Consider the following 144,179-nt stretch of genomic DNA (forward strand, 5'->3'; position numbering starts at 1 on the left):
CTGTTATTTCCACTTCTGGGCAATATGACTGAGTAGCACGGTTAAAGGAACCCACCCCCAGCTCCACAGCGGGAAAGCACGAATGAGTGTGACGAGTTACTTGTGCAAAGGGACTGCTTCTTCCCGCAGTCCCTCCGCACAGCCTACCAGCAAGACGTGCTGCTTTCCAAGCATGACTTGATTTCCCTCCCTCTTACCTAGAGCTGTGTAACCTATTCACACAAGTATCGGGGTTAGACATTTAGCTCAGTGGTCAGAGCCTGTGTAGCAGCATACAGGCTAGCCATGCTCCAGGCATGTTCCGGCACCTCAGAGAACATGGATATGCCCTGGTGACTCCTCACATGACCAGCAGCCACTTACTCTGCCCTTTGCTCTCTCTCCTTCCCCTTTCACATAATACCTGAAAAGATCTAAGACAGCCTCACTTCCCTATTCAAAACTGTCTAGCTGGGGCTGGTGAGATGGCTCCAGCCAGCAAGTCCAGTGAAGAATTTAGTCCCTTGGCTTCACTTGGTGAATCAACTGGCAAACCTTCTCTGTCTGTTTCTCTCTTCCACATATATACATACATACATAAACACACACAAAAATTAGATGTAATTTGAAAAGAAGTAAACCTTCCTTTAGAAATGGCTGGTTGTGATGGTACATGCCTTTAATCCCAGCACCCAGGAGACAGAATCTGGTAGATCTCTGTGAGTTCAAGGACAGCTAAGTCTACTTGGTGAGTTTTAGGACAGCCAGGGCTGACTACAAAACAGATACACACTGTCTTGACAGAGTAATAACAACAACAACAACAACAAAACCCAAAACAACAGAGACAGTTCAATGCTTTCCTTTATTTCTCAACTTAAATACTGTTCTGACCTGCTAGCTCCCTGTGGCAACTGCCTCCCTCCGCCTGTGACTTCTCCCTGTCCCTGTTCCTTAGAAGCATACTGGCATTTTTTTCAGATCCTCAAGCTGTTAAAGTATCTTCTCTTTTCAGAACATTCTATTTACTTTTATTGCTGCCTAAACAGTAGCTTTCAAACTTTTTTGACCATAATCTCCACTAAAAAACAAACAACAATGAACTTTATCATCTTTGACTATAGCAACCTGTACAGAGAATAGACTTTATATAAGGTAATATTTCTGCTATTTTTATTCCTTTTGAAAATGTATTTAAATTTTAAATAGTAGTATAAATATGAAATGGAATACAATTTGTCTGTAAAGCAAAAATGATCCTTGTAGGAAAATGGATGGACTTGGAATTATAGCATTGGTCAACTAGAAAAAGAAAAACCTAGCATATTCTTCTTCATGTGATCCTGGCTATAATGTATACATGTTCTTATGTAAAGAGTTGTGTGGGTACAGTAGAAAATTTAGAAAGGAGACCAAACAAAGGACAATGCTAGGTGACAAGGAAGGCTGGAACGCAGGTAACAGGACACATGAACTGTGAAAGCAGGTATAAGGCTAATTGTTTTGCTCGTTTCAAGTCTATTATAGATTTTTCTTCGTGGTTTAAGTCCCTAAAAATAGTGGAAGTGTAAAATCCCAATGAAACTCCATGGCTTCAGAATGGACATTCTGGCAGTATAGGATTTCATTGAGACACACTTTGGAACTGGGCAAGTGTTTGGTTAATTTACCTGTATGATGTTTCCATTTATGAGCTCATTATAATACAGTGATTAAAAATGAACCGTATTGTATCTATGCATCTAGGCATATACGAATGTGTATGTGTGGATGGAGGTCAGAGGACAACTTATGGGGACTGTTCTCGCTTTCCAACATATAGGTCTCAGGGATCAAGTTCAGGTGTGGCAGCAAGTGCCCTGCCCTCTGCTCTTCAAATGAATTGTTTTCTCGCCTTTCAGCTGCTTCCTAAGTGAGCTCAGTCACTCACCGAGACTTTCTCCAACCACCTGATCTAAACTAGACCACAGACACGAATTGTTTCAAATCTCTGCCAGTTGTCCCTTCCCTTCAGAGAGTGTATCAAAGCAATGATTGTGTATTCACTGGTTAGAGTTGTGCCTTGTCTACCTCACAGCCTCCAGGTTAGCTTCCCAATGCTGGGATTTTACCTGTTTTCTTCCCCAGTGGATGTCCAGCTTCTGGTCTGACGTAGCACCAGGGTAGAATATGGTAATCACCAAATGTGTGATGGATGGGTGGGTGGCCAGTATTTAAAAAGCGAGCCTTCTTAGCTGGCTGTGGTAGCGCATGCCTTTAATCCCAGCCCTAAGGAGGCAGAAGCAGAGGCAGGTGTATTTCTGTGAGTTTGAGGCAAGCCTGGTCTACAGAGCTAGTTCCAGGACATGGAAGGTTGTTACAGAGAGAAGCCTGTCTCAAAAAACAAAAACAAAAATAAAACTAAACAATCAATCGAACAAAAACAGCCAACCAAACAAAAACAAAACAAGACTTCTCAATAAAAGAAATCAGGATCCTTTGGAAAAAAAAATACTGGATTTTAGACCTGAGGCAAGAAATACATTTGAATGCCAAAGAGTAAGAAACTGTTCACAAACAAAAGTATGGGGGCATGTCACAGGCCACAGGCACCACCTGGAAAGCTTCCAGGCACCAACGCTGCAAATTCTGAGCAGAATATTAGATTGTAGACAAAGCATTAAACATCTGAGTTTATATTCATAGAAAGAAATAGTCTTCTTAATAAAAGAATGCAGAAGTCAAATTTTTCTTACAAATGATTTCTCTAGATACTGCCCAGAGGTTGAGTTAATTCTGCCCATTCCACCCTATCTGCTTGAGGGGAGGAAACTTTGGCCTTATGTTGCTTTCTAAGCAGTAGAGGTGGGGGAGCACAGATAATGCAAGACAACCTAGCAGAGAGAGATGGCAGACAAAACCCTGGTCCCACTGGATGACAGCTGATACTTGACGCACACGGCAGGGTGAGAAGGGCACGTGCTGCAGTCGACTTTTTCCTAGAACCGCAACTAACAAGACAGTAGCATCAGCTGCACTCAGACAGGTGTGGTTCACAAGCTGAGTAGTCCTCCCGTCTGTCGCACAACAGGAGGATGAAGAAATCCCATGCAGATGGGGGTGGGGGATCCTTGCTGAGGAGCTATTGGTAGTTGAGGGCTGCTGAGGAAGGCCGACAGATTGAGGATGTGGCTACTAGCAGGCTGCCCACACTCCGGGGCATGGCCCCATACCCACGTGTACGCACGCGGTCAGCTGGACTAAAGAGGCAACAACAACAATAAAGAAGACATTAAGTCAGTAGGACAGTGGGTTAAAAGATCCTGGGGGGACCTAGGGAGAGAGGGTAGGGGGCACATGTGACTAAAATATATTGTATACATGTATGAAATTTCCAAAGAAAAAATAAAACATTAATAAAAACCACTCCCATGTGATATGGTGTGTGATTTGGGTACTGTAGACGCAAATAAATTAGAATAAAATACGGCCTTTTAGTTAACAACAATGTATCAATACTGGTTGTGATAAATACATGGAAGCAGCGGGCAAGAGGTATTAGGAACTCTGTACACTCATTGTAGTCTTTATGGTCTACTTTCAGAAATAATTTTTAAAGTTAAGTCCTATGTCTGTAAATAGCACACATTGTTGTTCTCTGTTACAAAATATTTCTTGCTAGCCCTGTACTAGCACTCAGACTGAGGCGAGAAAGTTGCCATGGGTTCAAGAGGCAACAACAACAATAAAGACATTAAAATTACTGAGTTACCCTCTCCTCTGTGCAGAGAACAATCTGGGTATCTCTCCTTGGACCTGGGATCCCCTTTATAATCAAGTCTCTTGTAAACCCTAAAATGACTCCCTTAGTTGAGATATATACTTCCCTGATCCTATATCCATCCTTCCTCCCTCCCCCCCATTCCAATCCCCCGAGCTTTCCCCATTCCTCCCCTACTCCCTTCTCTCTAACCCTCTCCTGTTCCAACAACCCCCCCCACCCCCCCATGCACCCAAGGTTGCCTGGCACTCTTGTCTACTTCCAATCTTCAGGAGGATAAGTACATGATTTTCTTCAGGTTCACCTTCTTATTTAGCTTCTCTAGGATCACGAATAATAGGCTCAAAGACCTTTAATTATGGCTAGAATCCACTTATGAGTGAATACATACCATATTCCTCTTTTTGGGTCTGGGTTACCTCACTCAGTAAAGCGTTTTCTATGTCCATCCATTTGCATGCAAAATTCAAGATGTCATTGTTTTTTACCGCTGAGTAAAACTCTAATGTGTATATGTTCCACACCCTTTTTTAACCATTCTTCTATTGAGGGGCACCTAGGTTGTTTCCAGGTTCTGGCTATTACAAATAGTGCTGCTATGAACATAGTTGAACAAATGCTTTTGTGGTATGATAGGGCATCTCTTGGGTATATTCCCAAGAGTGGAATTGCTGGGTCTTGAGGGTGGTTGACTCTCAGTTTCCTGAGAAACCACCACACTGATTTCCACAGTGGCTGCACAAGTTTGCATTCCCACCAACAATGGATGGGAGTTCCCCTCTCTCCACATCCTCTCCAGCATAGGCTATCATTGGTGTTTTTGACTTTAGCTAATCTGACTGGTGTAAAATGGTATCTCATAGTTGTTTTGATTTGCATTTCCCTGATCGCTAAGGATGTTGAGCATGACCTTAAGTGTCTTTTGGCTATTCGAAGTTCTTCTGTTGAGAATTCTTTGTTCAGATCAGCACCCCTTGGCCCATAACCATACTGATGAATATTTTGCATGTCACCATAGAACCTTCATCTGGCGATGGATGGAGATTGAGACAGAGACCCACATTGGAACACTGGACTTAACTCCCTAGGTCCAAACGAGAAGCAGAAGGAAAGAGAACGTGAGCAAAGAAGGCAAGACCAGAGAGAACCTTCACCCGTTGATGGATGGAGATTGAGACAGAGACCCACATTGGAGCACTGGACTGAGCCCCCAAGGTCTAAATGAGGAGCAGAAGGAGGGAGAACATGAACAAGAAAGGCAGGACCGTGAGGAGTGCGTTCACCCACTGATACAAGGGGACTGATCTAATGACAGTTCACCAAGGCCAGTTGGACTGGGACTGAACGAGCACGTGATCCAACCAGATTCTCTGAATGTGGCTGGCACAGGGGTCTTTCTGAAAAGCCATTGATAATGACACTGGGACTTGTTTCCTCTGCATATACTGGATTTTTGGGATCCAGTCTGTTTGGATGCTCACCTTCCTGGACCTGGAGGGAGGGGGGAGGAACTTGAACTTCCCACAGGGCAGGAAACCCTGACTGCTCTTAGGGTTGGAGAGGGAGGAGGAGAGGGAGTGGGGGGGATTGGGAGGGTGTTGGGAGGAGGGGCGGAAATGGAAACTTTTATAAATTAATAAACTTTTATAAATAAAAAAAATAAAATTGCTGAGTTACATATCCAAACCAGCCACAGCTACATAGTGAGACCCTATCAACAAAACCAGACAAGCATAGCCTTGCCTGCATCTCTTACCTTTAATAACGCATCATACAACACAACAGTTTAAGATAATGTCTCGTCTCTCTGAATCCACTAACGGGAACTCACACAAATAACTGGCCAGTATTTCACTTGAGGTAAATATTTCATCAGGATCACATGCTGCTCTTAGGCAGTTTCCTATTCTCGCATATTCCAGAGCAATGTACTTTCAAATTCCAAAGACAGGTCTTTCCTGAATGCCGGGAGAGAAGCTGGAGGAACACATAGGAATTCTGAATTACTTAAGAGCATCTTGCAATCACACTCCACCTCATTTCAGAGGAAAGGAGTCTTCATTTTTCTTACACAGATTTCACTGTAAGGTGAAGTCGAATGTGAAATAGAGCTTGATGCTATTTTAAAGCAGGGGATGTCTTGTGGAAGCCAGAATGTAAGACTGAAGGCCAGCAGCACCAGTAGTATTTGGATGTGGGTGGAAGTGCTGAACCCCAGGCCCACCCCACCCAATCCATCAAAAGCTGCTTTCAAACAAGATCCCCACATGGCCATGGATCGGCCTGCTGATGAGACACTGCCTGGTCCCATTCAGGTCATATTTTCCTGGTGAAGACTGGATGTCATCTTCAGTGACAAAGGTCAATGTGACTTTTTCAGATCACTGGTCTCACTAGTTAGAAATGGCTACAGGGATCATCGTTCACATGCTCACTGTGAAACTTGTCCATTCCTTCTACCCCGCAGGCCATTCTCTACCCCGAAGGGGTGGCCATCACTCCTGCATCTCACTAGTCCTAAACCTGAGCATATTGTTTCCTGGATACGTAAGACGCAGTTTTCTCTCCCCAGTGTGAGGCTCAGCTGCAGTCTCACCACTAAATCTTATTTCATTTTCTAGATCTGTATAAGCAGACAGCTTTCAACTCAAAACAGCTTTTATGAGTGTCTCAAGTATTTACTTCCTAAATCCCAAGGTTTGATTCATTATTACCCTTGGTCCCTGTGAAGTCTGCGAAATTTCTTTGGTACTATCTTCCTATTATTTGATCTTTTCCCTCCCCCTTTGCTATACTGCTACCTCAACTACAAGGTCCCCTACGTGCAAAAAATCAGCACCTTAAGTACTGGACCTCAAGAACTCCAGCAAATTCCAGCAAACATCTTTGTTCCCTTAATGAATCTTTTTTCTTTTTTTGAGACAGACTTTCTTTTGTGTAACCCTGATTGTTGTCCAACTCACAGAGATCCTCCTGCCTCTGCCTCCCGAGTGCTGGGATTAAAGGCGTGTGCCACCACCACCCGGTGCCACTTAATGACTCTTTCCCAACGCTAGGCCCTGGTAGACAGAGACAAAGCTCACAGTTCTGCCTTCACAGAACTTTCCACTCTGCCAAGGAACAGCTGTGAAGCAATGAACACAAGTGGGAATGTGTAAGGGGAGGGCATAGAACCAACTTGAGTGTAGGAAGACTTCATCTAAAACGCAGAACAAGGAAATTTCTGACAAATAGCATCTGCTGTTTCCTATTGTGTCTTGAATGGCACACAGGATAGCATAGCTCGTCTGCAGTTGATCCAGCTTTCACCAGGATTGAAGGCAGAGAGAACGGAAGCAGGGAGACCACGTGAAAGGCTCTGCAGCAGACTGGAGGAGACGGTGGCTGAGCCTTACCAGCAGCAGTGACAGGAACATTGTCATAGATGTGTTATATTTTAGGGTAGACAGACTGAGACTTACGGATGGACAGAGGATGGGTGAGAAAGGCAAGGGTGGCACTAATGTTAACTCACATTTTAGGTGAGGAGCATTTCTGATAGGGAAGAACGGGACAGGTGGTGGTGTATGAGGCAGGGGGAGCCAAGAATTCTGCTTTGATTTGAATAGAATTGCTATATGTACCTGACACAGATGTCAAGTAGTGTTGTTTGGAGCTCAGAGGTCAGTGTTGGTAACAAGGGTGTTAAAGATCCTAAGATGTGGATCTGGGAAGATGGCTCAGCAGTTAGGAGCCTTGTTTGCTCTTACAGAGGACTTGGATTCAGTTCCCAGCACCCACAGGGTGGCTCCCAGGCACCTCTAAGGACAGTTCCATTTGACACTGTTTGGTGTCTGTTGGCTCTGGCCTTACACTTTTTTGTTTTGTTTTGTTTTTTTCGAGACAGGGTCTCTCTACATATCCCTGGCTGTCCTGGAACTCACTGTGTAGACAGGCTGGCCTTGAACTCACAGAGTGCTGGGATTAAAGGTTTGTGTCACTTTAGAGAGATCTCCCTGCCTCTGTCTCCCTGTGATTAAAGGCATAAACCATCATGTCCACTTGTAGACATAAAAAAAAAAGCCTTGGGGTGATTTCAAGTACCGTGGAGGAAGAGGCCCCAAGGTGAATGCTGGGACACCACAATCAAGGTGAGAAGGGAAGGAAACTGAAAAGGGGCTGAGATAAGAAAAGCAGCAGGGTGTGGTGACCAGTGAAGAAAGTGAAGAATGGAACAAGGTGTGGCCAATTGTCAAACGTGCTGGAGTCAAATCGACCCGTGTCATCTACCACAGTCCAAAGCTAGTCTTTGCCACTGCCTCATTTGTAATTTTTCTCATTGCCTGTTCTTGTATTTCCTTGTAGTTAAATTCTGTCTGCTGTCTGACACTGTTTATCTTGTCTTGTTTATCCCAGAATATATGCTACCATTTTTTCTATATCTCTGTTACACAGGCTTCTATAAAACCCAGAGCAAGTCTAGCACCTAAGAGCGATTGTCGTTGCACTGCAGCAATGGTCTCACTTCATCCGTGGCTGCCGAGTGTGGTGCGTACCGCCCCTCAGGCCAGGGTGTGAGAGTCATGACTTCAAGGCAAACTTGCACTACCTTATGAGATGCTGGGTACAAAAGAGGGAAAATAATACAACTAATTTGTGGGTTTCGCAGGTATCCGAGGTGGCCTGCTGCTAATTACATTCACCTGGCATTTTCCTTCTCTCATTTTTAATATCTCATGCACTGCCTCCAAATTATTTGCTTATCCGAAGCTGACTGGCTCCTTAACCTTTTAGCGTTTGCTCCAGGCCTTGGTGACCCTGTAGACTTGACAACCAGTATCACTGAAGCCTATCAGAGACTTGAGACGGCACTGAATTTCAAAACAGCATCTGGAACCAGGATGACATTTTAGTGGAGATGTGGCCAAGAGAAATCAGGAAAAGGTTGGTAGCTATGGGATAAAGTTTCCCTAACTCTTCACAAAATGAGAGGGAGTAGACACAGTAGATGTCTGTCTATACATCAGTTATCCCTGTAGAAGAGCTAGACATCAACAGAGTTAACAGCGTGCTCATCAGACCCTGTTCCACACAGGCGCCTCCTGCGACACAGCACACACGACAGTCACTGCTAGCTACTTTAGGCAAGGCCAGAGCCAGTTCCAAGTTAAAGGTATCTGCTGCACATGCCAGCGCCTGCGAGTCAGTGCTCACACATCTGATTCCCATCTCACAGACTGAGGGGTTTTCTCCACATTGCTGAGTACTAGCAGATATCAGATATTCAATATAAACTTGGTAAACGATTTTGGAAGTGACACTGACCAAAGGGACACACCCAGTGAAGGAATGTGCAACTGAAAATGGTTGGCCTGGAGATGAGTTAGAAGCTTGAGTTCTTTTTAAACACCTAGAGTTGCCTCAAAGCAGAGAGAGGGCTAAGAGTTATGCTCCAAACCCTAAGTCAACTGCACCCAATGACTTACTCCAGCCCCTATTTAACGGCTGCTGGGAGCCTGGAAGGAAAGGTTCTCTTCAGGAGTCAGGAAATGCTGCATTCATCGACTCTCGTTTTCAGCAGGAGAGCCTCAAGCACAAGCATGACACAAACCACTCGTCTACAAAAAGGCAAGACTAATGCAGACCTCCAGATGCTAGCTCAAAATAGCAACCGAGGGGCTGCTAAGGGGAGGCTTGACACAGGCCTGTGCTGTGGTCGACAGTACAGCTAAAATGAATGTGGGCTGACGCAAGGACCCGGGCCACAGTGGTTCCTACTGAGAGCAGATTTGAGTAAGCATGTCTTATTCGGTGATGCCAACTCCAACCAACTGAACTCTGTACCACTGATTTCTAAATGACAAGGTCTGTCCTATTTTTATTGTTGGTAACTCTGACAGGAATGCAAGACCTACTTGAAAATGTTATTATCCAGTCTTTTTTGGGTGGGGGGCGGTCTTGTGATTAGAGATAGGAGTAAGCTTTGCACCAAGCATTTTTAGGGGCCAGAGGGTGTATCAGAGCACATTAAATATTCCTAAACTCCTGACTTACCTTTATCTGGATCATCCTAACATGCTCTAAATTAAAATGGTTCAGTATTAAAAACCCAAGTTTCCAGTGAGTAGCTCTAGAATCTAAACACAGAATGTTTAAGTCTGTGATTACAAGGTTAGGCCTATAAAACTCGACATTAGTACACCTGCTAGTACTTGAGAAAAAGATTATAACTTGTATTTGAGGAAGTCTGAAGGATCCCTTCGTCATATGAAGGTGCACAGTGAAGAGCTTTCTGTAGTTGCACCCTGATTTAGATGGGCAAGTTGAAAATATCTGACTGAAAAAAAAAAAAAAGGATTTGAAAAATAGGGCAATATACGCATCTGTAATCCCAGGGTTGGCAGAGGGAACCAGAAGGGCGTCCTTAGCTACACAGTGAGTTCAAGGTCAGCCTAGGATATATGAGACCCTCACTCAACTGCAATGCATTTGATGCACATACCTGTGAATCTGGTAGCTTTACAATACAGCACACAGCTTGAGAAAGCATCCCTACCACATGTGCCAGCTTAAAGCCGTCAAAGCTCTGAAGTGCAGCCTGGACTGCCTGCCAGTCACTTCTGCATCTAAAGACGAGAGAGACCTGCAATTACAGAGTGCCATTTGCTATCCAACAACATGAACAAGATGCATGCTCCTCCTTCCTCCTCTTCTGGAGTATTCTCAGGCCACATGAATATATTTAGAAAACAGAGAAACAGAACTCAGAGAAAGGTATTGTGAACAACTCTTATCACCTGCTTGTGCACAAAAGAGCCCAAATTATTCTAATTTTTCTACAATAATAAATACCTAAGGATTTCACCCTCTTATCTGAATTATGCTGGCACAAGTAACAAGCACCCTGACGTCTCTCAGACCTAAGTCAGGAGCAGGATAAGAGTGATCTGCATTCTCTGGCATGAGCCACACACTCCAAGTTTTTGAAAATTAGAAGATAAGTTATCTGAAAATATACTTTTAAACAAACATGACATAGAATGATAACCATTAAAAGCTGTTGATGGGTCAGCAAGATGGCTCAGGGGTTAAGGGTGCTTACTGCCAAGACTGACAACAAGAGTTCAATCCCTCGGACCCACAAGGTGGAAGGAGAGAATCAACTCCCACAAGTTGTCCTTTGAGCTCCACATTCATTCTGTGAAAAGCATTTGTGCGCCCCTCCCAGATAAATAAAATGGAAAAACGGGGGTGGGGGGAGAAAAGGCTAGTCACTGTTAAGTCCGTATTCTTAGGATTCACCCGGTTTTACTGAACTGGAAAAATCGTAACATGGCCTGGGGACACTCCTCCCTCATAATGAGATAGGAAGATACTCTGTAAATCATTTCTTATGCTTAATTCCAATAGGTTACTGGGGGTATCTAGGTACCAAAAGAAATCATAGTGATTATCAATTAAGTCCCCATCTATGCTCGCAGCTCAGGTCACCTATGCAATGAGTAACATGGTAAGTGATTACTCACCACGGTCGGAATTCCTTCCTTGTCGGCAATGCCAATACAATAGTTATTTTTTTTCCCTGAGAGTGAGCCACTTGTTGAGACTTGTGGCCCTCTTTTCTGTTAGCCCTCATTCTTCTCCCGAGAAACTTACAGTCTGAAGATGAGGGAAGTCCTGATCTTGGTCTGTAAATATTTCACCTCTAGCCTCTAGGATTGAAGATGGACATTCCTCTGGCCACTGGGCCCTTGCTCACCCGGCTTTACAGGTGTTTGTCTATGGCGCTCCTGTGGCTTGGTGGAATTTACTTTGTTCATCTGCAAGTGAAGTCGAGGAGCTCTAAAATACCCCAGGAATCCCTTCCCCCAGTGTCACCTGTAAGATCACCATGGTTACCTTCTGACCACACCTCACAGTTTAGCACACCCTGGCATCTGACCCTTCTGCTCAGTGATGCTCTCATCAGTCTGTCAAAACACCAAGGGGAAAATCCCCAAACTCAGCAGACGAATAAACACCCATAATGTGAACAATCATATTCAGACCAACGTCTTGCAAAAATACAAGTCAGTGGATTTTTCCTTATGTAACTCAAGTGTCACTATTTTTTCCTGCCTTTGCTAAAAGGGCACTTTGTTTAGTCAGCCAGTTTCCTTCTACTCGCTTCTACGTTTCTGTGACTGGTACCCAATGTTACTTCTTTTACTATTATGTTTATAATTTCCATTCTGGAATATTTGTTCTTTGATCAACTTTCTCTCATTTTGTGAATAAATCTGTGTTAACCAGTGAAAAAAATCACAAGGGGTGTGGGAGGGAGGAGGCAGGGAGCACTGACAGGATCTCACTTGAGTCATCATATTATTTTATAAGAAAACATTTTTATTATAGAATCGAAAACCATTATTTTATGATACTGTCTTTTTGCATACTCAGATGGGTTGACATTCAATGTGGACAGCAAGCTAGTTCACAAATCAACTGCAGGAGTCTCCAAGCAGTAGAGTGCAGCAAACTTCCCTTACAGTGGGAGGAGTTCCAGGAACCTCTGGATGTTTTTGGTAATGGTAAGGAAGAGCTACTGCAGTCTGGAGACAGGTCACCTTCAGAATTTAAAGACTGGATCCAGGGGAAAATAGTGACACAGTACTCCCGGAGCCAAAAAAAAAAAAATAAAATAAAATAAAACAAACCATACCAACCAGCCAACCAAAAACCAAAGGAAAGGAATGGGAGTTTCAAAATATGCAAAATTACCTTAGATGGGTACTTGGCATATTATGATGTGACAGGTTTACAGTGACCAATGAAACAGCAAAGACAGTTACTATTATTCATACCTTTAGTGTATAGATGACAGATTTTCAAGTTGCAGTAATAAATCCCGTAATAGCTCCTGAGACAAGTTACCCTACGCCCTGCACCCTTGCTATGCCAGTGAGAAATAGGAACACAGAATAAAAAAATGACTTACTGAATGGGAATCGGGGTGTCTTTGAAAAGTGACAAACTACATGCTGTAAATGACAAAACATAGTTAGAGGCTTTATTTAAAAATCTCTCACTGTTCATTATCAAAGTTACAAGATTGTTTGCATACCAATAGACTGACTGTAAACAGGAAATTCTCATTAAGGAAACATGGGTTTACTGTAATTTGATCTTTTACAAAAAAATTACTGCAAGTTATTGATAACAGAATTTATCTTTTACTTTCTCAAGTGTAATTCTCTCGAAAATTCAACCAATGTTTCCACTTTCTTGACTAAGGTTCAACCATGGTCACCTTAGGAAATACCCCGCTTATTTGTTAATCACAAGTATGAACTGTGGCACGTTTCCATTTTTTTCCTAGAGCAAAGGCTTCGGCTGCATTGCATTTCATGAGAAGACAAGAGCTCCAGCGATCCTGTCACGTCTCAGCTGAGGTTTAATGACGGCAGTGGAGCAAAGCAGTGGTGGTGCCCAGTCAGACCTGCCCGGCTGCCCTATCTCTCATGGAATCTTCTTCCTCCTAGACTTGCAGGCAGCCACGTGTTTCTGTAGCCTCCACAGAACCTGACTGAAGCGAGGGTGACATGCTGACTCAAGGTGATTCCATTCAGCGAGGAGCTGCTCCTTCAGTCTGTTGGTTGTGGGACAATGCTAATATGAAGAAAATTATCTGGGTAGCTCAGATGCTCACTCAGCCACTGTAGAGGGGTTTCCAGCATCGGTTCAATTCCGTGAATCATTACTTGGTTCTTTTTTTCTCCATCTGTTCCAAGAAAGAAATCCAATAGTAATCAATAGAAACAAAAACCACAAAGAAAAGATACTCTGTTGCCTTTTGAGATTCCTTAGTGAATTAAATGGATTTTAAACTTGTTTTATCCTCTTAACAGGAAATGAAGACAAGGAGAAAGTTTAAATGTTGCAAAATGTCTCACCCTGAACAGAAACCTGAGGTTGCAATGAATTCTGATAAAAATTCTGTTGCTATATGAAAGTATTTGTTCTTTCTTAATTACTGTGCTTGCCCAAGATTGACGTTAGTGAAACTATCCTGGAGAAAACAGCAGGGTGAACCCACTGACCAGAAGTATTCTAATGCACATTTCAAACCACTATAGAAGGCTGTTACCTCGTGGAGGCGGCCACACACCCTTGGGATCTGAGAGGAGTTTAACAGCTGGGAGTTTGCTGACTATCAACAATGTGCTCAAGGGCTGGAAGTAGTAGAAGCACACACAACTAAAGCTTTATCAGAGAGAACCAATGTCTGACTTAAGGATTTCTGCCTTAAGAGGCACCAAACCTGATGGATTTTTTTTGATAATTCTCAATTGCTAATTAAATTGGTACTAGGGCCTGCTGCAGGACTCAGCAGAAAAAAGCACTTATTGTAGTCTGAGTTTGATCTCTGACACCCACATGGTGGAAGAGAACCTAGTCTCCAAGTTGTCTTCTGAGTTCTATACATATACCATGGTAGGTGGGCAACCACCCCAACAATAAAACAAATTAAAATGTAATAAAAATTTAACACTTTAAATTAACTTCAATTAACACTTTAAAATTCAAATTTTATTAACAATTAAAGCAAGGAAAACCCCTAATGTAAAGAGCACGCCTTCCCAAACCATTCCAGACTAAACAAAAATTATTCAAAAAGGAAAGAAGAAAGTATTTGTTACCCTGTAGAACAATTCTTTAATAGTGTCTTCAAAATACAATGGCAACCACCTCACATCCTGGAAACAAAAGACAACAACAACAGGGCAAAATCCTCTGGTGGGACAGGGGCACTTCAGCTGCCGCTCTCCTTTCTGTCCTTGCTCTATTCCCCGTGCCCTTCAGTCCCCCATGCTAAGGTACAGGAAGGCCTGGCTGGCACCCGACATCAGAACTTCTAAAGAAATGTTTAGCCTCCTGACAGACAGACAGACAGACAGGCAGACACACACACACACACACACACACACACACACACAGACAGAGACAGAGAAGCGGGTGAAAGGGAGTGATCACGGAGGACACAGAAACACTACAGTCAAAAGTGAATGCTCAAATAAGAATTGGGTAAGCATGCTACCAACTCTAAACCCAACCAAAGCTTCCCACATCCCTGTCATAGTTTAGCACAACTTTGGGGGAAAGACTACTGACTGCCTCAGAATCCCAGAAACTAGTAACTGCCTCTATTGCTTTCATTTCCCTAGCCATCCTTTTTTTAAAAAAGGCTTTTTTTTAGTTAATGTAGGTGTGTCTGAGTGTGAATGTGTGCAGGTGGTGAGTGCAGTGCCCACAGCAGCCAGATGAGGGTGTTGGATCTTCTGTCTAGAGTTACAGGCAACCATGAGCTGCCAACATGGGTGCTGGAATCTAAGCTGGTGTCCTCTGAGGAACCATTGCATTCTTAAGCGCTGAGCCATCCCTCCAGCCCTGCTAGCCATCTTTGTTGGGTCTATGTAACTTTTATACACAGCTGTAATCACAGAGTGAATGCAATGGCTGGTTTCTGAACACTGGTCAGAACCATCGAGCTGTACACAGAACACTGAAGACTGTATATCAGCTCTTTGGGAAGACTTTTTAGAATTGGTGTAAGATGGATGAACATTTAAGATCTCTAGAATGATTCATCTTTCTAAGTTCTAGATTGCCAAGGTTTTACCATATTAAATCTTTCTTAGAATATCTTAAAACATTTCCAGTATGGTTCTGTTAATATTCTTATTATATATTTCTTTGAGTTATTTTAATATTCTCAGAATTTCCTCCTACTTAGAACTGAGTCAAAAAACGAAAGCGTGGTAAGAGTAAAAGTTCCTTTTGTGTACAGGTTCTCAGGCCGGAGTCATCTTTCTCTGAGACAGTAAAACTAACACGTCACTACTCGCTTTTCAACACTGTCCTAGAGCAGCACTGAGATGTGAACACATGCAGGTGCCCCATCCACGGACACACACGTGCTTGAGAAGCCAGGAGACAACAGACCATGTACACCAGAGCCATTTCAACTCTGCATCAAGTCTGCCCCATCATGACAGGCACTGGGCAGGCAAATACTGGTTCTCCAGCTTTCAGACTGGGGTCATCTTAATCCTTTGCTTGAACTAGACAACTAAGTTAGATCTATCTCGGCCATACCTATCATCAGAACAACTGAAGATATGAGATATAATCGTATCTTGTGTTTGTAACCTGAGCATGTGGGAGACAGGCAAGAGGACAGCTCTGAGTTTAAAGCTAGTCTAGTCTACAGACTAAGTAAGACCCTATGTCAAAACAAAGAAAAAACAAAAATAAGACAAAGATGTGAAACATTTTTGCATCATCAATCCAAACACTTCATCAGTATTTATTCTTTCGTTTACTTTCTGACTTCCCTCCAAGAGCAACTGTAAACAGAGGATCCTTGGGATGGGGGCAGAATTTCTCTTGGGACTATAATCAGAAGCTCCTGTGTTCATGGATGTCCCCAGCATCTAGCATGACACTGACATACTGTGATTACATAGTACAGTTTCACAGTTGCAGGTGGGGTGGGCTGGCAAACCATCTTCAGAACTGGGTCTGATGGTCACCCCCGCCACTGGGCAGTATGTGACTGCAGATCTGGGTCTGACGGCCACTCCCGCCACTGGGCAGTATGTGACTGCAGATCTGGGTCTGACGGCCACTCCCGCCACTGGCAAGTGTGTGACTGCAGAACTGGGTCTGATGGTCACTCCGCCACAAGGCAGTGTGTGACTGCAGAACTGTCGGAGCTAGTGAGGTAAAGGCTAAAAGAAGTCCAAGATAAATAACAAGTATGTATGTATGTTTTCACCTAAATTCATGCTTCCATAGACAACAACAATGCATGGCTGGATAATTTGGCAATTACTTACACTAGCAAAAATAATACTGACGAATGACTTCATATTTTCCTCTAACAAGAGAAAGGAAGTCCTTGATGAGATTGCTAAATTGAACATGTCTGATGAGCATTCTGTGTTTCTAAACGAGATTCTAGACTTTATACTTGAAACTGGAAACATCACTCAAAACAGATGACTCAGGACTCCTCTGTATACCTTTTACTTGGGATTTTGCCTTTTGTTGGTCAGGTGATACAAGACTAACCTAAGGCCTTAGGCTTGCAAGGCAAGGCCTTTACCATCAAGGTTTTCCTCAGCCCCCACTGCAGTTTCTAAAACAGTATATGGAAGTCTGTGGAGTTCTGCCCTCTGGCTGTGACCCTCTGGAACTATCAGCACCTGAGATTATGGAAAGATCTGCTCAAGACTGGGCCCATTAGCTTTCCACCTTGGAGATGGGGAGGGGTTCACGAAGCCACACCCCAACCTGAGCATTTATAGACAATGCTCTCTCACATCCCACTATGATGTTACTTGAGTATAATTCTTTCTTGGGTCTGTCACTGGTACTATCTGAGATGAGCAGAAGACAGCTACCTCCCCAGAAAAAACTCACACAAAGAGGCCTTAAATCAGGCAAACATTTAAGACAGTAATCAAGAGAAGCAGTTATGGTCATTCATAAATCACTTTTGCAGGGTAAACTTGGATTCTGTCTAAACTTTCTATTTGTGATGTGAATTTTCTAACAAATATACTTACAGAACTATTGTATAGTTAGGAAAATTTAAAATGATATGAAACTATTAGGTAGTCTATCATAAACTTCAACAGTTCCAACATTTTTGTGCCCAGCCTAGTCCAGTCCAGTCTCAGGCTGTGCTGCTTTTAGACATTTCTCAGAGTGAAGCATTTCTAAAGAACAGTCATTCCCACAGTTCTGCAGTCAAGGTGAAGACTGAGGCACTAACATGTTGTGTGGGCCTTCATCTGATATCACCAGACAGTAGACAGGCAAGAGGTAAGGTCCATAGCCACAGCCCTTTCAAAAGTTCCAACTCCAACAGTGCTAGACGGAAAAATCTTCCAAGTCAGGGATCTGGAGTACACTTCAATCTGCAGCTGAGTTTAGACTTCCAGTACTGAAAAGCATATATTACTGCTTTGTAAGGTGTTGATGCAGTAGAAATCAGAATCTAATTTAAAGTGAATAGTTTTACAACAGTTGTCTTTTAAGGAAAATATATTTATGGTTTGGAGAGACCACCCCATGGCTAAGGATTGTCTGTGTTCTTGCAACAGAGGGCCTGGGGTTTGGTTCCCAGCATGGTGTACATATCACCCTGGAGCCCAATGTGGGGCTGACCAAATCTACTCAAAAGCCTGAGAGAGCTTGGGAAGTAATTCTAGACACAAAATAACAGCGTTAAGCATGACTTCTTGTTAGCAGCAATTTCTTTGGTCTGTTCTGCTTGCTAGAGGCCAGCAAGGGCTCTCATTTAAGACAAGCTTCCTGACTCAGCTTTTTTTGAGAGGTCCTGCTATGAAACACTTGAATGGTATTGATGAAAAGCTGACTGCATGCTTTTTGGGGTGGTAGGGACCCTGAAACACTATAGCGTTGTGGCAATAAGCATGGCTCCAGCCGGTACCTCCGCCATGAGTCTGGAATCTCAGAAAGCTAAAGAATGGGTTGGACCAGTGGTCAAATCCACACTTTGATCCTAGCAATATTGCTTAGCAAATTAAAGATTTATGTGGTCAGAAAAAGAGAGAGATATACAGTAAAGAGAGATTCAAAGATGAAGAAAACTTCTAAATGGTTTACAGTGTGTAAAAAATGTGGAATCTTGGGAGAGTAGAGAAAAAGGTTAAAGTCCTTAAAATAAAAAAAGAAAGAGCATAGTTAGGTGTGGTGGCACACACCTTTAATCCCAGCACTTGAGAGGCAGAGGCAGGCAGAGCTCTGTGAGTTCAAGGACAGCCTGGTCTACAGAGTGAGTTCCAGAACAAAGATACACAAAGAAACCCTGTCTCTAAAAGCTAAACATTAAAAAATAAAAATAAAGAGGTTAAAATAAAGTCATGTAAAGAGGAAAAATACACAGAAAGTCTGGATACTGTATATTATATGGATACTGGATACTGAATTGCTTGACAGCTGAGGGAGCAGCAACAGCTGCTAAAAGACATTAAAATATAAATGCTGCTGGATTAATAAAACAAAAATATTTTGTAAATGCCTTGACTTCAAAATGGAAATCAAAAGATATGTTAGCTTGGAGAAGAGGTTTTGTTTTTGTTTCCACAGAAAATGAGAGGCTATGGATTCATTCTGAATTAAGAAAAATCAGGTTTGATCAAGGAAGACCACCTGAGTAATCTCCAGTAGGATCAGATGGCCGAGATGTCTTGAGTTCTACATCCAGAGCAGATTCAAGATGCTGCCTGAGATGATCAAGCCTCACAGGATACTCCAGTCAGGACTTGATTAATTCCAGATTTTCTTTAGGTCCCCATAAGATTATCAGTGCCCCCAACCATCAGGAAGTAGCCTGGAAAACCACACCCACATTCCCCCCAAAATGGACTATGTATATTTTCCTTTGTTTAGAATGTTGGTGACAAGTTGTTATGGATAATAGTCAGGAGAAAAGCTAAACAAAGGAGATTAGATTCTGAGTTCTTGGTTTTTTCTTTCTTCTTCTTTTTTTTTTTTTTTAAAGAGGGAGAAGTGCTGTGGGACAATCGTATCCTGTAAATTATATTTTAAATAATACTAATTGCCCAGTAGTCAGGCAGGAAGTATAGGCAGGGTAAGCAGGCAGGAAGTGGAGGCAGGGCAATGAGAACAGGAGAATTCTGGCAAGGAGACACACTCTGCAGTCCTGATCTAGCCACAGAGCAAGCAAGATGTGACTGCCTCGCTGAAAAAGGTACCAAGCCACGTGGCTAACATAGACAAGAATAATGGGCTACTAGGTCTATCAGTTTATAAGTAATGTAGACCTCTGTGTGATTTCTTTAGGACAAGGACCAGGTGGGATAGAAAACCTCAGTCAACATCCACCCTACCATGATTGCATGCAAACATACACACACACACACACACACACACACACACACACACAAATCAACATAAAATCATGTTTACACACAAACATATATTCAAGTACATTTTGGCTATGAGAATGGTAGCTGTACACAGAAACAAAAAAATATATAAAACAGGATAAAAACAGGCAGAATCCTATTGGCTAGATTAGTTGCCAATGAAAAGCAAATGCCTAAAACAAAAGTAACACATATGCATATTTAAAAAGTGTTGACAGCATATAGATATATACACAACAAATATAAATGCACATAACAGTATATATCAGACATAAAGGAAAGACCAATCATGCAGATGAGGACTATTAACAGACACACTGGGAGTTCAGACACTTGAACCCCTGGGAATGAATGACCTTGCTCCTTTGAGATTTCTTCATATAGGAAGTGAAAGTGTCATACAGAATCATAGTTCACATTCTGATAGACCATCAGCAGCAGGAGAGAGGTTAATAGAAAACAAATATGCAGTAATGTCTGTTTTCAGATGTTCTCTAGCACAAATCCAACTGTCACAGCTCCTGAGGAGGCCCAGCTGGTAATGCTGTGAAGTCTAATGTGTGACTGAGATGTGTGTGTCCCAAGTCCTGCCTTCTGCTTAGAACCCAAGGTTGCTTCTTTCCTAACTCATGGGCCACAGCCTGCGAATCTCTGGTCTCCAGAGTCCTAAAAGACCTTCCAGTTCTGGTCATGCTCCTGCTCCTTTATATCAGAACAGCAAAATCTTTCCTTTGGACTTTAGACATCAACATTTACTACCTTTGAATCCTTAGTTAAATTTGTGAGTCTTCAGTTCCTCATCTCTAGGGCTTTTTGGAGAATTAAATGAAATACTTAAGAAGAAAGCCCAGCTGGGTGGTGGTGCATACCTTTAATCCCATCACTCAGGAAGCAGAGGCAGGTGGATCTAGGTGAGTAGTATGAGGTCAGGCTGGTCTACAGAGAGTTCTAAAACAGCTAAGACTGTGACACAGTAAAACCTTGTTTCAAAAATAAAAAAAAAAAAAAAGAAAAGAAAAAGAGCAAATGAGTCTGGAGTATAATATGGGAGAGGCTTCGGACTACACAAAGTCTTTGGTTTGATCCCCAACACTACATAAACTGGAAGTAGTGGCAACTCCAGCAACTTAGGGGGAAGAAACAAAAGTTGAAGCCCACACAGAAAATTTTAGGCCAGGCCGGGCTATATCTGACCACAAAGGTGGGGAAGGCTGAGAGAGAACGGGGATCAAGAGAGAGGGGGAGGCATATGTTGGAAAGTATGGTAATAAAGTTAATTATTTTGATACTAAGTGTAAGGAATATTTTCTAATGCGAGTTCCTTGCCGACACAAAATTCCCAATCAAGCCAAATCAAAACAAGCCGAATTAAGAAATATCCAGGTTCTATGCTCTTGTGTGGCCCCGGGGGGGGGGGGGGGGGGGGGGGGCGGGGAAGAGGGGAACCGGAGACGGCTAACATGATCACCAGGAGGAAAGAAAAGGGACCACGTGTTCCTCTTTCAAAAGATCACTTAAATACCCTGGGGAGTGGCCTGCTGGGATTTGGAGTCCAGACCAGGCCTGAGGGCTGGGATAGATGCGAGGGGCTGGAGCCTACGCTCCCAACTTGACACTAAATATTCACCAAGATATATAAAAATATATATTTTAATTTAATTATGTGATTGGCAAGTGAAAGTTTATAAGAACATTGCCTCTAAGCAGTGTCAGTGCTAAAAAAAAATGGGGCAACAAAACCTCAGACTCAGTATTATACAAATTAAATTCAAAAAATTTTCAAAAGCCATAAAATATATTCAACATAAAAATCCAGTGAAGCACCTTACCTAAAAGTCAAAGAAGCCCTAACATATTATGGTTACACTCTTTAAAAGATTTGAAGATTCTTTTTAAGATGGTAAAAACAGCTAGGTGGTGGCACCTGCCTTTAATCTCAGCATTCACATGGCAGGCAGATCTGAGTTTGAGGCCAGCCTGGTCTAGAGTGAGTGTAGGACAACCAGTGCTACATAGTGAATCCCTGTCTTGAGAAGCAAAAACCAAAAGATAAAAACACTCAACTAGAAGAAAACAAAAACAATCCCACTGGAACCTTTGTTATAACCTCCCTCACACTGGGGCTTGAGGGTTCATACTAAGCGATGGTGGCCTGCTGGCGACTGAGTCCTCAGGTCCTAGTCAGCTGCAACAAGGGGTGTAACTAGGACCTGTAAAACAAGCTGTGTCAGCTTCTAGGGATATTCTGAAGTTTCTTTCTGATTGACAACTGCAATGGAATCTCTTAGTTTTAAAAGGGGAGGCTAAAGAAAAGGATGACAAAGAAACACAGCCTTTAATGAGAAAATTTCAATTTAATTAATCCCTTTTGAGTTTCACACCTCTACGTACGGAAGAACAGAAAGCTAAGACCAAATGAACTGACATCCATTTTAGCCACTTTTAACCTGCAGCTTTTCAGGGTTATTTTACAATTCAAGAACAAAGTTTCTATGAAACATTTAATAAATCTGAAGACATTTTAAAGCCAACAAAGAGACAAGTTTTCTGATTACTGCTAACTAGCCTGAACAATTTTACTCTATCTGACGAATTCTTCAATCTCTGTTATGGTCATAGATGCTGACCATCCGAATTCACTGACAGGAGACAGCACAGGCTGAAGTCTGAAGTGCATACATCATGTGTAGGGTTCTGATCAGCTGCGGTGGTAATAGTGAGGTCAGGTCAAAGGGGGCTAAAGCAAGCCAGGATATGGGCAAAGGAATACATCAAACACTGATTTTAAAAGGGCAATTAATCTTATACAAAAATGCTTCCTGGGGAATGAGATCTCCATCTTAAGAGCACACTATATGCTGTAGCAGTAAAAATGAACACGCACGAGCACAAGGCTTTTATCCCGTGATCACAAACAGAAGGCGAGCGCTGTTTATCAGGGCCACAAGCCTTTTTACAGCCTCCATTAACATCTTCCGGGTCTACGCTAACTCAGTGCTAGTCGTCAGGACCCACTCCCAGCCCACGGGTCTTTCTTCCATGGACAAGGTGTCTATTATATATATTACTTTATTCCTAGGCTGACCCTAGAGCCTTGGCTCTTTGGATTAGCTTCATCAACTTTTAAACATGTGCCTTCTCTTGACTTTTGCTTATAACCATTATATTTCTTGGTGAGAAGGACATAAAGCAAAATTTAAAATTAAAACTATATAATTAATCATAATTAATCATGGAAACTGTAGTCGGTTACTGTTTAGACAATTTAAATAAACTTATTAAGAGTCTCCTGAGTATAAATTAGAAAAAATAAGACGAAAGTTAAACATTAAGCCTTGTTCACTTAAAAGAAATAGATATAACTGAAAAAGCAGAGGTTTCAAAAATAATTCCTTTAAAAATGTTATTACTGTTTTTACATTATGTGTGCATGAGTAGAATTACTTCTGTTAACACCACCGTGGGTTCTGAACTCATATCACCAAGACCGAGCTTTAGCTTACAGATGCGTATATGGTGACCAATGGAGTAGCTGCACCGTGTGACAAGACAGGGACACTGGTTTGCTTTATCACTTCATTTCCTAGTGCCAGTGACACAGCAAAGCACACAAGCTTATGCTTTCCACCGTTGGGAAAGTCAGGATTAGCTTCTCGAGATTAAGATACAAATAAATAAGGAGGGGAAATCAGAGGCATCTTTTGTTGGATCCAGCATCACATCATCTCCATTAATAGAGAAAGAAGATAATCATTTTAGTGCTGATTTTAGAAATGATATATATCAATGGACCTAGATCTAAAGAGATTGTGTATCAGCAAGATTAGCCAGCAGTGCCTGTTTACTGGACAGAGCACAGGGATGGAGGGAGAGGAAAGCAATCAAGGCAAAGAAATCTGGCTCATTTAAATTTATAGTGTATGACAAATTAAGTAAACTGTAATTACCAAGTTTAGGCTGAGCCTTATCAATGATTATAGTAGACCTTTGCTCATAAAGGGACAACATTTAAAATGCCTGTGCAGTGTTTCTTTCATAAAATATAAATACAATCATGAATAGAGAAAAATAAAAGCAAACAACTGGAAGAGACTAGAAGACAAGGCTTCCATGACAGGAAGTGACCCACTTCGACTTGGACCACTACGGTAGTCTCCCTGAATGGCAAACACCCCATTAGAACCAACAGCACTAGGAACCTACTTCTGAGCCTCTTTAACATGTTTTACCCAGTTATGTGACAATCAAGCCTGCTACATGATAAACAGTGACTGCGGAGATGCTGTAGTTCCTTCCTTACCACAACCACACTGCTGACATTTCTAGTATTGTCTAGAAGACGATTCCTAAAAATGTTAATCAACAGCATAGAAGTCTTGCCACAAGTGAAGGTCTAACTGGCCTTTATAAATTTCCTATGACCTTTTGTTTGTAAAATACATTCACAGGTGCTGGAGAGAAGGATCAGTGGTTAATAACACTCTCTGTCCTTCCACAGAGCCAAGGTTCAATTTTCAGTACCCACATGGTAGCTCACAATTGTCAACTCCTGTTCCAGGGGGTCTGACACCCTCATACAGATATACATATGGGCAAAACACCGATGTACATAAAATACAAATAAACAAATTCAGAAAATATATATCAACAAAAGAAAAACTAGGTTAATTGTAAAACCTTAGAAAAAAAACTAAGACTGTTAAGTCTCACATGGGAAAAAGCTGTCTCATTTACATTCTACAGGCAGACTGTAACAGGAAACGTACTTATTACATAAACTAATAAATCTGGATCTATTAAAAATTCAATGATTGCCCAATCCAAATGGCAGGAGGGCACAGACACATTAGTTCACATTCTAATGCGATGTAGAGAATGACCAGCGTTATAAAACCATTACCTCAATTTTTAACACTCATTTTAGGTTGGGGAAGAGGGAAAGGAGGAGGGCCTGCTGCAGTTTTGCTAACTCCTTTGGGAGCTGTGGCTTGGCTGCAGTAACAACACACACCCTAAGCTATCAACAATCAACTTTTTAATTCTCTCCAACACCTCAAGGATCTGCCCCTGGTGTTTCACCCACTGCCAGCTGTTGTGTCTGGAAACAACACACCACACACCATATGAAGAATTTACCATACAGAACAAGGAAAAATAGGAATTCACTAAATTTTATCTTTTAATTCCTATGGTTTCTCACATAAAACATATTAAAAATAAGATAACTGCCAGGCATGGTGGCACATACCTTTGATCTCAGCAGTTGGGAGGCAGAGGCAGTTCCAGGTTAGAAAGGTCTACACAGCAAGTTCCAGGCCAGCCAGGTTTAATAAATAGTAACACACACACACACACACACACACACACACCCCAAAAACAAAGTAATTTTGAAAACAGATCACCTAAATTGGATATCCCAAGTCTCCAGTTTCCATTTCATTGTGTTCCTTAGTAACTCCAACATTTCTGAGCTTACTGACGATTTCAGGCATGTTTAAAGAAAAGGCAGACAAACTCAGCAAACAGAATGGGTAGGACGTCATGCACAGGCTGGCGAAGATCCCATGGTAGGCACGTGCACTGTGTGACCTGACTCCCTTTTCCCTTTCCAACCGCTTCACTTCTGCCCATCTCCATTAAGGTTCAGTTGTTCCTCTCTCCTCAGAACTGATGAGGGCACTACTCACTGTACCTTCAGGCTGGATCATCCCACAGCTGTCCATCCTCCTGTCCATCCCAACTGGACCAAAGCTTTCTTCAGAGAACACTACTCTGTATCTTTCGTATCTTAGAGCAACAAGACAACATATACAACATAAAGAAAGTGAATGATGAGAAATAAAATTTATGACATCACATGGAGCCTAAAAGTTAAATAGCTGTCAACGAAGGATATTGAGGAGTAAGTGCACAGAAGCTGAAAGGAGCTGGAAAGGGAAACAAGAAAGCTTACTGAACAACTCAACCCTCAGGAGAGCTATAGGATGCTAGGATTAACCACTCATGGACTAAGACTTTCTTTACACCTGTGCTGTTTGCATAATACCAAATAAAATATCAGGAGAAAATAGTCCAACACAGAGAACTACTCAATGAAATCTTAAAAGAAATTCATAAATAAAAGGAGGTTTGTTACACTATGCAGATTACCAGGCTTTTATAATTACATTGGAACACTGGGAAATAAAGTACGACCCAGCAAAATTCATAGGCCTTTTATACTCTCCTAAATAAAAATTAAGCATATAACTTTTGATTTTTAAATATTAACATTTAGTTTATTTATTTTGTGTGCCAGAAGATAACTTTTAGGAGTCAGTTATCTCCTTCTACCATGTGGGTCCCAGGGACTGAACTCAGGTTGAAAGTTCGGTGGCAGGTGACCAGCCACACCTAGCCACCTAGCCGGAACTGGTTTCTGACACTGACACTGCCATTTACTGAAAGAGGAAGATATTTGACTTAGGGCCGAGTACAGAAGTATTCATCTCTGAGTCATTTTAACTCCACTGAAACCACAGACACCATGTACCTGGGGCTCACCTTTGGTTTGTTTCCTGTTCGCTCTATCTTGGCTAATTTCCCTAGCCACTTATAGATCAGAGGGAAAAGAATACAAAGCAGCTCATTGCGATACTCTAATGACCCCAACCCGGTCACCATAATACAGCACATTCTGCTGTCATGATGAAATAAGACTGAATTCCTCCACGCCTGAATCACAGGGAGGAGCATGTAATGGTGCCACATGGGCTCTGTAAGAACTTTCTCTTTTTATCATGTGATGACAGCCAGGTCTTATCCACACACACCCAAACGACAAGTCTTTCACTTTCAGCTTGAGTGCAGGTGTGTCAAAATGCTCAACTCTGACAGAGGGCAGGTACCCCGAACCTACTGTGCAGCTCCACTCTGACAAAGGACAGGTACTCCAAACCACAAACTGCATTTTTTACTCAGACTTGAAGCTTCTGAGTACACCCACAGATTTTAAATGATATTTTTTCTAAATATAAATATGAAACAAAAAGGGGTAAAGATAAAAGTTTTCCAAAAGAAAGATATAGAATTAAGGACTAGAGACGTGACCAGTTTCATGGTCTGTAATTTAATGCAGTGTGTAAGTATTATTTATGTCATATTGATGAAGTCTGAGTCCATTTGAGGAGGCGATGGCTGCTGTTCATTCGTAGCACCTGGTACCTGCGTACTAAAGGACAGTCCTTCCATCCTGCAGCAAACACAAGCCACTCTGGGATGCTGACAAGTGTGCCACTGTCATTACAGACTTTGAAGACTGAGTTTAATGTGATATTTTCACACTCAATTAGCAAGAATTCCATAGGATCATATAAAGAAATAAAGTCAAAATAATTCACTTATTTATTTTTTCCAGATAGGGTTTCTCTATGTTCCTGGCCGTCCTAGAACTCACTCTGTTTGTGTGGGAAGTCCTTCTGTATATGTGTTGTTTTTATTGGTTAATGAATAAAGTTGCTTTTGGCCAGTGGCTTAACAGAGTAAAGCCAGGTAGAAAATCCAAACAGGAATGTAGAGAGACAGAGTAGGGAGAGTCAGGGAGGAGCCACGTAGCTGCCACAGGAGACAGACACCTCTGCTAGAGCTCGTGGAAATTTTACCTGTAGGTCACGACCTTGTGGTGATGCATAGATTAATTGAGATGGGTTAGTTTAGGATGTAAGAGCTAACCAATAAAAAGCTAGAGCTAATATGCCAAGCAGTGATTTAATTAATACAGTTTCTGTGTGGTTATTTTGAGTCTGGGCAGCTGGGAATGGAACAAGCAGCCTCTGGCTACACTCTGTAAACCAGGATGGCCTTGAACTCAGAGATCCACCTGCTTCTGAGGGATGGGATTTAAGGTATATGCCACCTGGTGATTTACTTTTGGAAACAGATTGTGGCTAGGCATGGTGGTGCAAGCCTGAAACACCAGGACTCAGTAAGGAAGCAGAGACAGGAGGCTTGTTGAGGCCTCATAATAGGCCAGGTGCGGTTTCAGTGAGTCCTAGTGAAGAAATGAAGGCTGTTTGTATGAAGAACACATTAGGGCACATTTGAATTTTAAATTTCTCTGACTCTTACTTGATAAAATGTTTTTTAAAAGTACTCAAAATAGAAACATTTAGTGCAAAGAGATGAGCACCTGAAAGCCAGTGACTGTGGATAGTGTGGGAATTACAATTCTCATCATGTTTAAAAATAGAGGAAATGAGTTTCTACTCCAAAACCCTCAAGAAGGTTGTGAAGAAACTTACCAGGTTTGCTATCCTCTAACTAGCACTGTAAGATCATCCCTGAACCAACAAGGCTCCCAATTTCTAAGACTTGAGTAAACATGGCTTAGTTAGATAAGAAAATGAAGCTATGCCCTCTAGATCGGACCCAAGACTGAGCAATTTCTTAGTTCTTTCATATAAGCTTTCATTATTTTGTAATTACACAAATACATTAGCTACTAGAAGACATAAAAAACAAACACACACTAACCACAATCCATTAAAAACTGAATAGGACTCCATCAGAATTAAAATTATTTACTCTTTAGAAGAGAACGAGAAGAAAAACAAATCTGGGGAAACAATTCTACAGAGAAAGTTCTTCCAAAATATATAAATATTTCTCAAAACACAGCAATGGAAAAGTCATGAAAATGGGGAACGTTTCATCAAAGGCATCTGGCAAGTGATAATAAGGGCCTGGAAACAGGAGCTGTACATGGTACACACCATCTGTAGTGCTTCAGTGCACACAGCACAAAGATCTTACACAAACAAAAGCAGCCGGTTGTGGTGGCGCATGCCCGTAGGATTTGCGAAGGAGGCAGAGGCAGGAGGATCACGAGTTCGAGGCCAACCTGGGATACACATTTAGCCAGGCGGTGGTGGTGCTCGCCTTTAATCCCAGCACTCAGGAGGCAGAGGCAGGGCGATCTCTGTGAGTTCGAGGCCAGCCTGGTCGACACGAGCTAGTTCCAGGACAGGCTCTAAAGCTACAGAGAAACCCTGTCTTGAAAAACCAAAAACCAACCCATCAAACAACAACAACAACAACAACAACAAAAACAGTGGGAAAATTCAAATCAGGGAAGAACAAAGTAAAATCACTGTGAGATGCCAACACACAACCATCAGGATCACCATGACACACATCAACGACGTAAAGAAACAGCAACTTTCCTATGTCACAGGTCATATAGGAAAACTTAAGCTGACTGTTGGACTCAGTCATTTCACCCTTAGGAGTCTACCTAAGATACATGAAACTATGTTCCTGAAAAGACCCATGCCAATGTTCACAGCAGAGTTGATCCTAAAAGTAAAAAGCTGGAAATAATGCACATGCTTATCAATAGGTAAAGAGGTAGATGGAGTTAGACATCTGGCCCACCTTAGCATTGTTCACTAAAAAAAGAAGCTGCCAAGACTCACAAAAACAAACAAACGAAAAAGGATGGAAGGAAAAAAACATTAGGTTGCAACTCTACTTATGGTATGATTCTATTTATGTGAAATATTTTTTAAAAGGCAATAAGGCAAATCATAGAGACAGAATGCAGACCGATGGTTGCTTATGGCTAATAGTCAGGAAAGAGGTCAGCTGTAAGTGTGTAGAAGTAAACATTCTGAGGGGATGAAAATGTCTAAATGCTGGTCATGATAGCAGTTATACAACTCTCAAAAGTTTATTTTTAAAAAGTTATTGAGATATCAAAAATATTGAATGGAAGGAAGCATTCAGTGAAAGTTAAAATTATAAAACAGTAAAGAGGGACTGTGTCCAAGGCCAAACAACTGCTTAGTGTTACTTCAAATGTAGCTATTGTAAATACTGTTTTGGGATATGCCTATACAAGGAATTCAGTAATTTAATGGTCAGGGAATACTTACACTCTAGACATACAAGGCTTACAGGAGACACCTTGATATGTACTATGTAGTCTAGGAGCTCAGGAAAGGCAAGTCACACACTAAGACTATAAAACATAAAACTTCTTACACCAATAAATCTTGACTTCAGTAATTTTGTGATGTGGTTCATGACCTTCTTTCTTAACCCCTTCTGATATGGTATTCCCCACCCCCATCAGTTCTAATTCTATTTCTTAGGAAAACCACTTCCTTAGATTATTTCATAAGAAACTATTGGAGTATTGCTTTCACGACTAATACCTCCTGCCTTCGTTCTTCTAGGTCTGAAAGAGTAAGGATGCTCAGGGTCCTAATGAACATGGTCATATACCACTGAGGATTCTTTAAAAAGTCATCAGTAATGAGCACTGTAATAGATCATAGGGCTAAGACTGAAAACTATAGTTTCTTACCCAATGACTGGCTGTAAAAGCAGTAGGACACCTGCATACATGCCCACATACATGTATACATGTGCATATTTAGAGCAGATCTCAGGTGGAAATCTGATACGCCCTCAGGTTTTAGTACTGATGTAACAACACATGTGGAAACCTCCACAGCTGACCACACGTGACAGCTCACATAAAAATGTAGGCACGCTAAAAATACTATGGAAATCACCTTTAGGTTGCACACACAAGTAGGTGTATGTGTGTGAGTGCAAAAATGAACTTGGTGTTTAAGCTTGTAATTCTATCCTCAAAATAATTCATTACATGTATGTGAATATTTCAACTTCTTAAAGAAATCTGAAACACCTTTGGTGCCAAGAATCTCAAATACATGTATATGTGTAATTGATTTTCAAACTCATTAGAATAGTACTTACAAAGCTTCAGAAGGGGGGCATTGTATTTTTCCAAAGAGAAGTGATTTCTTGCCTTGCTACAAATCTTATAATAGATATTCCCTTAAAAGGTAATAAAAATATCTTCATAAAATTTATCAATGTAGAATATCCATTTAACCTCGGCAACCAAAGGTTTGGAAGAGAAAATGACAGTAAGGTCTTGTGGTTGCTAAGTACCTTCAGGGGCGAGTGCGGAAGGACAGACTTCTTTGAGGAGATCTCCAAGTGTATGCAGCTGTCCATCTGCGGCCACAGGACGGAAGAGCTTCTGAATGAAAGGTCGTTCAGTCGTAGTCTATTTGGAAAATAAAAACCCAAGCAAGTAAGTCTTTGTTGCTGCTGCTGCTAACTACAGACATACAGATCATAAACATGGTCCTGGCACTAGCATCTTCTGATGTGGCTTAATCATAAATACACATAATAACCGTAAGTATCACTGATGGGATTACCACTGAGGAAGAAAGGTTAACATAATAAATGCACAGAAATCAGACTCATGCAAATATGGAATGTCATACACTGTTAAAAATCAACTAGCTAGACTTCAAATAGCAAATCTTCATTCCCCAATAGGGACAAAAGGCTTTGTTAATAACTCTATCACTCAATTACCAAATACAGAAACACACCCTGGCTGACTGCTGAATTAAAAAGGAAATTTTTTAAGGGCATAGAGATAAGGCTCAGGGATTAAAAGCACTGACTGCTCTTGCAGAGGATCACGGTTTAGTTCACAGCACCCACAAGGTGGCTCACAACCACGTCATTCCAATTCCAGGGGATTCAACATCTTTTCTGGCATTCATTGACACCAGACATATATGTGGTGCATATACACACACACAGGCAAAATATTCACACACATTTTTTTTAAATCTTCAAAAATGTTTTTTTAAATGAGACTACTGTAGCAAAGTTACAGGTTAAGTGGAGCAAGATGTTGGATAACAATGAATTCAGATCAAGCATCCAAGGTTTGATAGAGATAAGGGTTTCAGTGCCAGGTGTGGAATACTTTCCTGAAAGTTAAAAGTCAAGAAGGCCCCAGAGACCACCAAAACAACACTGGCTATTATTGCTATTGCTCTTGGTTGCCCACCATAACCAGATAGTAAGGCCATATTGCTAAAGACATCACACACTTTGGTCGCAGGACATAGAGAAATCAATTTGGAACTGACCTGGAAATTTCTCCCTGCTGGCTAGCTCTCATAGTGCTGGAAGGTGCTACACAGGCCACTGGGGGAGAAAAACCATCAACAGTATTACCCAGTGGTGGTCCCTGCTTGCCACAATACTGATCTGCCAGACAAGACATGCTCAAGACAATGAGATAATGGTATGACTCTTGGGGGGTAACCAAGTGCTTTCTGATCAGACCCAAGGCCTGCTCTACAGGAAGGAATCCATGCCTGACAAACATCCCTGGCTGGGGAAGCCACTGGCCTAGTGAGAAACCACTGCTGTTGTTTTGTTAAATGGCCATGCTGTTGAACTGGTTTCTACATGTTTACATTTATATTTATGGATGAGTGCTGCTCTAAACTGGTCAGAGAAACTTTTTGCAGTAGCAGTGATGGAAAGACACATAACTGTGACGAGTCACTGAATGTTTGTCCCTAAATCAGAAGTCTGCACCAACCCTCCTACCTCCAGGCTCAGGGAACATCAGAGGTTGGACAATTCAGAGGAGTGCTGTGAAATGCTGTCCCCTGGACAGGACATGGCTGCTGTACTCATGATCTCATGAGTGTGGTTAAGTGCACAGGTTCAAACCAGTCAATGGTACAGCACGGATGGGGGAGGGGTTCAATAGGTCCCACCCAAAGCTGGGTGCTGCTATTGGCAGTTGCTGGCTGCTAAAGGAGAGTCATTATTCTTTAGGTGTGTGGTTGATGGTAAGTTAGTTGGTCATGCTCCAGTGATGCCCACACCTACGCACATAGGCAGCGATGCTCACACCTACGTGCACAAGCAGCAATGTCCACACCTATGCGCATAGGCAGTGATGCCTACATATTTGAGTACAGGCAGCGATGCCCACACTTGTGTGCATAGCAGCACTAACTAAACTGAGTGAGTTACTTAAAAAAATTAGAAGAAAATAAAAGAAAAAGAAGACACAGAAGGATACTGGGTACGATCAATGTAACTCTGCATTCATATGAAACTGTCCAAAAATAAAAATATTCTTCAAAAACAAACACCTCAAGCAAAAGAAGCCCAGATGACTACGGCACTGAAAATGAAGGATTCTTCTTAGAAGAGTCCCTGTAAGAGTGATGTGGCCCTGAGCAACAAACATCCACCAACGCTGCATTCTTACCAAACTTCTAAGGTTTGACAAAGTTATCAGGGTAATCAGCACAAAAGGACTTATTCCTAATATGTCCTTATTCTATCTACTCTTAAAGACTATTTTCTTTTCCTCAGTGGTCAGAGTACAGAAGCTCTGTAGTCAAGTAGCTCAGGCTAGCCTGGAACTTACCATCCTGCCTCCACTCTGCCTCAAGAGTGCTGGGATTACAGATGGTGTGCAATACCAGCTCAACATCCCCCATCTCTTTTGTCTGAGGACTGTGATAAACACAAACAGGCAAATTAAGAGAATGAAACATATTTCTTTTTACCTCAACTGTTATGTTTCAATTTTAAGCCTCCTAGAATTAAAAATCACAAAATGTCTAAGAACAAAAACGTTTAACCTAAGAATATGACTTCAAATACCTCTTTAGGCTTTTAATCAGAGGAAGTTCTCAGTGTTTTTGAAACACTTATCATTTTAAAAGCTAATAAAAGCTAAAACATGAAGAAAAAAATGTAAATATAAGCAATTCAGTGGATATATAATAAATTAAAAATGGTATGTGAACCCATTTTTATAGGTTTATAGGAATTTTATAATTTATAAAACCCATTTATAAAATTATAGCTGAGAATTTGTGGTCATTATAAAGGTAAAGTGTACAAAACAAAGTCCAGCAATACATATCACAACTAATTTGGTTCCTTTCACTTATTTATAAAGCCTACAGTTTACCATACACATTAAATTACACAAAGATAATAAAGTTAGTAGATCTCCAGAGAAAAAAGAAACAAAAAGGGACTAAGGTCATCACCACCCACTTAGGGCTGTCTGTCTTCCAGGTCACCAAGAAGCTTTTAAGATGGTTTAGTAAAGGAAGTGACGTGATGAAAGAGCCTTCTCCAGACTAATGGAAAGCAAGCAGCATGGGGACAGTCTAGGTAGGAGAGGAAATGAGGGCAGGTGGCAAGACAAGCCTTGGTGAGACAGCCTGGACAGGGTGAGAGAGTGAGGAGGGGAAGGGTGTGGAAGGGCAGCAATGTATTCCCACCTAAGAGTGGCCTGCAGAGTATACTTGTTGGAGCTGAAGTCAGCAACTGATGTGGGATTTCCTTCTATATGTTGTGATTACCATTAATCAATAAAGAAACTGTTTTGGACCTATAGCAGGGCAGAACAGAGCTAGATGGGAAAAACTAAACTGAATACTGGGAAAAAGAAGGGTGGAGTCAGAGAGAAGGCACGTAGCCCCGCCAGAGACGGACGGTAAGCCACAGTCACATGGTGATACACAGATTAATAAAAGTGGGTTAAATTAATATGTAAGAATTAGTCAATAAGAAGCTAGAGCTAATGGACCAAGCAGTGATATAAATAATATGGTTTCTGTGTGACTATTTCAGTTCTGGGTGGCTGGGACAAACAAGCAGCCCCCTTACAACAAGCAACATCACAGTAAACTCTAGAAGGTTTGGTTCTCACTCATACCTAATCAACAGTTGAAACGTGAGGTGGCTGAATGTTGAGTAAATCAAAATTACTTATAAACAACAGGATAAACAGGAAAACAGGCTAAATAGACATGTTAACAAGTTAAAAAAGAAATTCTAATTTCACCATTGAAAAAACTCATTATCATAAAATGGTAACCAAGACAATTCTCCAAAGAAACGTGTTGTTTGTAGGGACCACAAATAAAATGCAAAAGAAAAAGTCAACCCAGTCAAGTAGATCAACCAATACCAAATCAGTGTTGACAGGACAACTCTAGCTTGTTCTAGCAGTCTAGTAAATTAGAAATTAGAAAACATACATAGTGTGGAAGAGGCACATTCTCACAAACTAAGATCAAGTCTGAGTTTCAGGCATTTATTAAACTACATGCAACAAAAAATTTAAAGTGTTGTCAAAGAGTGCAGATTCTGATGTGATAAAGAGCTAGCTGGCAGTGCTGTATCATTCATTATAGAACCGTGGTTCTGTCATTCATTATGGAACCCTGGCCACAATGACCAACTTTTTGAAAGTAACTAGATATACAAATACACACAATTGTGTAGAGATGAGTCTGAAACATTCCACCCTGTGAGAAGCAAGCAGGAAGGTAAACAATTCAAAATAGCTTCAGGAAGTCCCTGAAACTGACCAGATTCTCTAGGCCCCTCTGTCAGAGCAGGCTATAAAAGCTGGGAGTCCCTCTCTATTGAAGGAAAGCTGAGTTACAGAGACTCAAGACAAGATGAACTGCAAAGATGACTCTGAAAGCAGACCAGCTAACTAAAAGAGGGTTAGATCAACTGAGGCACCTGGGAAAGACACCCTATCAACTGTCTGCAGGATGTTCAGTGTGTCCCAGGTTCTCAACTTTTATGAGCTGTCATTCATGCCGGGTCAGGCAATGGTGATGCAGCTGTCTTTGAGTCATTTCTGCTCTTCTAAGTAACCCCTCACCCATTCTGTAAATAACCCCAATAAAGCTTACCAGTTCATGATCTTGGACATTGATCTGCCATTAGGTCCTATCTAGGATGAGTAGACGTGTGTGTTGCATGTCCCCGGGGAAAGTTTTGTCACATAACAATAATGCTCAGGACAGCAAAACTTAGAAACAGCTTTAACTCACAGGTAAGAAAAAACAGTGTCTTAGAGAGACTTCTACTTGAGACTTCTAACAGGCAGAACCTAGGGATGAGAGGGGCCTGATTTACTGAAGTCTGCACAGAATTTCCTAAGAGTAGTCCCCCAAAGGTTTAACATCTCCCAGTGACATGAATTACAAGCAAACGGACAATCTCTTGTGTTGCTGTGAGAGAAGTATAGTGATATAGTACTTACCTGGCATCTGAGTGCTTGGTTCAATCCCAGCACCACAAATACAAGCAAAGGCCAAAATCAACATCTTTTGCTCTAGAAGCCTTAGATGTACACGCTAGGGCCCCTGGTTAGGCTGAAGAAACAGATACTGACAATATATATATATATATATATATATATATATATATATATATATGTTGCTTTGTCCCAACTACAGCAAAAAGTGTTGATGTCACCAGCTATTTTACATGTGCTAGTCTTGAGTCCCTTTAAATAGAGTGGTTAAATAGGGGCATTTATCAGTAGTGTTTACATGATTTAGAAGGATTGAGTAAATATTACCAAATTATTATATGTATACACAAAAATGTCACAATGAAATTCATTATTTTGTACATTCTAACTATAAAAACAAAATGTAACAAAGATTATTTGGGTATGGTGGTGTTAAATCTATAATCTAAATACTCAGGAAGCTGAGGCAGGAGGATCAAAGTTTGAAGCCAGACTGGGTTGGATATTTAAAAAGGATGAGAAATGAGAAAGAAAAGTAAGGAAAATAGAAAGGGAAACCCAAACAACACAGATCAGATGGGGTTTGCTGTTCAATTACTGCAGAGGATTTTTGTTATGAATTGCAGGTATTTAAAAGATTAAGGAAAAAAAATCAAGCTATATTAAACTACAATTAGAATTAGCAATGTCTACTAGTTGAGAATGTAATTAGAATTTCTTAATTAGGTAACAAGAACTATATGGTAAGAATTGCATCTAGGATTTGCAGAAGTGACCAAGACTGCTCTCGTTTTTTAGACAAAAACTATTTTATATTATCACCAAAAAATTTAATTGGAAGGTAGTAAAATAACTGCTTTAAATAAAAATCCTTAATAAATAAAAAAACATGTAAACAAGTTAAATTCTGCAGAAAAGCTACCTTCCAAAATAAAAAAAACTGCAAAAATTACTTGGTTCACCAAATTTCCTTGCTAGCAGTGAAATTTCTCCTACTCCAGTGAAAGACTCCACAGTAAACCACAAAGCTGATGCTATTCCATTCATAATGGTAAGGCATCACAATGACCGGCATAAACAGAATTGCAAAGAACAATGATGTTTCCTCTTTTTAAAAATAGTTTTAAGATTGCTTGTAACAAAAGCATGGATAGAAGAAAAGGGAGAATTATCTAAGCAGGACTGTGGTTATAGTCTAGGATCTCTAGTGAATTATATTAGGAGTTTTCATTAAAGATCTATAATGTGCCAGGTGGTGGTGGTGCACGCCTTTAATCTTGGCACTCAGGAGGCTGATGCAGGTGGATCTCTGTGAGTTTGAGGTCAGTCTGGTCTACGGAGTGAGTTCCAGGACGGCCAGAGCTAAGCAGTGAGACTCTGTCTTGAAAAACCATAACCCCCACCCCCAAAAGATCTACAATGTACTTAAAAGGGCATAATTATGCTAATACATGCATAGATGGAACTATCTGTAAGCACAGCAGCAGTGATAGCAGAAACGCAAACTGTGTACTGTGAGGAAATACCTTGAAGTCAGGGCACAAAACTTCACTGTGAGGACTCAGGTCACATATAGCTCAGTTATAAAGCACTTGCCTACCATGACAAGGTTGGATCTCCAGGACCACTAGATTAAACAAACCAAACCTGAACTTCTTGCCAACAAGAACAAAAATAGAACAATAACAAAAACCCCTAAGAAGTTATGAAAGTTTAAGTTTTAAGAGTGAAAGATGCCCCAGTAGGTATAAAGCAAAGCAAATCATTGCATTGAATGTAAACTTTAAAACACATTTCAAAAGATGATGAAAACCAAGGTGAAATATAGATGGCCATTAAACTTCCAGCTTAAAATAGAATCTTACTGATTTTAATGAAGAAAGAGATAATAACATTTCAGCATTCACAGGGACCTGGAATAACAGTACTTGATAGAAATTAGTAGATAACAAAACTTAGCTAAGGGTCAGCATGACTGTAGTAGAATAAACAAGTTTGATTGGAATCCCAACTCCTAGCACAAAGTAGGGAATCTACATCATATCCAATAATGGGAGCCTGTTTCTCAATCTGAAAAGCTGGAAAATGTTATCAATGAATAATTATTATGCTAAAATAATAAGATAATACTTAAAATGTAAAATAAATAATGCAGTAGGTGGTGACAAGCCTAACTCTTTTCATTCCTCTCTTTTAAACCACTACTAAATGAAAAGGATAGTGGTTCTTTTAGAACCAATTACAGTGAGAGTCAATGTAATTAACATTCCACCTTCAGTTTCCTTTGATACTTTATTAATTCAATTAAGTTGCTCATGGCACAAAATCAAAACTTCACACAGGACGTGCTGCCAGACTTTCCCAACAGCAACGTGACAGGCTTCAAACTGTCACAGGCACATGGTGCTCAAGATATACTCATGCATGTCAAATTTTGCATCACATGCTTTTCAGAAGCAGGTTCATATTTAAATTAGCTTAAGAATATACACAATTACAAGATCCATTAAATAAAAATAACACAGAGCAGTTTAAATCGATGCTTAGGACTTTACAGTAAACAGTCTCTGGTGGGAAACCAGGAAGAGAAGCAATGAGATTCCTTTATCCGTTATGGAGGGAAATGGAGACTTGAAAATAAGCATGTTGAGTAGCCCTGCTAAAAGAGTCTGAAGTCTACTTTTAATAGTTTTTAACACCAACAAGAAATAATAATTAGCATTCGAAAGGCTACCATTATTATAGTCAGGAACACTTAATCTCTAGAGCAGTAGTCTTAATAGAGATGATGATTAAATAAAATACATCCTCACATCTGGCTTAAAGTTTGTTTTGTCTCATTGAAATTATTATATTTATTATAATTCTGTCTAGCCAGTGCCAAACAGATTTTGTCACATAATAGTTAAAGCAAACACAGGTAACATCCTTTCACTAAATAGTACGTGGTACAGGGTAGCATGGTTGACTACTGAGGAGTGAATTTGATGCTGAGCCCACTGATAGAAGAGATGGGGTGCTTGAAAATATTTTCTTTACTGTGTATGTATGTGCAGTATATTCATGTATACACATAGGCCAAAGGTGTATATCTAGATATTTTTAAAAATCACTTCTCCACCTTTTAAAATTTTTATTCATTTACTTTTATAAACCTTGCGCCTGCATGCATGCTGTGTACCATGTGCATTTCTGGTTTCCGTGGAGGCCCAAAGAGGGCACTTTTTGATTCTTTGAGACTGGAGTTACAGATGGATGTGAACCACCACGGGGATTGGATGCTGGGAAACAAACTCAGGTCCTCTGGAGTATTTGTTAATAGTCCGGTAATACAAATACTGGAATATTTGTAATATAGGTAATAGCCAGTGCTATTACTACCGAGTCATCTCTCCAGTCCCACCTTACATTCAGAGACAGGGCATCTCACAGAACCAGGAGCTCCATGTTTCACTTCGCCTAGCTGGCCAGTGACCTCAGGGGTACTCTGAAGTAAGTTTACAGCAACACACAGCCACATCTGCTTTATATGGGTGCTAAGGATCTGAGCTCAGGTCTCACATTTATGCATCAAATACTTTTCCAACTGGGCCAGTTCCCTAGCACCACTTTAATTTTTTTATATGAAAATTTTAGTAGCATGGCCAGAGAAGAATATACATAGTACTATCAATGATCCTAGAAATGATTATCTTAATATGTTAAAGATCTCTCTCCAAAAGAATTCAGTCATACTAAGAGAATCATAGGGAAAGTTTAATACTACTTAAGAGCTTTAACATTTTTGCTAATTTTATTGAAAGTCATACTAGAAAAGTTAGGTGAATACAAGAATAATGTAACTAATTAATAACTTATTTTCTTCTGGAAAGTCAAATGGTAGTTTTGCATGAGTTTTTATCTTTATGAATGTTAACATAAAATAAATTAGAAGCACTTTCAATTTGTACAAATAAAGTAGTGAGGGGAAACGCCTGAGTAAAAGCAGCTGTGGCCTCAGAAATGGGACGGCTCTGAAGGCCAGTCAACTGTCTTCCCCAGGAGACAGTTGAGTCTAAACCCGGCCAAGACCCCGTGACTCTGCAGAGAAACAGAACATTTACGCCCACTCCTCCATACATGCTCCAATAGTTTTACAATGATGCTGAAATTTACCATATGGGGATATTGTTTTTTTTTGATGACGTATATATTTTTTTTCAAAGGATCTCAATGAACCATTAAGAGATTATATGAAAATTCCTGCTCAAATTATTGGAGCAGCTTTAAAATAGAAGTGGTATTTCAGAGATCTGACTGCTGATATGATCTCCAGATCTGCAAGTTTAAAAACAAAGCACCTGACTATTAAGAAACATGAGAGAAAAGGAATGAAGTAAAGGCACAACACTCTTATAAGAAAACCGAGGAAGAAGCCTGTGACCTTGGATCAACAAGGTAAGGTCAGATTTTCTTAGCTATGAAAAAATAAAAATAAAAAGCATAAGTAACAAAGAAAGTTCACCAAAAATTGAAAAGTTCGGGCTTCAAATGACACCATTAAGAAAAATAAAAGAAAGAAAATCCACAGAAAAAGAGGAAATATTTGCAAATTATACATCTGTAAGACTAATATTTAAAATATATAAAGAATACTCAAAACAACAGAGAGACAACATTATTTTTAAAATGATTGAAGGGACCGGTTGGCAGTGGTGCACACCTTTCATCCCAACAGAAACAAGCGGATCTCTGTGAGTTCAAGGCCAGCCAGGTCGACAGAGTGAGTTCCAGGATAGCCAAGCTGTTACACAAAGAAATCCTGTCTCAAAAAAAAAAAAGTAATACAAAAATGATCAAAAGGGCTGGAAACAGCTCAGCAGGTAACGGTGCTCACTGCACAATCCTAATGGCACGAGTTTGATCCCCAGAATCCACAGAAGCTAAAGGAGAGAACCGATGCACAAAGTTTCTCTAACCCCCACATGTGCACGCGCGCAACCAATAACTATAAATAAGTAAAAATGAACAAAGGTAGCTGGGTATAATGATGTACACCTATAATCAAGTAGAGGCAGAATTCAAGGTCATTCCTCAACTACAAAGAGGGTTAGGGTTAGGGCCTAGGCTACTGGACTAAAAGCCTGTATCAAAATACCATCCTACCCATAACTAACTGAATAAACAAATAAACAAACAAAAACCCACAAACAAACAAAAGTCAGTAATCTAAAGATATTTCTCAAAAGAAAATACATAGGCTGACACAAATAACGACTTAAGCACATGGAAAGATTCTTAGCAGTGTCATTAGTCAGAGAAATGCAGATCAAAACCACAATGTGGTCAGGGAAACAGTGCTGGGATGAAAATGACAGAGACTAAGCACTGGCAAGGTTGCTGGCACCCTCATTTATTATGGGCAGGAATACAGTGAAGATGCTTTGGAAAATACACCCACAATACTTCAAAACACTAAAAATATACTCAGCATATAACCTGTACATTGGCCTCTCAGAAAAGAACAAAATGATCACCATAAAAAATTGTGCATTATCATTCACTATTACATTCATAGTAGCTTCATAATGGTCTCAAAGTGGGAACAATCCAAATGTCTATCAGTGGGCAATAGCCATATACTGGGCCATACAAAGACCCCATTGTTCTAAATGAGCAATTGTGATCCACAGCATGCATGAACCTGAGACATTAAGCAAGTGAAAAGGTGTCAGACACAAAGGCATATGTATTATATATCCCTCTAATTTCTTACAATGTCCAGAATTTACAAAAAGCACAGACAGAGAAAATAAACTAGTGGCTGCAGTAAGCGGGGAGATCAATAATGGTTCATGGGCATGGAATTTCCTCTTTGGGAGATGAAAACGTGAAATTTGTAATTTTGATAGCTGCGTGAATGTGATGTTCGGAAAACTCACTGAATAGTATTTTAAATGAGTAATATGCACGCTATTGAAAGCAGCAACTCAACAAAGCTGGTGAGTACTCAGGTGTGACTAGAACAAAACTTACATGAGAGATCAAGACACTGTTCCCTGCCACACATTTTAATTTTTACTCATAAGATTTGGTAAGAGTGGTGAATCCTCTAGGGGCAAGTCATAAGCTTTGTAAAATGACTAAGTATGAGTTACTTCAAAATAATTATATTTTAAAAAAAATTAAAAGAGGTCGACAGCCTCCAAACAAAGGTTAGAGAACTACTCTTATCGTCATCAATTCAGAACATTTTCACATTTCCCCTAATAGGATGAACAGCAGAACAAAAAATTCTGAATGAAAATAGAAGAAACTTTGCCTGTTTGCCAAAAGTTATTTAATATTTTATGATTTAATAAATAAAATGTAGCTGAAAAATTTTAAAGTAGAAGATGGTAGGCTTTTTTTTCCTTTGTTTTTTGAGACAGGGTTTTTCTGTGTAGCCCCAGCTGCCTGCCTGCCTGCCTGCCTGCCTTGTTTCTGTTTTTTAAAGACAGAGTTTCTATGTGCAACAGCTCTGGCCTCGAACTCACAGAGATCCACCTGCCTCTGCCTCCCAAGTGCTGGGATTAAAGGTGTGCGCCACCACTGCTTGGTTTTTTTTTTTTTTTTTTTTAAAGATACGGTCTCTGAACGCAAACAAGTGAGGCAACACATCAGCAAGTTGATTTAGGCTGATAACATACAGAGCCCAATGCAGGGCGAGGTTGTCCTTCTGATGTAGAAACCTGGTCAGTCTCATCATCAGCTGCTTCCCCATGCAAAAGCTCTCAGTTTAGCATTTAAGGATAAATACAAGCAGGTGTTCCTGGGCTGCATGGAAATCTGGAGTCTAGAACCACCTCCCCAGTGCTTCACCCAGTCCTACTGGACTTCACCCGAGCCTCCCTGTAGGCTGACATGGGCAACTACCATTGAATTCACAATTCAGACAGCATTTGCAACCTATGGCAGGGCTTCAATGTATCCATCTTCTTCAGGGTGAGTGCTATCACCAAGTGGTGTGTGCTATCACCAAGCGCATGCTCCCAGACTCTAAGAACATGCACACCACACTATGGTGAGTTGGTCACACTATGGTGACTGTTGCAGCAGTGTGGTGTCCTACTCCTTCGATAATGTGCAGAGACACACACGCAAGGCTGCAGTCTATAGGAGCAGTAGTCGACATCACGTACAGGTAGCCCGTATTGCTGTAGGAAGATCTTCAAGGACAAAGGAGGGAAAGCCTTCCTCAAAGGGGGCCTGGCCCAGCCTTCTTTCTGACAGAGGCAGCGGCTTCCTGTTCGTTATCTACAACGAATTCTTTGGAACTCTTTGCTGCACATCACAGTCACAAGAAGCCATTGTGAGAGTCCCTAAAACACTCCTGGGAAAGGGTGGAGAGAGGCTCATCCTTAAAACCATGTTGAACCAGGCTGGACCACAGAAGGTCTCACCACATCACCTCAGGTCTACAAGCCAGGAGGAGGTAGACTTAGAATCCCTTTGTCTAAGCAGACGATCATGTGTTCCTGTTGTTATGAAGCACCATGTCTCTGTGGCACTGCTAAAATTGTAATCATGTTCTATAATGGGCACTCTGTTGGGAAACAATAAACCAAGACCAGGAAGGAATTTAAAAAAAAAAAAAAAGGCTCTTGCTATGTAGCTCTGGCTGGCTTCTTATAATCCTCCTGCCTCAGTCTCCTGAGTATTAGGATTATAAGCATATTCCACCACACTCCCCAAAATGATTCATTTTAACTAGTCAGCTCCTTGCTTCTGCCTTTTTTCCCCCTCTAGGCTTTCATGTGTAGTCCTTTGTAGACTCATGACAACACTGAAGAAGCATTTATAAGCAGCACAGGTAAGGCGAAAGCAGTACTGCCAAGACCAGCCTAGGTCATCGTGACCTTTAAACAGGATTCTGGGAGTATCATGTCCATCAAATATGGATATGAACTAGATGTAGTAACATACACCTTTATTCCCAGTACTGGAAAGACAGGCAGGTCTCTCTCTGTGAGTTTAAGGCTCAGCCTTGTCTACATAGTGCCAGGATAGTCCAATGTACAAAGACCCAGTCTTCAAAAACAAGATTGATATAACCCTTGTATAATTTAAATAACAACATGCCCAAACTAAGAAATGGACATGGTGGTAGAGATCTGGAAAAAAAAAAAACGCATCCTGTAATCAAAGACAATAGTGAAGCTCTATGTTATCCAATACTAGCAAAGGAGGATGCTCTGTGGCTAAGATAAGCACGGCTTCATGAATAATTACCGAAGCAGGGACGAGTCGAAGAGCACAGTGTTATAGCCTAAAACATAATGTTTCATTCAAAAAATTTTGGTTGCCTTAGGATTAGCTGCAGTTCAGGGAAAAATGCTCCTGATAACACAAAACATGAACTATAACAGTATTAGACACAAATGTTGTCAAAACATTCCAAAGCAATAAAACTAATCCATCATATATAACACACAGAAGGCATGGAAGAAAAAAAATTTAAAAACTTGAAAATAACAGTGTATTTGGGAAGAAAGTAAATTTGTTAGTTCTCTTCCTTTAAGCGTTCTCAAACTACATAAAAACCAGAGTTCAAATTACACTTTGATGTGCAGGTCCTCTGCCCTGTTTTATAGGAGGCATCTCAGCTTCGACGAGCGCCTAATGAAGAGCACTGCACCCCAGTCTGACATTACTTTAAATGCACAGTCAGAAATTAGCTGTGGCTTACAGCTAACAATTACCTTCATCATTTTGGTGTAGGCTAAGGGAGGCAGTTTTCTTCAGCAACACACTCCTCTAAAAAGTAAACTTCAAGACTTTCATTAAAATAGGAAATGGTTTACTATGTAGCAAACATACTTTAGATTTATGAAACAGAGGAGAAGATTCCACAAGGGAGGGAAAATGGGAAAGTATAAAAATTATTTCCTTTTGTATATGCAAAATAACCAATGACTCTCTTATCTGTGCTTTGAAAATTCTAGGTAAAATGTTAAGGATAAGTACTGCATTGGCTATCCACATTAGCTTTTTATCCCTTTCAAGGTAGGGTGTAATATAGCCCAGCCTGGCCTCCATCTCACTATACAGCTGAATATGACCTTGAATGTCTGAGTATCCAGCAATTACTTCCAAAATACAGGCATGTATCACCCACATCTTGTTTTCTAGATCTTTAACTTTGAAAGGATGCTATTTAACACACATTAACTTTCTACATTTGTAATATACTTTCTACTTACAATGATATGAGGATATGTTTATATGGCATAAAGATAGTTAAATAAAGTTCAATAAATAATATGCCTTTTCATTCATGCACAAGCATTGCTTACCGACATCTAGTACACAAGTAACTTATCAGTGAACTCAACAGGCAACTCAAAATGCTAAAATAATACCATTTCACAACTTCTTCAATTTGACTTAGTTTTATACATTTCGTTCTGCAGCAAGTGAGTTTAATGAAAGTATCACAATCAAGGTCTTCTAAAATTTGTTTCTAAGCTTGTTGGATTATAATTACTCTTGCTTTCAGTGATAGAGATTTCTCTAATTCTCAGCTCCAGGCACTGGATTCTTGAACCAGCACTGATGTTCGGCTGGTATTCTCTTTCCAAGGAGACCATTAAGAAATTTACTCTGTTCAAAGCAGAATATATACTGTAAAATGTTCCAAGGCACCAGACTTGGATAATACAATAGCATATTTGTATCAGGCTATATTATTAACTAAGGATTGAAATGTTAACACATCGCAAACTGCAAAGAAACAATCTGCCTAGGCATTGGCTCATGTACACCATGAATCGATTCATCATCAATATAATTTATGAACACATCAGTGCATTTGGCACATGTGTATACATTATAAAAAAAATCTGCATGGACCACAGAGCAAAGTAAACTGGGATGGGGGCCATTTTTCTTTTGGTGTGTGACCGACAGTAGGTTGTCCATGCTGACGCTGGCAGCACAAGCTGGACTCAGTGGGTGAGAAAACAAGAGGAGGACACAAAGGTGGGAGGGACACATGTTGGGAGTGTGTGAGGAGAGTGGAATGGGAGGAGAGACTGAGTGGATATGATTAAGGTACACTGTATATATGTATGAAATTGTTCAAGAATAAAAATATTCTTAAACAGGTGTGTCTCAACAACTCTGTCATATACGTTATAAGATACACCGACACACACACAGACACACACACAGACACACACACACACACACACACACACACACACACACACCGATCAAAGAAAATTGTCTAGGCTCCAATCAAAAAGGACAGAAATTAGCTTTGCTTTGCTTATGTGCTTGAGAGTGTGTTTGTAGGTGGTGCTGGGGACCTAACGTGGGCCTTGGGTATGCTAGGCACATGCTCTGTCACTAATCTTCACTTCTAGATTGCCTTGTTCTTTTAAAATTGATTTTCCTTCTCATATTCCTAAATGATTACCTTACATTTAACCTTGAAAGTATTAGCAAGTAGTTATTTTTAAAGTCTGAGTAATTACCAAAAGCAACTCTCATATTTGCCTCAAAGAAGGAACCACTACTAAGAATCAAAGCCTGGTAATTCTGTTCTCAACAGACAGGTGTGTGCTCCGCATGTTATATGAAAATCATTTATGAGAAGAACAGGAAAAAAAATTAGAAGGTAGTTTTCCCTATTGAAACAAGTAAGTGATTAAGCAGATTTCTGACTGCACAGAGCTGTCCAGCAGGTTGGATGACAGCCTGAGAAGCATCATTCCAGATGTTGACATTATGTATATTTTAAGAGACTGATGAAGTCCAACAGTGACAGAGAAACCAAGAAACCAAATGGTCAGTTGGGGTGGTTATGAATATTAAGGTCAAGGAATGAAAATTCTCTACAGTGACTAAGACAGAGTTGCTGCTGCCAAGATCATATTAGAGTAGTGGCAAACCAGGAACCTGGAGCCCATCATATGTACGTGAATGTGGATGAACTGAACCTAGTCACTGAAACAGTAAAAACAGCCTTTACTACCAGTGCTGGTAATCCACCTCTGAAACATCAGGAATAAACACATTCTTAAATATCAGATATGTAGACAGCTTACTGTTCTGTGATATTAAATACTACTGATAAACTCATCACACACTTCTATTTTTAACAACTGTAACATTTTAAACTATCTTACATCTAACCTAAGTATAATCAGTCAAATTTTAAAACTGACCAATCCCAGACTTACTTGCTCTTTCTGTATTTATTCAAATTTTTAGGAAAGAGAGGTGAAACTATCATATTGTTGGAAGAGAAAGAAATAAATATCAATAACTGATATCTGGTGTGTATGTGTGCCTGCTGCGTGTTGTACTAAAGTAAAAAAAACACTCTTACTTCTAAAAACTTAATTATTATTGAGCTGTGACTGCATGATGTGTGTGGTGGTTGGGGGACAACTCGCTGGAGTCTGTTCTCTCCTTCCATCTCATGTGTGTCCTAGGGAATCAAACTCTGCCTGGCAGACTTACATGGCAAGTGTTTTAACCAGATGAATCACTTCCTCTGTTCCCAAACACACAACCAAGCGATTCTTGGTGAAATTGTTTAAATCATCTCATCCACACTGTCTTTTAAGATGAGATAGTAATGACTGAGGCTTTAAGGTAACTTCTGATTACCTCACACAGAGGTACAAGCAATAACATTCATTATATTCCTAAAACTGATCTTAAAGTGATCAATAGCAATTGCCTAATTGGTAAATGAAGAACTTTCTGTAAGGAAGAAAAGGCCCCACACACTTTTACATTTTCTGTGATCTTTCTCTATAGAAGAAAAGGGACTGAAGGCTGCAAGTCACACAACTGGGGAATAATATATGTGTGTACAAACTGAATACAATTTCAAATGAGAAACAATAATGATAAGGCTAAGAAAACAAAAGAATTAACTCAACAGCCTATGAAAGAGAACAGGCTCCACTGTCTCCATTCAAACCCCAGGTTTTTTAATCACTAGACGGAAGAACCCAGTGAATGTCAATGACCAAAGTCAATGTTCTCATCCATATACATGAGCACATGACGGAATAAACACATACAGAATAGTCAAAACAACCTGGTTCTCAAAATACAAAATAAATGTTGGCTATTACTGTTATTCATATATAATTTGCTTTCATTAATTTCTTTTCATAGGAAGTAGTTTAATTCTAAACCATCTGAGATTACTACGTACATTAAAAAACTTGCTGTGTTGGACTGCCCCCTGCAGGCCTCAATTTGTCGACTTATTTTAAAAGAACCACAGAGAATACAGGATTCATGTATGTTAAAAACAACACCAAAATCATAATTCATCACTCTTAATGGTAGGATGCAGTTTCTGAAACAGCTATCAAGATGCAAAGGAAGAGAGCCAGCAGTTTACTGAATACGGAAACACACATACACTTCTGTCTACAATAACTGGGAGAAGGTAAACTGAAGATCAGAAGGTCAAGATCAGAGATGCTGTCAGGTCATCAGTTATACAGTGGGCAAGCCAGTTTTAGCCAAGTTATTTGACTTCAAAATCAGCGTTAAGATCTCAGATAATCACCCTAGCTCCTGTCACGCAAAAGGTGCAATACCTAAGACAGGAACAGAGAGAACAAAGAATTAACCTACAGATAGCAGCAAGTGAAAAGATGAAGAAAGATTTGCCAGAGATGTGATGTTTGAGGTAAGGTTACAGGCACTGTGAGAGGAAGGCCTATTTCTCTGAGAAGTTAACAGGGCAAGAAAATAAAACAGCAAAGTTTTAAACAACACCATGTGATATTATCTGGATACTGGATAGCTATGCACAATATCAAAATAACAGCAATGTGCTGGCTGGGTGTGGTGGCATATGCATTTAGTCCCAGAACTAACGAGGCTCAGGCTTCAAGGGCAACCCTGGCAAAAGAGCAAGAACCTCTCTCAAAAACAAAACAACAACAACACAATAAACAGCCTTCTAGGTTGGAGGGAAAGAAACATGGCAGAAAAGTTTACAAGAAGCACAGGTTCTGCAAGGAGGAAGGAAGAAGAGTGCAAATGAAAAGATGGAGACTACCGGCAGGTGATTCTGGGACATCAGAATGAGTGAGTCACATAAAGTGAGCAAAACTCAGTCCAAAGGATGGAGTCTAGCAACGTGTGGAGAAAGAAACAGGAATAAACAAAGACTCATGAACAATTCATAAGTGTACTTCTCTGGCCATGAAATAAAACACAGAAAGCATGACAAAACATTAAAATAATTTGCAACAAAATTATCATTTAAGACAATTCAACAGAAAATGCACTTGCCCAGTGTATAACTGGTGAAACAGCAGGCCTGAACTTGGGCCTTCTATCTTTACCTTACCCTGCTTTCCACACCAAGGATTCTTAAACATTACTGTGAACCAGACACATTTAATCATTGCAGTAATAAAATATTACGAATCCATTCTTTATAGATATTCAAGATTCAGAAATGCGACATGAGTGCACCAAGCCACATGCCTACCTGGATACACAGTTGAAAGTGCCCAAACCAGAAGCCCCCTTTTCACTCTGGATGTGGCCGAGTCTGTCCTGGAACTTGCCATTTTCTTGCCACAGTCCCAAGCCTGAGATTACAGTAATATATCACTGTCCCTGGCTTAAAACATCTCCATTTTAACCACTGTATGGCTACATGCTAGAGAGTTAATTCTTTAAGATTTTCCAAAGTTCTCTATGTGGGGGATCATCAGACATATGATGGAAGTTTTTAAAGAAAGCAATCATTGATCATTTAACCAATCAAGGCTCTTACTCTTAAGTAGAATACTCAGCTACTATTTCTGCATTTTAAAATAGTTGTAACAACACTGGCAGTCAGGCATGCACACCTTTAACCTCTCTGGAGACAGAGGAGGTGGAATCTCTATGAGCTCAAGGCCAGTGCATAGCAAGTTATGGGACAGTAAGGATGACACAATAAGACCCTGTCTCAAAACAAAACAACCCCCCCCCCAATCAAACAACAACAAGGCCCTTTGTTTCATTGTTTTCTTCAAATTTCTACAAAACCCATTTATCAAACTTTGGAAGTAGTAGAGGCTCTCTTCAGTAATGGCCAGTTTTTCATATGCTCTCCTCCACAAAGCAAGGAGAAACACTGTGATGGTTGTCACCAGGGAGGTAGGCCTCTGGGCAAACATGTAGGGTTATGTTGATCACACTGACTGAGGCAGGAGCATCAACTCTCTATTCCTGGGGTGTGTGTGTGTGTGTGTGTGTGTGTGTGTGTGTGTGTGCGCGTGCGTGAGAGAGAGAGAGATGATTCCTGGCTGGGAAGGACTGTACCCTTAAACTGTGAGAGATTAAGTGCTTTCTCCTTCCTGGAAGATGCTTTTGTCAGGGTTCTTAACACAACAATAGAAGAAACTAAAACACTGACAATGTGTTGTAAAATTAACTGTTTTTAAGTAAACAAACAAAAGAGCCAAAGGCTTGCAACAACTCAGCAGGAACCTTTGTTCCAAGAAAAACCTTTATCACTTTTTAGCTTTCTATGATTCTGCTCATGCCAAAAGCTTTCCAGTAGACTGCACACATCTTTAGACTGGACTGCTGCAGCTGTATCACTGAAGAAGTGGCCAGAACGTGGTTGGAGTTCTTTTTCAGAAAACTGTCATTGACTTGTCTGTCTGTCCTAGGGTTTATCTGGTCAGACAGAGAGATCACTCAGTGAAAACAACCTTATATCCATAAACATTTAAAGAAAAATCACCAGCAATTTTAAAACATTATAGCTACTTGAAGACAACATTAATAGCAAGTAAGTTAACCAAAAAATTGAATAAGAAAATGTAGGAACAAGAAATTGAAAGGGTATGAAAGCCCCAAACATCCAATGGTAATCCAGAACAAATAAGACACAGAAGAGAACTGCACTCACAAAAGAAGCTCTGTGGTGACTCCAAATTCCCATCCTGAGGCTAGTTTTGAAGATATCTTCATATAAAAAGTAAAGCCAGTTTGCACATTGTTTGTTCGCACACTTTAGGCATGTAACACACACACACACACACACACACACACGGAAAAGAACTCATTACAGTAAATCAAATGCAATTTAGATGACCACATAAATTACAACACATAAAAAAAGAAAATAGAAACTGGACATGCTACATAAGGACTTTAAACAGAACTATTCAAATGTATACAAAGGGATAAAGGAAAACACTGTGAAAATAATTAAGGGAAAGTAGGAGAACATTTTTAGTAAACAGCAGAAATTACAAAGCTAAAGAAATAGAGCTGAGCATACTGGCTCGGGTCTATAATTACAGCACTTATGAAGAGGAGTTCAAGGACAGCCTGAACTACATAGTACACAGTGAGTTCAAGGCCAGCCTAGGCTACATGACCACCCTTACCCTACCAAGCAAATGAAAATGTAAGTTGAGCCATAGTTAAGTGAAAATCGAAAGCTAACGTTAAATAAAAATAATGGGGGAAGGAGAAGGGAAGGATGGTAATGGAATGCTGGCTCAGCAGCTAAGAGCACGTTTGTTCTTTCAGAGGACCTGTGTTCATAACTGCCTATAGTCCCAGCCCAGATCTCTATGTCCTCACCAGGCATGTACACACTGCACACACATACATGCAAGCAAACACACAAACACATAAAATAAAAACAAATCTTAAAAAGTAATGCAAGCAAAAATAAAAAATGAACCAGAATACTGAAAAAAGGTATATGGTGCATCCAGAAATATATTCTAGTAGTTGAATTACTTTAACATAAAGTAGAAGAGGCCTGTGGGAAAAAGCTAGCTTGTACTAAGAGAAAACAAATTACAGGCCACAAGCACAATCATGTATTACAAATGACAATATATTTCTTTGGAAATGAATTAAAACTAAAGTAAAAAAACTATTCAATTTACTAATCAGTAAGTCCCTCTTCTTTGTCTCTGGCTTTTTGGTTAGAGGTAATGACAAAATACCAACCAAAATAAAAAACAGTAAGAGATAAGGAATATAAATTTTTTTACCACCATGCAGTAACCCTGGAGAAGAACCTTAAAAGGCACTGCCATTGCCTCTCTCACCTTTCTGTTAGAAACTTCAGAAAATACAGCAAAGTCTGACATCTGGCCCCTCCTCAGTTTAGGAACTTACAAGTTAGTCCCAGTCAATTCACTTTCCAATTAAAATCATGTTCTCAGAGATCCCTTAACTATTACTTTCTTAAAAGTTTCAGTGCATTACAATAGAAGCTAAGTAGATTTTCTTAAGTAAAACTGGCAAGCAAATCTCTCAATCAAATTAAAACATTATTGAGGCTTTAGTGATTAGTAAAATGACTTTATGCTGGAATAATGAGAGGGGAGGGGAGTTCTGGTGATTATGAAACACTGACAAACTAAATTCAAACTATCTTACTTTTACAGCTGATAAAGACAAGCAGAAATCATTTAAACTTCCCAAGAAACCAGACATTATTTGCCAATCTTTCTTTATTGTTTAAAACTTAAAATAACATAGTTATATTATTCTTAAGAAGAGACTCAAGGAACCTGCAAACAAAATGTCTAAAGGATGCCGAACCATGATTAACAGTTATTCAGACTACTAGATACCTCTTAAGACTCCCTCACCATTCTTTATCGGAGAAAGGAAAATCATCAATGCAATGACCCCTTCTTTCCTTTGCAGCCTTATTCCTTGCCTAATTCTTACTTTTGATGTCCATGATAAACAGAACTTCCGTCCAAATCTGTCTCTTTTGCCTACAAGTCCTCATGTCTCTTTGCATATCCTAAGCCCACCTCCTCTGCTCAATTTTGGGATGTATCACTTCCTTATAGAGGTCTTTTCTGCCCTCCCAGAAGACAGACCCAACCTACCCATTGGCATCTGACTTACTGATAAGATGGGTTCCTCTTCATGGAGTTCACACATGCAGTTTTATACTGTCTGCACACTTAGCTCTTTAGTTTCCTTTAACCCTTTTATTAAACGCTTTATAAACAGTGTAGTGTAACATCAGCTCAATATAATATAATACTATCCATCTGACTCTCCAGTGCACAGCTCAGAACATGCCACATACGGCAAATCAGAGTTTTCTTATTCAACTCCACTGGCAGAGAAAGTTAGATCTACTGTGGCTTCCTGAGAAGATGTGGTATCCTCACAACATGCCTAACTGCAAAGTATAAATATGAATGTCTAGAGGTTTTAGCACAAGCTCCAACACCCATAGATTTCATGGCCATTTTACAAAGCTTCTTGGTGGGGAGCCTCATTAGTCACCATCTGTTTATGTGTGTAATTCGAGATAACATTTTGGTTACATGTCGGAAACACCTCTTGCCATTAACCTCATTTCTAGAATACTGGCTCACACTGAAGCACCTGGAGTTCAGGAACACAGACCTGAAACTCACGCACTGACTACTATGTAAATGACAGAAGCATAGTCTGTAACAACGCTAGAGAATTCTGGATGAATCTGACTTTACCATAAAATTCTGTCACTTGATTGTACTCATTCTGAGTCCATGATGAACGCCATCACATATGAAAAAGAAACAGCATCTAAATAAACATTACAGAAGTTGAGAATATGAAACATCACCAGTTACAGAATTTTAGATTCCTGTTGGCTTACCTGGACAAGCTGCATTCAAATTATTTCATTCATTGTGATAATTATGTTATAAAAGTAGGTTAAATTTAATTTGGAAATAATTTGTTGACATATCAGAGCTAGGTCTGGGTGCTAATTCTACATTTCATTTGTACTATCCCATGGAACTGATATGAGTCCCTTCAGAGTCAACTAAAATTTTAGTAAAAAATTATTCTTCATTTGTTTATTTAATGCAGGCTTCTGGGCGTTCCTTAAATATTCTTACTAATGTAAGGTCTCATGTGTGTCTGTGTGTATGAGTGATATTTAGGTTAAGTGTTAACTAAAATGCTGCATACATAACAGCTGCACTTAATAATCAGACTATTACAGTCACACAGGCAATCAGAAACTGGAAGTCCAAATCTGATGCTACTACTAGAATATAATTAGGAAAAAGAAATGAAGCCTCATTTCCCTTTGGCTAGGGCATAAAAGGAGACTTAAAAATGCAAGAGAGAAATGAGAAGAGCAAAGACAATAAATTATCAAGAACTATAAATCTAAAACATTGGTATTTACTTACATACCACACAAAGTTTATTCAGACTCACATCAGAATCAAAATGGAATGGAAGAAAAGCTTGTAAAGTAACTTAGAAACCATGAAGTCTCCTGCCCCTCCCCTCCCCCACACAGGAAAGCCTGCAGGAAGCTGGGCTCTCACAGCCTCCATCTGGCAGCCAGGTCTAGTGGAGCCAGTTCTGAGAACTCTCTAAGTTTCCACTTTCTATCTGATGACAGAATTTATAAAAACCATTCTCTCAAGCTGGGGCAGTAATGCACACCTGAAATGCCACTGCATGAAAGCCCGTGCGCTTTCAGGCCAGTCTAGTCTAGTCTACAAAGCAAACCCTATCTCCAAAGCAAGACCCTCCTCCCTTCTCTCCACACACCTCTCCATACTGAATTCTTCCATACTGTGACATCAAGGCACGAGATAATAAATTGATCTCACAACTGTCACTGAAATGAGTTGAAGGCCTCTTCTCATACACCTGTACTACTGGGACAACTATAATCCTTACGTTAAGCACAAACTTTCCCTACAGGAATGTCAAATAGTCACAACAAAGAAACTGTAGTATAGTTCAGAAGACAGGCTAGAAGTTTACATCAGCACTCTGAGGCCCAAAGCTCAAGATGCTGTGGAACTCTCTCATGGCGATGGCTTCAGAGACTGTGGGGTAGTTATCCAATTACATCCCACAGTAAGGCATTTTGTGAGGTTTTGGGTGGGGTACCCGACAGTATATTACTAGGGACCCCATTGCATACGAAAATGAAAAAAAAAAGTTAGTAGAATTTACACTCAGAACATTTTTCTAGACTGAAAGCATAAACTAAAACTGCCTTTGTGAAAAACATGAACCTTGGAAAAAACACCTGCCATGCTACCTCTGCGTATTCACACTTTCAATTTCTGCTATTAGATGATTTTTTCATTATAGTAAATACCTTGCTTTTGCCAGGCGGTGGTGGCACACACTTTTAATCCTAGCACTCAGGAGGCAGAGACTAGCCTCTCTAGGCTCCAGGACAGTCTCTAAAGCTACAGAGAAATCCTGTCTCGGAAAACCAAAAAACTCCCTTGCTTTCTGAAGTACTATTGACTCAACTTCTTCTACAGTGCCAGGGGCTGAATTCAAGGCCTCATGTATGCTAGTATTGCGTACTGTAGTACTGACCTACAAGTACACCAGCAAGCCATCAAGTTACAGTTAGCATTTGCCATATGCCAAGCATAGTGGACTCTTAAAAAAAGTACTCTACAGAACCTTATCTTGACTTTTAAAACTTGCTGTGAGACTGACCACAGACATTGTCTACAACACTGAGGACTCCCCATATAGGCTGATTCTCTTCAAATGCAGTAGCAAACACTGACCACTGCCTCCTGGGGAGGCACGAGATGTCTATGAGTCTTCACCAGTTTATCACCAGTCAACACAAACCATGCTTTATGCATGCTTCTGTCAGAGACAGCACAGTGCACACTGAACAGCAAAAATCAATAAAAAAAAGAAAGAAAAGCAGCAGTACTAAATCAACTATGAAAAGGATGCTATGTTTGCTTACAGTGTCATAGGTGTGGCTTTGTTCATTTTATAGGGGCATATATATCAGGCAAATAGTTTATCACTATTCACACCTGTATAATTCCAGTACTGAGCTGTGATAGGAGCATAACAAGTTCAAGGCCATTTGGACTGCTATGGGAGACTGTCTCAAAAGACTTTGGAGCTTGGGGTGCAGTTCAGCTGATAGAGTATTTTTCTAGCATGCACAAAGTTCTGGATTTCCGTACAAAACCAGACATGGTGGCTACAGTATCAGTTCTTGCAAGATAGAGGAAGACATTCAAGGTCTGCCTCCATTAGATAAGTTCCAGGCCAGTTTGTGCTCCTTGAGACTCTGTCTCAGCAAGACAAACAAGACTTCAAATGTGCATCAAATATTAACTTAGGGGGTTACAAATAAATTGAAGCAAATGGCTGAATCAGTAAGTACATTAGCTATAACCAGTGGCAATTATGAGAGCCACACATTGCAACACATTCTCCTACTCCACTATCAGCAAAAGAGGGTTTGGCAAAACCTGGATGCAAAGCCAGATGCGAGGTTTCCATATAGACATAAGAGTTTTAGACACTGTGCTTTAAGACGATGCTCAAAGCTTTTTAAAAAGTTGTATTTTTCATAATGTTACTTCCTACCTGATATATTCTAAAAGGGATATAACGAAATCCATTTTCTTCTGGAGGATATTCCATGAGTTTCCGGTTGATGGCCCAAAACTGGTCAAATCTGTCTGAAAGGATATAAATTCTGTTATTAAGAATGAACATCATTAGTAGACTAGCTCATAAGAAGACATGAAAGTCCTAAACATTCTCTCAGAAGTTTCTGAAAAGCAACTGGGCATGGTTTACAAATTATTTCTCTTAATGTTAACATAAAGGAAGGTATGAAACGCTATACAGGGATGTGACTACTTGTGTTACCAAGGCAGAGACCAGCAGTGATAAGAGCATGACTCTTCATTTAGCTTCTGCTGATAATCTATATTAGAACAAATCTGCATAATTTAAATATCAGCCAGCACTTATGGAGAAACAACAATCCAGAAGAGCTTCTGAAAGAAATGTGGGACCTGGTGCTGGGGTAAAGTCTGTATAGCACTTGCCTTAAAAGCAATGAGAGTTGAGTTCAATCTCCTGGAACCTGCATAAAAATGTCAGGCATGGTGGTGCCTACTTGCAACCCAGCATTGGAGAGAAAGAGACACTGAGTCCCAGCCAGGCACTTAGCCTAATTGACAGGCTACAGGAAATGAAGGACTTTGTCTCCAGGTAAGGCAGAGGCTTTCCTGACACTGGGAGTGTCCTTGGGTTTCCATGTGTGCACAGAAGCACAGACACACACACACAGCCAGAGACACACCGAGAGAGGTCAAGGAGGGATATAACCCTCTGGTAGAGTCGGCTTGTCTAACAGGCACAAAGCTCTTGGCTCAATTCACAGCACATGGGAGAGGGTAGGTGGAAACGAAACATAGAAGTGCATGTGTAGATTGTGAATTGCAGCTTAATTTTATACTGATTACGAATTAAATCTTTTTCAGGTTGAATTGCAACATTACTAAGTTATAATAATTTGCAGATCATAAAAATCTACAGTCTCTAAATATATTCAGAGGTCAGAACATTCATTGCAAATGCAATCATACAGTATGTGGTCCTTTGCATTTGCTCTGTATGTGCGCATGTGCACAATATGAAGTTTTCAAAGTTCATTCTTGTACCAAAGTTAGCAATGGTATAGTTATAAGATTTTGCTAACTTACAAATATTTAAGTCATTTCTACTTTTGGCTATCATAAATCATATTACTAAGAACATCAGTGTACACATTTTGAATGAATATGTTTTCAATTCTCTTGGTGGACGTAAGAATGAAATTCCTACATTTTATGGCAAAGCTATTTAACTGTTAACACGGTAAATGATTTGAGGAAATGACAAACTGTTTTCCAAAGTAACTGAACCATTTTCCATTCCTACCAATAACGTCAAGAAGTTCTAATCCATGTTTGCCACTGCCAGCACTAATCATTTTGTCCTGTTTATTTTTATTTTATTTTATTTTATTTTATTGAGACAGTCTCACCATGCAGCCTTAGCTGGTCTCAAATTCATAGAGATCCACCTGTCTCTGCCTCCCAATTGCTGGGATTAAAGGTATGTATCACCATCACCTGGCCATTTTTGTTTTTTTGATATATTCATCTCAGCTGGTATGAGACAGTAACTCAATGTGATTTTTATTTGCATTTCTCTAATGACTAATAATGAGTATCTTTTCATGTGCTTGCTGGCCATTTCTGTATCTGGAGGTTTCTCTGGATAAATGTCCAAAGTTCTTATTTGTTTTACTTTATTACTATACATGAGGTATGATGTGTGTGTGTGTGTGTGTGTGTGTGTGTGTGTGTGTACATGCACACATGCCACACTGCACATGGGAGGTCAGAGGACAACTTTTGGGGTTATGTTCTCTCCTTCTCCCATGGGTTCCAGGGATCAAACTCAAGCATGATGATATACTTTCATAATTAAAACACATGGGAGGTGGAGACAGGATGATTAAGAGTTTAAGGCCAACCTTGGCTACATACTGTGTTTGAGGACATCCTAGGCTACTTGAGATTCTATCACAAATAAACAAAAAACCTTCCAGCAGAGCTGCATGTGGTGTCACATATCTGTGATCCCAGCACTTGGGAGGTAAAGGTTTCTGGCCATCCTATATAGCAATGTCCAGGCCAGCCAGCACATCATACCAAGGTCCCATTTCAAGACATGCAAAACAAATCCCCCAAACAAACCTTTATTAAAATAGATTTACATGGATTCCAACAGAAGAGTGAAGGGTTAAAAACCCAAACAGAAAACAGGCTAATTCTCAATAGGAAAGATTTAAGGCCACAGGGGAGATTGGGTAATTGTCTGGAGACATTATTGGTTGTCAAAACTTGTCTCTGTGCCTAGCAATTAGTGGATGGAAACCAGGAAAATTGCTACACAGTACAATACATAGGACAGCTCTGCCAAACAACTATGTTAACCCAAAATGCCAATGGAAGGAAAACTGAAAGAGGATGAGTACGAAGTTTCTGGAAAGACCTCCAAGGCACAAAGTATGTAAACAAAGAGAAAGTTGCACCACACACCCCCACTTCCAATTCATCCTTCAGCATATACACTACAATATGAGCTCAAATCCTTTCCAAGTCTTTACAATTTCAACTACTTAGAGATTTCTCAGCAAAGTGTGTTGAGATACCAAAGCAAAAGGCTCTTCTGTAGTTCCCAATGACTGCAAGATGGGTCAATGCCACTGGGGAAGAGGCATCAAAGTAAGATGTCATTCCCGCCATATATGCCCAGCTGCACATTTTTCTTAGGAATACAGAAGTTAGCACACAAAAAGCTTCCTGCCTATAAACACAGTGGAGGTCCCAAAGGGGGCTAGTCCCTTCTGGCTCCCATGTGCCCTGACACTTATTGTTAATCAGTTGTGTTAATCATTATCCTGGCTCTATGTGGATTACAAATTCACTCTGGCCTGGTCCAAGGAGCAAGCTTCTTTAATTCAGGGAGTTAACTAGACTTCCCAGATGAGGCTGAATCCCAGTCTTGGGAAAGGGCTCCACATAAGCCTTTCCTCTCCCAGCCCTAAGTAGTATTATAGTTTCCTCATAACTGATAGTGACTCTTGGTAAGTGTTAGAAACTAGGTGTTCCTTCCTGCCTGCCTTCAGCGACTCAGCGCCAAACAGCCACAACTTCACCTGCTGCCAGGTGTGACACAGTTCTACTGTCTCCAAGAGTCGAGTATTTCCCTATGTGCGTGCATTACACCCATTTAAAAGGTCCCCACCACCATGGCCCTGTGCTAGTGCTCTCTTCCTCGCGCTATCGCTTGCTCTCTCTCTCATAACCACTCAAAGGCAACTTTTTGCTTCCCCTAACCCCCCAGAAATTGCTTTCGTCAGGCCTGTTGCATGGTGTGACTTAGTAGTTTACCTTGGCTCTGATCTACCAAGGTACTCTTCCTTTTACCAGGAATGTGGGAGTTCTGTTGATTTCTGGGCCACACTAGGTAAATGTTTCTGTCTTTAAGTTATGGTTGATGAATTTGTAAGTTTGTTGCAAAGTGGGAGCCAGAGTTGGACCTAGCTGTGGGGAGGGTAAAGGGCAAGACAGCTACAGTGTGCACACACCCATTCCCTCCTACAATACCAGGTCTGAACTAAGCTGCTGATCTAATAGGTCTGTACAGATCATTTGTGAACTTCATTCTAAATTCTTCAGTCCAATTCTTCAGTTTCTGTTGTAGAATAATCTTTTTGTACACTGTGAAGATCTGTCTTTGCCAAGTTGCTTTTAGATTGGTTTAAATAAAAGCTAAACAGTCGTTAGCTAGGCAGAAAGTATAGGTGGGAGAGTCAGACAGATAGAACGCTGGGAAGAAGGGAGGGGTTGCCAAGAAGGAAGTTGCATGGACAGTACAGAGTAAAGTTAAAAAAGCCATGAGACAAAAAGTAGATTGATAAAAACGGGTTAATTTAAGTGGTAAAAGCTAGTTAGTAACAAGTCTAAGCTATGACCGAACTTCTATAATTAAAAAAAAGTCTCTGCGTGGTTATTTGGGAGCCGGTAGGAAAGACAGAAAAAAATAAAACACAGCAAAACAGAAAGTCAGCCTACAAGGTTCTGTTTCTTCAGCTGCTGCTTCCCTCTGCCTGCTCTGTCCTCCACATAGGTACCTACCTGCTTCTCAGTTCCTGGTTGTTCCTCCTTGTCCCTTAACTATTCCTCCCCTTATTCTATGTCATGTCTCTCTGGCTCCTGGATCCAGCTTCTATGCCCCTGGGTCTCCTACCATGTGAGCAATCTTTTCTCTTGGCTCTGGCCTTCTGCACACCTATGGGTCTCTTTACTAAAGAACTTACTCTCTCCCCTTTCCTCTTCAGTCTCCTCGATATCTCTGACTTCATGCAGTCCTGCAGCTTCAGCTCTAGGCTCTGTAGAGCTTATAGGAGCACACCCACACAATCTTCTGCTTTGTGATCTACTCTCCCTTCCTCTATGAACTCATCTGATTACAGCAGCCTGGCCTCAATACAGGTCAATGTCCACAAAATGACTTCCAAATTCTCACAATTATAACAACTGCATAAACAAATGCTCCCCAAGTCTCTTCTATTTAAACTCACTCTATTCTACACTTCCAAATCTCTTCTAAGGTTCTACTTCCCACTCTAAAATCTTTTACCTCTAAGGTTTCTCTGCACTCCAATCTCAAAAAACAAAACAAAACTTAAGGCTTTAAACTTAGAACAAAAGGCTTATAATAAAACACACACACACACACACACACACACACACACATGACTCAACTCTTGTTTAGGATGTGTGTGTGTGTGTGTGTGTGTGTGTGTGTGTGTGAGTGTATAACTTGGACTCAATTCTCATTAAAAAAATAGATCTACTAGCAAAACAGATGGTTTTAAATAGCAACCATGTAGCTCTCCTCCATCTTGGCTGATGACTTCATCAGGATGTAAGCAGCCACACGGTTGGTAGTCATCATTACTAAGGTTAAAGGATATATGCCATGTGACTTAACTTCAGATGACCACATGGCATAGAACAATAAGTGTAAAACTTCTTAGTTCAAATGAGCTCCCTGTTTATCACGGTATCTCTTTTTAGACCAAGGAAACAATAAGTCTCCTAAATATTGTGGATTGGTACGGATGTCTGTATGATGACAAAAATTTAAGGTTATATTTGCTACAACATGCTATGCATGTGATTCAACTCTGGTTAAGAAAATACTATATGATGATAAAATTTTAAGGTAATAAAGATCTACTCAGATTAATAAAAGCTGGTTTAGATGTATGCCTAATTACTTACGAATTTGCTAACTGTTCAACACCAAGCTGCTAGAATATTTAGATAAGCAACAACATGTCTGATAAATAAGATATATTCAATAATTAAGATTTAGAAATCCTTAAGGTCTACTCAGGTTAACAGAAACATCTGTCTACCTTTGTCTGTGTTCACTTTAATCTTTACCTACTTGGATAAAAACTACAACATACAAAAAGCTGCAATGTTCTATAACAATGCACTATAAACGGATCAGTACAGTTTCCATATGGACTGTATCTATGATTAAAAGTTTTATTTTGATAATAAAGAACGCCAATTTAAAAATTGTTATTTTTTAAGGCTAAATATAACAGGTATCAAATGCCAAGTCCTAGTCTTATGAAAACTTCTAACTTGTAAAGTGTCAAGAATAATTAAGACATACAAGTGGTCAGTTAACTTATAGATAATCGGATGTGTTCAGAACTATACTTGTAGTCATGGTAAGTACTAATGTAATTAATTACAGGAACAAGCTTAATTTAGTCTCCTGTATATGTTTTCAAAGTTAAGTGTAAAACAAGCAACTAGAAACAAGCAAAGTTTGTTTCGTTTAGATATATTTAATATATTTAATACATGGTCCTCAAACTCTTCAGAGATTAGCTGAATATGACATTTAAAATGTTTGATAATAGTAGTAATTAAACAACAACAACAAAAAGCTTCCTGTGATTGAGGTGCCAGTTCCTGGCAGTAGCCCTAAAGAAGAACTCTGCCTGGAGTTTGCTTTAAATGTGGCAAAGCAGGCCACTGGGTAAAAAATTGCCCTTCACCTTGCCTGCCACCAGGACCCTGTTCAGGCTGTAGACAAACAGGACACGGGGAGTTGATTGCCCTGCTTTGCTTAGACAAGGCAGGCTGGACCCCAAGTTCCTATTTCACAGGAAAGTCTGTTGGATGTCTGGCCTGGCAGCTGAAGACTGATGCTGCCCTAGGGCATTTGCCAGCTCTCAACTATTTCTTAAGAGTTACAAAAATTCACTGTGCTTGCATAAGCAGGCAGGGGCAGACGCCACTAAGGATACCAGGACTGAAGGAGGCTTGTCCTTAAGCCTGCATATAAACACACCTTGATAACAAGATTGCACCCAAAGGAATTTGTTGTCTGAATGAATCAAAAGAGCAATAAAACCTAGGTCACAGGAAAGCTTGACAAAGACTGCTGATATCACAGGACAATGACAGGAGATATTCTCTTTTGCCCTAACAAATAAGAATTAGAGTCTTGGGAAAATGGGCACCAAGGACAGTAATCAATACACATTAAGAGTTGACTTTGTATTTGTGTTTACTATTACCACTTTCATTTCTCTCCTCCTAACTTGTTACTACCTCCCCAGTTATCTGTAACACACACCACACAGTGTTGTTTGGAAACACGAACCATTTTTCAAATATTTTCATAGCAGGTTATAAAAATGTAATGATACACTTTAATAACATGATTAAGTATAATAATCCTTTTTGAAACCATTTTTTGTGTGTATGCACATGTGTGTGCATGTTTGTGCTTATGCATGTATGTGTGGGCTATGCATATGTGTGTAGAAACCAGAGAACAACTACAAGCATCATTCTTCCTTAGTCACTGTCCACTTTGTTTTGAGAAAAGGTCTCTTACTGAGAGTCAGGCCTGTCTGGTGCTGGAATTCTAAGTACAAATCACCATGCCTAGATGTTGACATGAGTTCTGGATATCAAACTCAAGTCCTCATTGTTGTGGCATATTCCTTTATATTGTGTGAAGATACGTAACTGTGATTGATTTAATAAAAATCTAAATGACCAATAGCCAAGTGCGGGAGAATTGTCTGTTTTCTGTCAGTCATGTTTTAAATAAACACTGATTGGCCAGGCAGGAGGTGTAGGTGGGGAAACCAGACAGGAAGTGGAAATGATGCAAGGAGAGCAGGAGAATTCTGGGGAGGAGGAAGTTGATTCTTCCCACTCCTGCCCAGATCACCGAAGCAGCAGGATGTGATCTGCCCCACTGAAAAAAGGTACTGAGCCACATGGCTAACATAGATCAGAAAAATGGGTTAATCAGTATGTGAGAGTTAGCAAGTAAGAAGCCTGACCTAGTGGGCCAATCAGCTTTATAACTTATAGAGATCTCAGTGTGATTTTACTTTGGGAATAAGCAGCTGGGGGAACAGGGCAGGACAAAAACCCCAACAAGTAGGCCCGGCCTTTTCATGTTACAGCCAAGCATAATTTTCAGAGCAGAGAGAATGTGAGGAAGGAAAAGGGGAGTCACCACTGGATGTAAAGGAAGCATAACATATAGGAGATGAGGTAACAAGCCATGAGCAGCACGTAAATTAATAGTTACTTTAACTTATAAAAGCTAATTAGTAAGTCTCTGTGTGGTTATTTGGGAGCTGACAGGCAGGACAGAGAAAGACACACTACATATGGCACCCTACTTCTAGGTACGTATTTCCACTTAAGACAAGAGAAAGCTTAAAAAAAGTTTTCAAACACACAAAAGTGGAGTCAAGCATGACTTCCTAGTCCTGTGTTGTCTCATGTGGGCTGCAGTTCACAGATTTGTCTCCCACTGCTGCTTGAGCCACCAGAGTGGCATGAACAAAGATGTGTGGCATTTTAAGGTTTTGCTCACACAGACAGAAAAGATTACAAATACGTAGTAAAGCAGATCCAGACAAGAAAAAAAAATCTTTAAACAGGTTACAGTGCTTAAAAAATGTGCATAGGCTTCAAAAATAAGACAATGGTATAGATGGTCATAGAAAAAAATAGTTAATAAGGAATAAGAAAATAATCTGAAGACAAAAAAGAATAAGCCATGTAGTGATGGTGAATATATAGGGAGTCTGGATTCTGTATGTTACTGTGTTGTCTTTAAATTTTCTGATTGCTGATAAGCAAAGAAAAGCTGCTGGGAGACATGGGATAGTGAAAGGGACTGCTGAAATAAACCAACCTAGAAACTTTAAGAACGTGTTAACTTTAAAATGGAACTCAAAAAAATATATTGTTTTGGGGAAGAGGTTAAGCTTTTATTTTCCCAGGAAATGAAAGGCTGTGGATTTGATCAAATATGATACAGATACAGATGATATATGATACAGATCATATTTGATCAGGGAAGATCTCCCTGAAAATTCTGTCTACAGACATAAAGAAAGAAACCTAGAAAATCTACAAGACAGGTGATAAAAATTTTACCTGTTCAAGTGTAAAACAAAAAGTCATCGTTGGCTGGGTTATGCACACTGCACAGTCCATACATGTGTTAATGCAGATATATATGTTATTTTGGAAAGTTTATGTATTTTTTTTAAAAGCTGGGTGGCATTGGCACATGCCTTTAATCCCAGCACTCGGAGGCAGAGGCAGGCAGATCTCTGTGAGTTTGAGGTCAGCCTGGTTACAAGAGCTAGTTCTAGGACAGGCTTCAAAGCTACAGAGAGAAACCCTGTCTGGGAGTGAGGGGAAGAAGAAGAAAGTTTATGTGTTTTCAGAGCAAGTGGACCAGACACCAATGGAGACGGTAACCCAGGCAGTGGCGAAGCCTTTCAGAGTGCTTATGTTGCAGTTTCCTCAGAGTTATGCATCTAGAACAGCTTCAAGGGTGCTGGCTGAGATGGTCCAATCTCACAGACTATTCTAGTATTTGACCACTAGTCCAATTTTCTCAGGGTCTGACAAAGATGCTAGGATCCCCAGACAACAGGAAGCAGTCTAGAGAACACAACACTCACATTCCCAAAAGATAAGATGAGTGGGTTTTGGTCACAAGTTGTTATTGATCATCGTCAGGGAGGATATTAAGCAAAGGAAATTAGATTCACGAATCTTGTTCTGAAAAGAAAAATGAGTATACAGAAATGAAAGGATGAGAGAGTAGATTATTATATCTACTTATAAACTAAAAAAGCAACTACCGACCTCAAATATTTTAAAATGATATGGATTTTGTATATTGATACAAATTTAAGATTATTTTTGTTAGAACATACTACACATGTTTCTACTCTTGTTTAAGTTACTGTATTTATGCAGCTCATTTAACAATGTAATATAAAATTTCTAGTCTTTGAAAGTTATTATTACAAACAATTTAGGATAATAAAAAATGCAGATTATTAGTTAGTCACCCATTACATCAAACTTTTAGTAATGCTAGGTATGTTTCTAAGGTTAAACAGAGATATATTTTAGATAAATAGAAGGTCTTTAATGACCTACAGGATATGGCATTTAAATTTTTTTTTAACTTAGGGTTTCTCATGACAGTGAAACATGTCTGCTCTTTGCAGCACCAATTTACTTCAGAAAAAAATGATGGCCATCAAAGAAACTCCATATGGAGTTTACTTTCAATGTGGCAAAACTAACCATTTGGGCAAGAAATTGTTCTTGTCTTGACAGCTGACAGTATGCTGTACAAAAATGGACAAGCAGGACACAAAGGAAAAAAAAACTGCTGAACTCTGCCAAAATAAGACAGGGAAGTGCTTCAAAATTCCTGCAATACAGAAAAGTCTGCCATTGTGCAGGACACACAGGAAAGCAACTGTTGAACTTTGACAAGATAAGGTGGGACAATCCTTCAAAATTCATACTCATAGAAAAGTCAGTCAGATATTCTAGGCCTGGAAGCCAAAGATGGATGCCCCGACACTGCAGTGTGATGGATGTCACCTTGGGGTGACAATACAGGCAGCCAGAAGTCTCTGCTATTGTTAGTTTTGGAAGTAATTGCACTGAACTTCCTGTCTACTCAGGTAATAATATATCCTTCTGGGGTCTTTGATAGAGATTGAAGGCTAGACAGTTATAGTTTTCATTAGTTATGATAGAGAATAAATTAAGCACAAAAGTTCGAACTCTTGAAGAGAATATAGATAATAAAGTATTTTCTCTAAATTTGCCAAATACAAATGAACTGGACATTGTAAATGTAATTCTTACCTGATAATTCTTCTTATTGTTTATAGTTTTATTATATTAGAGTTGAAACTTTTTTATTCAGATAAAAGGGGGAAATGTAGAATATTCCTTTACACTGTGTGAAGATATGTCATTGTGATTGGTTTAATTAAAAGCTTAATGATCAATAGCCAGGCAGGATTTGGGGGCTAGAGAGAGAATGCTGGGATGAAAAGGTAAGAGTCGCCAGCTGGAAACGAGTAAGCATGACATGTAGGAGATGAGGTAACAAACCATGAACCTCATGGCATCATGCAATTATAGAAACGAGTATGGAAAAGAAATGGATTAATTTAAGTCTAAGCTATTGGCTGAGCTTTCATAATTAAAAAGAAGACTCCTGTGTTGTTTATTTGGCAGCTAGTTGAAGGGACAGAAAAAGACTCTCTACACCTTATGATCTCACGAGAAGCATTTTGCTGAGGAAGCTTATCCACCCAGTCCCAAGAATCACTGTTTAAAAAAAGCCAGACCTCTTTGCCTACAACCGGGGTAGATGGGTCCCTGCCCAGTTCTATAAGGAGGAATCTATAGTTAGTAATGAAGCACCTTTCCCCAGATCTCACCCCTCTCCTCTCCTAGTAAAGCTCTGCTGCTCCTACATTCCCAGAGATCACCTAGCTCCTCACGCATACTCTCATACATTGATTCAGTCATTCACACTAACTTGCTCCAAGTTACAGTATTTCCCCCCACGGAAAATGTCAAATGTGTATGTGTTCTGCAGAAGTCTGCAATATTGTCTCTCATTTTCACATAGCTGCTTCTCATTATTCAACTCTCAACACAAGTGCTATTTCTGACTTCTATATTCCTAAGCAACAGTAGCCCCATTCTTCCAATCATTCCCTTTATCATTATTATTTTTCTCCAACAACTTATTGAGTCTGAATATTTATTTACTGTCTCTCTACTTTTAGGCAAAAGTTTCACAAGGCAAAGACTGTCTTCCATATCTTTAGCTCTAAGAAGGCACATAGTACACAGTCAATGAATATTTGATAATGATTAAACAATGAAACAAATAAGTTATCTAGGCAAAAAGAACATCAGAAAGAAATTTTCAAAGGTTCCATAGCTAGTGAAAAAGGAGAAACAGTCTAGAGACACAATACTCCATTTTCACTTTTGTCACTAATAGATGTGAGATCTATCTAGCAAGACAGCATGTATACTTTGATGTGTGCAAATGATGTGTTTGTGTGTGTTCAGGTGTGTACGCCCATGTATAAATACTGAAGCAAAAGAAGGACATTGGGTGCCTGCTCTAATACTCTCCACCTTATTCCTTTAAGACAGGGTCTCTCACTAAACATGGAACTACACTAGTGGCCTGAAAGATGTAGCAAGCCTCCCTCTCTGCCCCCAATAATGAGGTTACAGGCATACAGTTTTTATGTGGGCTCTTAGAATTTAAACTCAAGCCTTGGTGCTTGCACGGCAAGTGTTCTTATCCACTGAGTATCTCCCCAACCTGATTACAGTGTTTTTAAAACTGCGCTTCAATTTTTTCACCTACAAAGTGGAGAAAGTAGAAATACATATTCATGATAGTACTGAAAGAAAAAAGAAGCGAATAGATGCCAATTGCTACATCATGTTTACTCTCACCATTATCTTTTAGGTTTGCTTCCAGATTATGCAACAAGGTTAAGGAAGCATAGGGAACCCTATGTAGAAGCAGTTCTGTTCAAATACCATCACCACAGGTTTGCCTGGAGTGTCCACCATGCTCAAGGACAGAGTATTATCAAATGCAATATAGATGCTGCTTGCTAAAGTTTTGCAATTCAGCAGTCTTTGCCAGCTCGCCTTAATGAAGAGAATAAGAGCCATCACAATCTGCTGCATCGTTTTACATTGCCCTGTATGCACCATTCCATTCCCTCCAACCTATCCAGTCATCACAGGTTCTATCTTTTCAGCCAAGAGGTACAATTTAGTTGCCATTAACTTTTTTTTTTTTTTATCAATTTCAACTGCATTTACCCTGAGTTATAACAAAAAACAGTAGTAGGAACAGGAATAATGATACAAAATGTCAACATCTTAGGAGCCTCCAGTTTGGACAAACTGGTCTGAGTTCTGTATTACCAGTGGTCCTCTGAATAGGTATGACACTCATGTGTTTGAATGCTTGGCCTATAAGGACAGGCACTATTAGGAAGAGTTCTTGTTGGAGGAAGTGTGTCACTATGGGGGGTGGGCTTTGAGGTCTCATATCATCACTCTATATCCAGTGTGGTAAATTGTTCACTTCCCGCTGTCAGCAGATCAAAATGTAGAACTCTTAGCTCCTCTCCAGCACCATGTCTTCCTGCATGTCACCATGTTTTCTGCCATGATGATAATAGACTACACCTCTGAACTGTAAGCCTAACACCAATAATCACTGCCTTTCAACCCTTCCTTCTCGTAACATACTACAATATTGGAAGACCACTTGCCTATGTGTACAAGTCTAAGGTTTGGTCCCCCTCCCTACACTTGTAGAAAGACTAGCTAGAGGTTAGGGGTGTAACTTAGTGATAGAGAACTTGCCTGGCAAATGCAAGTACCTAGATTAATGCTCCACACTGCAAAATAATAATAATAAAAAATGCAAGATATGGAAAAAACTAGTATGATAGAGGAAAGGTTTCTAGTTAATCTGAGAAAGTGAAAGGTTTTACAATTATTATACTTAATTAAAACAGACTTATAAATACAGTCAGTAATAGTTATCTGTGAAAACCTCATAAATAGTTAACACTGCTGCTAAAACTTAAAAACTTACTAAGCATTGAAATAAAATCAGGCTCAATTTTAATTATGGTTTTTCTTTTTTCTCTCTCTCTTTTATTTTTTGAGGGAGGGTTTGTTTGTGTAGCCCTGGCTCCTCTGGAAGTCACTCTATAGATCAAGCTTGCCTTGAACTCAGAGATCTGCCTGCCTCTGCCACACAATCCTAGGGATTAAAGGAACACGTTACCACTGCCCAGCTTAATTAGGTTTTATTTCTGTGATTAAGTTTTTTCTATGTGTGGGAAAATATCATTGCCTGCTGAAGTCATAAGATGATGCTGGGTCCCTTGGAGCTGGAGTTACAGGCAGTAGTGAGCCATATAATATGGGTGCTGGGAACTAAATCCCTGTTTTGCCAAACGCTCTTACTTTATTATGTCTCCAGTCCCCAGGCTAAATTTTAGTGTTCACATCACTGGCAATAAACTAGAGCTGAAAATTAAATCTTTAAAGTACTCCTCAAATCCACCCAAATAATTATATTTTAAAGAAAGCAATTACTGAATTCTTATTAAGAAGTATTTATTCCAGATTCACTGAAAAACTGAGTAAGATTCAAACTTTAAAATTTTCATCAAAAGCTAACATACTTTGCTGTCCTGTATGCTCACATTATAAAATGTGAAAGGATATCTTTACCCAGAGGCACCTCTTTCCTTAATCTAAAAGACACCATTTAAGTCTACTGAACAGGCTGGAAAGCTGGCTCAGAGGTACAAGTGCATACTGTTCTTCCAGAGAACCTGAATTCCACTCCCAGCATTCACCACCTGAACTCTAGGCCTTGGGGATCCAACCCCCTTTCTGCTCACTGTAGGCACCAGTACTTTCATGCACATATCCACGAGAGTACTAGTACATATTCACATATATACCCATAACCATAACCATATTTCCACTTGCCTGCTTCCCAAGTGCTGTTTTAAGAGCACGTGCCAACACACCTGGCTGATTGATTTCTTAAAGTGTACGCTTGTGGATATGTATGTGATATGTACATGAGTGCTGGCATTCAAGGCATGAGCCATCACATCCAGCAAAATAAACAGATAAATAGAATGGAAAATCTAAAGGTTCTTAAAAAGACTTACAGAGCTAGAGTACAGTGTATGCCAAGACTGATTATCTGAATGTGTTCCTGTTCAAACTACAGATGGCATCTCATAATCTGATTCACCATGTGTTAAGAAAATGTTCTTCCACTTAGACAGTGCATCATGTCTGAGATTCAGAGAGCCAGAAAGAAACTAAATAATGAATGAAACTCATTTTATTTCACTCATGAAGCAACTTAAGTAGACAAAAACAGAAATCTAAGTTTTATAAGGACTAAAGGCAAAACCAGTCCATGTTATGGTCATTGTAACTTTTTAAAATTATTTTTATTTCATTTTATGTGTATAGGCATTTGCCTGCATGTATGTCTGGACACCATGTGCATGCCTGGTATCTGTAGAGAACAGAAGGGAGTGAAGGGTCACCTAGAACTGGAATTACTGTAGTTTCCAACCACCATGTGGTGAGAATCCAACCATGGTTCTCTGGAAGAGCAACCATTACTCTTAATCTCTGAGCCATCTCTATAGCTCAGGTTAGTAAAATCTTTGCAATACTTATTATATAAAATATTTTCTTTTTATCAGCCAGGCAGTGGAGGTGCACGCCTTTAATCCCAGCACTAGGGAAGCAGGTGGATCTCCGTGGGTTCGAGGCCAGCCTGGTCTGTAAGAGCTAGTTCCAGGATAGGCTCCAAAACTACAGGAAAACCTTGTCTCAAGAAACCATAAATAAATAAGTAAATAAAAAATTCTCTTTAGTTAATACAAACTCCTTATGTTTCAATTAGGAAACACTGATGATTGCCAGTTGACAAAAGTTTCCAAGCAAAGATACACTAATGGTCACTGAAAATGCAGAATGAACTGGAACACTCCTTGGGTTATGTCCTCATTTGGATTACCTAGGAAGTCTTTGAAAGTACCAGTGCGGGACCCTCCCAGATCAATTACAGTGCCTAACTTACTGGCACCAGTACTTTTTCAAAGCTCTCCAGATGACTCCAGTATGTAGCCACACTTAACAACCTCCAGATGTGATGCAATATGCCTTCACTTTGGAATTCGAGGCTATCTACGCCGAAATTCCTGGTCCCATCTCTTTAGTAGTTAAATTCATTTCCTCATTTGCAAAGTTGATAACATTTATCTAATCCTTATAAGGAATCACAAGATAATGCATATAAGAGTATCCAGGCCTGAGACATTATATAATTTCATTAACTTCAATAACTTCTAGGAAAGTTCTCTTCTTTTGTTACTTGCCTATATGAAATAAATACCCCTTTAAAAGACATTCCTAATCTACAGACAGTTCATGCTCTTTCATTCACAAACACTACAGAATGAAAACAGTAGACAAAAGGAACAGTAGAGCTCAACAATGCAGCATGATTAGTAAAAATCTTGAGACAGATATTGGGGTTCAACCTGAAGGTCAAAAAAGCAAAACAGCCAGCCTCCAGGAATCTCAGAATGAGATTGTGTCTGAGAGCTGTCTCCTCCCATTTTATATTCCTCCCTAGAGCTGGGATTAAAGGCGTGGACCACTACTGCCCGGTTTCTTTGGCAAACTAGTGTGGCTACTGGGATTATTAAAGGTGTGTGTTACCTTTGCCTGGCCTGTAAGGCTGACCAGTGGGGTTGTTTTACTCTCTGATTTTCAGGCAAGCTTTAGTTATTAAAATACAAATGAAATATCACTACACAAGAGCTTTTCAATCTGTGCAGTGTGGAAAGTGGAGTTGCTCAAAATATTATATACCTACATAAAACTAAAACCAAAAGGACATAAAACAAATACACAATACACTTCCTCCTTCACTTTTTATGGCCTCCTGAGGGGGGGAGGGGAGAGGGAGAGGGAGAGAGGGAGAGAGGGAGAGAGGGAGAGAGGGAGAGAGGGAGAGAGGGAGAGAGGGAGAGGGAGAGAGAGAGAGAGAGAGAGAGAGAGAGAGAGAGAGAGAGAGAGAATATACATAGAACTAAAGCTGGGTGTGTTAGCACATGAAGGTAGCACTGGAAGGTGGAGGCAGGTAGATCTCTTTGAGATTGAGGCTACCCTGGCTATAAAGCAAGTTCCAGGACAGCAAGAGGTATTTTGTCTCACCTGCCACCCCTCAAAAGAAAGATATGTAGAGGCAGAGAGGTGGATGAGTCTGAGGCCAGCCTGATCTGCATACTGTTCCAGGACAGTCTGAGCTAAATAATTCTTTCTGAGACTCTGACTCGAAATTTAATCATCTTAAAGTTAATTTTAAAATTTAAAAATATATAAACTGCTCATTTATTATGTAATAAACCATGCTAAAATTTTCTTTAAACAACTTTCTCACCATGTTATAGATTCTTTAATGTTATATGCATAGCTTTAGACTATACTTGTTCACTGACTGAAAAAAAAACTATTATAGGCAAAAGATAAATATAAAATACTTACTTCTTGTGAAATTGAACAGTGCATGAATTTGGATGACTCAGGACTGTATCTTAGTCTACTATACTCTCTCTTTCCACTGTCTCACACACACATACACACAAAAGACATTTCTAGCAATGTCTATTTCCACATACCCAGACAGCTCAAACTTACAGGCACAAAAATCTCTCCAGTCAGTTTGCCTCCTAGAATGCTCTCTCTACTATTTCACAGTTCACAGTGAATACACTGAGATTCAACTCAGATCCCCAAAATAAGTGTTTCCTCACTACATGCAATCTAATAATAGTTTTTTTTTAATCAATTGTACCATCAGAATAAATCTCCACTGTACTCTTTTTTTCTCTTATCACCGCTGCTCCCAGTCTCCACTTCTGTGCCTAACTCTAGCCCACCCTATCCATGTGCAGCGTTGCATGCCCTGCCAGTACTCACTGGTCCAAAGTCCTCCTCTTCTGGCTGTCTTCCTGTTCCTCTTTAACCTTGAAATTTCCACCTTGGCCTACAAGAACCTGTATAACTGATTCTTTCCCATTCCTCTAAACTGATCAACTCACCCTTGTCTCCCTGGCCAGTACATCCAAGACAGGACAGTCTTCCTTCAGTTTGTTTTAAATCTACCTGCTATGAATGGAATGATTATGTCCTATACCCACTCCCCCCTTTATGATATTGGGTGGCTAGGAATTTTAGAGATGATTATATCTGAGGATAAGTCTTTAAGAGTGCAATTAGTGCCCTTATATATGAGAACCCATAGTGCTTTCACCTGTGAGGACTCTGACAAAACAACCATGAACAGGAACACTCCCTGACATGGAGTGCCTTGATTTTATACTACCCCAGCCTGCAGAAATGGATAAAGTCAATGTTTACTGTTTTGAGTCTATGGTACTTTTGTTGCAGAAATCTGAAAAAACAAAGACCCAACTTCCTTGCCATGTGTTTTCGAACATGGTTCTCTAATACAGCTGCCTCTTCTTATCCTGTAGAGTTCAACTTGCTTGTCTTTTCAGAGGTCGTGTTTACCACAATACAAGAGTGAAGTCTATAGGCACTGTTCTCAGCACTTGACTTATCTCTTTAAAAATAGTGTGTGTGAGCTGGGCGGTGGTGGCGTGAACCTTTAATCCCAGCATTTGGGGGGCAGAGGCAGGTGGATCTCTTGGAGGCATATCTCTGTGAGTTCGAGGACAGCCTGGTTTGTAAGAGCTAGTTCCAGGACAGGCTCCAAAACTACAGAGAAACCCAGTCTTGAAAAACCAAAATAAAAAAAAAAATAATTGTGTGTGTGTGTGTGTGTGTGTGTGTGTGTGTGTGTGTGTGTGTGGTGGCGGCGGATGGGGAGAGGACACTAGAAATACACAGGAATAGAGGAGGGAGGGAAGACAGGAATTCCAGTCTGCCTCCTGCCATGGGGACACAACTGCAAGGTATCATCTCCGAAGCAGAACAAGTACTCATACACCAAATCTGCCGGTGCTTTCATACTGGACTGTCTTTGATCAGGACATTCTAACACAAGTGTGAGCAATATGTTTGTTTATAAGTTAAAAAAAGAAAGTGTCAAGGGAAGTACAGGTATACTCTAAGAAAAGGGCTTGTAAACAAACACCAATCTCTACATGCCCTTGGGATTGTGTTCTCTGAAAGGGCCTAAATGCTCCAATCTTGCTGCCCTTGCCCCTGATGTCTTATCTGCCTATGACACCCTTAACCCCAGATAAACACTAATCTCCCGAACTGCTTCAGATCTTCATTTAATGCCATGCCATCAATGAAGATTTGCAGGCCTGCCTATATATGTGTGCTAGTGTATGTAACTGGTGTCTAGTGACTGCTTATATCGACCACTGGAACTTAAATGTCACAAGGATGGGGAATTTCTGCCTGGTACTTGCTCCCTGGGTATTTCCAGCTTCTAAAGTACAAGCCACACAGTATGTGCAATCAATAACTATTTTTTGAGTTATTAATCATAAATAATTATTAATAATGCCAACAAAAGATGAAGCAAATTAAAAAGAAGCATGCCAGAGCAGAATGGGAAGAAGGATTAAAAACAAGAAGAGCTTGCAAAAGAAACATGACAAACAAAATGAACTTTATAAACATCACTTGGCAGTGAATAAAGAAACATAGGCAACACTACTGAGAGGAGAGTGTGGTGGCATTTCATTTGTATTTTAATAAATAAAGCTTGTCTGAGGATCAGAAAAGTAAAACAGCCACAGTGTCCAGCTTTACAGACTAGGCAGCAATGACACACACCTTTAATCACAGTAGCCACAATGCCATACATAAGGCAGCAGTGGTGTACGACTTTATTCCCAGAATTAGAGAGGATTATAAAATGGGAGGAGACAGCTCTCAGACACAGTTTTATTCTGAGGTTTCCTGGAGGCAAGATCACCATTTTCGGACTGAGGTAGAGGTTGGAGCCATTGGCTGGCTGCTTTGCTTTTATAGTCTTCAGGTTAACCTCAATATCTGTCTCTGAGCTTTTATTAATTGTGCTTAGTTTGGCACTCAACATTTGGGGTATAAATTCATGAGAAAAGCCGTTTGCCTGAGACTTTTTAGCCACTGGCCCAGGCCAAAGTTGGACCCAAAGCTAGCTACCTGAGTTCGGGAGAAAAACTAGTACTCCCAGTTCCCATCCACCCTGGTTTAGCTTCCATGTAAAGTCGGAAAATATAGAGAATCTGGATACTGTATGTTATTGTGCTGTCTTTGAATTGTTTGACTGCTGAGGAAGGAGTAACAGCTGCTTAAAGGCATTTGACTATAAATGCTTTTGGGTTAATCCAACCTATATATTTTGAAAATGCCTTGACTTCGAAATTTAAATCCAAAGATATGTTACTCTGGAGAAGAGGTTTTGTTTTTGCTTCTACAGGAAGTGAGAGGCTGTGGATTCATTCTGGGTAAAGAAAAATAAGGTTTGATCAAGGAAGATCCCCTGAAAAATTTCTGATAGGAGAGATGGCCCACATGATCCAACACTTCAGAGCATTTCTGTTGCAGTTTCATCTGAGTTCTATATGCAGAACAGCCCTAAGAATGCTGGCTGAGATGACCCAGCTGCACAGAATACTCTAGTAAGAACTTCACCATAATCCTAAATTTTCTTGGGTCCCATAAGATTACCAGCGCCTCCAATCAGCAGGAAGTAGTCTAGAAAACTACATCCGCATTCCCAAAAAATGGATTATGGATGTCTGTTTTTTGTTTAATGTGTTGGTTGCAAGTTGTTATGGATAATGATTAGAAAAAAAAGTTAAATAAAGGAAACTAGATTCAAGGTTCTTGTTTTGAAAAGAAAATAGGAGAAAACAGATATGACAGGATAAAAGGATAGATTACCGAATCTACTTTGAAGAAAAAAGAAAGGATATAGGTATGATAAGATAAAAACATAGATTTCTGAATCTACCTTTGGAAAGAAACTGCTAGTTTTAAATGTTTTACATTGGATTGGACTTTTGTATATTGCATACAAATTCTGTGTATTGAGATTAATTTTGTTAAAACATACTATACATACATTTCTACTCTTGTTCAAGGTATTTTACCAATATAATTCATTTAACAATGTAATGCAAATTGCTAGTCTTTGAAAATTATTATCAACTGTTCAGGATAATAAGAAAATACAGGTTAGTAATATTAGTCATCTATTATAACTGAACTTGTAGTCACATTAGGTATGTTTTTAAGGTCAAACAAAGATATATTTTAGATATACAGGTCATCTTAAAACACTTCAAAGATCTACAGAATATGGCACTTAAGATGCTTTACTAACATAGGTTCCTCTTTTTTATGACAATGAGCTATGTCTGCTCCTGGTAGCACCAATCTACTTCAGAGATGATAACGGGCATCGAAGCAACACCACAAGGATTTTACTTTCTTTGTGGCAAAGTAAGCTGCTGTACAAGAAAATGCCCTTGTCCTGACTGCTGATAGTATGTTGTCCTAATTGAACAAGCCAGACACAAAAGAAAGTGATTGACAAACATTGTCAAGGCAAGGAGGTACAGTCCTTCAAGACATCTTGCTTTGCAGAATGGTCTGTTGGATATGCTAGGCATGTAAGCCAAAGATGGAGATGCACCAATGTTGCAGAGGAATTTTGGGTGACTGTCCAGATATTTCCTGCTTACTCAGTTACTATTATTTCCTTCTTGTGTCTCTGAGGGAGTTGAGACAGTTAATAGTTTTCCTTGTTTACCTGATGCAGAAAGCAAGTTACAACAGAAAGTAAATTAGGTATAAGACTTTGAACTAAGAAAGGATAGATATGGAGTATTTTCTCTGAATTTGTCAAATGCAAATTGACTAGATATTGTTGATGTCTTTATTGCCTGCATATATTGTATATAGCTATTATACTTATTGTATATAGTTTTTGTTACATTAGTTATAACTTTCTTTTTTATTTTAGACAAAAATGTAGTGGCATTTCATTTGTATTTTCATAAATAAAGCTCGCCTGAAGATCAGAAAAGGAAAACAGCCACACTGACCACCCTTACAGACCAGGCAGCAATGATACACACCTTTAATCCCAGTAGCCACACTCATTTGCCAAAGAAACCAGGGGGTAGCAGTGCACAACCTTAATTCCAGAACTAAAGAAGATTATAAAATGGGAGGAGACAGCTCCCAGACACAGTCTCATTCTGAGGTTTCCTGGAGGCAAGATCACCATTTTCGAACTGAGATCGACATAAGAGCCACTGGCTGGCTGCTTTGCTTTTCTGGTCTTCAGGTTGAACCTCAATATCTGTCTCTAAGTTTTTATTAATCATGCTTCAAGAGAGAATCATAGAAAAGAAAAGGGGCCGGGCATGCCTTTTATCCCATTACTCAGGCGGCAGAGGCAGGTAGATCTCTGTGAGTTCCAGGTTAGCCTGATTTATAGAATAAGTTTCAGAACAGCCAGGGCTACACAGTGAAACCCTGTCTTGAGAAACCAAAAAGAAAACAAAAGAAAAGGAGAAAATTCTTTATCTAAAACAAAAACAAAAACAAAAAAAACAAAAAACAACCCCCCCCCCAAAAAAAATTAAATGAAAACAAGGCTTTACTGAGGTCAAAGACAGTGGTATACACTCTGCTTTGGTAGATTTGTGGTTTTAAATCTGTGTAAATCTTCAGATAAGTAACAATTTCATTAAAGGAAACAAAAAACTAAAATTTAAAACACTAAATGAGGGCCAGTGAGACAGTTTGTAGACAAAGTCACTTGTCATGCAAGCTGATAACCTGAGTGTAATTCCTGTATCCTATAGTAGAAGGAGAGAAACAACTCGTAAAAGTTATCCTCTGACATCTACATGTACACTGTGGCACTTGTACTGCCCACCATACAGACACTCACATGCACACACAATGTAATAATAAATACCAAAAAAATGAACACTAATATAAGAGCTGGAGAAATGGCTCAGTAATTAGGAGTGATTGCTGTTCTTCCAGAGGATCCAAGTTTGGTTCCAAGCACCCACAAAGGGTGGCTCATATCTGCTGTAACTCTCATCCCAAGCTTATCTAGTACTTCTGGCTTCCAAAAGTAACAACATTCCCATGTACGCACATACTCTTATCCAGTCAAACACAGAAACTTAAAATCAAAAGTACACTGTTAAGGCAATAAAACCTATTAAAAGATGAAGATGAAGAGATGGCTCAACATTTAAGATTGTTCACTACTCTTTTGGAGGACCAGAGTTCAATTTCTGGTACCCACAGATGCTTGTAATTCCAGCTCCAGGCCATCTGAAGCCCTCCTCTGGACGTGACAAGCATCCCTACTAAGGTGCACACTCATATATAAACACTCACCCATACACTAAGCAAAGCAAAATAAATCTTAAAAAAAAAAACAAACCCAAACATGGACTGGAGTGATGGCTGAGTGGTTCCTCCAGAGGACATGAGTTCCTTGGTTCCCGGCAAGCGCATCGGGTCACTCACAACCATCCGTCTGAAAACTGAGCTCATTTTATTGTCTGACAGGCCCGTATTCCCTCTCCAGCAAAGACCACTTAAAAAGTAAAGAAATTACTAGAAAACAATGTAGTCAAAGTAATTTATGCTCCTTTTCACTAAGGTATTAAGGAGTTGACTTTCATAACTTGTGTGCTGGAAGAATGTACAGGTACATGTACTCAATAGTTCTTCTGGTGTCCAGAATTTAGCCTTTATAATTCTAATTCCATTACAACCTTCTTGGTTTTAGCAACTTTACATCTTATTTATTTAAAAATGTCCAGGCAATCCTCAAATCAATGGGGGAAAAGAAAAAACAAACAAACAAACAACAAAACCAGTCACTAGAATCCTGCTTTTGTATTTATTAAGGAAACTCCAAAGAGAAAAGTGATCTGACTGACTTTACAGATACAAGACAGAACTACATAACAGGAAAGGGACAGAGTTAGTTCAGATCGTAGACCAATAAAAACAGCAAGATAAAAACATAAAACATCTGTCATGAGTATGTAAGTCTCTAATATATCACCCCTATATCATCTATATCATCACCCTTTAATATGCCACACACAATTTGCTTTTATTTCATGTGCATTGGTGTTCTGCCTGTGTATATGTCTGTGTGAAGGTGTCAGATCCTTTGTAACTGGAGTTACAAACAGTGAGCTGCCATGTGGGTGCTGGGAATTGAACCTGGGTCCTCTGAAGAACAACCAGCAATCTTAACTGCTTGCTGAGCCATCTTTCCAGCCTGACTATCTCCTCTTAAAACCTGTTCTATGTTAAAAATGACAAACTGGGCTGAGTGTATTGGTATATGGACATAACCCCAGCATTCAGGAGACTGAGGCAGGAGGACCCTAAGTAGAAGCCAGACCACACTGTAACACCATCTCGCTAAAAGCTGAGCTTTGTATTAGTCTTGTTATCTTTTAGTAATTTCCTCAAATCTCCCATATAATGCGACATTGAATAGAAAACCTTCACATGAATTAACAATTGCTTCATAAATAAAAATGCTACTTTCCTTCCTGTTTGTGACTATTAACACTGTTTCAGAGAGGTGGCAAATTCTTGCATCTAAAATGAAAGCCTACAAAAAAACTGAAAGGCACATTATGCCTTAAATGAGTTTTCTTGGTTTCATAAGCTTTTCTTATTTCTCCTTCAGAGAGCTTCAAAATTAAAATTAGCATTTGAAAGTATTCAAAAATCGTTGAAACTTGTGTTTAGCTTGGTGCTCTCCAGGTGCAGCTCTGAATGGAACAAACAGACCACTTGCTTTGTCTGAATTTAACAATTTTACAACCGCATTAACAAAAAGGTGACAACTCTATGACCTCACAAATAATCAGACCTTATATTTGGGTTAAACAATAACAACATAACTCTGAAATATAAAAATTCGTTTTCATAAATAAAATTAAAGACTATTATACTATTTATGAAATACCTTAATAGTACTTCCTGATTATGTGAGAAAGAAAAAGAGTAAATAAAAACTTAATTTTACTAAGATCACACTATGTTTTGGAGATTAAATATATAAGAAATACACCAACCACAGGTATGATGTAGCACAATATGGAAAACATATCAATGCAGCAACACTAAAGAACAAAAACACATCTAAATGGCAGTGTTCTAGAATATGCAGTGCCATAACCCTGTCTGGTCATCTGTGTCCCCAGATGCATGAGGATCATACCTTCTGACACAGTGTCAGTGTAAGTTAGATGCTGACTGTTAACTCTACGAATAGAAGACTTCATACAAAAGGTGACGATAAAGGATGAAGACATGAGAAGCTGAACAGTCAGAAAAAGAGAAACAGTATTTCAGACAGAAAGGACAATGAAGTATCTATCTTCAAAACATTCTGAAGTCAACTTTCAGCATTTTACTGCACAATTTACATCTATTTGTGTGTACACCATGACATTCATGTGAAAGGCAGAGGATAATTACAGCAACTGGTTCTCTCCTTCCTCTCTCTACATAGGTGCTATGGACTGAGTTCTGGCTGTCAGGCTTGTTGGCAAGCGCATTCACCCACCGAGCCACCTTGCTAGTTCTACTGCTTTACTCTACAATTTATTTCGTGTGTGTGTGTGTGTGTGTGTGTGTGTGTGTGTGTGTGTGTGTGTGTAAGGGAGTAGGTAGCCGTAGTCCAATCTAGCTTGGCTACATAGTTAGGATGGCCTTGAGTTCCTGGTCCTCCCGTATCCACCCTCAGGTTCTGACATTACTTGAAGTCAATTTTTTCTTAAATCTCTTCTCTCTTTATGATCTCTAGCTTCTTTGTGACAGTGTCTCTTGTTGCTGGCCTCCACCTCTAAGTGCTGGGTTTACCTGAAGTGGCACAACTGGGGAGGCAGTGTACTTTCTTCAGGTTATAAGTAATTTTAATTATTTGGTAACAATTTTTGAAGGGAAAAAATGTGGTGCTTGCCAAGTTTTGAAAAATTCTAGATGTATAAATATGACACTTCAGTGCAGTGTCACTGAGAAAGAACTTACACTGGATGTCTTCTTGGCCAAGGGTAAATACAAAGATACAAGACATGCAACTGTCCTAATAGCCCATGTGCACTGGAAAATATTACGTGGCTTAAAACATGTAATCTTAGTAACAGGGAAGGTTGACATGGCACCTGCACCTATAATCTGGGCATTTAGGAAGTAGAAGAAAGAGGGCCATGAGCTTAAGGCTGACCTTCGCAATATAATGAGAGTCAATCTTAAATGGGGGTGGGGCATGATGGCATTATTTTTTGATTTGTATAACTTTTTCATCAAAACATTAGAAAATTCTATTTGTTACTATTTCATATATAGCAAAATTAAAAGGTTGAGTGTAAGAAATTTAAAATACAAAATGAAAACTTTTAGGACAGTGAGACTCTGTCTTAAGAAAGGAAGAAAGGAAGGAAGAAAGGAAACAAAACAAAAATTGCTAAGGAGACCTGCTATGCAAGAATGAAGACCTGAGTTCTGATCCTGGCACCCACATAAAAGCCAGAAGTGGTCACATGTGCCTGTAATTCCATTGCTAGTGACACAAAGACAGGCAGATCCCAGGGCTTGCCAGTCAGTCAGTGTGTCTAAATTGGAGAGCTCTAAATTCAGCAAAACTCTATGCGTGCAAGTGAGGTGAAAAGCAATAGAGAACCATACCCAAAGTCAACCTTTGGCCTCTGCCGAAACGTGCACAGGCAAGCAGCCACGTGCCACATACACACCCCAACACAATTTAACTCCTGTAAAACATAGCAAAGTAACGAGAAACCATCTTTGCTATACCTACCTGACCAATATACTTGTTTTAATCAGCATAAACATTCCATATCTGCATTTTTTCCTGATTACCTGAGAGTTGTTTTACTATGAACACCAATAGCCTCACTTAACCTGGGGCATTGCCTGCTATCTCCACTTATGCTAATGAGTTCATCTGGACATGGTTCCTCCTGCTGCACGTCAATAGTCCTCATTGTCTTCACTTTCAGTTTCTGGACCATTCCCTTTTATCCCCATCCATGCTAAGTGGACTCAAGCAATTAAAAGTACATAAGGAAACTACAGCACCACATGCCTTGCTGTTTGTGTTGAGAATGGCAAATGCATAGTGATTAATCAGCAGACACAAGATGTAATGCTGTCCACACTAAAATGCTAGCAACAGAGGCTGGAGAGATGTCCAGTGATTGAAAATTCTTCCAAAGGACCCAAGCTTATCTCCAGCACCCTCAACTCAGTTACCAGAAGTTCACAATTGCTGATAACTTCAGTTCCAGAGATCGTCACACTCTCCTTTGACCTCCACAAACACCCATGTGACATGTGAATGCAAGTACATATATGGCATGTGCATACACATGTTCACCACTTTTTTTTAAAAACTAGCAATAAAATTCTATTTTACATAATTACTTATGGTTAATATGCTACAGTAGCTACAATTTGAGCAATTTAATTAAGGGATGGGTATTGCTTGGCCATGCACACTGAACCACAAGAAGCCAGGGCTTTAAAATCAACTTTCTTGTGTGCATTAGAAGGCGATCAATGCATGCAAAAAGAGTAAAAAACCAACAGATCTCTAAGAGACAGAAATGCACATGAACTCATTTTCCATCAGGAGTATTTGCTCTCTCTTTCCAGTGGCCTCATCAGCCCTCTTTCTTTTCCTCCCTGCTCCCTCCCCTCATGCATCCTATACTGGCTTAGAACTGGCTGTGCTGCTGATGACCTCCAACTTCTGATCCCCTTGCCTCCACCTCCTACGTACACGCACCAGCACGCCTGCCAACTTACGGGGATAAATCAGGGCTTCTGAGTACTAGGCAAGTACTCTAACAACAAAGCTAGATCCTTAGGAGTCTTTATATCCCAGCAAGGCAAGAGAGCACCTGTGCACATTGGCAAACCTACTTCTGTGAGAAAGAAGAGGCTGGAGCTGCATCGCTGGTCTGAGGACACATCCTTTAGCATGCATGCAGTTCCCAAATATGATCAGAAAGGGTCATGCCTAAGGAATGAGGACCATACTCTTTCTTCAGAAGTGGAACAAAAAGGTTTATGCTTTCTCAAATCACGAGCTAAGTGAGACGATCCAGGAACAGGACAATACTGGCAAGCTGAAATGGAAGAGACAACTAACAGTGGCTGCTCTGTAGATTTGGGCCTGAAGGTCAGTGCTAGTTTACATTGCTAATGCATAAACTGCTCACAGGTTATGGTTCTGTGCTATCTGACGCAGTACTTAGAAGTCAGGCTGTGTAGTTACCATTCTGCAGTCCCATCCAGAGCTGCTTGTGGTCTTTTTTCTGCATTTCATTGATGACTTGACTTTTATGTTTTAAAGCGTCAGCTTCTTTCATACATGACATAAAATGAGCTTCGACTGCATCCTTGGATGGACAGTGGAGAAGGTCTTTTTCTGGAAAACTCTATCAATGGAAACACACAGAACAAGCATACAGATGCATATTAGCTTCTAAAGAGAACATCCCCCATTTGCCAATGTTCCCAGCCCACCATATTTTATTATCACAATTACGACAAATAATTCTTAGAAATTAACTTAAAAAGCTTCACCAATTTGACACAACCCGTACTCTTCCCAAACAATCCTTAGCTGTGAGGTTATCTTTTGCAGGTTCCTAAGCATAACACATGTATAACACGTATAAGTGACACCAATAATCACAAATGAGTGGCCATTACAGCCAGAAAACGACTTACAGGAGAGTACTGACATTCCTCTACACCTGCTTTCAAAAGAAAGTTCACCTTGAGCCAGTCAGGGAAGGTAAGTATGGGAGACCTGGCCCCACCCCTCATCTGCCATATGGTGGCTGGAGAAAGATGTCCTCTCAGCATCAACGTCTGAGGCGGGTAGGAGAGTTGGCCCTAAGGTCATGGGAGAGGGAGAGCTGCTCCTGCCCCTCACCAGCTGCAACACTTGGGAGAGCAGGCCCTCTACTTCACCTGGGCAGCACAAAAGAGCCAATCCTATTGGTGATGTGGGTGAGCCAGCCCCAAAGCTGGGAGCATGGGAGAGCTGTCCCTACTAGTCATCTGTTGTGTAGCACCAGAGGCAGGGGAGAAATTGCCCTCCCCCAATCAACGCCTGAGGTAGGTGGCAAAGTTGGCCCTGATGTCATAAATGCTGGCGAGCTGTTTGGTTGAAGTGCTTGGAAGAGTGGCCCCTACTCCATGCATGGTCAACACAGCACTGCTGGCCCTGAAAGTGTAGGTGTGGGAAAACTGACCCTGAGGCTGTAAAAGTAGAACTGGCCCCACCCCTTGTTCATTGCTGCAAGGGTGAACTAGACAGGGCAATGCAGGAGAGCTCACCCTGGTGGTGAGGACAGGGGAGAACTGGCAGACGGACCAACGCTATAGCTGCCCAGGACCAGACCCAGGGTTATGACTTGGTTCATCCCAACATCTACCCCATCTGTGATCTGCTGGAGCATGTGAAGGTACCGGTCCTGCAGACCCAAAGCTGCAGGATTTCCACGACACAGGGAAACAACAGGAGGACTCCCAGTGAGGGCTCAGTATTGATAGTTTAGCAGAAACCAGGGGCCTCAAACTAGATCAAGGACTCTTTGCAATGAACACTTGTAAGTAAAGCAATATGAATTTAAAAAAAAAAAAAAGGAGGTCTACCTCAATCTAGGGAGGCTCTGAAATCTTCCATGATAGGAACTCAGAAAAAACAGGAGGCGGGGAGGGGGGCATGGGAGCAGTAATGCAAAACAGAGAGTTTGTGCAGTTAAAGCAGCTGAGTGAAGTATTGCAAGGAGTGACAAATGCCTTCACTACTCCTGGCTCCCACATGTGAATGTATCTTTTTCACGTCTACCCAAGTGAAAGTAAACGAGTTTTTTTTCAAACCTCACAATGAAATTACAAAAGATCTTTCCTAATATGCATTAGTCATTGTGTATACTTGCTTATTTTTCTGATCTAAACAAATTCTCAAAGATAAAAAGTATGATGCAATGTTTAATCTATCATTTATCTTCCAAATTAGAAGCACGACAAACTAAACTTAATTTCACTTTTATAAAAGTACTCTGAAAAGTTCCCTTTATATATCAGTTTGTTGAGGGGAGTGTCTTTTTTCTTTTCTTTTTTTTTTTTAATCACTTTGCACACATACTCCCCACTACATTCTAAAGACCAAAACCAGGACTTTTGGTATTTTACCACTGAACTAAATCCTCAGACCTCCCACTAGCTATTATAACTGTGTTATTTAATTAGAATGTCATGGACTGTCTGCAATGTATCTATATGTGTTAGAAGTAACTTAATAGCATTAAATCAAAACACTACTTAAGAGTAAGTGAAACAAACTCAGTCTATTAGCAAAGGCACAAAACTGATGGTATTTTATTAGAACAATTAAGCACATTCAAAAAATACATTACCCAAAATATATTTCCATGTCATATATAAAGAATCAAATATCTGATTAAACATAAGCTCTCACTGTTTTATTAGCAACTCACCTCTAGTACTAGATTGAGCTTTAGAAAGAAAAATATAAAGTCATAGTTTACAAATTTACTTTAATAAAAATCCTAAAATAAATTCTCAACATTACTTTGGTGAACACACACAAAATGTTGGGAAGGGAGGGCATGTTTCCCCCCGAATATTTTTTCTAATGGACTATTTTTCAAGAAAAGAACATACTGGGAAAAACAATCCCATGCCTGTTATAATCCCAGATTCAGTTGGTGGAGGCAAGAGGGACACAAGCCTGAGGGCAGCATGGGTAATGAAGACTCACAGCCCGCCTCCTTCTGTGCCCTTCCCAACCACAATCTCAAACATGGCAGCAGGTGCTCAAAATTTCAGTATTTGAAGACATGAATTCAAAGTCATGCACAGTTCAGGAACCAGCCAAAGCTATAAAACTCTATCTTAAAATACAAAAGAAAATGAAAGAAAGAGTTAAACAAACCAATGCTAAAATAAATGCACCAGATACCAAACTATTTCTTAATTTTCTTGAAATTCTAGTTCTACCAAGGTGTAACCTACAAGTTTAACTAGAACCAATCATCACTCCTTATTACAATCTATGGGGTATTTATGTCTCATCATGTCTCCTAGGTCCTATTTGTTGAATCTTTATAGATAAGAGTAGCTTTGCTCATTTTCCCCTCTAAGTACTGGTTTGCATACATTTACACACTTAAAACACCTATCCAAAAGCAAACACAAGCCTCAACCTCTGCTTCTTTTTGGCTTCAACCAAGATCTATCACCCCCAAGCCTTTTAGTTCTTATCAGTTCACTGCCACCAGTTAGCCAGCCTGGCTGGTCAGAGAAACACCTTCTAACACTTGTGACTCTTCTCCAGTCACACACAAGTTTCTGTTATCAGCACTTCCCATTTTCATCTTTCTCTGGCTTATTTGCTTTTCCAAAACTATTCTTAAATATTGGTGTGGTTTCTGCTTAAAGTATGCAACCTAGAACCCTTTTTATTCATTCCATATCCTTACGTTGAATAAGATCACATACTTCCATACCATATATGAACTGTAGATTATTAATATTGTTTCCTGCCAGGATCCTTCTTAGAACCTCCAGACCCACACAAGTCTAGTTAAGTGTCCCAGAAGTACAAGCAACTCAACAAATCCAAAGATAAACTAATGCCACCCCCCCCCCATTTTCCATAGCAAACCTAGTCTGGCTACACTGTATTCTAAATAGATCTGGAATTTCCCAGCTTTCATTACTCCACTACTCACAGTTCTGAAAACCCTTGCAACAGCACCCATGCAGCAGGTTCTGTTACTGTGATAAAACACTCTGACAAAAAGACACTTACAAGGGAGGAAAGGACTTATCTGCTCACATCTCCCAAGTAACAATCCATCAATGAGAAAAGTCAGAGCAGAAATTCAAGCAAGAACTTGAAGCTGAAACCATGGAGGAATACTGCTTGCTAACTCACTAACTAGGAGACAGATCCTCAACCAGTTTTCTTACACGGTCCAGGACTGCCTGCCCAAGTTATGGTGCCACTCACATAGACCTGAACTCTCCGATGTTATGTGCAACATGCCTGCACACAGTCTACTCTGATCTGGGCAATCTTTTCAATTGAGACTCTCAGGTGACTCTAGTCTGTGTCAAATTTATAGTTTTAGCTAACAAGGGCACATGCTTATAATTTTACAGCCTTGATGGTTTTGTACTTGGAGTCACAGTGAGCTCCCGAACACTAAGACCTAACCCTCTCCGTCAACTTTTTCTTCTTTTAGAACATAATCAAAGCCATCAAGAGTCTAAATTACCTCAGGGTCTGCCAGCCCCTCCCCCCCACTTCCCTGCACACACTCCCTGCTTTAAGCACCGAGTGGCTCTCATTGTCAGCACTCTTTCAGTTGTTCCAGCAACACTCATCTCTGTCTTAACATCAACTGTTAGAGTACTCTTTTCTTACAACATTCTTCCTCCTTGCCTAACCACTTACACATCTGGCCAAAGAGACTTCAGCTTCAGGTTCAGCTTCTATGGCACACTATTTAGAAACCTACACTTTCTCCCAAGTAAAGGTTAACCTCAGGCGATGCCTACAATGGATTCTGTTGTAGTAATACTGGCTGGGATTACAATAGTTGTTAACATATTTACAGGAAACAGTGCTCTGAAAAGTCCATAAAGTAAAGGGTACTCTCTTCAGTAAATCTTTCTTAAATAAGCCAAATTACTGAGGTGTGGTTCATACCAATGAAACATAGGAAGTTTTAGAGGAATAGACTTTAAATAACTATCAATCAAATGAGATAAAGAACATTACAACACATAAACAACCACATCCCCTCATTCCTCACCAAAAGTTAACCACAGTGGCTACCACCACCCTTATTCTCCACTAAAAGTTTACCACAAATACGATGGCTACCACCTCCCTCATTCTCCCCCCCAAAGTTAGTTTACCACAAGTTACTTTGTATACTGAGCCACAGGCACCCCTTTCTCTACCTCCAGCAATCACTAAGGTGGTATGTTGCAGCAGTTTTGTCCATAATAAATGCTCACAAATAAAATCATATATGGAAGTGTACAATTGACATAGTATACTCTTAAGATTCATCACACAATTGCACATATCAGTAACTGACTCCTCTGTTACTCAGCTGTCAGTGAATGAATGTCATCATGTATTTAGCCCTGAAAACCTGCTGCTAGTACGACCTTTACTTGGCTAATAAAGTCACTATGAATGGTCACATGCAAGAGTCCTAGCAGATATCTTTTCAACTTTCTAAATACACAGCTACAAACAACAATTAATGCCATTTAAAAAGGGGTGAGTTATTTTCTTGAAGTGACAGTACAATTTTAGACTCTGCTCAGCAACATTTACCGTTCTGGGTACTCAATGTCAAACTTTACCAGTCTTTTTCATTTTAGTCATTCTAGTGAGTGTAAAGTAATCTCTCTCTCTCTGGTTTTCATTTACATTTCCCTGATGACTAAACACAGTAGGCACCTTTTCATGTATTTATTGGTAATTTCATATGTTCTGCTAACTTTCTGTTCAAATCTTTTGCATTTGTTCCAAAGCAACTGACATATGAGCTAAGAGGCTGAGCATAATGTGACTTCTGTGTGTACTTATACAAATACTGCCCATGAGAAGCGGCAGGTGCACACTGAATTCTGTACCAGCTAAACAGATCTGAGCAGAAATGCAGAAAGTCTGAAGCCCCCACATTAGAAATATTTGATGTTAGCAGTCACACTCACAAACAACTTCTGATTCCAAATAACCTTCCCACAGCTTCACAGCTGGCTCGTGTCTTATTCAACCTTAAATGCCATCGTTGCTGCAGTATTTACATACCTCCCAGATACATTTTCCCCCTGTAAAACTATGCTGTGGATTACTGCATTCCTATCTTTTTATGTTATCAAAGATTGTGAACTTTTCCTACAAGTCTTGTAGCTTTTAACTGCACAATCTTAAAAAGCTGTGGTTTTGTTTTGGTAAGGAAAACATGCTGAATTACAGCAGGACTGCTTATATGAATAGAAGTATCAGACATCCTTGTCTTCTTCCTGATTCAAATCATCATGTAAGGGTCTGGTGAGATGGTTCAGTGGTTAAGAGAACTTCCTGCTCTTGTAGAGGACCCAGCTTAGGTTCCTAGCACCCACATGGCCGCTCACAGTCACCTAGAAGCCTAGTACCAAAAGATATGACACCTCTTCTAGCCTCCACAAGAAACAAGCACACGTACGGTATACATACATTCATTCAGGCAAAATATTCATATACATAAAATAAAATAAATCTAATCATTTCTAAAATATCAGTTAGGATAATTTTTGCTATGCCCTTGGTCAAACTGAGTAAATTCTCTTTTCTTCCTAAGCTTGCTAAAGGTTTCAATGGCACTGGTTATTGAACTCTGTCCATACTCTTTTTTTCTGTGTCTATTGATTTGGTTCTATGACTTTCTATTTTATTTTGCCAATGTAATGAATTACACTGATTGATTACTGAGAACTGAATCAATCTTGTATTCATGAGATAAACTCAGCATAGTTTGCATTGTGCGTTTTCTAGGTACTTCTGGGTTCAATTTGCTAATTTTTTATTGAAGATTTTTATATCCATGCTCATAAAAGATATTGATCTGAAATTTACTTTTAATTACTTTAATAGTATTGGGGTCAGTTATTCAGTTTCTAAAACAGGTTGGGAAAAGTCTTCAGTGCTTGCATGTCTTTGTGTCCTTCAATCGTATATCCCAAACTGTAAGAACTGTGTTGGGCTAGGATACAGCAGGATCTATGTTTACTGAATTAATAGTTATATTTTAACCTAGAATTCAAAGTATTTTGGAGTATATTTACACACATACTCACACACACAATTAAACAACCTTGGTAACACCACTAAAGCTTTTCATTCAATTACTAACAAGTCATGGGAGCAGGCAGATGGGGGTAGAAGGAAAAAAGAAGGTAGAGTCCCCTACAGCAGGGACTGTAGAGATACGTAGGGATGTGGCTGCAGTGACTGTGAAGTTGATAAGAACTACTGAGGTGTCTATGGAACTAACATAAAACTTATTAGAACATAATGGATAGAAAGGAAACAAATAACAACAACAAAAATCTATGAAGGCTGTGAAAGCTGGTGCTTGATGTGAGAGGTCCTTCTGTCTATGTTTTGCTTTTATTGGTTAATGAATAAAGAACCGCTTTGAGTCTATGGCAGGGAAGAACAGAACTAGGCAGGGAAATGTAGGCTGTATGCTGGGAGAAAGAAAGGGTGGAGCCAGAGAGACACCACAAAGCCCACTGGAGAAGGAAGCTGGAACTTTAGCTGGTAAGCCACAGCCACGTGGAGATACACAGATTAATAGAAATAGGTTAAATTCATATGTAAGAGCTAGCCAATAAGAAGCTAGAGTTAATGGACCAAGCAGTGATTTAATTAATACAGTTCCTGTGTGACCATTTTGAGTCTAAGCTGCCAGACAACCTGGAACCAACAAGAGGCCCCTTGCAACAGGTGCTATGTGTGCCAAACTGTTACATCATGTTGAACAACCTGGGTGAGTTTGCTTAGATTGAAAGCAACGATAGTAACAAATTATTATGCAAAGCACCTTACTGTAGATGCACAGGGAAATAATAAATGGCGAACCAATTAAAGTATGAAGAAAAAGCATCATAGGACGCAAGTGGAAACTGTTCATTTTCTGGGTGCTCAGACCTGAATAATAACACAGAAACTATATTAATTACAACACTGTTTGACCAATAGCTTAGGCATATGACTAGCTAGCTCTTACATCTTAAATTAACCCATTTCTGTTCATCGTCACAAAGTTGTGGCCTACTGGTAAGGTTCTAGTGTCTATCTCTTTTGTCAGTTACATGGCATCTCTTTGTCTCTGCCTACTCTCTCTATAGAAATGTGTTTGGATATCCCACCTGGCTTTATTCTGCCCTGTCATAGGCCAAAGCAGCTTCTTTATTAACCAATGGTAATAAAACGCATTCACAGCATACAGAGGGGAATCCCACATTAATACAAGGAATGGAGAGTGAGTGGTCTTCAAGAGCTGAGTGACATGACAACTCTCTCGTGCTCTTTATGCTTCCCCACTGCCATCTGAGAGCCTCTTGCTAGTGATAACTCAAGATGTTCTTCAAACCCCATAATGTTGTTCATGAACTGGAAAGTAGGAGAGGTACTACATAAGTAAAGAGGGAGGAGATCATTATGCTATTTTTTATTTTTGTTTCTTAAGATGGGTTTAATGATGTAGTCAAGGTTGGACTCAAACTTATTGTGTAGCCCAAGCCCTAGCTGAGTTTGAACTCAAAACCTTTCTATTTCTACCTCCTGAGCACCAGAGTCCCTCTGTGTATCACCATGCTCATCTGTGACCAGTATTTTACAGCTTATTAGGACAACAACAGGCAACATTAAATTTACCTGGCTTCAAAAAGAACAGGAATCAAAATGTTTCAAAATAGAGGCTCACCAAATTTTTGGAGTTCTGTCAAAGCAGATACAGAAATTTTCAACAGTACTAGGCTAGGCTGTTCTAATCTCTACCCTCATGCCCACATCTACATCTGGGAATTTTATTTTATGTTAGTTTAGAAAGATAACTATATATTATATATAGGTTATATAGAACAAGTTCTATGACCATTAGAAACCTAAAACATGGTTTACTCAGCTCTTGAAAAGAAAAGATGTTCATATATTAAATGTGTTGCCAAAAATTTGGAATTGAAGAATATCTTAAGGCAAAGAGAACAGGAGTAGAAAGCTAGGGAGTGAGTGTGATTAGTCAGACGTAGAAGCACACACGTGCATTCCCAGCACTAAGCAGGAGAAACACTTTGAGTTTGACTCTAACCTAGACCACACAGTAAGGTCCTTGTCCACATGGGATACAGAGTGAGACCATGTCTCAAAAACAAACAAAATATGAGAAACAATAAATAACTTACTTGAAAAAAATCTATTCTATTAAGAACCATAAATGACACAAACAGGAACTGCTATTTAAACTATACCTTGAAATGTACTGTGATGTTCCAAGGAAGAGCTGAACTTGATGCAAGAAGATCAAATAGTAAACCAATTGGATAATGCCTAAAAATGAAAGATATATTTTAAAGATAGAAAAAATACATCAATTTATAACTAAAATTCCAAACAAATTTCCAATACTCTATCACCTACTGTCATAGGCTTTACAGATTAATCACTAAAAGTAACCTCACACAGCTGCATGCCTGGGTTAATACATGGGCTCATCCAGCTGCCAGGTGTTTTCCCACAGGAGGCTCAATATACCTACGGGGATTCTCATCAGCTGCTATAGTGTAGTGTTAATTATCTCGCAGGTACCTTTAAGAGGAAACTATTTTTTGTAAGTTTATTTAAGCACTAAAATACCTTATTTATTTTTGAGAGAGGACCTCACTATGTGCCTCTGGTTGGCCTGCTAAAATCTTAACCAGACTGGCCTAAATACAAAGCAAAATTGATCCTTCTACCTCTACCTCCTAAATGTTGGGATTACAGATGTGCAAATCACATCTGGCTTTTTACAGCAACTGTTTTGTACTGTTTTTTTGAGATAGTATCTCACGTCACCCAGGTTGGCTTTGAACTCCTGGTTCAAGTGCCTCAAGAGCTGTGTTGCTAAAGCCAGTTTCTGTTTTTATCTTTTTCTTAAAAAAAAACACCTAAAATAAATAAACTTTTATCTATTTATTTTTATGCTGTGTGGGTGTTTCATCTTCAAGTACATCTGTGGACCATATGCATGTGCTGTACTCAAGAGGCCAGAGCAGGCCATGGGACTGGATTATCGACAGCAGTGAGTCACTGTGTGGATGCAGGGACTCAAACCTGGGTGCTCTGGAAGAGCAGCCAGCGCTCTTAACCACTGAGCCATCTCTCCAGTCCTGCTTTTTATTTTCAAAATTTAGAAATTTCTAAGTTTAAAGTCACTCACCCAAAGAGCATGTAAATCCCCTGGCTTATGATTGTTTCTCTTAACATTACATATGTACATAAATATCTAGCCTTCTAACTATGAAGTCATAGCAAAACAGATTCAGAATATCCTTTACAAGAAGTATCAAACATTCTAGGCATGGTTGCACATGTCTATAATTTCAATATTCAGGAAAGTAGAGGCAGAATCCAAAATTCAATGGTCAACCTCAGCAATACAGCAAGTTTGACATCAGCCTGGGCTATGTGAAACCCAGTATGTATAAAATAATAATAATATTATAAATAAAGGAAAGAAAAGGCTGGAGAGTGGTTCAAACAAACCTGCCTAAATTCAACTTTAAGTTAGGATCTCCTGATCCTAAACTGAGAAGAACAGACTCCCCAAAAGTCATCCTCAAGCCTCCACAAGTAATTGTTTGCATATTCCGCCAAAGCAGTCTTCAGAGAATCTAGAACTGTTGCAGTATGAAAGCATCATATATAAATGATGACCATTTAAGATGCAGTAGTAAGAAATTTCACTCCTTAAAATGCAGTGTTAGAGCACCCTCTGCTGTCTAATCAGATCATTCCAAAGAGTCGGTAGGATTTTCAGATGGATCAATACATCTATTTCTCAGGTAACTTTTAAGAGTTAGCAGCAATACAATGCACTAGGGTTGGCAATAGGCCCCAGGATAAAGAACATGTAGCCTATGAGAGATTGTGTGTTAGAAGCTATCTGTGCATCAATAATATTTTTTCTTTCTGAGACAGTCTCTCCACAGAGCTCTAGCTGTCCTAAAACTCACTATGTTGACCAACCTGCCTCCCAGGTGCACAATAAGGTTATTTATACCTAAATAATTCCCTTTTATTTCCTAAATCTTACTCCTTAAAAAATTTATTTATCTCATCCTCTGCCTCCTGAGTGCTGGGATTAAAGGCATGCAAAATCGTGCTGGGCTTGTATCATTTTAGCTTATTGAGCATTCAGTGCATCTAACACTTTTCTTCAATAGCTTTTTATTATGATTTGGGCAAGTTAAAATAAGCAACTAGGAAATTAAAGAATAAAATAGGAGAAAATATTAAGTAGAATGTCAACAGTTATGGCACAAAAGGTCGTGAACTGAAGCTCTCACACCAGTAGTAGCTTCAAGGCCAAAGAAAGAAACAGCCTTGATTTTTTTTAAAAAAATTTTTATGATGCCATTTAACTTTATTTTATGTGCAATGGTGTGAAGGTGACAGATTGCCCTGGAACTGAATTTACAATCACTTATGAGCTTCCAAGTGACTGCTGGGAATTGAATCCGGGTCCTCTGAAAGAGCAGTCAGTGCTCTTAACTGCCAAGCCATCTCTCCAGCCCAAAACAGCAATTATTTGACACAGACTGGAATACAGAGTGAGTCTCCTACTGGCCTGGGCTACAGAAAAGACCCTGATTGGGGAAGGGGGGGAAGGACTTTCCAGAGGGGTGAGAATGAAGCCTAGTGGAAGAGCAATTGCAGAGAAAACCCAAGACTAGAATGTTCAGCCCTCAATGACGTGTGTGTGTGTCTGTATGTGTGTGCATGGTGGGGGGAACTTTTTCAAGGGATAAACACCAAATGGAGGAAGATGGTATATTTAAGACACGTCACTGTTCTGCAGTAAAGAAGAAATTGGTCCAAACATTAAACATTATTGATGTCATATCTAGTAGACACATCTTATTAATATATCAACCTTAAAAAAAAAGATATAAGATAAATCCCAGGAGTTTGCTCTTTCCAAGTTAAGTTGTCCTCAGATTTAAGCCAGGTGCACAATAAGGTTATTTATACCTAAATAATTCCCTTTTATTTCCTAAATCTTACTCCTTAAAAAATTTATTTATCTACCTATTTATTTATTTATTTATTGTATATGAGTGCTCTATTTGCACATACAACTTAATGCCAGAAGAGGGCATCAGATCCCACTATAGATGGTTTCGAGTTACCATGTGGTTGCTGGGAAATGAACTCAGGATTGCGCAAGTCAGTGCTCTTAACCCCTGAGCCATCTCCCCAGCCTTCTAAGTCTCTTTCAATGCCTCTTCATTTTAATATTCCTGGACTGAGAGCAAGTATTTTAAACTATTTGTATTTTTCATATTCCATTTAAGTCATCTTCTTTCTGCAATCAACTGCATACACATCGGAGTATTTGAATATAGGACCCAGATTATCCTGACCTACTCCACAGCCTTTGGCTCATAACTTCTCTATTTTAAATACTTTGGAAGCACAATAAATAAAACTCTTAATAACAGAAAATGTCAAAACCTAATCTGCACACGGAAAAGCTGAAATTTAGGACTGTTCTCAAGAATCTTAAAAACATAATAGCCAGGATGTGGAGCTGGAGAGATAGCTCAGCAGTTAGGAACACACATTAGGGGTTGAAAAGATGGCACAGTGGTATAAAGCTTGTCTTGTACAGGACCCAGGTTCGATTCCCAGGACCCACATAACATCTGTAACTTTGGTTCCATGGGATTCAACGCCCTGTTCACTCTGTGGATATCAGGCATGCACAAGGCACACAAATACATGTAGGTAAAACACTCATACACATAAATAAAATACACCTATAAAAATTAACAAAACAAAACTGATCTTGAAGAGGACCCAAGATCAGGTCCCAGCATCTGTATGGGGTAGCTCACAACCTGTAACTTCTGTTTCAGGGTATCTCATGCCTTCACTGTCTTCCATGGGCACCTACACTCATATGTGTATGCCCACAAACATACGTTCACACACATAATTAAAAACAAAAATCTCCTTTTTTTTTTAAGTAAGAGACAATACATTAATCTGTTATCCAATCACCCATGGATATAAGCAGACAGTAGAATTTTTTTTTTGCTTTCTATGATGGTTTATATGAGAAATGTCGCTCAAACCTCAGTATTTGAATACTGGAGAAAGTCAGAATCCCCCTCCCCCCCCCCCCGCTTGGGGATGGGGGTGAGTTGGGACACGGATAGGGTCTCATGTAGATCAGGTCAAACTCATCATGTAGCCAGATGATAAACTTCTGATCGTCTAGCCTCTACCTGTGAGTGTTGGGAGTACAGATGTGCCTCACCATGCCTGGTTTCTGAGGTGTTAAGAGACTAAATTCAGGGTTTGGAACATGACAGACAAGGCAGATTATTGTCTATAAAATATTGTATAATGGGTTAACCTCCACTTCTCAGCTAGACTAGAAATTTCTTTTCTGTTTTGTTTTGTTTGAGAAAGGGTTTTGCTATATGGCCTTGGCTTTCCTGGTACTTGATATATTGACCAGGGCAGCCTCAAATTGTAATCTCCTGCTTCAGTCTCTTGAATGTGGTGATCACAGGTGTTGGTTATCATCCTTGCTTCATTTCTTTCTTTGTAGAACTTTTAACAACTGTTCCGGGGCACTATATCTTCTTAAAGCTAGCATATACTTACTGTTTAATAATGAAGAAAAATTCACTCACCATTTCAGGGGTGTGCCTTCATATTCAAACCATATCTCACTGACATCTTCTTGTCTCATAGCCTTTTGAAAGTGCTTTTTCACTTTATCAGTTACCAACGTCAGATAACTGACTCTTGGCAAAAGCAACTGAAATGAAAATTTGTAAAGCCATATTTACTTACTCATTATTGTTCCAAAACTAAGACATATATTAAGTAAGTTTGTTAATTTTAAGGAAAACAGTTGTGTTCTTTGCATTATTTTGGACTACTTCAATCCCAAGCCATCTGCTTTGTATAGAAAATGAAAAACTAGAGTTTAAAACAGTGAATGTTTCTAACTAGGTTATAATTTTTAAGTAGAGCTTAGGGCATAAATGCTTATAATTGACACACATCTCCAATTTTTCTTTACCACTTTACATAATTACAGGTCATACTAATTAAGATATTAAGTATTTCTATCAAATTTGTCTTAAATATTAAACGATTCACATCACCTTTTATAAAGAACTTAATGTTTAATATATTAAAATACCATATTTATAATACTTTAATAACATCATTAATAAAACACAAAGATAAACTAGACTTTTTCAAGAATTATAGAGCCAATACAGGTGGTACACTGAGGGACATAAAAAAATCAAAAAGGTATGGTTAACTAACCACATAGTAAAGCACATTTGTGTGATTGTTGGCTTTAATTGTCAACTCAACACAATCTAGAACCATTTGGCAGGACAGCCTCAATGTGGAATTGTCTACATACAGTTGGCCTGTGGCTAAGGTTATGGGTGATTTTTGCCTTGACTTTGTGAACCACTGTGGGACAACCCAACTCACTGTGGGAGACACTGTTCTCTGGGTTTAGGCTCTGGACTGTTTAAGAGTAAAGATGGTGAAATTAGTAAGCACGCATGCATTCATTTCTGTCTGTTCTTGACTGTATGTAACTAGATACTTTAACTTCTGAAGCCTTGACTTCCCAACAATAATGGACTGTATAATTAATTATGAATTTTTAATTACAAGACAAATCCTTTATTTTCTAAGTTGCTTTTGTCAGGATATTTTATTTCACCAAAATAAAATTAGAATTTCAGCCAGGCATTGGTGGCGCACACAAATTGTCCTAGCATTCAGGAGACAGAGGCAGACGGATCTCTGAGTCTGAGGTCAATCTGGTCTACTCAGCAAGAACCAGGACAGCTAGGACTACACAGAGACACTCTGTCTCAAAAGAGACAGGGAGAGAATTTCAATTTAAAATGACTATTCAACTATTGCACAGTAATAGTTTATTCTGCAGAAAACAGTATCAACCTACAGAGTTGGTAAGAAGGAAGACAGACCGAAACTAGAGGGCAAGGGTCTCAGCTGCTGATTCTAAAGAGCACACACTACCATCTAAGGCTCAGACTGGCTCAAGAATTTGCAATTGGGCCAGGCACGGTAGCACCCACTTTAATTCCATCACTCAAGAGGCAGAGGTAGGAGAATCTCTTTGAGTTCAAAGCCAGCCTGAAGCTTTACAGTGAGACCTTATCTCCAAAGAAAGAAAGAGGGAAAGGGAAGAGGAGAAAGGGAAAGGGAAAGGGAAAGGGAAAGGGAAAGGGAAAGGGAAAGGGAAAGGGAAAGGGAAAGAGAAAGAGAAAGAGAAAGAGAAAGAGAAAGAGAAAGGAAAGGAAAAAAGCACCTGGTATGGGGGCTCAGGCCTACCACTTAGGGGTGAAAGAAAAGGAATCAGGAGGCTGTGTGGAATCATCACCCTCTGCTACACACCATGTTCTAGGCTAACTAGGTTACACGAGACCTTGTATCTTTTAAAGGATTGTTTCCCCAAGGAGCAGAGAATGACTCAGTGGTTAAGAGTGCTTTATTGCCCTTGCAGAATACCTGGGTTTGGTTCCCAAGACCCACATGGTGGCTGACAACTCCCTGTAATTCCAGTTTAAGAGTGTAGGACACCATTTCCTGATCTCCAAGGCCTCTTGCACACAAGTGGTCCACATATATTTTGGTGCACTCAGGCACACAAAATAAAATGAAAAAAAAATTTAGAAAAAGAATTTCAGCACTGGGCATAGTGGTGAAGAATATATACATCTTTATTCCTAGCACTAGTGAGACCAAAACAAAACATTACAAATTTATAACCTGTAATATAATCCTTCACACAGTCACTAACTCTATTTTATTTGTATTTATGTGTATGTGATATGATTGTCATTTATGTACAGGTGTCCAGAGGCTAGAAGAGGGTATAGGATCCCAGCAAGATGGAGTCACAGGTGGTTGTGACACATTTGACATGTGTGCTAGAAATGCAGAAATGAAGTGAGGTCCTCTGGGAGAACAGCAAGCACTCTAACTGCTGGTTCATCACTGACACACTGACTTGCTGACACACTGACTTGTGTCTGTGTGCTTGTGTGCACCTGTGGTATGTGTGTGGGGGCATGCATGTGTGTCTGTAGTGTGTGTAGTGGTGTATCTGTCTGTGGAGGAGGGTTTGTGATGTATGTGTGTATAGCCACCAAAGTTTTTGCCACTGTCAACTTTATTAGAAACAGTTATAAAACAACTATTTTGCCTTTGGGTGCTACTCAATAAACAGGAAGAATACCTAATCTGATTGACAGACACATAAATGTGGATAAGGAAAAGCATAGTAAAATCAGAAGAGACTTGGAATTTGTTTTTAAAGCAAAAAATTCAGGGTGAATGTGGTAGCACATGGTTTTAATCCCAGAATTCAGAAGACTGAGGTAGATAGTATGTGTTTATGTACATGTATGTGTGTGTATATATTTTTCCCCACTTGGGTATTTGGAAGCTGTGATCAAATCCAGGGCTGTTCCTCTAAATGCCAAGAAGATATTCTACTACTCTCCTGCATTCTAAGCCCCAACATTTTATTAAAAATGCTAGGTCATAACATATTATGAATACACTAGGTCATTAAGTCATATACAGCATTAGATCAACGGACATGTGTAGACTTTCATCTGTACATGTGCATTTGTAAGTTCATTCAAGTGTAAACATATTTGACTGACTAGTTGCTTGGAACCATCTAAATATTTTAAAAATCCAATATGAAGCTGAGAGTACTGGCTTCTCTTGCAGAGGGTTCAGTTCCCAACACTCACATGACAGACAGATCACAACTAGTTCCAGAAGGTTAGGGTGCCCTCTTCTGGCTTCCTCAGGCACTGCAATCATATGGTATGCTTAAATGAGGGAAAACACCCATACATATAAAATAAAACATCTGAACATATGATTAAAAAATAGCTTCCAACTCAAACACAGCACATAACCTATGATTCCACTACCATATGTGTTTGTGTTAAGTGTGTGTGTGTGTTTTAGGTACTGACATCCTAAGCCTGTGCTCTATTATCGATATAGTCCGAGACTGACTCCACTCTAATATAATATAGATGAATACATGCACACACAAAAAAAGTGTGTCCATCTGTCTACAGTGACTCTGTGTGTGTGTGTGTGTGTGTGTGTGTGTCTGTACTGTGAGTAGCATGACTGGCAGGAATTTATTTAAAGATTTGTTATTATTTTTAATTATGTGCATGTGTCGATGTGTTTGTGCGGGTGCCTCTAAAGGACAGAGCCATCAGTTCCTTCTGGAGATAGAATTACAGGAGGTTGTAAGCTGCCAATGGGAGTCCTCTGCAAGAGTACCATGTACGCCTAAACGGTTGTCTCTCCAGCCCCTATTTCTTTCATTTATTCAGATGTTTCTGGTAATATGCACACAAACGCACATGTGAAAACTAACCGTCAATATCAAATGTCTTCTTCCATCACTCTTCAACTTGTTTTACTTTAAGATTTATTTTATGTGCATGAGTGCTGTGCCTGCATGTATGTACATGCAGCATAAGAACACCTGGTGCCCAGCGTCAGAGGAGGGTTTCAGAGTCCATGGCACCAAGTTGCAGATGGTTGTGAGCTGTCATGTGGGTGTTAAGACTGAACCAGGGCCCCGGCAAGAGCAAATGTTCTAAAGCACTGTGTTCCAGCTACTCTCCACCTTACTGAAACACTGCAATCTAGGGATCACTGGTTTGGCTAGCCTGGCTGGCCAGCAAGCCCTAAAAATCCTCCTGTTTCTGCCTTCCCAGAGCAGACATTACAGGCACACACTAGCTTCTATGTGGGTCCTGAAGAGGCAGACTCAAGTCTCACTTACCTGCTAAGTACTTTACCATCTGTGATCACCTTGTCTTCTTTCTAACTTTCCAATAGCATCCAGTTGCATATAAAATGCTGAGTGACAGGCTTCGGGTTCTAACAACCTTATTTACAACAGACAAATTAAAGATCTCATTTGCAACCACCAATATACTTACATAATATGGTTCTGCTTCCCTTTCAGTTATCTCATCCTGATACAATGTAAAGCAAGTTGGAATTCGTCCAAACCACACATCTCGAAGTACATCTTTGTCATCTGTCATTCTTCCAGTGAGTAGAGCAGTACATATACGCTAATTCTTTCTTAAACCAAAGTTAAACTGTAAACAAAACAAACAGCATTAGTTAGATTCTTACAAGAATTAATGAAAAGATTTCATAGACAGAAAATGAACTCCAAAAATCTTCACCTAAAGAAAAGGTGGGAGTGGGGATGGTGTGCTACACCTTTAATTCTAGCATTCAGGAAGCAGAGATAGGCAGAATTTTCTACATATGAGGTCAGCCTGGTCTCCAGGACAGAAAAAAAAAAAGATGTCAGGAGTGATAGTACATGTCTCTAATTCTACACTAGAGATGCTGAGGCAGAAGAGTTTCAAACAATTGTGTTATTCAGTAAGACACACTCTGAAAGTGTGTGTTTTTGTGTATAATATTACGCATTCAAGTAATATGTAATGAGAACCACATCAAAATAGAAACTATACTTCTATTACCCTTTCAAGCCCAAGAGTCTGCTCACTCACCTAAAAAAGAGCCCTATACCTCTGTCCTATGATCTTAATCCAATTTCAAAAGGTCATTAACACAATTACATTTGCCCCATCGAATATATTTGACCTCTCCTACCCTTCATAATATTATTCCTCCTGAAAAGAAAACCCAAACATTTGTTTGGGACTGTAAGTGAGCTCAGTTGGTGGTGTGCACTAATCAAGAACTGCAGGTGGTCATGCATGCCTGTGCGCCTCATGAGGCCAGTCTGGGACACACTAGCCCCTGCCTGGAAGACAAGAATGTTTGCTCACACAAGAAAAACCTTCAGGAAGCTGATTCCCCTTTCTAAATTTCATCAGATCCATAATTTGACCCCACCAATACTTCTAGTTATAATTATATTCCCTTTTACAACCTTGGACATCTAGCTGTTGTGCTTGCACTCCCCCAGTCTAGCAAGCTGTTTTTCTTCAACTCTCACCCACTCTGTAAAGTAAACTAGCAGTCTTCTGTCCCAGTGAAATACTTCTCGACAGCTAGCACTAACCCTGCACATGAGAAAAGTTTCAGTATCAGGGAAGGAAAATTCCCATGACCTCTGAGATATCCCAGGGTCTTCCATTGCTCATACTCTATGATATGTTATGGGAATTTGATCCGTGACCTCTGAGATATCCCAGGGTCTTCAATCGCTCATACTCTATGGTATGTTGTGGGAATTCGATCCGTGACCTCTGAGATATCCCAGGGTCTTCCATCGCTCATACTCTATGGTATGTTGTGGGAATTCGATCCAACAGCCAATTGTATTAGATGGCTTGACTAATGGGCATGGTCTTCTCTGTGGGTACAAGACTCGATAACCAAATAAAAGATGAGGGCGGGTGCTGTGGGAAAATGGTCTGTACCCTGTCAATTGTATTTTAATAAATGCTGATTGGCCAGTAGCCAGGCAGGAAGTAGAGGTGGGCAATGAGAACAGGAGAATTCTGGGAAGAGCATGAAGTCCACAGTTGTGAGCCAGCCATAGAAGCAAGATGTGACTACTTCGCTGAATAAGGTACCGAGCCACATGGCTAGCACAGACAAGAATAATGGGCTAATGTAAATTATAAGAATTAGCAAATAAGAAGTCTGAGCTAGTGGGTCAATCAGTTTATAACTAATGTAGACTTCTGTGTGATTTCTTTGAGACTTAACAGCTGCAGGACCGAGAGGGGTGGATAAACTGGGTCAACAAATGGTGCCCAAGGTGTGGACAACTGCATCAACAGAAAACCTGAGAGAGCTTGTGAAAAGAGTTAAGCACGGCTTATTGATAGCAGCATTTTCTCAGGTGGGCTCTGTTTGCTAGAGCAAATGTGTCTCATTTAAGAGAGGCTTCCTGACTCAGCCTAAGCTGCAAAAACTTTGTAGCCCTTTTAAGAGGCTCTGCCACAAAACACTTAAATGGTGTGTATGAAGAGCCTATAGCACGCTTCCTGGTAGCAGCACGGACCTTGAAACACCATAGAGTTGTGGCAATAAACATGGCTCCAGCCAGTATTTCCGCCATGAGGCTAGAGTCTCAGAAAGCTAAGGAATGGGCTGGATCAGCCGTCAAAGCCACAGCTTTAATCCTGGCCATACTGCTTAGCAAATGAAAGACTCCTGTGGTCAGAAAAAGAGATATACAGTAAAGAGAGATTCAAAGAGGAAGAAAATCTCTAAATGGTTTACGGTGTGTTAAAAATATATGCAGGCTTGGGAGAGAAAAGAAAAAGGTTAAAGTCCTTAAAATAAAAAAAGAGTAGTTGGGTGTGGTGGCACACACCTTTAATCCCAGCACTTGACTTCTCCCCAGTGTCTGTCCTTCTCTTTCCCTGTATTTTCAGTTTGGCTTTCCAACCTGGCTCAGTCCTGCCTAGCTACAGGTCAAATCAGCTACTTTATTATCTAATGGGAAAAGATTCACAGCATAAAAAAAGAGTATCCTATATCAATACTATATGCATACATGCCGACGTACATACTGCTGATAATTACTAGAGTAACCCAAAGAAGGGCTACCTGGATATTAAGGCTCAAAATATTACCAAAATAATGTTCTACCTTTGCCCAATCTTCATGGTCAGTTAATTCGTAACTTATTAGGATATATAATGAAAAATCCTAAATAAATACATAATTCCCCCAAAATTACGGGTCCAGGCAGATATCAATGTAGCACATATTCTAACTGGTCTTAATAATAAAAACTTAAAGTTACCTATTAGGATGTGAAAACTGAAGGCTCAGAGAAGCAGAGCAGCCAATCACTAGAGTTCTTACCTTTACCAATGCTCAGACCAAAGGGGCAATCCTGTCCTTACAAATCCTCAGACTGCATCCATCCCTAAAAATCCTCAGACTGCCCTGAGCTCCTGTCTCCTCCCGCCTTAATATGCCTCTCTCTGCCCAATCATATCACTCCTGTCTCTACCTCCCTAGTGCAGGCATTAAAGCCACGTGATCCCAACTTCTGCTATCACCTTTGTTTCTCTATTAGAAAAGATCAATTTTGTGTAGCCCAGGGTGGCCTTGAACTCCGACTAATCCACCTGCCTTTGTCTCCTGAGTGTTAGGATTAAAGGTATGTGCCACAAATGCCTGGCCTCTTTGACTAACTAGTGGCTTAGTGCTATACTCTTATCTTCAGGCAAGTTTTATTTGTTACAGCATAAACAAAATATCACCACATGTCAATTTAAAATTCTTTTTATATTTACTCTATTTATGAATGCTTTGTCTATATGTATGTGTGTGGGCCACATGCATGCTGGGTGCCCTTAAGAGACTAGAAGTAGATGTCAGATACCCTGAAACTGGAGATCTAAGTGGTTTGTGAGCCACAATGTGAGTGCTAAGTTTTGAACCCAGGTCCTCTGCAAAAGGAACAACTGTTCCTATCACTGAGCTGTCTTTTCAGCCCTGACATCAATTATTAACACTGAGGTACATCAAGACACTTATTTTCATCCTTTTCTTCCTTGCTCAGTGCCCAATTGGGATTGTCATCAATTAATCAAAAAGTTAAAGGTCAGTCAGATCCAAGTCATCCTCACGTTGCATACTGCAAGAAGTGGGGAAAGACCTGCCCAATGTCAAACTATTGGCACTAGTCAGTTCAGAATAAGGACTCTGGTACTTAGCAGTGTCTTAATTTTTATTAAATATAAACAAGTGTTTTAGGCAAGCAACATACAATTGCCTATTTCATCAGTACCACAGTGAGACTTCAAATCCAAGCATGCTTAAATTCTACACTCAGAAGAAAAATTTCTAAATGTACAGATCACTCAAATGATTTGCTGAAAATAGGAAGGTCCTCAGCACTTCTTGACTAGGGCAACAACTGGAGAGATTGCTTGGCAATTCAGAGTGCCTACTGTTCTCCCAGCAGACCTGAGCTCACTTCCCAGCACCCAGCACTGATTCCTTAAAAATGCCTGTAAATCCAGTTCCAGTGATCCAATCCCCTGTTTTGGTCTCTTCTGGCACCCACAAATATGAGTCATAAATTCCACACAGGCACACACTGAAACATACAAATGCTAAAAACCTAAGTGAAATAAACATTAAAAAGCAAACTAAGCCAGGTGGTGGTGGCGCATGTCTTTAATCCCAGCACTCAGGAGGCAGAAGCAGGTAGATCTCTGTGAGTTCGAGGCCAGTCTGCTCTAGAAAAGCTAGTTTCAGGACAGGCTCCAAAACTTCAGTAAAACCCTGTCTCGAGAAAAAAAAAGGCAAAATAAAATTTTAAGTAAATAAAATTATAAATTTACCTGGTTATGGACTAGTTAGCTGGCTCAGCAAGTAAAGACACTTGCTGCCAAGCTTAATAACTTGAATTAGATTACCAGGAGCTACATGGTGGAAGCAGAGAACTGAGTCTACAGACTGTCCTGACTTCCACATGCATACATGGCATATATATGCACACATGCAAACTTGCACACTCTAAATGAATATTAAAGAAATTTAAACACAACAGTGTGTTCTCAAGAGAAATTAGGAAAAATATTCCATTCAAAGTAACTCACAAAAAGTTGTGTTTAGAAATATACCTAACAGGAGCCTCAACGAAAAATTCAAGACACTGAAAAAGAAAATCACAGAAGATGATGGAAGATATTCCATGCTCCTGGGTTGTTAGAAATAATACTATAAAAATATTTATACTACTAAAATTAGTTTACAGATTTATCTGTCAAAATTCCAATCATAGTTCACAAGAAACAATGCAAAAATTCATACGATAACACAAAAAATTGCAAACAGCCAAAGCAACCCCAACGAGTCACAACACAGTACTGGATCTCAAATTATACTATAGGGCTACAGACAACCTGGTACAGGCATGAAAATAGACAGGAAGGGTCGGGCGCATGTTTTTACTCCCAGCATCTGGGAGGGAGAGATGGGTGGATCTCTGTGAGTTTGAGGTCAGCCTGGTCTACAAGAGTCAGTTCAAGAACAGCTAGGGTTGTTATACAGAAAAACCAAAAAGACACGAAAACCAATGGAACAGAACGGAGGACCCAGAAATAGAATGGCAATGCTATGTACCCTTAATTTTTGAGATAAAGAGGCAGAAACATACATTAGGAAAAAAGAAAGCATATCCAGCAAATGGTGCTCATCAAATTGCGTTTGTACTTGCAGAAGAATGAAATTAAATTCTTATCATTCACCTTGTATAAAAATCAATACAAAATGGATCAAGGACTTTAATTTAATCCCTGAAATACTTCCACTTCTAGAAGAAAATGTAAGGGATGCCTTTCAAACTACTGGTGCAGGCAAGAACTTTCTGAACAGAACACCAACAGCACAGGAGCCAACCTCAAGTGTTAACGGGTGGGACTACATGTAGGTAAGGTTCTGCACAGCAAAAGAAATAATCAGCAGAATTAAGAGGCAGCCCACAGGGAGAAAATTTTTACCAGTTATACTGCAGTCAAGTGGCTAATATCCAGAATTTACAAAGAATTGCAGGAATTAAATACCAAGAAAGTAAAACTTACAATTAATAAATGGGTAGATGAGCTCAGTACAGTTATTTTTTTTTTAAAAAAAAATGAAATGCAAGCAGCCAATAACTATTTTAAAGCGTTCAACAGTTATAAGAATCAGGGAACTGCAAATTCAAATTACATATCACCTCACCCAACAGAATGGCTATCACCAATAAATGTCACAACAAGTGCTGCAGAATAGAGAATGGAAGCCTCATTCACTGCTGGTAGGGGTGCAAATTAATACAGCTATTGTGGAAATCAGTTTGGAGACTCCCCGTCCCCCAAAAACTTTAAATAGAAATAGCATATGATCTTCCTATTTCATTTCTGAGCATACCCTACCGTAAAAGTACTGCACCCTCATTTTTATTTCTGCTTTATTCACTAGAGCAAGAAATGGAAATCAACCTCATTGCCCACCAGCACATGAACGGAAAATGAAAATTTGGTATATATAAAAGGGAATATTGTTCAGCTTCGAAGAAAAATGAAATAAAAAAATTTGCAGGAAGATGGATGGACTTAGAATATAACGTTGAGTGAGGTCACACAATCTTAGAAAGAAAAAACAAAATGCATGTTCTCTGTCATATGTAAAATACATGTGTGTATATGTGTGTGTGTGTATGTATGTGTGTATAAGAATACTTACATGTAGGTGCAGTAACATACAAAAGAGAACAAGGAAGGCTGACACTAAGGGGATGAAGAAGGAATGAATGCAATGAACATACATTCACAATGAGGATATAAAGTTATCTGCTTCCTAGTTCTAATTCTGTCAGGGATTTTTTGGTTTTGGTTGTGCGTTAAGTGCATAAAATAGTGAAAATATAAAACTCAACATAAAGTTGCAATGATTTCATTTCCAATGGCTACATTAAAAGTATAGAAGCTCATTGAATTGCATAGTCTTTGGGAATTTTTTTTATTAGTAACTTTTAAAAATATAATAAAATTTAAAATAAATTTTCCTGATTGTGATTAATTTGTTTTGAGACAAAGGCTCAATATGCAGATCAGGCTGGCCTGGAACTCACAGAGATCAGCATATATCTGCTGGGATTAAAGATGTGCACCTACCTCCTTGTAGGTTTTCATGTTTGTGATTATTGTTGCTATGTATTCTGTTCATCAACCTGACATAAGCTAGCTAGAGCCATTAGAAAGATAGAACTTCAACTGAAAAACTGTCTTTATAAGATTAGCCTGTGTGCAAGTCTGTAGGGCGTTTTCTTGATTTATGATATGGAAGGGTCCAGCCCACTGTGGGCAGTACTGTCCCTGGGCAGATGGTCCTAGGGCATATAAAAGTAAAGTGAGGCTAGGTGGTGTGGTGGGGCCATATGCCTTTGTTCCCAGCTCTTAGGAAGCAGAGACAGGTAGAACTCTGAGTCTGAGGCCAGCCTGGTCTACAGAGTGAGTTCCCTGACAGCCGTGGGTACACAGAGAAACCCTGTTTTGAAAAACCAAAAAAGAAAGGCAACCGAGAAAGCCAGGAATAAGCCAGTAAACAGCACTCCTCATGGTCTCTGCTTCAGTTCCTCTTCAGGTTCCTGCCCTGACTTCCTCTAGCTGACCAACTTGTACCTGGAAATGTAAGATACAGCAAATCCTTTCTTCCCCAAGTTGCTTCTGTTTTTTGTTTTAGCACAATAGAAACCTAACTAAGACACACTAATAGGCACATCGAAAATTGAAAAATATAAAGTACTAAGCATTCATCTCTGAAAACACAGGTAGAAAATAACTGACAACAAATGAAACTTAAGATGGCCTTGACTAGTAGGAGGACAAAACACTATTCTAGACAAATGATCACCATAAACCAAAATATCATGCCTGGACTTGACTACTCTACCTATCTGGGCTGTCAGAACACGTGACACCTTGCTCTTTCCATGTCATTCTCTTCCATTCTTCTTTCTGGTTGAGAATAAAGAAACGGCCAACACTGTCCTCTTAATGTCTGAGTCTCTACTCAAAAGAAATACAAGATAGACTTGGAGGAATGGAAACCACCTCCAAACTCAGCTACAGACACAGATCTTTTCTTCTTTTGGATTTGTTTTGTTACTTGAGCTCACAGAGATCCATCTACCTCTGGCCCTAGACGGCAAGGATTAAAGGAAGACATCACCATGGCCAGAGAGGCATGGGCTTCAACACCCTGCAATCCAGCCATGTTTATGAACATTCTATAGTAGGTACATAAAACAATAGATCAATTAGACATTCATATCCTCTTCACAATTCTTCATCTTTGTTATTAGTTTTTGAGACAGGGCTTCAAACTGTAGCCCAAATGTTAACTCCAACTTTAATCTCCCTGAAGCCTCCTCATTGCTGGCCACGTTTAGCCACTGTTCAATATATACAGGTATTTGGGGAAGAAGTCATCTGAGCCAAGGCAGCTCAGGTAAGTAGAACATGACACTGGAACAGAGGTACACATAACCACATGTAGACATACAAATAACTAATAACAGTAGTACTAGAAGAAGAAAGGACAAAGTTAACCTATAATAAATTTTATGTCTCTGGTCTAAAAAATATACAAGGAAAATTGGTGATTCCATTTTCTATTGATCCTAAACTTTTCTCATTTGTAAAATGGAAAACTGTTATTTCTTTTTCATTACTTGGCTCTTTTGGGGGTTTGATACCTGGCTCCCAAATAAATAACACAGAGGCTTATTCTTTCTTATAAATGCCCAGACTTAGCTAGGCTTGTATCTAGCCAGATTTTCTTTAATTAAATTATCCCATCCATCTTTTGCCTCTGGGCTTTTTCCTTTATTTGGTGTATCTTTCTTTACTTCTTACTCCGTGGCTGGCCCCTGGTGTCCTTCTCTCCTTTTCTCACTCCTTGATCTGCCCAGATTTCTCCTCCCATTTATTCTCTCTGCCTGCCACTCCTGCCCAGCCTTTCCTGCCAAGCTATTGGACATTCAGTTCTTTATTAGACCAATCAGGTAGTTTAGACAGGCAATGTAAAACAACTTCACAGAATTAAACAAATGCAACATAAAAGAATGCAACTCATCTTTGCAGCATTAAAACAAATATTCCATAGCACAAACTAATGTAACACATCTTAAGATAATATTCAACAACAGAAGACAGCACTACCACATGAACCATGAACAAATCAAGAAAGATATACAGCATACACCTGTAATTCAGCACATGGGAAACAGGAAGGAGGACAAGCTTCAAGTGAGCCTGAGCTACAGTGAAAAACTATACCTCAAAAGCAAGTGGTGAGGGGGCAAAGAGGACTAGGAATGTGACTAAGTAGTGAACATAAGGTTAGTATTCGTGAGGTTCTGGGTCCAAGTTTCAACACATACACACTGTTTGAAGATCTAAAAATAATCAAAACCATAGAAACAAACAGGAATTACAACAATAAAGAAAAATAACTTCTAAAAACTCTGTATCAAACACACTGCTAAAATACTCTTCTATAAAATCAAGCTAAAGAGATGGCTCAGCAGTTAGGAGCATATGCTAAGTTCATTTCCCAGTACCAACCGTAGGTATCTGACAACTGCCTGTAACTCCAGTTCCAGTGATCTGACACCTCTGGCCTTGGGCACAAGTATTCATACACATATCACTAAACATAATACAATGTTGAATGAAAAATTTAAATATAGTCAATAAATCTGATCCCTTGATAGATCAAGTTATGTGGTACGTACTAGGTGAATTCAAAAACGACTGTTAAAACCTTAGTCATTGGCAGGACAGAGTGGCAGAAGCCTTTAACTCCAGCAACTGGGAGGGGAAAGCAGGTAGATCTCTTGAGTTCCATGCCAGTCTAATCTACAGAGTGTGTTCTAGGAGAGCCAAGGTTACATAGAGAGACAGTGTATTATAAAAAGAAAAAGGAAAACAAAACAAAACCATTAGTCACTGTTTCCAGATCTACTGAATGTGTCACGCACTTCAATGTCATTTCCATGCCTTTGCATATGCTGGCGTGCCCCTCACTGTAAAGCAGCACTCCGACTTTGCCTTCCAACTTGGAACATCATTCATTACCCAGTTCTAAAGATATTTCTCCTAGGCATGACTCGAGATCATTCCTTTTCCTCCATGGATGCACCTTTACTTCTCCTCTACTACAAACCTGACAAGCTTGTGTTAAAGGTGTTTATCTGTACACCTCACCTTCAGTAGATAGTAATACATTTCCTTGGGGAAATGGATTGAATTTCAAATATCAATTTATTTCTGACATTTGGAATAGTGTCTGGAACACAATAGGTACCCAGAGATATTGTATGGATCTTTTCAGTTATTTTTGAAAGAGTACATGAGACTACAAAATGATGTGAAAGAATCAGATTGGATAAACATCAATGATAGTATGGGTGGAGGCAGGCTGCAACAAGATTTCTGTAGTCTCCCCAGACTACTCAAACTCACTATACAGCATAGGCATGACTTGAATTTCTGATCTTCCTGCTTTTCTCCCAAGTGCTGGAATCACAAACATGTATCACTCAGCCTTAGACAAGTTTTAAAACTCTAGGAATACTATGTATTTTATACCACCTCACCCTGGCTATACACAAGTGTGTAAGTTTTCATTTATAATATACATGATAAAACTAAGATGGAAAGGTTGAATTATTTTCTAAAATCCTGTGTCTAAAAAGAACCAAGTCCATACCAGAAGCCACACTCCACTTCTTTGGAGGTTGAGGTAGAAAAATCCCAAGTTTAAAAAAAGAAAAATAAAAAAAATTAAAAAAAAAAACTTGGAATGAAAAATCCCAAGTTTGAGGTCAACCCAGGCTACTGTGCTGGTTGGTTTTTCTCAACTTGACACAAGCCTAGACCTATCTGGAAAGAAGGAATTTTAGTTTAGAGAATGTCTCCATGAAGACATAGCCTATAGGCATGTCTACAGGACATTTTCTTGATTAATGATTGATGTGGAATGGCTCATTCCACTTAGGGCAGTTACACAATTGGGCAGATGTGTAGAAGTGATATAAGAAAGCAGGCTGAGCAAGCAAAGGAGGAAATCAGGAAGCACCACTCTTCCAAGGCCTCTGCTTCAATTCCTGACTCCAGGTTCCTGCCATGACTTCCCTTCAAGAAAGACTGCGATTTCAGGACACATGGCTGAAATAACCCCTTTCCTCCTTAAGCTGCTTTTAGTCACGGTGTTTTAATCACAGCAATAGGATGGAGCTAAAGATGCCCTACATACAAGAGTATGAGACCAGCCTGGGCTACATGGCAAGGCTCTATTTCAAAAAGACAAAAAACATTTCAGGTAGTTCCTAACTGTGCCTTGCTTCTGCTTATCACAAAATTATCACAAAGCTGAAACTGCCTCTGATGAGCGCACGTTAGGGACTGTATATATTTCAAACAGAAGACACCGCATCAGTAAAGATGAGAATGCAGAAACAGCAGGTGCAACATTTTAGTAAACTTCTGCCTGGGAATATTCTGTGAGAATTAATCATGGAAGGGCTTCAGGATCACAGATGTCCCCATCCCAGATACTTCAAAAGTCCCAATATCCTTTTCCTGTGGAATGAAATTAATACTTGAGTCACAAAGTTGTTACAGAGGGAAAAACATAGAAGGTATCTGATATAGTAACAGACACGACACATGGCAAATGCTAGAAAATGCAAGCAAGCCCTTTAGTGTCAAATCTGTGCAAGCTCATAAAACATGAAAAGTAGTGGGGGTATCAACTCCATCCAGCAGCCCTAGAGACTCTGTGAGTTCTGAGAAAGGTGAAATGGACAAGAATCTCAGAGATGGGCATGGAGGGCAAGCCTGGAGGTAAAGAGGTTAACTGGGAGGCAATATAGCAACTGAAGTATAATAACATGCACGAGTGCTGGACATACAATGTTTGTAGTGGGCTGATCGGAGACAGATATATACATTCCCAAGGAAGAATAACTGGAAAAAATGACTGGAGAATAAAAAAAATAAGGGAACATTAAATGTGGACAGCAGGCAATACAGGTAGGTACAGATCACACACAGACTTCACCCATTAGTTGTATGGCTAAACAAACTCCCTCCTCTTTGAATCTTCCATTTGTAAAATGAAAGCAATTGCCGTACTCAGAGGGCACAGATGCAGGCACAGTGTATCACATGTTTAGCAGCTCAATGACCAGTCTACGTACCTGGTATGTAGTTTCTTCATGCTCCTATGAACAATCTGATGAACACACCCTCTTTAGACTAAGAATTCTCTCTAAAACAACTTCTACTCCTTTTAATAGTTAGCTTAATATCTATGTTTTAGGAAATATTCCCCTAAAGCAGCTTCCAGACTAAGTTTCAGTATCTCACACTAGGAGGCATTTCAATTTTCAGTTATGTATCTTGCTTATCTCCACAATAAACTTAGAGTTCCTTGACAGAGAAGACAAAAATTAAATCAAGTCTACCTTATTATCCCCAATTAGCATAATTAGCATATCTGAAAATTTGCAAATTTTGCTAAATGAAGAGAGAACAATCACACTGACCTAGCTACTTAATAAGCTCTTCCAGCAGGTTGTGGTGGTGCGCGCCTTTATCACCAGTGCTCCGGAGGCAGAGGCAGGCACACCTCTGTGTGTTAGGGGTCAGCCAGGCCTACATAGTAAGTTCCTGGACAGCCAGGGTTACAAAGTGAAACAGTCTCAATAAACCAAAACAAGAAAAAAAAGAAACACTTCCACCTAACTGCTTCTCTAAATCAATCAATCTATCTGTATCTATATTTATCCATCCATCCATCCATCCATCCACCCATGGCTTTTGAAAACAGGGTTTCTCTGTAACAAAACTTGCTGGGATTAAAGGCATGCATATGCTAAATAACCGTTAATTCAATTTTGAAGATACAGAAATCCCAAAGTATGACGAAAACTTCTAGAAGTAATCCTTTTCCTTTCTTTTTTTAGATTTCTTTCTTTTTCCTTTCTTTTTTTTTTTTTAAAAAAAAAGATTTTACTTTATGAGCTATTAAGACTGCTCACCAGGTAGACAGATGTACTTTCAGCCAAGCCTGATGCTTTGAGTTCAATTCCCCAGACTCTTATGGCAGGAGGAGAAAACCCACTCCTAAACACTGCCATGTGAATGCGTGAACCCATACAGAAACACATATTAAAAAGTACATCCACACAATAAGTGGAAGCCAGAAGAGGTCATCAGATCCCTCAGATCTGAGTTACAGGCATTTGTTATTGTATGGGTGCCGGGAATAGAACTCTGGTTTTTAATGATATGAGCCATATCATTCTTATGTGCCATCTCTCCAGCACTGTACATATTCTTAAGGACAGTTGCTTTTGACTATTCTATTTCTAGAGTGCAGTGCTTTACACACAGTCCCCAATCAACAAGCTAATCATGTGCTTCTCTAAAGTCACTTAGCAAATACACAGCAAGATATACAATCAATAGTTCCTTTAACATAATCTACCAGGAAGGGCTAACCCATTATTACTTGGGGCTATTTTTGTTGACAAAGTCTCAGTTACCTAGGAATTATTTAAAATACATAACACTTACTAGAATACGTTTGTGAAAAATGAAAAATAATAAAAAATAATGCTGTTGAGGTCTAGCAAAGCAGGTCTATAATCCCAAGCATTGCAGGAAGATCACAAGTTCAAAGCCTGCCTAGGCTATAAGGTGAAGTCAAGGCCTGAGCAACATGGTTGGGACCTACTCAATATAAAAATTAAGAAGAAGACTATGTATATATTTCAATGGTAGAGTGTAACTGGGCCACAGACTCAAGATTTAGCACAACTGACTGATAAGGCAAGTACTACTGAGGCAATAAATTCAGTACAATAAATTCAGTACATACACAACATCACCTGCCAAAACTAAAACAAGGACCTAAACCATCAAAGTCCATAATCCTGGGAAAGTCTATAAATGTACTACCCTTGCTTTCTGGCTTCCATAGTTTTCCTAGCTAACTGTCCTTGTTAACTGAAGTATGTCAACGCAGGACATGATTTTTGTGATTAAAAGCTCACCCTAAGAAAGGCTCAGGGCTTTTGGGGATCCTGAACACCCAGTATAGTCATCAGTTGGGTAATGAAGACTTTCTATTGGCTTAAACTAATGTCTAAGCAATCTTCTGGGTGAATATGCCACAAGAGCACTTACTTGGGGAAGACATAAAAGAACTTCGGTTCCATTACCAAGGCTGAGAAGAAAAATAATCACAGACAGTGGCTAGTCTCTCCTGAAATTTACAAACAGCTTCAAACGAGTCTTAGGTAATGTCTAGTGCCCCTAAATTCCTCCAATCCACTTTCCTGTCTCACTCACCCTTATCTTCCCTTATCCCCACACTTTCCTACATCAATCAATCCTATCTTCAAATTTCCCAATCTCTTTCCTTTTCCTCAGCTCATGACCATGATTTCTAGTTTCCCCTATGGGGAACTATGGGGTTCAGTCATTCCAACCATGGGATTTAGATTTACTGAACTGTACCATTCTGGGGTGTGGAGTGAGAAGAGATTCTTTCTTCGCTCTTTATCTCTTGTCTAGGCCTTTCTCTGTCCTAAAGGAAAAGGCCCCCAGGACATCTTTCAAAGGACTTTAAACACTACACATACTTCATACAACTTCCAGCTTAGACTTCTGAGCTTGTTTCACAAGTATTTTACCACACACTGGCACTGACGCGTGCACAATTGAAAATGACCTCAGACCTTCCTTCTCCCCAACACTATCTCCTACATTACAGTAAGTAGTAGAAGAATCCATTCTTCTGTTGCTCCGCCCACACAGTTTACAATCATTCCTAACTATTCGAACTATTCCAGTTTGGAAGCAAATCTATAATCTAATCATTCCAACCACACCCTACCTAAGCCACTCTGACCTTTCTTTTATTTCTGCAGTCAACAGGGCAATCAGATCATTTCAAAAGCTCAACCAGGATCAATTTGCCCCTGATTCAAACTTATCTCATAAGAAGTAAAAATTAGAGCTAGGTGATGTTGGCAAACATCTTTAATCCCAGAGTTTGGGAGGCAGAAGTGAATCACTGAGTACAAAACTAGCCTAGTCTATGGAGCAAGTCTCAGGACAGACAGGGCTACACAGAGAAACTCTGTACAGGATGGAAGGCAGGAGGAAGGGAGAGAGGGAGAAAGGGAATTATAATGTTTAGTTCCATCCTTCAGAAAGCAGTGACACATGATCTCTGTGAGTTCAAGTCAAGCCTGACCTACAAGGAGAGTTCCAGGCCAGTCAGAGCTACAGATAGGACCTGTCTGAAAGAAAGAAAGAAAGAAAGAAAGAAAGAAAGAAAGAAAGAAAGAAAGAAAGAAAGAAAGAAAGAGTAGGGTTTTGGAGATACGGATTAGTGGTTACGAGGGTTTGGTCCTAGTCCCACATGGTGGTTGACAACTTTTGCTAATTCCAGTCCTATAGATTCCTTGGTGGACACTAGGCATAACTATGATGGACATACATTTATGCAGGCAAAAAACCCAAATACATTTAAAAAAAAACCTAAAGCTTTTACAAAGTCACACAGGCCCTTGCCTCATCTCATCTGAGTACTCCTCTTCTCCCTCACTCCCTGCTCATTCTTCTCCAACGGAACTAGCTACTGGGGATCTTGCAGCATTTTTTAAAAAAAGAAAATCATAAAAATACCACAATGGCCTTTCCACATGGCACCTTCATGACTTTTAGCTCCACACAACTACTTTTTCTGCACCCACCAAGATCTCGGGTGCACACCACCAGCCTTGCCCAACCCATCCATTTCACTGGGTTTTCCTTTCCCTAGAACCTTTCATCACCTAGCATATACTTTTTCTTCCCCTTGACAAGAGCACATTTTATTACCCTGGCTGGTCTGAACTCACTATGTAAACCAGACTAGCATTCTGAGTACTGGGATTAAAGACATATTGTGCATGTGTGTGTGTGTGTGTGTGTGTGTGTGTGTGTGTGTGTGTGTGTGTTTCTCTTCTCTCTCTCTCTCTCTCCCTTTTTTTTCTTTAGACAGAGGGATCCTCTATAGCCAAGGCTGGCCTCCAACTGAAGGCAACCTTCCTACCTCAGTTTCCCAAGAATAAGGATAACAAGCTTGAACCACCACAGCTTGTTTTGCTCTGTTTTCCAGTTAGTTTGGTGTTGTGCTGCTCATGGTAGGTTGTTTGGGGCTTTGGAGGGGTGGTGTCTGTGTGTTTGAGAGTCGTAAGACCTCCAGAATGGCATCAACCTCACTGAGTAGCCAGGGCTGGACTTAACTTCTGATTCTCCTGCCTCCACCTCCCCAATACTAGAATTGAAGGTATAAGCCACAACACTGGGCTCAAAGTACATTTAAACTTAGTGTAACATTCTCACCTCTCACACCTACTACTGTAAGGCCAACATCGTAGTTATCAAATTCAATTCAAACAATATGTCTAATGAAATCAGAATATTTCTACCAGACCAAATATTTGGTATCAAAGACCCAAGAGACTTATCAGGTGAATTCTATATGGTTTTAGATAGGCATCTGCTATTTAATAAATCCCGAGATCTAATTAGTGAAAACACGTTTCCTTTAAAAAGTTACATGCTTCGGGAGAAAAAAAAAATCTCTAAGTCTTCCAGCTTCTTAGGTTCGTCACGTCTGAGTAGGCTTTGAGAAAAAGCCAAAAAAACTAACTAAATAAATGAAAGTGTTCTAACAGGGAATGACTTTGTTAGCATTAAGGACTATTATTAAACTGAGACTAAAAGAATGACACCGAGGATAACTAGCTTGGAGTAAATACTACGTTTGAAAAGAACTGATATGCACCAAAGTAACTGCGATTTAAATACCTCTCACGAGAAATCCAAGTTCTTAACTTGAGTTTCCGACTCCATGCTACATTTCCTACCTTAGTAAGGAACTGACATACTTCTCAAAGGGACAGCTAGGGTGGTCCAAGGGCTTTGGGGCAGTGTCTAGCCAACCCCGCCTCCGCCCATCGCCACCTCCTCCCCGCCATCTCCCCGGGTGTGCCCCTGCCGGCCGCTTGCCCTCACCCGGCCACCTTCCGCCACTCACTTCCGCGCCCCGGACACACAGGAGCCCTACCCGAAGTGCCCGCTCTGCTCCGGCTTCCCACCGCGGGGAAGACGCTCAGTCGGGCTCTGCCTGCCTGACTCACACTGTTCTCCAGAGCCGCAAAAGCAGAACTCCCAAAGCTGCGCAGCCGCACAGAGCACCGCCACCGGGGTCAGAGCGAGCCTCGCGTGCACTTCCGCCCTCCGAACCAAAGCGCTCCCGACCCACAGCGCCCGGAGCCCACCGCTAGTCCAGTGGCCCTCGGCGCCGGGAGATGACGTCACGAAACCCACGTGGCCTGCGCTCCGTCCTCCGAGCTCTGCCCCACTAGGCCTGAGCCGCTTCTGAGCAGGCGCAGACAGCTCAGCGCGCGCCCGACTTCTGAGACCCGGCAGGAATTCTGAGGTGTGGGCTGCTGTGCTAACAGTTTCTTCCTCCTCACAAAACAGTATCGTAAAAACGTTACTTTTAAGAGTGATTGGCAGGGTTTTGTTGGTTAAGAGACACGACAGTGGTCTCTAACGGTGGCTGCAAGCGGGTCTGGAACTTACTTGTATCTTAGGCTCTGCAGCCGCTTAAGTGGTGGAACGGCAAACCAGAGCCACCACACCTAGCTTTCAAGGTAAATCTAATCCATTTGCTCAGTAGATCCTCTCTTGTAAGACCACAGTAGGCATTAGTGGCTGTATTTTGCCTTAGATGGTAAAAGCCCTGAATCCTCCCTACCCATTCTATTCGTAATTGCTTTGGAAATAAATAATAAACTTGCCCCCAAGGAGTACTTAAACTGAGTCTATACAAAAGTCTTGCAAGAACTCCAAGTTTTTTTTCTTTCTTTTTTCACCCAGTGGATGGGATTAACACCCCTGTTTTGTGATATTCCCTAAACCCTGGCGGAAATGATGTCCCTTTTATGACTGAGCATATAACAGCCGTTTATTCTCAGCACTTTGACCTGTTAATGAGTCTCTGCAATAACCACTGTCCATGGCAAAAAAAGAAAAGAAAAAAAAAAAAGATTCTTTAACCTAAACCGGCATCAGAAGTGATAGTGCACATATTAGGATAGCTATTTAGAAATAAAATGGTTACCTTTTAGCAAAAGAGCAGAGCTTTCTTACCTGGACCTACACCTACCCAATCATGGACCTTTGGCTAGGTATACATTACCAGGTGTCGGTTCCCTTCTGTGGTGTGTACCTCAAGGCCAACCAAAAAGCAATTGGTTGCTTCCATAACACACTTGTCACTGTTACACCGGTAGTGTTGCAGGTAGGGCCCACAAATTACTGATGGCTCACAATTCTGTATAGCATCTTCCAGTACTATGAAAGCTAGCCAGCAGAAATGTCCTAGCATAATTTCTCTATGTCTTGTGACCAAACCAAAACATGTTGTGTCTTTAACTATAGAGCCATTCAATATATTTGTGATAGTTAAGCAAAAGCAATGGCAGTTTCCTGTATTGCTTTGCAGGACTCAGGCCTCCCTGGCCAACAACTCAAAAGAAAGTTGCCCATTCCTGGCACTAGGTCTTCCAATTCATAACATATGGATTCTGGGAGAGTTTATCTATGCAGGGAAGACTAATATTTTTTGTTGTTGTTGTTTGTTTGATTGATGAAACAAACTAGAACATGTCTGCGTGTGTCATGTGTATAAGAGGTAAAAAGTGGGCTGGGCCAATAAGTATCTCCTGAGTGCCTGTTTGACACACCCGCATTATCTCAGCTAGTCACAAATAGAGTTTAATCTTGTGGAGATTTATGCTTTGAGAAGGTGAAGTAGATAAGAACTGTGACTTTCCATTTTTGGACTGGTATTCTTACAAAAAACCCTGTGATTTTTTTTCTCCCCAGAAATATAGATCATTTACTAAGGAGTCTCAATAAAAAAAAAACAAAAAACAAAAAACAAAAACTGCATTTTTACTTGAGATGCATCTCTGATGATATGTTCAATCCCTTAAATCAGAATTCATTTTTTATTACTCATTTAATTCTACAGAAAAATCTCACTATTGTTCAGTGTATTTCCTACAAACTTCTAATCAGCCTGAGTTATGGTATTGAAGAAATATTTTTTAATTCTCCTTCAATGACATATGACTCACTTTTTAAGTACCTCAGACTTGGGATTCTGTTCTGCACTTGGAGTTAAAAACTAAGATGTTTACACTAGTTCTACATAGAATATAAAATAAATTAAGATTTAGCAGTATATAAAATATCCCTACCACTAAGATAGTGAATCCTGACTTTCCAGTTATGAAATTATTCAGATACATACTAGAAAGGAGATTTTGATATTGCTTCACATATCTCCTCAGTGTCTAATATACATCTAAGAATTCCAAAACATTAAAATAAACCTGAGATCTTTTAAAGCTCTGTAAATAATTAAAAGATGAATGAGTTCAACAAAGGCCATCTTAACATGAATACAATGAAGAAGAAGGTAGAACATGAAAGTAATTACACAAATAAGAGTCAACATTGAGTTTTGTAAATTGCCACAAGCAACTTAAAATTCTAGTTTGTTCTGACTGCTGACTTTAAAACAGATGTATAATTAAGTAGCTATATAGATCAATCACTACTTTTTTCAAAGGTATTATTTACATAGTTAGAATTATTTTTTGTATTGAAATTAGTTTTTTTCTCATACAGTTTATCTTGTTTATAGCTTACCCTCCCTCTACTCCTACTTCTCTCCACCTCCCCTGCCCTCGAGATACACTTCCCCTCAGGCTTCTAAGAGACAACAATCAAACAACAAAATATAATAAGATGAACCAAAACCTAGCATATTGAAGTTGAACAGGGAAACACAACATAAAAATGTTTTAAACAGAGGTAGAAGCATGCATACATACAATATTCAATATTCAATATAATTTAAGTTTGTATCCAATGTAATTGTCTATAAACAATAACTCACAACTATCAATCTATTTTCCCATTTTTTTTCTCAAAAAGATCCCTGAGCTTATAAAATTCCTCCCCCAACCCTCAACTGTATACCAACTATAATCAACCCCTAAATGATGTCCCTAAGTCTGAGGACAAACTGTGCTGGGAGAGGGGATGTCGTCCTCTAGAATTACTTCCAGTTGTCATGGGAGTGACGTTCTTTCTAGGGGATCCTGTGAAAGTAAAATGATGGTTAAATTTCAAGATCAATATCTGATAAAATTGCAAATAGTCTCTGAGTATTTTGTGGAGGTCTGGCCAGAATGTTGTAAAAGATGTGCACCATTTCAGTAAACCAAGTTGGAACCATCTTGTGCAGCTGGTACCCAAAACAGGTCTTGTAGTAGCGCTATCAGTATCATGATGTCATATCAACCAGGTGGAGTTGTTGTTATGGGGCCCCATCTTCTTCCTGGAAACTTCAAATATCACTTCAGGAAAACTCATTGTTCATTGTGGAAAACTTAAACATTATTTATATAGACATATACAGACATATATATATATATTCAATGAAAGGCATGAAAAAGACAAAAATAGATATGAAGAAAAACAAAGATGTTTTCTAAATTCATTTTCTTTCTGTCCCATGAGACAGAAACTCCAGGTTTTTCTCTTAACAACAGGCTTGGAATTAGAGAGGGACTGAGACAGAGTCCAACTCCAAAACTAGCTCTATAAGTTTAGAAATATAAACATATATCTTAGATTTTTATACTTACAGAACCTATTCTGTTTTCTTGATAGTTCCTATTGGGTAGTTATTTTTCCAACTGTCAGTATTCAAACATCTAGGGTCCCTTGAATTTTTCAAAGATGAGTGTTTTCCTGTGGGGATGAGAACAGAACCCTGCCCCCATCCTATATATTTTTCTTAACACATGTATGATTATCATCATTGTGGATGAGCTGTCATTTCTCCTTTCCAAGAGGTTTCTTCTCTTCAACTCGAACCTTTATTAATTTTGATGGTATCAACAATTTTTCTTCTGTGGAAATGAGCAAAACCCCTTCCCCAATGTAGTACATCTCCTGGCTTTCATTGAGAGGTCAGCACATCCTTGAAATAAACTGGTTGATTTAGTTCAGCAGATTTTTCCATTATCCAATGTCTTTCTGCTGCTGGTTGTCCCTTTCTCATTGACGTTAAGAAAATTCAAGGTTAATAAGGCATTATGTAATCTATTTCTGGGGGCATTTTCTACCCCTTTCTGTTTGTTTAACATATCCTTTATAGTTTGATTTTATCTTTCTATACCTGCTTGACCTGTAGGGTTGTGAGGTATACTTGTAACATGCTTAATATTATAATAAGCAAAAAAAAACATTTCATTTTTCTAGAGACATAAGCTGGACCGTTATCTGTCTTTATTTGTGCAGGTATACCCATGATGGCCATAACTTATAATAAATGTATGATTACTGAATCAGCTTTTTCTGAGCTTAAAGCAGTTGCCCACTGAAAGCCTGAATTAATGTCAATGGTGTGGTGTACGTATTTTAATTTTTCAAATTCTGCAAAGTGGAACACATCCATCTGCCAGATTTCATTCCTTTGAGTACCCTTTGGGTTAGTCCCTGCAGATAGCAAAGTTTGATTATATAAAGAGCAAGTAGGGCATCTCTTTATAATCTCCTTAGCTTGTTGCCATGTAACAGAAAACTCTTTCTTTAAACCTTTGCTATTAGTGATGTTTTCTTTATGAAATTCTGAGACCTGTAACATGCTTCCAATCAGTAATTGATCAATTTCTCCATTCCCCTGTGCTAGAGGAACTGGCAGACCCATATGGGATCAGATATGTGTTATGTACACAGGACAAAGCCTATTCCTGATTGTATCTTGTACTTGGATAAACAATAAAGTCAATTCTGTATCATCTGGTATAAATTTAGAGATATGCAAGATAACTCTTTCTGCGTATTATGAATCAGTAACTATATTAAGAGGCTCTTTAAAATCCCTTAGCACCATAAGAATGACATATAATTCTGCCTTCTGGACAGAAGTGTAAGGGCTTTGTTCCACCTTACTCAATTCGTCTGATTTGTAACCTGCCTTCCCTGATTTATTAGCATCAGTACCAAATGTTGGGCACCAGATAATGCACGAAACAATCCCACACCAGTTTGGAATTATAAGAGGTTATTTATTTTAGGGGAAAAAACTTACAGAACACTGGCTACATGACCAGGAAAGGAGTCTAGCCACTGGCCCTGTGTTTGATTGATGCTTAGATCTCTGTGAGTTCACATGCACCTTTCTTAGTTAATTCAGAGGTTTTATTTTTTGGTGTCCTCCGTTTCACCAGGCTCCACTCTGATATGAAATATCTGTTGGAGATCTCTAATTAGAGTTTTTCTGAATAATGTCTGACTGTTGGTCTCTGCATCTGATCCCGTCTGCTACCAGAGAAAGCCTCTCTGATGATGACTGAAAAAGGCACTGATCTATAAGTGTAACAGAATATCATTAGGAAGCATTTTGTTATTATTATTATTATTTCTTTAGACCAGTAGTCTTTGGGTTTACACTGGATCTCTAGGCTCTCTAATCTTGGGTTCTTGGTTGCCTAAGCAGTGGCATGTATAGGTTCCTTCTTAGAGAATTGGCCTTCACTCAAATTAGACATTGGTTGGCTATTCCCACTAGTAGCCAACATTTCCCTAGCATATTTTGCAGGCAGACAGAGCAGATTGTAGGTCAAAAGTTTTGTGGCTGGGATGGTGTCCACCTTTCTCTTTCAGTAGCCTGCAGTGTACCTTCCTGTACCAAAGAGTTTAGAATGAGTTCTCCATGTTCAATGAGGTATGTTGGTGTTGTCCTTATTGTTCTTTAAAAAGAATATGATGTTGGTGTGCCCCGAGTGGCCTGAAAAAGAAAGGTGGACCACTTCCTAGGTAGAACCCTCGTAGCACAGACAATAAGAGCAACAATGAATAAATGGGACCTCCTGAAACTGAGAAGCTTCTGTAAAGCAAAGGACACTGTCAGTAAGACAAAAAGGCTACCTTCTGACTGGGAGAAGATCTTCACCAACCCCTCATCAGACAAAGGTCTGATCTCCAAAATATACAAAGAACTCAAGAAACACTAAAACTCTAATTATCCCAATTAAAAAATGGGGTACTGAACTGAGCAGAGAATTCTCAACAGAAGACCTTCGAATGGCCAAAAGACACTTAAGGTAATGCTCAACCTTTTTAGCGATCAGTGAAATGCAAATCAAAACAACTATGAGATACCATCTTACACCTGTCAGAACAGCTAAAATTAAAAACACCAATGATAGCCTATGCTGGAGAGAATGTGGAGTAAGGGGAACACTCATCCATTGCTGGTGGGAATGCAAACTTGTACAGCCACTTTGGAAATCAGTGTGGTGGTTTCTCTGGAAACTGGGAGTCAACCTCCCTCAGGACCCAGCAATTCCACTCTTGGAAATATACACAAGAGATGCCCTATCATACTACAAAAGCATTTGTTCAACTATATTTATAGCAGCAGTATTTGTAATAGCCAGAACCTGGAAACAACCTAGGTGCCCCTGAACAGAAGAATGGACAAAGAAGGTGTGGAACATATACACATTGGAGTTTTACTCATCAGTAAAAAAAACAATGACATCTTGAATTTTACATGCAAATGGATGGAAATAGAAAACGCTTTACTAAGTGAGTTAACCCAGACCCCAAAAGAGGAATATGTTATGTACTCACTCTTAAGTGGATTCTAGCCATAATTAACGGACATTCAGCCTATACTTAATGATCCTAGAGAAGCTAAATAAGAAGGTGAACCTGAGGAAAATCATATAGTTATCCTCCTGGATATTTGAAGTAGACAAGATTGGCAGGAACACTTTGGTGCACGTGGGTGTGGGGGTGGATGTAAGGGGAGCTGGGTAGAGAGAAGGGAGAAGGGGAGGATTCAGAAGTGTTTGGGGGAATGGGATGGTTGGGATGGATGAAGGGTGGATATGGGAGCAGGGAAGTAAATGTCTTAATTAAGGGAACCATTTTAGGGTTTGCAAGAGACTTGTCTCTAGAGGTGTTCCCAGGTCTAAGGAGAGGTCCTCAGATTGTTCCTTGGGCAACAGAGGAGATGGTGCCTGAACTGGTCTTGCCCCATAGCCACACTGATAATTATCTTGCATATCACCATAGAACCTTCATCTGGCAATGAATGGAGATAGAGACAGAGACCCACATTGGAGCACTCCCAAGGTCCAAATGAGGAGCAGAAGGAAGGAGAACATGAGCAAGGGAGTCAGGATCTCTAGGGGTCCGTCCACCCACTGAGACTGTGGGACTGATCTAATGGGAGCTCACCAAGGCCAGCTGGACTGGAACTGATGAAGCATGTGATCAAAATGGATACTCTGAATGTGGCTGGCAATGAAGGCTGACTGAGAAGCCATGGACAATGGCACTGGGTTTTTTTTCTACTGCATGGACTGACTTTGTGGGAGCCTGGTTTGTTTGGATGCTCACCTTTATGGACCTGAATGGAGATGGGAAGGCCTTGGACTTCCCACGGGGCAGGAAACCCTGACTACTCTTAAGACTAGAGAGGGAGGGGGAAGTTGGGAGTGGGAGGAAAAAGGGAGGAGGGAAGGAGGTGGAAATTTTTAGTAAATAAATAAAAAACAAAATATTTTTCTTACTGAAAAAAGAAAAGATATTGTGTTAACCACCTGAAAATATATTTAAAAATGCATTATTAGTTACTTGGTGTCCTTCTTTACCTACCCCTGCATTTTATATATAACTCTTCTTTAACACTTATGTTTAAGAAAAAGATGGTTCCTAACATTAGAATACTCATGGGAATTATGATAAATGCAATATCTTTTTTTGATATGAATTAGAATATATGAGTCAATATGAATGTATCATAATATATTGTGTTAATACTACATGGTTAACGAACAAAAATGTATGTGAGGTGTTTTGAACTCTATTATATCCATTAAAAGAATCCAAACATTTTTGTAGTTCTTTTTCAATCTCGAAGTCACAAATAACTGCATTTTCATATGAACAATAAATGGATTAGATACGTTTTAACAAAGTGAGAGTTAATGTTTTCCAAACACTTCTCAGTCAAGTCTTTTAATTAGAATCTGATGCCAACTGAAGAAATTACTTTCAGTTTTCCTTCATTTCACAACTTCCACTTGTTAATCTAAGCAGCAACCCCAACATCTTTGTGAGCTTTGCCACTGAAAACCAGGTGACTATCATGATCAGCTTTATATGATTTTGATCGACAGTTGAGTTCAGCTTTTATTTACCTTTTTCTGATTTTTCTTGGTTGAGTAGAACAGGTCTGTATAGCCCAAGCTCTCAGGGCATAACTTGACATCTGAGCAGATCACTTGAGCTTAACAATGGAAAAACAGCATTTTCATCTCTCCCATATCCATGAATATCTGTGTAATCCAGCCAGGAGTAAATACTCTCTTGATTTCTGAGACTCTGCAGATGGTGAGTGTGCTTTTCACAGGTGAATGGTGTTTGATGATACTTTTAATGAAAATCCCGAAGAGAGATTCCAGAAGCTTTTCCCTCAGACAGAAGCTCAGAAGAGATGGCTGATTCTGGATAAGTATGTTTCTGCTCAGCAGCAATGCACAATTTCTACTACAAAGTTTATAAATTTATTTTGCACATTTTTACTTCTTTGGTTCTCATAGTCTTGCATAAGAAGTTTATTTCTAATGATATTTACTTGTCTGTGTTTCTTGTGAGTGTTATGATTGAATCTTTAATTGTAAATTGCTTACACAGCGTGTGTGGACTTTCCTCCATTTTCTTCTTGTGTGCTTATATTTATCTTGACACATATCGTGAATGAAATGATGTTGTTCATCATTTAGGATTTTCTTGTGATAAATGAATATTGTAACTTGCTAATGTCCAATTCCTCCAGAGACCATTTAATATTCTCATTATATGACAGGAAATACAAGAGAAAACAATGAAGAAAGAGAAAAAGAAAAGAAATGCAAATGTATGACATGACGTCCATCTGACAGCTATGCTGGTTTACAAACTTAACAAAATGCATAGACAGTTGTTGAATGATGCAGGTGAAAAAATCCTAGGCTAACTACAATATAGATCAATTATATTTTCTTTATTATAAGTGGCAATTTCATGAAACAGGGACTAGAAGTCCAACTTCAGTTGTGTAGCACAGAAACCACATAGAGAATAAACCTTGCAAGGGCTGGCATTTTTCTCTAGTTCCCAAATGGTCACTCCCTAACCTGGTCTCACCTCTTAAAGATCTTTGGCTGACAGAGATTTCCATCATAAAATGACAAGGAATACTTTACCTACAATAACCTGTTCACTTATGAAAAGAAGTGTTAGAAATGGCATATTAGTACATATGAAGAATCCTACTTGACAGTCTGTAATGTGGCAGATATCCGTAGCTTGTACCTAGCATGTACCTGATTCTATATCATTCAGATTATAATTTTATTGCATTCTTTCTTGAACAGTGACTATCACAACAATCATGACGTAACTGTGAAAACCTGTCATCAGTTTATTTTAATGTATTGATGTTGCCTTCATATCACCCAGATTATAATTTTCCTGCATTCTTTCTTGGACAGTGACTATCACAACCATAATGACATAACTGTTTGTGAAAACCTGCCATCAGTTTATTTTAATGTATTGATGTTGACTACATTCACCTGTGTTTGGTTCTCTGTGTCAATGTCTACTTTTCAGAGATAATTTGTTTGGTTTTTGATTCCCTGGATTCATATATAGTGTTTCATTCTGTAACCAAGATATGTTGGATTCATCATTAATTATTTTAAAGCATTGACAAGTGATGTATATGAACTATCATATATTATTCAGGAACTGAAGTTTTCCCTAATCATTTTGGTGTGTTTCGTAGAGTTGGAGACTACCTTGCATGGTATCTCCTAAAATCATCTCTCATAAACACTATTGTTTTCATGTGAAGGATACAGAAATATAGGTATATGTTTATAAATTTTTATTTACTTTTCCTTTTATGTAAAATAGATATCATTCCTCACAGCATATATCCTGAATACAGTTTTCTCTCCCTCTACTACTCCCACTAACTCCCCACAACTTTTTCCATCCAGATTCATCCCCTTTCCCTATTTCTCATTAGACATCAGGCTGATTTCTAAGAGAGAAAAATAACACAAAATATACTATGATATAATTAGGTAAAGGAAAAACTAACAAAGAATAATGGGGCAAAATAAAAAATCCGAAGAAATACACAAGTTAAATCACAAGAAACATACAGATGCAGAGATCTGTTAATTTTCACTGTCATGAATGGCAAAAGGTAATAAGGTGGAAACTCTAATATATATGTAAAAGTGAACTAAAGTTTAAACAGTGATGAGTAAAAATATAAACAAAAAGCCGAAAAAGAGAAAGCTCAGAGATGATATTATGAGACAAGGACCATCCAAAAATGCTGTTGAGTTTACTAAGTGTTGGCATTTTGCCTGCCTACATTTGAGAATAGTTTCTTATCCAAGTGACAGATATTCCCTTGAAAAAAAACTAACTTTTCATTTGTTAGTGGTTATTAATCAGTGATTGCTTCTGAGTTAGGGATATGGACATTTGTAGACTTCTTATTTCAGTTCTATGTTCAAATCTGGTGCAGAAATTGCGCACCCTGTGTAAGCTTCCTCAGTTTCCTCTAGTTCATATGTGCTTCAATCCAGCTGAGGTGGAGAACTGTGAGTTTGTGGCAGGGAGGGCATTGTGAGTATTTGTATTCTCCAACCTGCTTGTCTCTTATACACTAGCTTTCTCCTCTTCTACAGGGTTCCGTGATCTCTGAGGGGTGAAGTATTGATGGAGACCTCCCATTCAATGGTGTTCCAATGTTTCTAATTCTCTGCATATTGTCTGGCTGTAATCCTCACTATTTATTCTCTCCAAAATTACCAGGAGGAATATACTCTTTTTGATCACTGAACAAGGTTTTGATCCACGAGTATCTACAGCATATTAGAAAGTCATTTAGGAGCAATTTTATTTCTACTTTTCAACAGTAGTGTTTGGTATTATTCCAGATTGCTAGGAACTAGTTCTGTTTCTTGTGACCCAAGCAGTGTGAGATATGGTTTCACCTCATGGAGTTATTATTAAGTTCAATAAGATTTTGTTTTTTACTCCCACAAGCATTGTTCTACCATTATGCTAACATATCTTATGGACAGGCCAACAATATAGATTAAAGGGTTTGCAATCGACTTGATGCTTATATCTCTCCTAGGTGGTGTGTAGACTACTTTCCTGCACCAAAGATTCAGACAGTGGTTAAGGTGCTATATAGATAACAGCTCTACTTCTGTGCATTCAGTGAGTTGTGTAGGTGTTGTCTTGTGTGTTGTATAGGTTTATGTTAGTAATCGTCACACACAGCTTGGTCAATAGTATTTTTAATTAAAAAAATTAAATAGTCTCCATAGTAACATGTTTTCATAAACTAAGTATTTATGACACAATCAAGGAAAGAAATCTATGAAACATTTAAAAAGAAAGATTCCTAAATATTAACTCATATTTTCATTTAAGTCATGCTTGTTCTTTGACAAGTTTTGGGAAAAAATGAATGGCTCTGTAAATATTTTGCAATAAATGACTCTTTAAGTTATAGACAAATTTTTTAGTCCATCAATGTCCTGTATTGAGTACACAGTCATCAGTTCTATGAATAATGGGTTATATGCAAACAAAAACATCATCTTCCCCATTTTTGTGGTATTCTCTCCTATTCTTGTTCAGTAAGGAAACCTGTTTGTACTTTGTTTATTTGTTTTTTATTTGTTTTCTCTGTATGAATATCTATGCCCCTAATATAAAAACACCCACGTATGTAAAAGAAACATTACTAGAACTCAAGGCACACATCAAACCACACACACTAATAGTAGGAGACTTCAATACTCCTCTCTCACCAATGGACAGGTCAATCAGACAGAAACCTAACAGAGAAATAAGAGAGTTAATGGAGATAATGAATCAAATGAACTTAACAGATATCTATAGAACATTCCACCCAAATAGGAATTTTTTTCTCAGCATCTCTTGGAACCTTCTTGAAAATTGACCACATACTCGGTAACAAAGCAAACTTCCACAGATACAAAAAATATTAATAATCTCCTGTGTCTTATCAGATCACCATGGAATAAAGTTAGAATTTAAAAATAATTCTACTTCCAGAAAGCCTACAAACTCATGGAAGCTGAACAGTCAACTAATGAACCACCCCTGCGTCAGGGAAGAAATAAAAAAAGAAATTAAAGTCTTCCTTGAATTCAACAAAAATAAAGACACAACATACCCAAACCTATGAAAGCAGTGCTAAGAGGAAAGTTTATAGCTCTAAGTACCCACATTAAAAAAAAAAAAAGGAGAAAGCTGACATTAGAGACTTAACAGCACACCTGAAAGCTCTAGAAAAAAAAGAAACAGATTCACCCAGGAGGAGTAGAAGACTGGAAATAATCAAACTGAGGGCTGAAATCAATGAAATAGAAACACAGAAAACAATCCAAATAATCAATGAAACAAAGAGCTGGTTCTTTGAGAAAGTCAACAAGATTGACAAACCTTTATCCAAACTAATCAAAAGGCAAAGAGAGATCGTGCAAATTAACAGGATCAGAAATAAAAAGGGGGACATAAAAACAGACACGGAAGAAATTCAGAGAATTATTAGGTCTTACTACAAAAGCTTATATGCCACAAAGTTGGAACATGTACAAGAAATGGACTTGTTTTTAGATAAGTACCATCTACCAAAATTAAATCAAGACCAGGTGAACAATTTAAATAGACCTATAAGTCGTGAGGAAATAGAAGCTATCATAAAAAACCTCTCAACCAAAAAAAAAAAAAAAAAGCCCAGGACCTGATGGTTTTAATGCAGAATTTTATCAGAACTTCCAAGAAGAGCTGATACCTATACTCCTTAAAGTGTTTCACTTAATAAAATCAGAAGAGTTATTGCCAAACTCTTTTTATGAAGCTACAGTCACCCTGATTCCAAAACCACACAAAGACCCAACCAAGAAAGAGAATTACAGACCAATTTCACTCATGAATATTGATGCAAAAATTCTCAATAAAATTCTGGCAAACAGAATCCAAGAACACATTAAAAAAATTATTCATTACGATCAAGTTGGCTTCATCCCTGAGATACAGGGCTGGTTCAACATATGAAAATCTATCAATGTATACCTTCATATAAATAAACTGAAAGAAAAAACCATATGATCATGTCTTTAGATGCTGAAAAATAATTTGACAAAATTCAACACCCCTTTATGATAAAGGTTTTGGAGATGTTAGGGATACAAGGATCATACCTAAATATAATAAAAGCAATATATAGCAAGCCAACAGCTAATATCAAATTAAATGGAGAGAAACTCAAAGCCATCCCACTAAAATCAGGAACAAGACAAGGCTGTCCACTCTCACCATACCTCTTCAATATAGTTCTTGAAGTTCTAGCAGTTGCAATAAGACAACATAAAGAGATCAAGGGGATTCAAATTGGAAAGGAAGAAGTCAAACTTTAGTTATTTGCAGATGATATAATAGTGTACATTAGTGACCCCCAAACCTCTACCAAAGAACTCCTACAGCTGATAAATAACTTCAGTGAAGTGGCAGGTTACAAGATCAACTTAAAAAAAATCAGTAGCCCTCCTTTACACAAAGAATAAAGAGCAGAGAGGGAAATCAGTGAAAGTTCACCTTTTACGATAGCCACAAATAGCATAAAGTATCTTGGGGTAACTTGTGGAGGGCCGGACCACATTCTCCATTGCTTCTAGGAACAAAGGTAGAGATTGACCTCTGTGACCCCAAGGTGTGGCGGCACACGTCTTTAATCTCAGCGCACGTGCTTTGTAACTCTCTACCGCTGCGTCCCTGCCTACTCCCGAGGTTTCACCTGGGACTGGGAGCAGTCAGCCAATCCGGGAATGACACGTCCAGGGCAGGGTCTGTTTCCTTTATAAGGGATGGGTTCCATCTTATCTGGGTCCCCACGGCCGTGTTGGCTTATGCTCTGCTCCCAAGAGACATAAAGCTATTCTGCAGAAGGATCCTAGTGTTCCGTGTGGTTCTTGCTGGCGAGACGGTAGCGCGGGACATCTGGTGCCGAAACCCGGGACGCCGAGGAATCTTGACCACCGCACTGACGGGGATCTCTTGGATTCACTTTGGATTCAGGAAGGATTCAGAGCTGCAGGGTCTGCATATCAGAGAGGTAATGTCTGTTCCTGGATTTTTCGGTTTTGAGCTCGACTTGTCTCCGCATTGGGAAGGTTTCATACAGGCTTTGATGCTTATCTTAGCAATTCTCTTATTTTCCATCAAAAATTGCTTAAAAGATGAATCTTGCCAAGCGGTTGTTGCAAGGGCGGAGGAAATTCAGGACAGAATATCAGAAACTGAATGCAGTGGGAGGTTAGACGCGCGCGTGAGAGAAAAAATTAAGGAAAAAGGACCCTCCAGGAATTCTAAGGAAGTAGAAATGGGGGAGAATATTGGCCCACAAGGCCAAAAGTCTTCTGCAGGAGAAGAGGAAGGAGAAATGGATACAGAGGAGGAAGTAGAATTAGCCAACGGCAGGGCCATGAGGTTATCCCAAACGGTCCATCCGCCTCATTATAGGCTACACCTTCCCTCAATTGCCCCTTCGGCGCCTCCTTATGAGGAAAGCCTTGGGCCAAAGACCTTTTCATTTATCCCTGATAAGGTCAAGAGAAAGCTACACTTGGCTTTCCCCGTTTATGAAGGGGAAAACGGGCGATTACATGCACCTGTGGAGTACAATCAAATTAAAGAGTTAGCAGAGTCAGTCAGAAAGTATGGAGTGACTGCTAATTTTACCTTAGCCCAGTTGGATAGATTGGCCTTGTCTGCCATGACTCCAGCGGACTGGGAAACAGTTGCAAAAGCATCGCTCATCAGCATGGGTCAATATTTGGAATGGAAAGCGCTGTGGCACGAGGCAGCCCAGGAACAGGCCAGAGCTAACGCTCAGGCCTTAACTCCAGAACAACAGCAATGGACATTTGACCTCCTGACTGGGCGAGGGCACTATGCCGCTGCCTAGACAAACTACCATTACGGCGCCTACCGCCAGATAGCCGATACAGCTGTAAGAGCATGGAAAGCCTTGTCAAAAAAAAAGGGAATACGGGAGCCAATAAATCCTAAACCTATATCTTGGAAGGGGATACTCATATTACTTCCCCTCGGGCCTTGACGCCGGCAGCAGAGGCAGCCTTGTTGCTAGTGGAGGAATCCATTAAGGAGGCACAGCTGTGCCGTATTGATGAGACTCAACCATTTGCTCTATGCGTGTTTAAGTGGAAAGATGTGCTTTCTAATGAATGGAAAGGCCCGGATCCCATCTTATTGAGATCCAGGGGAGCTGTTTGTGTTTTCCCACAGGATCAAGAAAGCCCATTCTGGCTGCCAGAGCGATTGACCCGAACAGTGAAGAGTGATCCACAACACACGGATTCGCCTGAGGACCTGGCTGCTGTTCCTCCTGCCATTTTGCGGATGGATGACAGAGCACCGATGGAGGACACTCTCAGCCTTCCTGAAGTTGTTACCAGTCAACCATAGGATGGCTGTGTCTCCCCGATTTTTTACAACCAATAAGATTTTGGGCCCCCTCCCTACTGTCCTAGAGATGATTTATAAGCTTGGCCGTAGGACTTCAGTCCTGGGCCGTGTCTCTCATTCCCCTACTTCAAAGAGTGGGTGGGGGTGGAAATGTTTTGGAACAGTCCTATGCTATGGATTAGTGTTTTTCCTATGGATGGTCTGCTGACTCAAATCCTAAAATTGTAGGGACAAAGTGGTTATTGCACAAGCGCTGGCTGCCCTGAAACAGGGGGCCTCTACTGATGTGTGGTTATCTAAAGCAGTAGGGTTTAAGCCAACCAGCTCCTGCACCCCTAGGACTGTGGTCCATTGCACAGGGTGGAGTGCTTGGCTTAGCTAGCCCTGAAGGTTGTCGAGCTGAAGAGCATCGCACAGAGAATGGCCCTCTCTGAGAGATAAGTCGCTCTGCTTAAGGGTTTTCTGCTGTATATTCCCTTTCCCAGAAAAATGGCAGAGGGCAGGCCGGATAGGTTCCAGGTGTCATGAGCCTAGGGACAGATTCCGTGTAAGCCCATTTTTATGTTTTCATTTTGGGAAGTGCGACCTCTATCTTTACCTTCCTAGGGAGTTGCCTTTCTGCAAAGAAGTAAAAAAAGGGGGATATGTGGAGGGCCGGACCACATTCTCCATTGCTTCTAGGAACAAAGGTAGAGATTGACCTCTGTGACCCCAAGGTGTGGCGGCACACGTCTTTAATCTCAGCGCACGTGCTTTGTAACTCTCTACCGCTGCGTCCCTGCCTACTCCCGAGGTTTCACCTGGGACTGGGAGCAGTCAGCCAATCCGGGAATGACACGTCCAGGGCAGGGTCTGTTTCCTTTATAAGGGATGGGTTCCATCTTATCTGGGTCCCCACGGCCGTGTTGGCTTATGCTCTGCTCCCAAGAGACATAAAGCTATTCTGCAGAAGGATCCTAGTGTTCCGTGTGGTTCTTGCTGGCGAGACGGTAGCGCGGGACAGTAACTCTAACCAAGGAAGTGAAAGACCTATTTGACAAGAACTTTAAGGCACTGAAGAAAGAAATTGAAGAGGATACCAGAAAATGGAAAGACCTCCCATACTCTTGGATTGGGAGTATCAACATAGTAAAAATGGCAATTCTACCAAATGCAATATATAAATTCAACCTAATACCCACTAAAATCCCAACAAAATTCTTCACAGACCTTGAGAGAATAATAATCAAGTTTATATGGCAAAAAAAACCAGGATAGCCAAAACAATCTTGCACAATAAAGGAACTTCTGGAGGCATTACCATCCCTGACTTCAAACTCTATTACAGAGCTACAGTAATGAAAACTGCTAGGTACTGGCATAAAAACAGAGATGTTGACCAATGGAATCGAATCCAAGACCCGGATATTAACCAACAAACCTATGAATACCTGATTTTTGACAGAGGAGCTAAAATTATACAATGGAAGAAAGAAAGCATCGTTTACAAATGGGGTTGGCAGAACTGGATGTCAACCTGTAGAAGAATAAAAATAGATCCATATCTATCACCGTGCACAAAACTCAAGTCCAAATGAATTAAAGACCTCAATATCAATCTGAACACACTGAATCTGAAAGAAGAGAAAGTGGGAAGTAGTCTACAACATATAGGTACAGGAGACCACTTCTTAAGTATAACCCCGTAGCACAGACAACAAGGCCAACATTGAATAAATGGGACCTCCTAAAACTGAGAAGCTTCTGTAAAGCAAAGGACACTGTCATTAAGACAAAAAGGCAACCTACTGACTGGGAGAAGATCTTCACCAACCCTGCAACAGACAAAGGTCTGATCTCCAAAATATATAAAAAACTCAAGGAACGAGACTTTCAAATGCTAATTAACCCAATTAAGAAATGGGGCTCTGAACTGAACAGAGAATTCTCAACTAAAGAAGTTTAAGACACTTAAGGTCATGCTCAACCTCCTTAGTGATCAGGGAAATGCAAATCAAAACAACTTTGAGATATCATCTTACACCTGTCAGAATGACTAAAATCAAAAACTCCAATGATAACCTTTGCTGGATAGGATGTGGAGTAAGGGGAACGCTCATCCATTGTTGGTGGGAATGCTAACTTGTGCAACCACTTTGGAAATCAGTGTGGCAGATTATCAGGAAATTCGGGATCAACCTACCACAGGATCCAGCAATACCACTCTTGAGAATATACCCAAGAAATGCCCTATCATACTACAAAAGCATTTGTTCAACTATGTTCATAGCAGCATTATTTGTAATAGCCAGAACCTGGAAACAACCTTGATGCCCCTCAATGGAAGAATGGATAAAGAAGGTGTGGCAATATACACTTTAGAATATTACTCAGCGGTAAAAAACAATGACATCCTGAATTTTGCATGCAAATGGATGGAAATAGAAAACAGTTTATTGAGTGAGGTAACCCAGACCCAAAAAGATGAATATGGTATGTACTCACTCATAAGTGGATTCTAGACATTAATAAAGGACATCGAGCCTATAATTCGTGATCCTAGAGAAGCTAAATAGGAAGGTGAATCCAAAGAAAAGCATGTAATTATCCTCCTGGATATTGAAAGTTGACAAGATTGCTAGTCAAAAATTGAGAGCCTTTGGGGTAGGGGTGGGGTTGGGGAAGATGGGGAAAATGGGGAGTGAGAAGTGAGAAGGGGAGGATGGTGAGAGCTTGGAGGAATGGGATGTTTGGGATGGAGGAAGAGTGGATATGGGAGCTGGGAAGTATAGATCTTAATTAAGGGGACCATTTTAGGTTTGGCAAGAGATTGGACTCTAGAGGCGTTCCCAGGTATCCAAGGAGATGTCCCCAGCTTGTTCCTTGAGCAGCTGAGGAGAGGACACCTGAACTGGCCCTATCCTATAGCCACACTGATCAATATCTTGCATATCACCATAGAACCCTCATCTGGCAATGGAAGGAGATAGAGACAGAGACCCACATTGGAGCACTGGACTGAGCTCCCAAGGTCCTTATGAGGAGCAGAAGGAGAGAGAACGTGAGAAAGGAAGTCAGGACCATGAGGGGTGTGCCCACCACTGTAATGGTGGGGCTGATCTAATGGGAACCCACCAAGGCCATCTGGACTGGTACTGATGGAACATGTAATCAAACCAGACTCTGAACGTGACTGACAAGGAGAGCTGACTTATAAACCAAGGACAATGGCACTGGGTTTTGATTCTACTGCATGTACTGGCTTTGGGAGAACCTAGTCTGTTTGTATGCTCACCTTCCTAGATCTGGATGGGGGGAGGACCTTGGACTTCCCACAGGGTAGGGAACCCTGACTGCTCTTTGGACTGGAGAGGGAGGGGTAGGGAAATGGGAGGAGGGTTGGAGGTGAAAATTTTTAATAATAATAATAATAATAATAATAATAAATATAATAATAGTACAAGCTGAAAAAAAAGAAAAATCCAGTTTGATTAAGGGAGATCACCTGAGAAATCTCCGGTAGGAACAGATAGCCCAGATATCTGAGTTCTTCATCCAGAACAGGTTCAAGACTGCTGCCTGAGATGATCAAAACTCACAGGATACATCAGTCAGGACTTGATCATAACTCTAAATTTTCTTTAGATCCCCATAAGATTATCAGCGCCCACAACCAGCCGGAAGTAGCCTGAAAAACTATGCCCACATTCCCAAAAACTGGACTATGGATATCCCCCCCCCCACCGTTTTTTTTTAAAAAAAAGAGGGGGAAGTGGTGTGGAAGAATTGTCTGTATTCTGTCAATCATGTTTAAATAAACGCTGATTGGCCAGGCAGGAGGTGTAGGTGGGAAAACCAGACAGCAAGTAGAAATGATGCAAGGAGAGCAGCAGAATTCTGGGGAGGAGGAAGTTGATTCCTCCCACTCTTGCCCAGACCACTGAAGAAGCAAGATGTAATCTGCCCCACTGAAAAAGATACTGAGCCATATGGCTAAAATCAATCAGAAAAATGGGTTAATCAAAATTCAATATGTCATTGTTTTTTACTGCTGTGTAAAACTCTAATGTATATATGTTCCACACCTTTTTTAACCATTCTTCTATTGAGGGGCACCTAAGTTGTTTCCAGGTTCTGGCTATTACAAATAGTGCTGCTATGGACATAGTTGAACCAATGCTTTTGTAGTATGATAGGGCATCTCTTGTGTATATTCCCAAGAGTGGAATTGCTGGGTCCTGAGGGAGGTTGACTCCCAGTTTCCTGAGAAACAGCCACACTGATTTCCACAGTGGCTGCACAAGTTTGCATTCCCACCAACAATGGATGATAGTTCCCCTCTCTCCACATCCTCTCTAGCATAGGTTATCATTGGTGTTTTTGACTTTAGCTATTCTGATCGGTGTAAAATGGTATCTCATAGTTGTTTTGATTTGCATTTCCCTGATCGCTAAGGATGTTGAGCATGACCTTAAGTGTCTTTTGGCCATTCGAAGTTCTTCTGTTGAGAATTCTCTGTTCAGATCAGCACCCCATTTTTTAATTGGGTTAATTAGAGTTTTAGTGTCTAGTTTTTTGAGTTCTTTGTATATTTTGGAGATCAGACCTTTGTCTGATGAGGGGTTGGTGAAGATCTTCTCCCAGTCAGAAGGTAGCTTTTTTGTCTTACTGACAGTGTCCTTTGCTTTACAGAAGCTTCTCAGTTTCAGGAGGTCCCATTTATTCATTGATTCTCTTATTGTCTGTGCTACTGGGATTCTACCTAGGAAGTGGTCTCCTGTGCCTATGTCTTGTAGACTACTTCCCACTTTCTCTTCTATCTGGTTCAAAGTGGTCAGATTAATGTTGAGGTCTTTAACCCATTTGGACTTGATTTTTGTGCATGGTGATAGATATGGATCTACTTTCATTCTTCTACAGGTTGACATCCAGTTATGCCAGCACCATTTGTTAAAGATGCTTTCTTTCTTCCATTGCATACCTTTAGCTCCCTTGTCGAAAATCAAGTGTTCATAGGTTTGTGGGTTAATATCTGGGTGTTCTATTCGATTCCATAGGTCGACTCCTCTGTTTTTTATGCCAGTACCAAGCTGTTTTCAATACTGTAGTTGTGTAATAGAGTTTGAAGTCAGAGATGGTTATACCTCCTGAAGTTCCTTTATTATAAAAGATTGTTTTGGCTATCCTGGGTTTTTTGTTTTTCCATATAAAATTGATTATTATTCTCTCAAGGTCTGTGAAGAAGTTTGATGTGATTTTGATGGGGATTGCACTGAATCTATAGATTGCTTTTGGTAGAATTGCCATTTTTACTATGAGAGTTAGCTAATAAGTAGCCTGACTTAATGGGCCAATCAGCTTTATAACTTAAAAAAAATTAAAAAAAGAAAGGATATCTTTTAGAAGAGAGTTTGGCAAGAAAGTATTAGCCTAAGAGTGTGGGTGAATATTATGACATTTCTTCATGATATGACATGGATATTGCACATACACATGCATATATATGGATAGAAATATGTGCATATATGAATATGTGAAAATATAAAAATACTTAAAATACTGATAAAATTAACCTCATGCATGCTTCTTCCCTGAACTGATCACTAGCTAATAGTTAAACAAAAATCACCTCTATCTTTCAAGCTTGAACATATATTGTTTAATCCACATGGAAACACATTAAAAAGTTCATTGGTGTCCTTCTTTACCTGTCCCCACTTTTTATATATTGCTCTTCTTTGACACATATGTCTAAGCAAAGATAGTTCCTAACATTAGAATAATTATGAGAATTATGGTAAGCACAATATCTTCTTTTGATATGAATCAGAATATATGAGTCAATATGAATGTATCATAAGATACTGTGATAATACTACATGTTTAATGAACAAAAACTAGCATTGATGTGTTTTGAACCCTACATCTATTAAAAGAAACCAAAAATTTTTGTAGTTCTCTCTAAATCTTAGTCACAAATAACTGCATTTTCATAGGAACAATAAAAGATTGAGACAGTTTTAGCAATGTAAGAGTTAATGTTTTAGAAATGCTTCTCAGCCCAGTCTGTTAATTCGGACCTTTCCCCTGTGCTTCACTCAACAACACCCACTGTTAATCTAAGTAGCAACCCCAACATCTGTGAGAACTTTGCCACTAAAAACCAAGTGAATACCATGATCAGCTTATTAGGATTTTGACCTAGAGTTGAGTTCAACTTTCTTTTCCCCATTTCTGCTTTTTGTTGGTTGAGTATTACAGGCCAGTATAGTTCAAGCTCTCAGTGCATAAGTTGACAGCTGAGCCGATCACTTGAACTCAACAAGGGAGAAAGAGCATTTTCATCTCTCCCATATTCATAAATGTCTGTGTAACCAAACCAGGAGTAAATACTCTCTGTGTTTCGGAGACTCTGCAGACAGTGCATATGCTTGTTACAGGTGAATGGTGTTTGATGAGACTTTTAACGCAAATCCTGAAGAGGGATTCCAGGAGCGAAAGGGATACAACCTTTTCCCTCAGACAGAAGCTCAGAAGAGATGGCTGGTTCTGCAGTAAGTTATGTCTCTGCTCAGCAGCTATGCCCAATTTCTACTACAAAGTTTATAAATTTATTTTGCACATCTTTACTTCTTTGGTTCTCATAGTCTTGCCTAAGAGGATTATTTTTAATTGAATGTACTTCTCTGTGCTTCTTTTGAGAGTTATGATTGAGTCTTTAAATGTAATTACTTACACAATGTGAAATTCCATGCATTTTGTTCTTGCCTGCTCGCTACTATCTTGACATATATCCTGAATGAAATGATGTTGTTCATCACTGAGAATTTTCTTGTGATAGATGAATACTGTACTTGCGTATGTCCACTTCCTCCAGAGACCATTTCAAATCCTCATATAAAAACAGGAAATAATAAAGAAAAAATGAAAAAAGAGAAAAAAAGAAAATTCAAGTGTGTGGCATGATCTCCATCTCACAGCTTTGCTGGTTTAGTGGCTTATGAAAATGCATATAAAATTGTTGAATGACACGGGTCAAAAAATCCCAGGTTAACTACAAGATAAACTAATTATATTTTCTTTATTATAAGGGGTAAACTCATGAGACAAGTATGAGAAATCCCAACTTGGTTGTGTAGCGCAGAAACCATATAGAGAACGAACCCTGTGTGGGCAGGCATTTTTCTCCAGTTACCCAAATGGTCACTCACTAACCTGGTACCACCTCTTAAAGATCATTGGCTGACAGAGATTCCCCATCAGACAACGACATGTAATACTATTCCTACAATAACCCATTAACTTACGAAAAGAAGTTTTAGAAATGGCATATTATGGAAACAAAAAGTACACATGGAGAATTCTCCTTAACAATCTAGAATGTGGCAGATATATCTAGCTTGTACTTAACAAAAAACTGATGCTGTATCATTCAGATTATAGTTTCCTTGCATTCTGTCTTGGACTGTGACTATCACAACAATAATGGTGTGACTGTTTGTGAAAACCTGTCATCATTTATCTTAATGTACTGAAGATGACTTCATTCACCTGTGTTTGGTGCTATGTGTCAGTGTCTACCATTTTGGAGATAGTTTGTTTACTTTTTGTATTCCTAAGAGAGAAAAATAACACAAAATATACTATAATATAATTAGGTAAAAGAAAAACTAACAAAGAATAATTGGACAAAACAATAAATCAGAAGAAATACCCAAGTTAATTCACAAGAAGTATATATATGCAAAGAACTGTCAATTATCAGTCATGAATCAAAAAAATGCTAAACTGTGATCTCTAATATATATGTAAAATAAACTATAATGTAAACAGTGATTAGAAAAAATATAAACAAAAAGTATAAGGGAGACAAAGAGAAGATCAGAGATGATATCATGAGACAAGCAGCTTCCAATATGCTGTTGAGTTTATTAAGGGTTGACATTGCCTACCTACCTCTGAGAGTAGTTTCTTATTCCAGTGACAGACACTTCCTTGAAGAAAATAAAATTTTCATTTACAAGTGATTATCAATTGGTGATTGCTTCTGGGTTAGGTTATTGGTATTTGTAGATGTCTTATTTCAGTTCTAGTACTAAATCTTGTGCAGAAATTGCATACCCTGTGTATGCTGCCTCAGTTTCTTCTAGTTCATATGCGCTACAATCCATTTGAGGTAGAGAACTGTGAGTTTGTGGCAGGGAGGGCATTGTGGGTATTTGTATTCTCCAATCCTTTTGGCTCTTATACACTATCTTTCTCCTCTTCTACAAGGTTCTTTGCGTCCTGAAAGGGAGGACTAATGGAGACCTCTCATTCAGCGATGTTCCAATGTTTCTCATTCTCTGCATGTTGTCTGGCTGTGAGCCTCTCTATTTATTCTCTTTAACTTTTCCGGGAGGAATATACCCTTTTCATGATTGAACAAGGCTTTGATCCACGAGTATCTACAGTTACTAGAAGGTCATTTATTTCTGTTTTTTAACAGTTATCTTTGGTATTATCCCAGATCACTAGTTCTGCTTCTTGTCACACAAGCAGTGTGGTGTATAATTTTACCTTGTGGAGTTATTCTTAAGTTCAATAAGATTTTGTTTTTTTACTCCCACAAACTTTGTTACACCCTTGTGCTAACATAACTTATGAACAGGACAGCAATGTAGATCAAAGGGTTTGCAACTGACTTGATGTTTATATTTCTCCTTGGTAGTATGTAGACTACCCAAGATTCAGAGTTGTATATGTATTATGTAGATAGCAACTCTACTTCTGTGTGTTCAGTGAGTTGTGTAGGTGTTGTCTTGTGTGTTATGTAGGTTTATATTTATAATCTATACACACAGCATGGTCAATAATATTTTTAATTAAAAATAGTTCCCATAGTAATATGTTTTCATAGACTAAATACTTACAATCAAGGAAAGAAATCTATGAATGAAACCTTTTAAAATAAAGATTCCAAAATATTAACTCATATTTTCATTTGAATTGTGAATGTTCTCTGGCAAGTTTTGGAAAAAAATGAATGTCTCTGTATTTTGCAATGAATTACTCTATTAGTTATAGATAATTGTTTCTGTCCATCACTGCCTTGAAGGCACAGTCATCCCTTTTATGTATAATGGGTTATATGTAAATAAAAATGTCTTTCCCTTTTTTGTGCTATTTGCTCCTAATCATTATTGTTCAGTAAGGAAACCTGTTTGAGCTTTGTTCATTTGTTTTTTAATTTGTTATCTCTGTATGTTGTCCTGTGTTGTAGTGTAGGTAATTTGTCATGCAAATAGCTTAATGAACATTTTTATACCTTGTGCATATACACAGAAGAGACTCAAATAATTATGTCATAGATTTGTTGTGTAAAGCTTCCATAATCTCAGAAGTGCATACTCATTTACATGAAGTGCATTGAATTTGTTATTGCTGGTCACTCATAGAAAACTAAAGTGATTTCAGCTTAATTTCATCCAGGAGTGCTTCCTTCTGTAATGCTTTATTTACTTTCAAGGGTATTACATTTGTATACAAGACCAGGCATAGTCAGTGTGCTTACCATATATATCTAATTGAATCACAATGTGTATTTTAGCCATACCTTACAGTTGGTTGTAAATATTAAGGGATAAGAACTTCTTCTTCATTATGAAATTTTACTGTCTCGAAATTGATCTCAGTTCATGCCAGTTGCTGTTTGAGAATCCCATGCTTTTGTTATAAAATGTTCTCATCAAATTTAAACATAGGTTTAATCTTGAGAGAGGCTAAAACTCTATAAAGTGATATGCACTGAAAGGCATGAAGTTCTTTCCCATATTTTGTGTGCAATGTAGCTTTAAACAGTCCTTCAAACATTTCAGAGGGAAGACAGTGAAAAGTACAGTAAACCATTCTCCATGTCAGTAGTGTGATGTTGCTTGCCACAAAATTTATCACTTTATTACAATTTTTGAAAAGTTCTGCAACTAAGGTCAATATAAAAAGGCATTTTGTAAATCATTGAAATCTTTGTTTAAATATATGTGGAAACCCCAATAAAAGTAATGAAATGAATTATGTCTTTCATGTGAATTCTCTATTAAATACTGCCCAGAATATGTACTGTGTTCGAAGAATCAAAACAATGGTTTATGAACTGGAATAAAAATCTCATACATGTACTTACTTTCTATAAAAAATCTCATGTAAGTACTTATTTTCCCAAGAACCACTACAAATTTGATAAATGTAGGATGACTTTGATAAAGTATCACCTTGTTATTCTGTACCCTGAAAAAGCTGCATTCAAATAATCACCATGAACAAATTTTAAATGAGGCACCAGAATGCAGGCAGTATTGAAGACTAGCACCACAGAAAAGAAAATTATTTATATAGTGTCTTTGTCTATAAACTTGATATATTCCAAACCTAAGCTTTAGGTTTGTTTTTTTCTGGTGGAGAGCTCTGGTCATGGTGTGGATCATATTTTCTCCAACACAGGACAAGTTGGCTCCTTCATTTCCTAATTTATGACCTTTTTCTTTACTTCTTTTTGATTTTATGCTCTGTTTAATTCTACAGCATTGTATTTGATATGTCTATAGGCTGTTGTGAAAACATTGTATTATTCCTTATTTTATTGGAAAGTCTTTTGAATTTTCCATCATTATGATTATCATACAACATGAAATGTTTATTACATTCAGTTTGAAGTATGTTGAGCCTTGTCCTTCATTCCTTTTATTAGCAAAGAATATTTAATTGGTCAAAAGCTCTTCTTACACCTGTTTTTTATTTATTAGATATTTCTAAAAAATACCAATCCAAGTTCCCACTCCCTCCCCTCCTCCCATTCCCTTCCCCCACACTAACCCCATCCAATCCTCAGAGATATAAGGCATATTGCTTTGTGGTAGTTCCATGACTCTCCCTACTATATCTAGAGTGAACAAGGTATACATCCAAAG

The 144,179-nt window shown here is 39.5% G+C and overlaps 1 protein-coding gene across 5 annotated transcripts; it reads right to left on the reverse strand.

The window, feature by feature from the left end:
• Positions 1-12,082: 12,082 nt before the first annotated feature.
• Atg5 (autophagy related 5) lies at positions 12,083-117,862 on the reverse strand. Of its 5 annotated transcripts, none has more exons than XM_085691037.2 (8): positions 117,620-117,862; positions 100,912-101,076; positions 96,553-96,680; positions 92,116-92,194; positions 83,309-83,471; positions 55,985-56,075; positions 30,643-30,760; positions 12,083-13,478 (listed from the first exon to the last, which is right to left on the reverse strand). In XM_085691037.2, exons 2-8 carry the CDS (start codon positions 101,017-101,019, stop codon positions 13,455-13,457), a joined length of 711 nt encoding a protein of 236 aa, XP_085547163.1. In that variant the 5' UTR covers positions 101,020-101,076; positions 117,620-117,862; the 3' UTR covers positions 12,083-13,454. The 5 variants fall into 5 exon arrangements, with proteins under 5 accessions (XP_085547163.1, XP_048304979.1, XP_048304978.1 ...); XM_048449022.3 differs by having other exon boundaries at positions 55,985-56,079; positions 117,693-117,860; XM_048449021.3 differs by having other exon boundaries at positions 55,985-56,079; positions 117,620-117,860.
• Between the last annotated feature and the right edge of the window lie 26,317 nt (positions 117,863-144,179).

The sequence above is a fragment of the Myodes glareolus genome, chromosome 1, assembly GCF_982192425.1.
Source record: "Myodes glareolus chromosome 1, mMyoGla1.1, whole genome shotgun sequence".
Lineage (NCBI taxonomy): Eukaryota > Metazoa > Chordata > Mammalia > Rodentia > Cricetidae > Myodes > Myodes glareolus.

Bases quoted from the DNA above. Each gene is read 5' to 3' on its own strand.
- Atg5 (XM_048449022.3), bottom strand. From the start codon at position 101,019: ATGACAGATGACAAAGATGTACTTCGAGATGTGTGGTTTGGACGAATT. The intron at 92,195-96,552 runs GTGAGTGAATTT...TTTCATTTTTAG, and splicing joins GAAGGCACACCCCTGAAATG to GCATTATCCAATTGGTTTAC. The intron at 56,080-83,308 runs GTAACTACACAG...ATATCCTTTCAG, and splicing joins CTGGATGGGACTGCAGAATG to ACAGATTTGACCAGTTTTGG.